This window comes from Mixophyes fleayi, chromosome 2 (assembly GCF_038048845.1).
Source record: "Mixophyes fleayi isolate aMixFle1 chromosome 2, aMixFle1.hap1, whole genome shotgun sequence".
Classification (NCBI taxonomy): Eukaryota; Metazoa; Chordata; class Amphibia; order Anura; family Limnodynastidae; genus Mixophyes; species Mixophyes fleayi.
In genome coordinates this window covers 197,288,563-197,413,106 of record NC_134403.1, presented here as the reverse complement: position 1 = coordinate 197,413,106, position 124,544 = coordinate 197,288,563, and the positions used below count along the sequence as shown (strand labels likewise).

The 124,544-nt window shown below is 40.3% G+C and overlaps 2 protein-coding genes across 2 annotated transcripts; one reads left to right on the top strand and one right to left on the bottom strand.

The window, feature by feature from the left end:
• Positions 1-23,143: 23,143 nt before the first annotated feature.
• On the bottom strand, positions 23,144-58,855 carry RPS6KB1 (ribosomal protein S6 kinase B1). The gene is made up of 15 exons (XM_075195302.1): positions 58,647-58,855; positions 55,735-55,781; positions 52,861-52,981; positions 52,397-52,465; positions 48,958-49,105; positions 48,629-48,686; positions 43,555-43,655; positions 38,080-38,170; positions 37,655-37,745; positions 35,241-35,348; positions 34,514-34,576; positions 33,753-33,830; positions 28,134-28,241; positions 27,330-27,442; positions 23,144-25,835 (listed from the first exon to the last, which is right to left on the bottom strand). The coding sequence occupies exons 1-15, from the start codon at positions 58,776-58,778 to the stop codon at positions 25,598-25,600; spliced, it is 1,566 nt and encodes a 521-aa protein (XP_075051403.1). The 5' UTR covers positions 58,779-58,855; the 3' UTR covers positions 23,144-25,597.
• A 466-nt stretch (positions 58,856-59,321) lies between these two features.
• Positions 59,322-111,185, top strand: TUBD1 (tubulin delta 1). The gene is made up of 9 exons (XM_075195301.1): positions 59,322-59,600; positions 74,176-74,365; positions 74,446-74,593; positions 74,922-75,138; positions 99,358-99,589; positions 101,073-101,237; positions 102,328-102,462; positions 107,053-107,236; positions 108,172-111,185. The coding sequence occupies exons 2-9, from the start codon at positions 74,197-74,199 to the stop codon at positions 108,272-108,274; spliced, it is 1,353 nt and encodes a 450-aa protein (XP_075051402.1). The 5' UTR covers positions 59,322-59,600; positions 74,176-74,196; the 3' UTR covers positions 108,275-111,185.
• Positions 111,186-124,544: the final 13,359 nt, after the last annotated feature.

Here is a 124,544-nt window from a genome sequence, read left to right as displayed (position 1 = left end):
ATAAAGAAAGAATGGGAGAATAATGTCGAAAACATCAGGCTACTAATCCTCTTATCTTGATCACAAATAAAGTAAGATGCAAAAAAAGTATAATAAGATGTTCTCCACAGTTTGACGGATGAAATTAAATAATATAGCTGAGGGTATAAAACGCAGATGAATCGGGATATAACGAAATCCATGTTAGAGGCTTAATAAAGGTAAGTAAAGGGCATATATTTAATATTATAGGTCTCAGCTGACCCACACTATCATATGCGGACTCAATGGAGACCTACATTGATTATATAGTGAGTGATTAAAGCTCAAGATTAATGTTTTAGTGATCAATAAAAATAAATAAAATTCATAATTATTCCTCTACCTTGCATTATTTTCAAAATTAAATATTCACAATTTATAAGTGTAAATAATAAGTCCTGGAATTACCATCCAACTCTAGTGTGTGGGGACATATCATCTCCACAATTAGGTGTAGATTAACCCAAAAAATAATAACTTAAAGTAACACCACTTATATTGTGGAGTGTGAGATAAACCTATTCGAAAATTGATATTAATCAGATTAATTTAATAAAGTTGAGCATGAGAAACATCTCCCATCGTACACGTGAGTTACATAATTCAAATTTGGTATTATGATGGGTCCGATCCAAACTGACCCTTGAAAAGTAAGTGTCAAATCCTGAGTCTGTAGGTTGTGAGTTGAAGGTGATGAGACGATCCTAATTGGACCGAGGTAAAACAATATTAATAATGGTGAACACTACACAGAATAACAAAAGTGAAAAGGGAAGAAGGAGTAAGGGGAAAAAAAACTATAGAATGATGCCTAAGGGTGATACCATTTAGACATAGGTGATATTTTATTGGGGTTATTCCAGGTAGAAAATTTGAAATAGAATACACCCTTCATTCTAAAAAGGGAAGTAGATTGAAAGAGATACTCAATTCAAAAATACGGAGTAATTACTGTGATCATTAAAAACTGTACGGTACCATCCTGCCCATAAGAAAGATTAATTTAGTCTCTTCACGTAGTAATTCGCCATTGATATCACCTCCCCTCAGACCTTAATTTACCTGTTTCATCGCGAAGGCTGTTAAAACATTCGGGTCACTGCGGTGATATTTTAATAAATGTTTAGCCACCACTGTTATCTGTTTCAAATTGGCTTTATCGTTAGCGGCCCTCCTGATATTTCCTAGATGTTCCAAGACGCGTTTTTTAAAGGGTCTGCTCGTCATGCCTATGTATATCAAGTTACACGGACATGACAGGCAGTAAATGACATTGATCGAATTGCAATTGAGATATTTTGCAATTTTCCATGTCTTGCCAAATTTGTCCCTGTACTCCTTGGTCTGATGCATATTGGGACAGGCTTTACATGAGCCGCACTTGAAAAAGCCTTTGGGAATGTTGCCCGGACTTTTTTTCTGAGGAAGAAAGCTATGTACTAATTGGTCTCAAATTTTTTGATCGTCTCCAGGTAATGGAGACTCTATCCTCTAATGACTCTCTCAGATCTTCATCCAATTTTAAAACATGCCAATGTTTTGGTAATATCCGCGTGATAGTTCTCCATTCGGAACAGAAAGTTCCTATTACTCTTAATTTGTTCCTGTTATCCATTGATCCTTTCTTGATTTTCTGATGTATCAAAGCATCTCTTGTATATTTAGACACACAGCTTTCAGCAGCTTTAATAGTATTAGCGTTATAACCCCTTTTCCTTAATCTACATTTTAATTCAAATGATCTCTGTTTGAAAGTCTGCTCACCTGAGCAATTCCTTTTTTTTCTTAATAATTCCGCTTTCGGAATTCCTGAAATCACCGATGGAAAATGGATATATTTTAGATATCTGCTGTTAATTTCAGATTTAGATCATTTTTGTTCAGTAAATCGGTAAATTTGTGGAATAGTTCAATATTCCCATCCCATAGAATGATCACGTCATCTATGTACCTTAACCATAATAATATATGGTCAGTGTATTTATCATTCTGCTCTTGGAAAACTACTTCCTTCTCCCACCAGCCCAGATATAAATTGGCATAGGTGGGAGCACAAGCAGTTCCCATCGCAGTCCCCCTGGTTTGTAAATATAATTTTTCTTCAAATACGAAGTAATTCTTCGTTAATACAGCATGTTTTAAAATTGGATGAAGATCTGAGAGAGTCATTAGAGGATAGAGTCTCCATTACCTGGAGACGATCAAAAAATTTGAAAGACCAATCAGTACGTAGCTTTCTGACTCAGAAAAAAAGTCTGGGCAACATTCCCAAAGGCTTTTTCAAGTGTGACTCATGTAAAGCCTGTCCCAATATGCATCAGACCAAGGAGTACAGGGACAAATTTGGCAAGACATGGAAAATTGCAAAATATCTCAATTGTAATTCAATCAATGTCATTTACTGCCTGTCATGTCCGTGTAACTTGATATACATAGGCATGACGAGCAGACCCTTTAAAAAACGCGTCTTGGAACACCTAGGAAATATCAGGAGGGCCGCTAACGATAAAGCCAATTTGAAACAGATAACAGTGGTGGCTAAACATTTCTTAAAATATCACTGCAGTGATCTGAATGTTTTAACAGCCTTCGCGATGAAACAGGTAAATTTAGGTCTGAGGGGAGGTGATATCAATGGCGAATTACTACGTGAAGAGACTAAATTAATCTTTCTTATGGGCAGCATTGTACCGTACGGTTTGAATGATCACAGTAATTACTCCGTATTTTTGAATTGAGTATCTCTTTCAATCTACTTCCTTTTTAGAATAAAGGGTGTATTCTATTTCAAATTTTCTACCTGGAATAACCCCAATAAAATATCACCTATGTCTAAATGGTATCACCCTTAGGCATCATTCTATAGTTTTTTTTCCCCTTACTCCTTTTTCCCTTTTCACTTTTGTTATTCTGTGTAGTGTTCACCATTATTAATATTGTTTTACCTCGGTCCAGTTAGGATCGTCTTATCACCTTCAACTCACAACCTACAGACTCAGGATTTGGCACTTAATTTTCAAGGGTCAGTTTGGATCGGACCTATCACAATACCAAATTTGAATTATGTAACTCACGTGTACGATGGGAGATGTCTCTCATGCTCAACTTTATTAAATTAGTCTGATTAATATCAGTTTTCGAATAGGTTTATCTCACACTCCACAATATAAGTGGTGTTACTTTAAGTTATTATTTTTTGGGTTAATCTACACCTAATTGTGGAGATGATATGTCCCCACACACTAGAGTTGGATGGTAATTCCAGGACTTATTATTTACACTTCTAAATTGTAAATATTTAATTTTTGAAAATAATGCAAGGTAGAGGAATAATTATGAATTTTATTTATTTTTATTGATCACTAAAACATTAATCTTGAGCTTTAATCACTCACTATATAATAGATGTAGGTCTCCATTGAGTCCGCATATCACAGTGTGGGTCAGCTGAGACCTATAATATTAAATATATGCCCTTTACTTGCCTTTATTAAGCCATTAACATGGATTTCGCTATATCCCGATTCATCTGCGTTTTATACCCTCAGCTATATTATTTAATTTCATCCGTCAAACTGTGGAGAACATCTTATTATACTTTTTTTGCATCTTACTTTATTTGTGATCAAGATGAGAGGATTAGTAGCCTGATGTTTTCGACATTATTCTCCCATTCTTTCTTTATCTCCTTAATAGTGAATCAATATCGCTTAAAAGAGTATACATCTAGCAACCCGATGGTTGCTATAGCGTTACCAAGGAAGTTGTCATGAAAGGGGAGTAGACTTCAATATTTATTTCCCGGAGTCCATCCATTGCAACCCGATGGTTGCTACAATGTTGCCAAGTAACACGTCATCGGAGGGGAGGGTTCTCTCCTTTAAATACTCTATTCAGCCGTAATATCGGCTTGCCTCGTTAAAGCTACTAGCGAAATGCGCGTCGGCGGACGCCGCGCTCGCTACTCATGAAAACTCCTGAGCCTTCTATTTATTATATGCCTCTGAAGCATGAGATAGAACTGACCTATTAGCGGTCAGCAGTAGCGGTTTCTAGTATCTCTGGGGTTATCAGTGCTGTAATAGATAGCTATATCTGACCTATTCTATGAAAAAATCCAAATCTAAATAACCCTATATAGACAGTCCAATCCTGAGGGACAATTATCATATAGCTTAAGGCAATTCTAATTAACTCCTCTGATGTCTTTATTTATGGCATCATCTAAGGGAGTGGAGTTATGATATGATTAGCGATCATCCCCATATGTTGAAAGTTATTAAGTTCAATATTATAGGATACGTAACCCCACAAATCCACAAGCAGATTATGTTGAAATCACTATCACCTAGAAAGGTGCTTGAGGGTTAATTGGAGTCTATACAATTCAATGTTGGATTCTATTCATGAGAACATATTATAAAGGTGTAACAACAGAGGCAACATAAAGTATTAAGACCTAGGTCAGGAGTTTTGAATTATCAAATAAGGTGGATCTATTATAGAATTTATTTAAACAAGTCTTAAGATACAAGAGTAGCCTCGCGGCTAGACAACAATTATTGTCTATCTTAACTGAATTTTTGTTCATATCAATGTATGCTTCAATCATCATCTTTTAATATTTCGCCACTAGACAACTGTTTTTAACCAGATACGAATAAAGATTGATTTTTATCACATTTAACATATCAATATAATAACAATATATATGTTTACACCCATTAATGAGTGCCCCATTTGGTCATCTCTCGTTTTCTTTGTCGTTATTTACACCGTATTAATGGTGAAAGAGGGATTTATATAATTGGAGGAGGTTTAATGGTATACCTGGTGCAGTCAACTCTTTCCCTCAATTGTGTACCATGAAAGAGAGTCACAATCCTACAAACAATTTTTCTTTTACTATGGAACCTATACTTCTGGAGCTCGGAGATAACCTTTTGTATGCCCTTCAAGGGTGCGATAGAACATTCTACTACAGTTCTTCATGCCTAACATGTTCATCTGTCCAAAGCATGTCTTTTAGCTCAGACAGCATTTAAACACTGCATGTTCACCAATAGCATCCTATGTTTATCTACAACGTCATTTACGATCTCCTTCAACCTGAGTTAGTATATACACTCTAATAATATCAACAGTTCTTTTCTTCAACACTTGTGAGGCGGGCTATTGTCTGTTCGTTGTTCCCAGTCTCCCAATACTCAAGTTTCTTTGCACGTGAAACAGTGATCGGCCTGACGAATATTGGGAGACTCCAAACTAATGGACCTATCTGTCTTACCTTTCTCCTACTGACCTCCCACCCCATAACTCAGGTACCTCAGGAATATTTAGTGGAAAGAGAACTATTCCTACTTTATATAATCTCTCAGGCACGTGAGAGTACACCCAGCACTCAGTTTTAGTCTAAAACCTTACCCACCCAAGAATGGTAATTATTCTCAAGGATGCCTGCTCAAGTTCGAATATTACTGGACTGGCATCGCTGGATGCACCTCTCTTCAACTATGGGGGTTACTGTACTTACGGGCGCAATACTCCTCAGACAATAGCCCCTCACACTGTTTCCTAGCTCCAAGGTTACCAAATTTTCCTTTACCCCTGAATTGAATATAGTAATTGGCTGGACCGATTGTGCTAACAACTTCTCCTTCATCCCCAACTCCTCAATATCCCTACCTGAACCAGCCTCTGTCACCTGTCTACCATCGAAAGGATTGGCTGTCCTGAAAAGAGAATGAGATGAGAGAAACACAGAACAGGAAAAACTACCACTTCATGCTGGACAACTGTCTTAGTCTTTGGCTCAGGTGTTGCTAACTCTTGACCCATTTGTTGCAGTACGCCGTTGCGTACGCACCATATTTATTATGCATTATATACCTTGCCGAACCAACTGGCCATTTCTTAGGCAGCACACAATTGGCCATCTCTTATTGGCCGTGGACGATTTCAACAGGTACGTCTCCTCAACTCGACGTCACTGAGTACCACTGAACAATAACACGCGATTGTCAACGTACTCAATGGAGAAACAACCTAACACAACGAGAATCAGACAAGTACCAACTTCACAATACCCTGCCTTTCCTAGTTTGAGTACTTTACAACTGTTAGCACCCGATATTTATAATGAATATCAGTGGTTGCAGCGTATTTCCTCCCACATCTCCCAAGTCACAATTACGGCTGCACATCAACCATGCGGTCCGATCGCACCACTTACAGATACTAAAGTCTTAGTTGCACACATTTGCAAATGTATGTTAAAGCCATTGCTATTTGGAGGCTTCTGGGGTACCTCTTTGGTAAGTTAGCTCTCAATTTAAAGACACATATGTATGGCCCAAATATATGGGACTCTCATTGTTTAGAGTGAGGACCACCCTATTAGCAAAAGCGCTATGGAGAGGCGGGTGGCTTTAACATACATTTGCAAATGTGTGCAACTAAGACTTTTACATTTTTATCTACAGTAGAAATGGCAGATCTATTGCTGGCTATAGCAGTGTGCTGGGGGATCTCTGTGTGTTTGTTCCTTTTAGGATAACCCCACCCTTTCACGCACCTGCTATAGCCTATAAATTGATTGAGCAACTTCCATTTCTTTATTAAGATACTAACTATCAGTAAGCTTTGCGATTACTATTGGAAATGCCGCGAAAACCTGTTATTTTCGCTTCGAGTATACCTGCCATGTATACTCTGTGGCGTCTCTTTTTCCGCTGTTCTTTGTTAGAACAGAACACCACTCACACAAAAACAGAACTTTGTTTTCAGGTCACCTTTTTACCATGTTTCGTCAAACACACCTGAACAACACCCCTGTATCATTTCGACAGTAAATCAACTCTTATCTGTCTCTTTTCAACAGTAAATAAACTCTTGTCTTTATGCATACCATTCACATACACATACACCTTTTGTTTTCTGCGCAGAAAATTAATTTCCCAAACAATAGTAATATCTTTTCAGAGGCTTTAGAAAGTCATTATACTATACATGTAACAAACTATCAAAACGACTGTTTAAACACGTGGCAACAACACCGGAAGTGCACATACACAATGCAGGAAGTACACATATGCTTTGCAATGCAATACATTTAAAATGCAAAGCGACAATAAAAAGTTTTCTTTCTTGTCCTTAGATTCAAGTTAGCGCTCCTTAGATTATGCAAAAACAGACATTCGGTTTCATAACACAGAATGATGAACAGGTTTTAAACACATTGCGTTCTTACCCGTATATGACGCGTCAATCCACCCTTTGGAACCGAAATCCATAGGTCTTGCATATCGTCCGGTAGCGTAACCTCCGCCAAGAGCCCCCATATATACATATACATATATATATATATATATACAAAAAGAATATGAAGTAGGCGCCTTAAATATATTCTAAAGAATTCACAATATATGCGTACCAGAAAAAGAAATATAGTAGACACTTCAACAACCGGTTTTGTTGGTCCTTCTGGAAATCAGAGTCCTCTCATGGAAACAGGGGTAAACAGAAAAAAATCACACAATAGTGTAATCAACTTTAGATATGTGGAACCCACCACCAAAGCATTCCAATGCCAATGTGCGTACCAGAGAGAAAAGATATAAAAGCTTATCTGTCGTCTTGATGTATCCTTATCCAGATGTGTCCTTTGTCTGCCCCGACTAACCAGATAAACGGTAAGGATTCCAATGCTTTACTCTTAAGTTGTATTTCTGGTAGTAATTGATATTGTATTACCATTATACAGTTCAGTGTAGTAATGGTTGAAATGGTCCTCCTCACAGCAAACAGACACATATATATATATATATATATATATATATATATATATATATATATACATATATATCTATAATATAAATGTCTAGTGGCGTGTGTTAGTCTGTCTGTGTGTGGAAAATATAAAACCAAGCTGCAGCGCCACCTGATGGGCGGAGTTATACACTGACCTACTAAATTCTTAGTGTGTGTGGGGAAAAAAATTCAGAAAGGGCTGAAATTTGGTATACTAAGATGTTTTTAATTTGTTAATTGTTAAAAGTGTTTATAAAGATTTAAAATATATATATATATATTTCTTGAAGGAGAAGTGACAGTTGGGAGTGGTTGGTGGTTGCCGGGGGTGACAGTGGGGAGTGGTTGGTGGTTGAGGCCTGGGCTATGGCCCAAATGCATGACAAGAACCTTTTTAACACCTTAAGTAGCTTGATTTGACTAGAATGCATGAGTATCATGCACGGGTTAACTTGTGTATATATATATACATATATATATATATACACACACATATATATATATATATATATATATATATATATATATACACACACACACACATATTATGTATATATATATATATATATATGCACAGATATATTTTTTACATCTTTGGGGCTCACTTGTGGCGTGCTGGTGGCTGGTGCCCTTTGTGAAATCTGTGGGCACTACTGGACCGAACTTCGGAGATTCTACGTGCAGAACTTACCTCCCTCTGAGTTTTGCTGCTTCTGGCTGCCGAGAGGGTGTGGGTGGCGCGGTCCCCTCCTTCTTTGCGTGCCTCACCTGGTGCCCTGCCTTGCGGTGGGGTCCCCATTCTGTCTGAGTGTGCTGGCTGGGTCCTGAGGACTCCGGGGTGGACCATGAACGGCCACTTCCGGCTGCTATCATTGCGCTGGCCGCTACCTGTGCGGCACCTGGGAAAACCCCCTGATCTTGCTAACAGCTGGGAACCTGAGGTGTGGAGGTTCTGCCCTGTTGCTGTGGAAGAGGTGAGCAAGGCAGCCCTTCAGAGGGAAAGAGACTCCAGCGTTGGGACTTTGGTGGCTTTTTTGTGTGCAGCACTGACAATCCCCTCAAATAAGTGAAGTCCTGGGGCATATTCATATTCATGTGTGTGCTTAACTGAGCTGCCTGTCATTCATTTCTATTGTCTGGAGAGATATAGTGTTATTGTGGAGGCTTTTCTGCCATCTTGTGGTGAATTGCTATTATTATCAAGTTATCATACTCAAATCCCACTACATGTTTCTGTCAAATCTTTGCTTAACACCAACCAGGATCAAAGAGATTGAGCAAGCAGCACGTGGAAGATATAAAGTATTACCACATAACACTGGGCTGAGTCCTGTTGAACTCTTTGCCTATTCCATCATGCCTTACTATATTGAAAGGTGCATATGTTGCAGTCCACCTGGACCGTACTATAAAGATCTACACAGCACACAGTTCTATGATTACTCCTGCCCACTAGTATCCAAGTGGCGTAAGGCACAATTCGCTGAGATGTTAAATATCTAATTGCTGGATATGTCCCATACCCATGCCTTTATCATTCCGAATTCAACATACTTCATTTGACTGAGATGTAACGGAACCCATCCTCATTGTGTCTAACCGACCCCTCGCAAGTACCTGACACCCTTTTGATATTATTTTCGCTGCCAATCCTCATCTACAGGTCAAGATGGCCCCTAAGAAAATCAAGGCCTCTAAGAAGATGGCGACAGTTGAATTTTTCAAATCTCAACCTGCCTCATCTTCTGCAGCTGTCTCCAAGCATAGAGCTATGGAAGAGATGGAAATCCCGCCACCAGCAAGTGCCTCATCCTCTCTTTTTGCTTCAGCCCCACAAGTGGACTTGGATGGTTCGATCACTGCCAGAACTCTGTAGCAAATGCTCACCACCTTCAAGAATGAGCTAGTATCTGAACTGCACTCCTCACTGCGAGAAATTAATATGCAAGTGGCAGCTCTGGGTGGCAGAACCTCTCATGTTTAGGACAAGATGAAGGTAGCGTCACATAATGACCTCATTTCTTTTCATGAGAAACTTGAAGCTCAAGTATTGGCGATGGTGGATAAGATGGCAGATAGCGAAGATCGGTCCTGCCAAAATAATATTAAATTAAGAGGTGTCCCGGAATCAGTATCTAATTCTGAGTTGCCAAACTTCGTTAAAGAGCTATTTCAAAAATTGCTCCCTGAAGCTTCTGCACATGATTTGCTCTTAGACCACATCCACAGGCTCCTGAAACCGCGATTTGGCCTAGAATCTGCGCCTAGAGACACACTCGTGCATCTACATTATTTCCACATTAAGGAACGGATCCTACGTGCGGCCAGAGCATTAGCAGCTGAAGAGATCCTCCAGGGTCTGCAAATCTTTCCTGATTTCTCTTCGGCTACCGTGGCTAAAAGACGTTCCTTTCAGTCTATCACTAAGGCCTTACGAGGCAATCAGATCCAGTACAGATGGGGCTTCCCGGTCAAGCTCATTATCCAACTCATATAATTTCTTCAGTTGAAGATGGGACACAACTTCTGGCATCATGGGAGATTCAATTTCAGGCAAACGCCTCAACTCCTCAAGCGAGGGTGCCAAGAGAATGGGTCCAAGTGGAGGGAGATCGTTGAAAGTTTTTCTCTCTGTTCCCGCAACTTATTTCCCTCCGCTTTACTGGGCTCCAATCCTTTGGAGCTGATTGTTTCACGCTCATTTTACAGGCTTCCCTTGTATTAGGTGTTACCCTTTAGAGAGCGGGAGTTAGTTTGAATTGAGCATTTGGAGCAGGAAAAACTGTAATCCGAATGAGATCTATATTTCGTTGGTAAGAGGAACTGCTTCCCCATACTCGCTTCTCTGTACTGGAGCCCTATCACTTCCGGAACTGATGTTGCTATTGGTTCATGCATTTGTTACACTGTTGAATTCTTGAAGGTTTTTACTCTCTATAGTTAATGGCATGGGTGGACACCATATGGTTAGGTCCATGTCTCCCCATTTACTGATTTTGCCAGTAAATTCCCTTTCCGGCAACTACTTTAATCTCAGGCATGGGGTTATTTCTGCTGTTTTTTTCCATCCCTACTACCCTTCCCCTTATTTTTCCCTATCCCTTCTACCCCCCTCTTCTGGAAAGTACATTTCTGTCATTTATTGTCATAAATGTTTCTGCTGTTTTTTTTTTTTTTTTGCTGGTATGCATAAATGGTTAAATATTTGTCATTGAATGTGAAAGGGCTGAATTCCCCCACCAAATGGCGGTTGGCCCTTAGCTATTTTCATAAACAAAGAGCTGATGTTGTGGCTGTCCAGGAGACCCACTTTTTAGCCACAGCCCCGCCGGTGTGTCGAGATAACAGATTTCCTCTATGTTATACAGCTAATGCCCCGTTTAAAAAAAAATGGTGTAGCCCTATTGTTTAGTGTTAAAGTTAATTTTACTCTCCACACCAGTGTTGTTGACAATGGGTGTTATTTTATAGTAATAGGATCTCTGGATAGCCAATTAATTACTATAGCCTCTATATACGCACCCTAATTCCCGCTAAGTTCCCTTCCTCAGAGCTACCTTCCGTGAAATTGACAAATGCAAAAGAGGTACTCTCATTCTTATGGGATATTTTAATATAGTGGCTGACCCTAAGTTAGATAGATCATCTGCTCCCACTTCTCGTATAGTAGGCAGTGAGACAGACCCTTCTTCTGCCTTCTCTAGGCTGCTGGCGGAGTTCGCGCTTTATGATCCTGGAGAACTCAAAACCCGTTAGAGCGAGATTATACCTATCATTCTCTAGTTCATAACTCTTATTCTTGCATTGATTTGATCCTCACCGATAAATGGGCACTTCAAAACACAAAGTCTATTAAAATTCTTTCGATCACATGGTCCGACCATGCTCCAGTAGTTTGGGCTTGGCGATTTCCCAGCTCATCGATGCCCCATTGTCTTGGCGTCTGGCCCCTTATTTACTTACTCCTTTAGAGGCCAGAGAGTCACTTAGGGAGTCTTTGAATACATATCTTGCAACCAACTCCCCGGTGAATACCTCGATCTCCAACTTCTGGTGTACCCTTAAAGCAGTTTTGAGGGGCACGGCTATCCAGTAGGGAGCAAGACTTAAACACGCTTCCCTATATCTTCATACAAAGTTGGAGACAGAGATTTCTTCTGTTGAGTCTGTTAACAAGGTACATCCTTCTGCTGATCTCAAGGCACATATTGCACAAATTAAATCCGAACTCCAAAAAGCTCCTTCTCTCTCGTACACAACATGCAATGAGCAGATTGCGCCAAAAGTATTATATCTCTGGTAATAGAGCAGGTAGAATGCTTGCAAGGAAACGAAGGGGGAAAAGAGCCCAAAATGGCATTAAATACTTGATAGATGAAAATGGCACGAGAATATCCAATCCTAAGGCTATTGTTGATACTTCTGCGAAATATTATTCCAAATGATATAATCTGGATCCCCTAGTACCCCAGAGCCGACTCAATTGCTAATTGGTTTTCTGAATAAGCTTAATCTCCCATAATTAGACTTGGATGCCATAGATGCCCTTAGTGCTCCGTGGACGCATGGAGATTCTGTCTGTAATTAAAGTACTCCCTTTGGACAAGGCCCCTGGGCCTCATGGGTTTATTAACCTATTCTATTCTACGTTCCAGTCTGAACTCAATCCCTACCTAGAATTATTATTTAACAAAGGTTCCCGACAGGGACATTTTCCAGTGGAGATGCTTGAGGCTAGAATAGTGACGGTACCAAGCTGGGCAAGGATCCACCCATGTGCCAAAAACTATAGACCTATTGCTCTACTTAACTCCGATATAAAGATATTTGCTAAACTAATTGCAAATCGCCTTTGCCCTCTAATACCATCATTAATTCACCCAGAGGGTTTTGTTATGGGAAGGCAGGCATCTGACAACACTCTTAGAACAAATAACATATTGGAACAAGTTAATAAATCTTCTGACGAACTAGTAATTTTATCCTTGGTTGCAGAAAAAGCCTTTGACAGGCTGCATTGGGGATACATGCGAGAGATCCTTGCCCGGTTTGGCTTTAGTCGAATAGTCCTGAACTCTATCATGGTAACCCTGTGGGCCTTCGGCATCGGTGTATAGCAATGGTTTTACTTCAAATTTTTTGATCACCAATGGTACTAGACAGGAATGCCCTCTGTCACCCCTCATATTTGTGTTGGCTATAGCACCATTAGCGGAACAAATTAGACAGCATCCTGTTTTCTGGTGTCACTATGGCTGCGTCCTCTCACAAACTGTGTTTATTCGCTGATATTTTACTGTCCCATTTAGCAAACCGCGATTTTTATAAATATTAACAGGTTCACCACTGAGTAACTTCAGTAGGATCCCAACGACTCCCCTTGCAACAGCCTCCCTCACCCATTTAGGCTAGATTAACCACAGGCGCAAACAGGGCAGGCATTTCTTTTTGGTATACGATTCTTACTTCTGGGAGTGAGTCGTTGAAGCTATCTTCTCAAAGTGCTTGGGAGAGAGACCTCGGTCTCGTATTGGACGAGAACCGATGGGACCATATCTTTCGTAACGCATATAAAATGTCTATGTCATGGGTAGGCAACCTGTGGCTCTCCAGGTGTTGTGAAACTACAAGTCCCAGCATGCTTTGCCAGTAGATAACCAGCAGATAGGTGGCAAGGCATGCTGGGATTTGTAGTTTCACTACACCTGGAGAGCCGCAGGTTGCCTACCCCTGGTCTAGGTGTTTGAATCATTCTGCAATGTTTTATAAATTACTCCATAGACTATATATGACCCCTGATAGGCTTCACAAGATGTGGCCAGCGCGGTCTAGGGCTTGTTGGAGGAATCGTGAGGGGACAGGAGATATTATGCATATATTCTGGAGTTGCCCTGTTGCCAATAGTCTGTGGATTGAAGTATTTGCTCTGGTTGTCCAGGTTATTAAGACTTTAATTCCCTTTTCCCCAGCGGTGGCACTTCTACCCTTACTCCCCTCGCAATTATCCTATGGAGAGCGATATGTGGATGGCCATATATTTAAAGCAACTAGGGCAGTGATGGCTCAAGCTTGGCGGTCTCCTTCCCTTCCCCACATAGCTATGGTAATAGCCAAAACTCAACTAAGTTGTGATATGGAAACACTGGGTGTCCCCTATTCTTCTGCCTCAGTCTCACTACGCATGATATGGTTTATTTGGAATGATTATATAAGCCAACACTCAGACCCTCAAGTTACAGTAAACTCACCAGTGTCTGTAATCTGATTAGATAACCATTGCATAGGTTGTAATTATTGGACCATTTCACATGTACTTGTACTTTCCTTCCTTCCTCCTCTTTTTCCCTTTTTTTGGTTTGTTTTATTTATACTATGCAAACTGTAAAAATCTCAATAAAAACTATTATTTTAAAAAAATACAAAACAAAAAGGACATTGATGCAAATTCTCATGGTCAGTGCTGCATTGAAAAGGTTAAAAGTGTTTCCATACTTGAGCCACAATTGAAAGACAAATATATGGCCAATATAGAAAGGGGAAGGCGATTTGTATGCTCAATTCCCAATTATTAGAGAAAGAAAAATATTACACAGATGTTGATAAGGAATTGGCAGAACTGTATACAGAGATCAATGTATTCAGGGATAATGTAGCATCTAATGAAGTTCTAATTGCCGAATTACAAAGCGATTTAATCAGTAGAGCTCAGATGATAACCAATATGCAAAAAATAATCAATGAGTTATCACCCTTCTCCACAACACTTAATACATTCATGCCTAGAAAGCAGGTATGTATAACAAATAAGAGAAGCAGTGAAATGGGGAGTATAAGACATAATATGCCCATACTTATTCCTGTGGTAGATCAGAGAGCCCCAATAGCCTCAGTGGCTGACCCTGTAGCACGCACATTAACTTATTACCCAACACCCATGGGGCATGGATCTAATGGACATGCACAATTTTTGGATGATCAAGTTTTTGGCCTAGGCAACGGGTGGGAAATTATACATACCACCCCTCCACCACAAACAAGTCACGGTAATGGCACAGGATTGCATGTTCCCCATCGAAATTATAGTTTGGAGAAGACTCAATATCTGTTGAAAATCAGTAAGGAAATTCCAAAATATGATCCCAGTATAGACCCTTTTACCTCTTGCGATATTTTTGAGGTACATTGTGACAAATTTAGTGTCGCCCCAGAACATCGTATGGACTTGTTAAAATTGTGGTTACCCACTCACCTCAATCAGAGGAATGTAGCAACTGGAAAACTGCCCCTAAAAATGGTCAAATTCACGATGAGGAAGAGAGACTTTCTGTCCTCATGAAATTACCCCAGAGATCCTCTCTCACTTTAAACCAAGGATTCACGATGAGCCATTGTCTCTATGTGGTAGGATTGAAGGAATGTATAGAAAAGTAACCAAAGATCAAGGTACAGAAGTTCCACAAGGCATGATATGCATGTTTGTAGAAAAGTTTGCATATGTTGACACAGCAATTCGCTTAAGTGCGGCTAAAGAACCAAAGCTTGCAGACGCAGGAGCGGTTATAGAAGAGTACAGACAAGATTTTCTGAAAAATAGGAAGTCACTGAAGATCAGGGAATATGTTGTGGTAAATGGCAGACCACAAGATAACCGTTACACAACATATGGCAATGTGCGCAGACAGACACATATTACCCCTACAGCTCCTCCACAGGATAAATGGGTGAACATGCAAAGTTATACATGCCTTAAGTTTGGCCATGTAAGCCGTAAGTGTCCACAAGGTGTTTGCAAAGAGTATATAAGTGACTCTGCACATCTAACTCTGTAACGTGAGGCCTTTTATTAAAGCCAGTTATTACCCAAGTGTTCAAACGCATACCCAGTCAAAACTGCAGCAGCTGAATTAGATGCAAAAATGTATGTCGCTTGTAATTACACATACTGGCCAAACAGGACAGTCTCCTATACAGTCACATAACTCAGTGACTCCACAGACACAGATCTCTTTAGAACAGGTAAACAATTGTGATTTATAGACTGCATAAGTAGCAGTTCACACAGCAGATGTCCCTACTGGGAATCTTGTGCAACTAGATTGAAGGTTGGCGACCCCTAAGGATTTGGCACCAATATGCAATATCATATTGGATTCCTCAGGGAGACCCCACACAATGGCCAGAATAAAAAATGAATTACTGAAAATTATGCTTGATACTGGGGCAGAAATTTCTATCACTAATGTAGAACATGACTTACTGCCAGACAGCCATCATTGTGTGGTGACTGGATTTGATCACCAACAGGGGGGGGTAAGAGCCCAAAGAATTGAGGAAGTCACTTTAGAAATAAACACTGATTTCACCTTAAAGATTTCTATGTGGCATTATTCAGGTTCTGATATATCATTATCGGAATTGATGTAATGACACAGAATGGCGGGCTCTAAGATCAAGCAAATTGTTTGGTATGGAAGGGCCCACGAAACTCAAAAGGTCTATGTGATAAAGAAACATTACTTAGGAGCACCCATACATGAAATTGGTGGAACACAAATGGCCAGAGGTCTCACATAACACAGACCTTGAACCTATTGTATACAAATACCCAGAGCTATGGGCTCAAGGGATGATTGATTGTGGAAAGATGATTGACGTTCAGGTGGACATTCAAGGACCAGATCCACCACCTCAACGCCAATATTGTTTCCCCCCTGAAGCTATGGAACCAGGGGGGGTGGTCATAAAGGCAAAGTCCAACTGCAGTAATCCCTTATGGCCTGTCAAGAAGAAGGAAACGAACACCTGGAGACTCACAATTGATCTCAGGGTTTTGAATAAATATACCCCCATGACAACACAGGTGGAAACAGAGACACTGGACATATTGGCAAGAATAAACAGCAAAAGTAAGGTATTATCTACCATTGATGTTGCCAATGGTTTCTTTTCAGTACCAGTGACAGAAAGCTGCTGTTACAAATTTGCGTTCATCGTGCAAGATACGCAATACATGTTTTGCGTATTAACCCAAGGATTTCACAGTAGTCCCACATATATCCATCAGGCATTAGCAGAAGTACAGAGTGTATTTTCACACCCAGAATGCCTGCTGCAATATGTGGATGATCTACTACTCCATACATAGACTATTGAGGAACATTTGACACTTCTACAAGAATTGTTGGCCCTCCTTGTACATGCAGGGTTCAAATGAAGTCCTCACAAAGCAAACCTGGCTAGGTCAGAGGTCATATTTCTGGGAGTCAAGATCGCTCATGGGACAAAAGGTATAATGGCCGCCTGAGTTGAGGCAATGGTCAAATTACCTAGACCAAATACCCTACAAGACTTGCTAAAATTCCTTGGGGTTACAAACTTCATGAGGAAGTTCATAGAGGATTTTGCTACAAAAGCGAAACCTCTGTATGAATTGCTCAGAGGTGAGGAACCTTCATTGAAAGGATGGGCAGAAGCACAGTCTGAAAATAGCTCTCTCTTCTGCCCCAGTTTTGTCCACTCCACACCCAGAGGGAATGTTCCTGAAGTATAGCCAGCTGGCAATACAGGCTCACTCCGGCCCAGTCCATATCAACAGTCCTATTACAAGAAGTAGGATCTGTGACTAGACCACTAGGGTATTTCTCAAGACTTCTTTCTCCTGTGGAAAGAGGTTTTGATGAATGTGCAAAACAACTGGCTGCAATACATTATGCTGTCAAAGTGACAGAACATATTGTGGGTTTTAGATCGCTCACTATACAGAGCCCACACTCTCCATTAACCCTTCTACTCCGGGACATGCTGCCTGGTGTATCTCAAAAGAGGTTTGGGAGATGGATAATGGATTTGAGTGGACACAATATCCAAGTAAGTCACAAGGCCAAATATGTATTGTCTCAACTGCTAAACACAGCAGGGACGGAACACATCTATAGACAAACGCCCTATGATGAAACAATGACTCTGTTTAGACAAACAGCACATCCGGATGACCAAGTCATCTTTGTTGATGGGTCTCGGTCTCACGCGTATGGGAAATATGCGACAGGTTATGCAGTCTTGGATAAGACTATAGGGCTTAAGAGTTACCTGGTAATCTGTCAGCACAAAGAGTAGAATTGGAGGCAGTAAAGCAAGCCTTACTACTCAAACCTTCATGACCACGTACTATATATAGCTCATATGTAGTTCGGTCCGACACTACACTTGGATACCTGCCATAGATGCAGATTCGTGGACAGCCAGAATAAACCACTGGCGCCCGTTTCAGTGCTCAAATAGTTATGGGAGTGGGGAATGATGAATCCAAAAGAGGCAGCGATCATTAAAGTTCCTGCTCACCAGAAAGGGAATGATACCCTTGTCATGGGTATTAATTCTGCAGATGAAGCGGCAAAACTGGCTGCTTTATCTGCATTTTTCTGAGACCCAGATTACAAAGAAGTATCATCATCTTTTAAAGTGACAATACGAAACAAGACTCTGGAAGAAGACAGTGTAATTTGAAGAGGAACAAGCAAAGGATCCTCTTCTTATACCCCACATTACCAAACCATAAGGTCCCTGGTCAATTAAACAGGGCATTCTGTGTCACACGAAGGATGAGGGTTCAGAACCCCTGCCAGTTGTTCCTGCACATCTTCAGGTACAGCTGACAAAACTCAACGATCAGCTCCTCGGATACCCTGGCCGAGATAAACTCATGTTTCTCTTAAAGGACAAGTTATACTGGTCAGGGATATCAAAGACAGTGGAAATTGTCACACAACAGTGTCTTGTGTGTGCACAAGTGAACCCGAGCTCCAACCCTCAAGCCGGTTCTACAACGTGTGCCCCCTGCAGAAGGACAATGGGCTGCCCTACAGATTGATTTCATAGGTCCTTGACTTTGGGAAGGAAATAGACATACTGCAGAAAATTTCTAGGAATCAAGCTACAATCAAGCTGGAACATGATGCCAAATTATCCTCTTCTCATTATATTGGTAGTCGCGCACTTTGTTTTAATAAAAGATTGACAAAACAACTTGCTGAACTGGCATACTGAAGAACAACATAAGAAGACTAAAAGACAACTAATGATGAACCAATAAGGTAAGGGGGGGGGGTACAGGCATTTAAGACTTTGTGGGCATTATGGACTTTGCAGGCTTCACAGACTTTGCAAGAACGGGAATTGCTTTACGTGAATGTTTTTTTTTTTTTTTTTTCCTTTGTGCCTTTTCTTTTTTTTACTTCTCCATTCTTCTTCCTTCTCTCCTGCTCTTCATACTCTCAGGGAAATGTTTTTCCACTATGGTTCCTCCATCCCTCCCCAGAAGGTTTTTACATGTTGTGCGCTAATAACACAAGAGGATTTTTTTTTAGCTCCTCCATAGTTGGTAGGGAGAGGAAGAGAGAGTTGAAAATTATCAGGGTCATTCTCTCTTTTATTTTTTAGTTCACCACCAAATCTAGGGACAGGTAATTTTTACTTGTGTTGGGCTTCCGACAACAGGGGGACGTGGAGAGTGGGTGTGACAAAGCGCGCGCGCACACAATGCCGATGGCGCTTGCGCAGTCACACCAAGGAACCACACTGTGTGTGCCGACTCAAGTCGGCACGCACAGTGGGGGAAGACGTCAGGGGTGATGACATCACCTCTGGGCCACACTCAACATCCACATGTGTGAATAACCACACACACACACACACACACACACACACACACACACACACACACACACACACACACACACACACACACACACGTTGCTGCTGGGGAGGCTGGGAGTTTCTGTGTCTGGCCTATAAGCCAGACCTGGGACTCTCCCCCTTGCCCTCTGCCTGCCCCTGAACAACGGAGCACTACACTACAGAAAATATAGATTACACTATAGGAAAGGCAACATACTATTCTATAGGGATACACTACACAAAATATATATTATACTAGACTACACTACAGCAAGGATAGGAATACACTATACTACAGAAAACCTACACTACAGAAAATTATTCTATACTTCAGGAACGTTCCCTACATTGCAGATAAAGAATTGGATCCAGCATCTAAGGATTTGATAAGTATCATTAATAGATATATATATATATATATATATATATATATATATATATATATATATATATATTTTTTTTTTTTTTCTATAAAGCTATGTTTGTAATGTTGATTTACTATTTATACACATATTGTTTGAAATCTGTGATAGTTAAATTATTATAAATACTAATCCTCATTAAGGATACATATGTAAAGAAAATAGTGCAAGGACAGTGTAAGGAATAAAGGTGGTGAACCTAGGGTTAATTTTATATTGATATACTATGTTATGTTGAACAATGTTATGATATGTCGAAGTCAGCAAATTGGATAAAGTCATTTCAATTAATATCGAGCAAACCTGGTTGTCTTTGTCTGAAAATATGCGTATAGTATGCTACGGCGTATTAGGACGTATCCAGCCGCAACACGTGGCAATAACAAGGTTTTACACGAACACACACTTGTAAATAGTACACATTAATTGTAGTTGCAACACAGTCATTTATATTGAAATACAGTAGTATTTATGTTTAATAAGAAGATATATGCATTTAAGTGAAACCCAAGGTTCAGGTTGCAGGAACTGTGTCATGTTTACTATCATTTTAATCCCCTATTCATTAGCAGCTATCCAGTTCATTCGGCAAAGAGATCACACATTGCATATTCGTTATTAATGTTAGGGAATAAATGTTTAAATTGATACGGACTATAAAATGCTAATAGACTAGTTGAAACTGGAGTCTTGGCGGGAAAATCGGAGCACATCCCCTGGAGATATGACCCCCACCTTTGGATATTTTGGTTTGAACTGGCCTATGACATGCAGTACACTGGACCTTCCTGAAGCCTGGACCAATAGAAGCAAGGCACACCATCTGCTTTGTTTTACTGTATTTCTGACTGCATATAAGCAGGAGCTTTGGGTTTAGTGACCAGTCTTCTTTGACCACAGCCTTCAGTCCTGAATGACTGTTCACTGGATCCAGAGCGCCTGCGATAAGTAACAGCTGTACTTATTATTTCGCTTGAATTATTCTGCTACTTTTGGATAATAAATCTTTGTGCATTGGAAACACAAATCGAGATTCGACAATCGTTATTGGACAGCGACAAAACGTGCATAACAGATATATGTGTGAACTGTGATAGCAGGGTTTTCTGTGTTACCAGTAAAATACTTTGATTTAAATACATACATATGTTGTGAGTATTGGTTATTTATAACCAATATATATTGTGAAGTAATACTGAGATACAGTGGTTATTGGATAAATAATTCTGTAAAGCTTAAGTGTTATTTAGTGTGGCCAAAAGACTGAGTAAGGCAACATTGTGTAAGGAAAAGTGTATAAAAGTGCAAGTTTTATAATGAGTGTATCGGAGAACAGAATAAGAGGCTATCGTGCGCATTTAAAGTGTAACCACAGGTCCTTTTACAGTACCAGTATAAACTAAGCACTGAACACCAATAGTAAGGTGGGAATCTAAGAGCAGACAGCATCTACATATGTGAAAATAAAGAAAAATACATACTCAGTGGACCATCTTGAGAAGAAATGGTGGCGTGCTTGGTTAACTAGAAATATGCATGAAATAAACCAGACAGGCTTGCAGGGATAAAAGCACTCAGCTAATCGAGATGCAGATGTTCTGAAAGGGGATTCTGTAATTGGCATGTGTCCTTGAAGATCTTTGGGGATGGTGAATGTCCCATTTACACCCCTCTGATGATATATCACTTAGGTTACATGATAACGGACGGGTGCCTCCGTGCCATTCTCCGCCTTACCCGCTGCATGACAATTTTCCCTGAGCACTAGTTGTCAGTGGGTGCACAGCACAGTGCAAGAAGAAAATAACAGCACTGCACTGATACAAATAAAGAGTTATAGAATTTTCTTAACACATTACCTTTCTAAATGCTTGTAAAAGCATTTGTAGGATGTTTGCACAATTACATAATGAGCCACAGAATCTCCTTCATGAAGGTATGCAGCAGCACAGCACGATGAGGTATGTAAGCTAAATGCTATGAAAAGCAGGAAAAGGGCAGATATATTTGTGAAGGGAAACGGATCGTCTACTCTGTGAAACATTAATAACATTCCTCCATTTCTTTATGCATCTATTCACATATGTACAAACCTGTGTTTGTGCCATGTCAGGCCAGTCCCGTTCAGGCCGTGCAAAAGTTTTAAAGGCTGCCTCCTCCGTTAGTTGCCCTGCTCAACACGTTGTGGAAGGAGGGGCCCTAACACCCACAGCCTGCCTGGGCATGTGGAAGAAGCACTGTTGAGGCTGAGGTTGTGGCAGATACAGCGCTTACCCTCCAGCAGGGAGTAGTACGGGAACTGGCACTCTATGGCCTCTAAGATGCTGCTCAGTGACAGCTGCTTCTGGGGCCCACCTCCAGCACAATCAGAATCACTTAGGAATAAGGTGACTTTACCGCCAGCGCTGCAGGCACCACCTGTCACTGAGCCAACAGCTGCTCCATCGTATAGCAGGGAAGTCCACTCTGCCCCTTTTACTGAACATGAAGATCTGTCATTTTAATCCCCCAAGCGAGTGAACTGAATGTCTTAGCGAGCAGCCATATTTGTACTCAAGTGAAGCCAGTCTGAATCCACTCAGCACACACCTGTATTTGACATGTTCGCGATGTAATGAATTCTGTGAAATCCCCACTCTTTAAAATGGGGCATATTTTACCACATTGTAAAAAAAACTATAAACTTTCTCAAACCTGTCAACTTTCAAAGGCACACCTCAGTCATAATAGCTTTCAGTCATAATAACAAACCCCTAAGTCTTAAAACATCTTGTACACTGAGTTACGCTCTCCCAAGAAAAACCCTTTAAAATGCAGGCCCTAAAACATCATGCCTCCTTCTCACAAAATTAACATGGTGGAATGCAGTTTATTAGAGTCAACCTTATTATTAGGGCTCGACTGTGCCTATACACACACAATAATTATTGTACTGGACTGTTATGGTACTAGACTGTGGATTATGCTTGCAAGCACAAAGAATGGACACCGGTACTGATTTTTGAAACACTGCCCAGTAGATAAATGGTTAAATTGACTGCTCTTAAAATCATCTCTCAAATTGCAGACATGGCCCCCTCCCATAAGGAATATGCTACGATTATTAACGACACACTAGATTCAATTTGCAGTATAGCATAAGCATGTCACTTTTGTTCTTTTTTTGTGTACACATCAACACAAAACATTTCCATATAAAAACTACAAAAGCAAAAAACAAAAAAACTAACAGTTTAATTCCATTAAATAGGATTACCAATGTTTGATTCACACTCAGTTCAAGGACAATGGGTATTCACCCACCCAAACCGTCTGTGGAAAATATAAGACTTAATTGCTTACAGTTTGTTAAATGAAGAAAAAAATCATAAAACCTAACTGCTAAAAGTTATACATTGAAAACAATTATGGAAATCTGAATACGGTCAACAATTTTAAAAGTCTAATTTATGCATGGTTTCTGATCATTTGAGAACTTCTGCTATAAAACTGTGCATGCTTCACAACCTTCAAAAAAACCTTTATTTCAAAGCAAAACATTTCATAATACAACATTCTTAAAGCGCTGTAAGGGAATATTTAACTACTGCGCCGCCCCAAAAAGTTGCTGCTTTATAAATAAATGATAACCGCATGGCTGATTATGAGAAATCTGCATTATGCCAAACTCCCAAACAATGCTGACTTAAAGGTTCATACCTATATTTTCATTATATAATGTAGGAATGGACACCTTAATTAAAATTCACACTTCTAAAAAAAAACAAAAAACATTAAACTATAATTGAGAAATGTCAAATTTACATTATTCCAATATTTCTAATCACACTAAAGTCTAGCCAAAAATGATTTAAGGAACTGTGAAATATATAATGTTTAACATAAGTGCCAGTCTAAACTCCACAAACACCCACTTATTTGGGTGCAATGGATGTTCCACCTTCGGCACTCACGCTGTTGCTAACCTGCACTTCTATGGATGCCTAGTTATAGACAATAACTTTACTTGTCCATCCACCAGTCAGTACCAAGCCTCTGTAGTACAATGGGAAATGCTACTTTATTTTTATCTGACAAAACAAACATCTCTTTACATTGTAGTACATTATGTACAGAATACACACAATGGGTGATGATATAACTGTAGCAGAATTAACAATTTGTGTGAGGTGGTCTTTTCACTAAAGTGACAGGTAGGCCCGTTATGCCAAATTCTGGTTGGTTATGGAGCAGGGTAAAATGGACGTCATAAGATGTAAGTGAGCAACAGCTGTAGTGACAACTGCTCCAAATTGTTGCCTTCTTTATTCAATTAACGACATCAATGTATAAACATTTCTATGGCTTGTTTCCTACGGCTCAGTTGTGTACTGAAAAAAAAAAAAAGGTTTATGTTGCTGCCTTAAGTAAAGCTACCATAATCTAGTTTAGAGAACATCATTCACTTAAACCTTACACAAAGACAGGTAACAGATGAGTAGGACAACAGTTTTAACGGATTTTTGTTAATGTACAACCATACAAAATGATCATGATTTATTTAGCCTCAGAGATGTTCATGAAAATGCTTTGTTAAGGCAATTAAGGTAAAGTTACCTTTATTTCTTTCTTTGTTTCTATAAGCCATTCATACAGAATCCAAAACAAAACCAGCATTGTGATAACATTCCCTAGGTCTAGGGACATTAGTCCCTCTCTATGGAAGACATGAGTAGAAAGGCCATGTAATACTTTTACAATCAGAAAGTCCCAGCACTTCAAGTTCTTTTAACGAGGCAACCAGATTAAGGTTATGGTTGGAGGTGTAGAAAACAGATGAGAATAGATTAAGTAGCTAAGAAATACATTACTGGTAGTCTATAACACTCCAGTATCAAGGTACAAATGTAGATTACTTTTGGAGAAAGGCCTTTAACACTCATCTCCTTTTCTGCTGAAACACTTCAACAGCAAATACAGTGTGATTTCAAGCATTCTTGCAATTATAACGTGCTGATATAGAAGTTACCAAACACTTATACTCCCCAAAACAAAATGGAAGACTGCCAATTACTTTCTAGGACAAAATAGCCCTTTATAACTTGGGAAAGGAAGTTTGTGATTGATATTCATGAACATAGTTTTGTTTCAAGAAAATCCTATTACTTAAATCTTCCTGTGCAAGCAAACTATTAAGACCATTTAATTTCAGCCTTACTTGAATATTTGCAATTATTGTCCTTGCAAAGTGACATCTTATCCTCCATCAACTGGACTCCTTGAATGGTTAATATATTAAATTAAAAAAAACAAAAAACTGTAAACTTGTGAAATAAAATTAAATCCTTGAGCAAATATGGTTATCTTCCAAGTCTGACATTGAAAGAATATGCTGGGAACTTACTAACAGAATGCAGTTTCATAATCTGCTTTTTTTTGCACCACTGATTGAGATATATATATTTGTGTATATATATATATTATTTATATTTTTTTTAAAAAAATGTTCATTCCTCTGTCTTTCCAAATTGGTCTGTGCAGTGACCAAGACCACATATTTCTTTTCCCCCCATAGAGGGATTTGAAGTAGTTCCCAAAATCTATATTTTTGCTTTGTATTAAGCTGGGTTTTAATGTTCCTTGGTTTCACCACCTGTACAAGTCAAAATATATCAGGTAATACTGCACTGTCATAGATTCATGCGTAGATGTTCCGGTCGCTTGGGCATAAATGGGTAGGTTTGCTTTTTGTATGGCCCAGAATTGGATTGTCTAATTGGTAGTGGTGCTGAGGCTTCTCCGCTTACAGTCACATCCATTTGTTCCACACCACTCGATTCCATTCGAAAATCGGCTGGTGTTTGAGCGCTTATGTTTCCAGCAGCTGTTCCTCGTCCCCAGAAGTCACCAGGTGAGAACTTTACAGGGCTATAAAAATAAAAAAAAAAGCGTGTCAGTGTAAAAAATTGGCAAAATATAAATAAAAAAAAAAAAAAAAAAGATAAGTCAGACATTCTAATTGCATTTTATATATGACCACAATGACCTGGCTACACTAGTGTTTGAAATGCTTAGCATCAAATTATCCACATTCAGATGCTTTGCTTAGATACTCTACTCCCTATGCATTTTGAGCTTTTTGAAACAAATCTACCCAGCCGGGTTCAAACCACCGAACAGCCCTCTTCAGTAAAAACCTCAGAGACACCATATCAAGAGACAAGCATTGCCTAGTGAACAACAGAGTCTGGCAAAGGTCACCACACCACAACATAAAAGCATTCCAATTTTAACGAGTACTACACAATTTTTGAAATGGAGCATATATATCTATATGACCGTTTCATAAACAAGGCGTTTAAAAATTGGTCTGTACTGTAGTAATAATATCCACATACAAGACCCAAAATATATTCGTAGGACTACAACATATATCTTCCCTCTCTTTCTATCTGGTGTCAGGTCTACATAGCCTCAGGCTTTAGTCGGGAACATTAGATATGGCTAGCACTGCTTCAGTTCACCCACTACACTGTAAATTTGATCTATGAGCTAAAGGGACCACCCCAAATCAATCATGTGACTAATTAATGCTTTGTACCAGACAAAGGGAAGGTAGGTAGAATGATTTGATATACAAGACAAAATGTTCATTAGCAGTGATAATTAAAAACTGAACAGGAAAAATGAGAGATCGGAAGTCTCATCACTGAAATTTCACAAGACAGCTGAAGATGCAAATTCTTTAGCCACTGAGTAATCTGGACTCCTCAGAGTCAAAACTTGGCGATATAAAGTCTATTAAAGGGCTTGAGCCAGGTGACAGGAGTTAAGAGAAATCCCAAAAGTGGTTTCAAAAGTGGTTTCTCCAAGCTGTCCTATACAGGTGTAAATATGCAAGAACCTACTTTTCAATACTATAAAAAGTCATGTATATTGAATAAAAGTCTTTTCATATATGGTTAGTCAAGAGGCTGGTCAATTAAAATTAGGAAGGGAAGTGTGACTAAAACAAGCTTCCTTTTACAGATCATCTGGTGTTTGCGAGTTATCATGAGGAAGCAGCTGCAGAGAGAATATAGCACAATAAAAAGCTAGACTCAGGATCACAGTCTTGCTACTTTACAAGTATTCTGCTGGTCAAACGAACACTGACGTAGCGGTAAACCATTATGTTCATACATTGGCACTAGGCACCATACAAAGGAAGCAAGAAGTAAGAACCTGATGACAGGTAATCTTTAAACCTTTCACATTTGAAGAAATTCTGAAAGATTTCTACACTTTAAGCTATGTGACATCCTCTGCAAACCTACGTACGTTGGATATTAGGAACTGGGGCCCAAGATGTACTAAACAGGTAAAATATTTAAGAGTCTGGTTTGTAGTAGCAAATAAATTATTGGAAATTCTGAACGTTACCTCACAGGTGTCCGAGGGCTTCCAATGAATCTGCGAGGAGACCGAATTTTTGGTTCAAATGAAAACTTCTCTTTTACACTTTCAAGTACAGAGGGCGCCACATATGTAAAACCCTGGAAATGAGATAAGACAGCCAAGCAGTTCATGTTATAAAAGTGAAACAAAATTTGGATTTGAATTTAACTATTTTATTAAAAGAAATATGCAAATTAAAGTATTAACATCCATGCAAAAACAATTAGATGAGACTTTCTGTCAAGCACACAAGCCTCTGGTTTCTGCTGATACCATCCCTTTGCCAGCAGCTGTTTATCAATGTGTCATCTGGCAAACTTCATGGGACTGAAAGAAAGTGCAAATCACTTTATTTTGGTCTTTCAAACCTGCTAGGTTGAGAGGCTGTTTAACAGGCAGTTGCCTAGAAACCAAACTGAAATCATTACAACCGTTACGATGGAGGTACACCAGAACAGTTTCAGGGAGGTATACAAGTGGTGCAATTACCAAAATTACAAACTAGTTTTTAAACTGAAATTAGTTGTCACTTAACCTTTGCACATTTATTTTAAAGGCTTGTTTGTACAAGTGTATGCTTTTTTCTTGTGCCCATGGTTTATTTACTTTGATGTGCTCATTGTCTGGCTAATGCTGCACATCTAACACTGTAAATAGGGTACATTTATCCCTATAAGTACCTCCCAACAATATATCCATCATGGATGCTAATGCTTTCCAGATGTTGACACTATCTATATAATAAAAATAAACTCAAAAACACATTTACTCCAATAATGGTCGACTTACCACAAAAACCTGGTTGGCACTTTCACTGAGAGTGGCATCATCTGGACTGTCTACAGGCGTCTGACGTGTAAACTTTGAGTCAAACTGGCTTACATCCTCTTCGGATTGCTTTGTGAAGATAAATGCATTTTTTATATATATATAAAAGAAAAAGCTTAAATGGAAGACAGAGGAGGATGATGATATGTCCCTTTATAGCCACATTGCTACACTTAAGTACTTTCTTTCCAGATGCTATGAACTCAAGAATTTTGTCGTAGTTTGAATACTATTCTGTGAATACAAAAAGGTTGCAAATGAAGTACTTCAATTGTATAGGCTGTAGCATTCAGAAGCATGCCATCTTTTCTGCTTTAATCCAGATGACATGCTGTACCCCAAGATGAGGAAGCTTTCTACTGTAAATCTGTGTTAATCAAATGTTTATTTTATCAGTAACCAAACAATTTCATAATCCGCAACTGTGATGCAAACTTAAATGGGGAACAATAAATCCAAGTGTGTGTAAATCTTGAACAGAAAGTCATTTTACTTGGTTATTCTGCGAGAATGGACTCCGTTTTACAATAACTGCCTCCTTAGTCAAATTGTAGTGATCTCCAACGTCATCGGAAATGTGTTAATAGCAAAGTAGAGGACGTTTATCACTGTTGTTGCTCTCCAGTGTAAGTCACCAGATAGTCAGCAAAGGAGGATACTGTATTATAATCACTCTGGCTGCTCTACTTAACCCCTTCAGTGCTAAGGACGAGTGGGACCCAAGGGGTTCAAATTATATTTACCTGACCCCCGCAACTATTTTACTGCTGGTGTGTACAGGGGGATGCCGGGCTTGTTGATGTCATCAAGTTGATGCACAAGAACGTCATTAAGCCCCAGCCCCTCGTCCAATGCCTACAGAAAAATAATGAGTCAGGGGATGGGTAGAGAACAATAAGTGCTATATCTCTCCCATTCGTGGATAGTTTTGGTAAGAAGTCCATGCACTACTTAAGGAACACTTAAATTTCTATTATATGTTAATATTTTAGGCAATAGTGCCTTCAGAGCTGTACACAGTACTGAAAGTGAAATCATACTCATGACCTACAAAGTGTCAATATAACCTTCCTCTGCCTAATACTAATAAATTTATACAACCAAGTATTTCGTTTATTTACCCTTCAGATCTGAAACTAAAACTCCAATGTCCCTTACCCCTATTAACATACATAGTTTATTCTGTATTCTGCTTTCAGATTTGGGTTTCCTACATGCATTATTTTAAATTTGAATTTATTAAATTTAAGTTATTAATATTTGTTCCATTCCTCTATTTTCTCTAAATCATTACACATCTACCCCTTCTGGGTATCAATCCTGTTACAAATCTTTTTGTCAGCTGCAAAAAGGTGCACCACAAATAGCATCACTAATGAATACACTAAACAAAACATGACGCAAGGTAGATCCCTGAGGTAATCCACTGGTGACCAGCCTGTCTGAGCTTACACAACTGACACCACCACTTTCGCCTGTGCTTTAGCCAAACCTTTATCCATTCCACTATGTTGGGAGTCAAATCTAGTTTCTGCACTAATGTAATTGTGGCAAACTGTATCAAATGCCTGCTAAAGTAGGCTATATCCACCCGGACATTACTTTAGTTGCCAAGTTAAAAAAAATAAAAAAATACACTATTTGTTTGATACGAACTCCCAACTGCACATATACATATATATAGAGATATATATATATATATATATATATATATATATATATATATATATATATATATATATATATATATATATATATATATATATAGAGATATAGAGATATAGAGATATAGAGATATAGAGATATAGAGATATATATATATATATATATATATATATATATATAGATAGATAGATAGATAGATAGATAGATAGATAGATATATATAGATAGATATATATATATATATATATATATAGAGATATAGAGATATATATATATATATATATATATATATATATATATATAGATAGATAGATAGATAGATAGATAGATAGATAGATAGATATATATAGATAGATATATATATATATATATATATATCTATATCTATCTATATCTATATAAAACTATATCTAAATATATCTATATCTCTATATCTATATGTCTATCTATATCTATATATATATTTATTTATAATTATTTTGGCTTAGGGGTGCCTTGGAAAAATTATGGTGACCCCAAGGGTGCCTTGAACTGAGAAAGTTTGAGATCCACTGCTCTAGCCCCATTGTGCGGACTAGTTGTTTTCTTCCTCTTGGTTTTTTTTGCCCACACCCCTTTAGCCCTCCCCTCACTCCCATTGGTTGCTCCTGGGTTACACCTTCATGACCATTTACCTCCGTAGATCTCTCCCCCTAATTACTTAAACAATGGTAAAAAAAAATTCTTTGAATGTTAGGGATCTCAACTCCCCCAACAAACGTAGACTTGCACTCACCATCTTACACAAACGTAGAGCAGATGTGATTGCGCTACAGAAGACCCACTTCTCTTCCTGGTCCCCACTCCTATGTTTGTGACTTGAGATTCCTGCTAGTCTACTCCTCTAATGGGCCATTCAAGAGGAACTGTGTTTCTATTTTGTTTATATCCCGAGTCTGTTTCACCCTCTAGACCAGTGATGGGCACACTACGGCCCGCGGGCCAGTTCCGACCCACTTAGAGGTTCTATCCGGCCCACCAATATTTTAAAAAAATGTCATTAAAATATGCATAAAATTATTAGGGCCGACCCTGTGTGTCAGAACCTTCATTTTTATGCCTTCCCAGCTATTTCCTCCATTACACTTCATCCTCTTTCCTAAAAGGACACTTCGTATGTCAATCACTCAAACACCTGCCCGCCCCCTAATGGCTGAAAGTCATGTGAGAAGAGATGGGCTGGGTCATATACTAATGCGGATTTCGATTGGCTGCTGTGTTGTCAGTTAGTGGCTCACCAGAAAGACGGATCTGCAACAACCTGCTGAAATAAGTGCTGTGTCTGTACGATCACTGCACTTATAGAGGTAACACTGCCATATAACACCCTCCCGTCCCATTCAAAAAATGTGTATTATATATTTCGATATTTGAGTTTTTAAATAAATTATATTGGCCCGCCTAAAGTTTTTCTTGTTTATTTGGCCCGCTCCTGAAAAAGTTTGCCCATCACTGCTCTAGACGAAAGTAGAGTATAAGACTGGTCATTCTCTTCCAGGAGCCCAACCAAGATAAGATATGCGGGTGACCAAAGTCTCTTTATATACCCCCAACTCACATAAGATCTTTTTCCTTAAACCATTATGCAAGGAAGTGTCCGAAGTACCACAGGATTTGATTATGTTGGGAGACAACTTTAGACCCTAAACTTGACAAATCCCACAACCCATGTCCAACAGGCGCGAGCATCAATGTAGGCCGCTCTGTAGCATTCCGTAAACTATTAGCGGAATATTATCTCTTTCCTGCCATTGGGGGACACTGCGATACATTGAGGTATAGTAGTGGGACTAGGAGTTTAGGCACTTATCAACTTCTTTGATCTCCACTCTCGTCCCCTACTATGCCCTCCTCTCCTGTGGATACCTCAGTTTTTTAAGTGCCTTAGGAGATAGGTCACTTTGGTAAAGGCTCCTGCCTAGACTTGCATTAGTGTTAGGTTATGTTTCACGTTTTTATTTTCCATTTAGGTGCAGCCAGAGACTCGATCTCAAGACCCAAAAGGTGTGAATTCAGCTCTGTTGACTCTGGGTCCCGGCGCAGGCAAGGCGCAGCTTAGTCTCCGTTCCTGGCACCTCTGTCGCAATTCCCCTAGAGACGAGCTATAGATGCCATTGATTTAATTAAGCCGAGACCCTCTATAGGCTAGGGGACAGTTCTCTTCTTTGGGACATAAAATATTTGTAAAATATTTGTCTCCCTCTCCGGCCCAAGTTCTTGACATACTGACTTATCTCACCCCGGCCAGGTTCCATCGACTCTATCCCTCCCAAACTAAATTTTGCTGGTGTTAATGCGCTCAAGTAGCTGATGTATTTCACGCCTTTTGGACATGCCCGCTCACACAACCACTTTAGCTATGAAAGCAAACACCTCCTGCCATAGTCTTGAAAGGGCCGGTTACCTCAGACCCTGCTGTGGCATTGCTCCACCTTTACCCCTCCTCTGTCCCCAAACATGATCGCCATCTTCTAGGTCATATCCTGATAGCGATTTGAGCAGCTAATAGCTCAAAATTGGAAGACAGCTACTCCCCTTACCCTGTCCAGAATCTCCAAAATCCAGCACAGCTACGAAACAGACGATAGATTTACCCTACTCCACCTCCGCTTCAGTCCCTATCATGAAGTGGTTTAAGTGACATGCATACATTATGTAGGGAGTGCCACTAGATGGACTTCTTTAGCCTTGCTTGACTTTCCAACAACATCCTTCACGTTACTATTACCTGCATTGAAAGGTGTTTTTTTTTTCTTTCTGCTTTCTGATCTTGCTTTTCTCATTTTTGTAAGTTATGGTTTATTTGATCTCCACTTTATTTTCTGTACCCCATTTGTAAACAATTTTTTTTAAAAAAACAAGAATGCAAAAAAAACCCAAAAACAACCCATAACCATTTAACAGGATTCCATGAACATGTTGCTAATCTCACAGGTCTATAGTTCTCATTCTACCCTGTCTGGTTTTTGTAACTCCACTACACAAAAAAATAATAATCTGGAATTAACCGATTGGTTAAAATGTTTTGTTAATGGTACTACGAGCACTATTACAAGTTTGTTTAATAATCTTGGCTGTATATCATCGACATTATAACCCGAGTCTGGGTTAACCGGCTGTATATATCCTCCCCCAACTGCATTTATAAGAGGTAGACAGACGGTTTTTTTAACACTTAAAACAACTGCCACCAACTTTGAGTAACAGATCAGCATTTTCTTCCTTTTATGTACATATCTGACACAAAACTCTGTCAACACCCATCAATGCCATAGATCTGATTTCTCATGACAGAAGTCAGCTTTCTAAAAATCTAAAATCTCCATTTTCGTTCAGTTCTGCTTTACCAATGTCTGTATATTAAATCACACTGCTTGTTGATCACTAAAGGTTAACCTCTCTTTTACAGAAAGATCTGCTGTGTTTCCATTTGTGATGACTAAATCTGGCATGATTCCTATCATGTTCCCCAACTGCTTGAGATGATGCCCCACGCACAAGCAATCCAGAAAGGGACTGACTGATTTACAATCAATATCACATAATTATTGCCTCACAGTTCCTTTACATCCAATTGATTACTTCTTAAACATCCAGTCAATTCCTCATCTTTTCTGGTCATCTTTAAGTTATTCCTATTTGAATAACCTCACCGCTTCCCAAAGTTACCCATATACTCTTAATTCTAAATGCAGTTCCCTGTTTTGTGGCATTTATCTCATTCCTTAAATATAAAGCAACTCCTACTACCTTTTTCTGATGGGGACGCCTATTACATGTATAAGGCAGAGCAAACCACGCTGTCAATTTCTACTGAAACAACTACAGACAAGAATACATGAGCCATTTTTCTAAAATATATTAAAAACAAACATACCAAGAGTGGTTTGAAGGGAGGTTCCACCTTACGAGCCAAAAGATCTTCCCAGTTAATGTGTCTGAAAAATGGATGGGCCTGAAATACAAGAATAAAGTGAAATTGATTTTTCACAGAGGTTACCAGATCACTAGGCGCTGAATGAGGGGCTGAGCTCTCCCTGCCCATTTCACAGGTGGGGCATTTATTAATCAAATGTGGGCATTGCTTCATAACCCAGAAAATGTTTGCTTTTGAATTTCATAATAGTTACCTTAATCTGGATAAGATCTCTGTAGGGTACATAAATATATAGGATGTGTGATTTAAAGGTCATTGTAGCTACCCATTTTATAACAAGTACAAGTAGCTTTATGGGTTTGCTGGGACAGATGAACAGTGTGGGGAAAAGGTACACCTTTCCAAACATGATTTTTGTTAATCTCATGGTTTGTTATTTTGCCTAGGAATTCATAAGTAGGTCAACATATCTTCGCCCAGGAACCCAGGAAGGAGGGAAAGAAACCAAGCATTCCATTCATAATACATATATTCTAAGTTAGATGTCTTTTCTACAAACAGATGAAAGATATAAAACAATTAAGTACAAAAAGAGCAATATATCTGGCATTAGGAAACCTAAATCTAGAAGTGGGCAAACTTAAGATACCTTGGCACCACTTTACAGTCAACTTCGCTAGATGAAGGATAACTACATTAGTACTAAATTTTGGGTGCAAGGAAAAGTATAGCAGTAAATGGAGGAAGTATTAAAAATGTACCTGAACATCCCCTGCATCCCCGACACCTGCTCCAAGACGAGAGGCAGCATTCCTTTTTAGCAGCTGAAGAAGGGGGGGGTGGGAAATATTACATATACAATGCTCTATTTATTTATCATCCATATACATACACATATCGTTATATAAACATCATAGGTGTATCAGTTTTAGTGTTGTAAGAGGGGACACTTCCTATTTTTTCGCCCTTATATGACCCAATTGTTTGCAGGCACTTTTTCCATACATGACCTACAGACCCACAATGTTGGGGTTTGGTGTATAATACTGTACACACTCCTCTCCCCATTTCATGCTGTTAATGTACATACCTACCAGCCCAGATCACTGATCATTTTCCATAACATTGGTTGGCCCATCATATCCAGCCTTGCACTGAACTTATTTAATAATACCACAGGCCAACAAAGCTTTTTAATTACATTTTCATGTAGAGAAGGTCAATGACCCATATATAAAACGCGCTTTAAAAAAAAAAATGCATTTATGATGCACTTTTCTTTTACTGATTAGTCCACTCAGGGTATGACAGGGGGGAGGAGGAAAAAAAATAATTATATTGATATGAACATGGACCCATATTTTATGCTTCAAAAATTATTCATCCTGTTACAAATTATTCTGTCAAAACTAACCTCAATTAGGTATGAGATTTAAATCAGGCAAAGAAAAAAGATGCACACACACTTTTATTCACATGGAAACATACCTTTTTAAGTAAATCCCTGGCTTCTTGTGTGAGGTAGGGGGGCAAATTTAGCTTACATTTAAGAATTTTATCAATAGTTTTTTTTCTGTTTTCACCAGTAAAGGGTGGCTGTAAGTAGATTAAATCAAAAAGTAGTTTGTTAAAATACAAGAGATCACAAACACCCCCCCCCCCCCAAAAACGCAAATAATGAGAAAACGTATGCTAAAACATGGTTATACAGCATTAGCAAATAACCACACGGAGGTGTGTTGCCATACTCATTCCACCATGCATCATTTACGTGGTAATATATTAACAAATATGGGACAATTAATTCAGCAGTTGTAGGAGTGAGTGATCTTGTGATGCAGGCATCCGAAAAAATAAATTTTTATACTACTGTCAAATCCTTTACTCAGAGTCCAATGGGGGAACCACTGGAACACTGGTGTATAGAAGAGGGGCTGAAATAGACTTTTGGCACATTAAATTTAGTCTGACTCCTCATCCTCTATACCCCCACAACCTGCTGGGATACTGTTATTTTCTAATGAAGCCCGAAATAATAAAACAAGGTGGAACCAAACAGAGAGGAAAATACCAAGTTCTCAAACGACAAACATAGGAGTTCTGGTGTGCAGCACCTTCTGTCCAAAACTGGCATATTCGGATGCAAAATTGTTGAATATGTGAAACGTTGTCAACATGTGTGAACCAAAGCCCAGATTGCCGCCCGACTGCTACTCAGCCAAGGCATTGTGTCGCAATGCCCAGGGGCACTCAACAATCTGGTGGAATGAGCAGTCACTTTTTTGGGAACACGCTGCACCACTCCAATGTAAGTCTGGCAAATTACCAAAGTAATTCACCTAGCAATGATCTACTTGGACATCAGCCATCCTCTCTTGGGGGCATCAGAGGACCAAAAGGTCATCCATCCTGCACACTTCACGGGTTCTATGAAAAAAAAGTCCTCAGAGCCCTGACAAAGTCTAGGTAGAGACGATCTACCATGGTCTAAGACTGAAGGAAACAAAATTTCCTAATTTAGATGAAACTTAGGAGACCACTTTTGGCTGAAAGATGGTTTAGTCAGAAGGACAACTCTGTCTTCATTAAAGATGACATTAGCAGACCTACAAAACAGAGCCCCGTCTCCGAAACTCTCCTGGCTGATGAGATCGCAAAAAGTCATGGTAAGGAACTTAAACTCCATCAACTCCAATGCTTCAAATGGAGGATGCTTTAAGGCTGTTGACAACAGGTTGAGATCTCAATAAGCTATGGGGTATGAAAGGAGGTTGAATGTGCATCACTCCCAACAAAGTCTTCACTTTGAGTAAAAATGTCAGTTTTCTCAGAAAGAAAAAAAAAAGGGCTGCAACCTGAACGATCAATGAGTTAAGTCACAAACCACCATACAGACCCCTCCTGAAAAAAATGCAATAGACAGGCCAACTGTAAACAAGAGGTAGGAAATCCTTCTATTCACACCAGGAGATACAACAGTGTCATAATTTAGACTAAAATTGGCTTTCTAGTCTTAAACATGATCTAAACCACCCTGTTAGAGAAACCCTTATTCTTAAGGATCATGGCCAGCCACAAAACCACAATTCCCTGATGGTTGAGTTATGCCACCACCATGACTTTGTCTGACTAGATATTTATCCTCACATCCTGACTAGAGCTTTGAACACCACTCAGTTCCAGCACATTTATCTGGAGCTTTGAGTCATCTGGAGTCCAAAGACCCTGAAAGCAACACTGAAGGGAGTCGGCTGGCTTTGGTTGTCACAATGGACCAATTTTAGATGGTGAAGGGCAACGCATGTTGAGATGATCGACCCTCAGGTCACCAGAAGTGCGACACCTTTGGAGACAATTTTGATGAACAGTCTGGTCAGACAATGGTGCAACTGAGAAGGCATTTGTGTCCTTCCCAGATCGGGACACGCAACTATGAGTGCTTGATGTCCATTGACACCATAAACTAGTTCTGTTCCATGCGGTTTGACAGACCTCAAAAAAAACCCACTTGAACCCGTCCATTCAAATCTGGGTGTTGAGGGACATCCGGTTCAAAATGGAACAAAACTGATGATGCCAAAGTAAAAATAGTCATAAGTATTTAAAGATTTAAAAGAAAAAAAAACTCCCACAATCACTGGCTGCGAAAGGCAACCTAAGGAACAAGTACCTGTCAGAAACTTTGATGTAATTTTTTTTTTTTTTTTTTTTTAAACTGGGACTATCAGCAGGCTGCGGTGTATATAGAGGAGAAGGAGTAAGACTTTTAGCGCTACATATAAAATGCCAAATCTCCAGCTATGCCTCTCAGTGTTCCGGTGTAGCCATACGATGAAAGAGAAAGGACAGTAAATCCTGGGAGACTTACTGATAACAGAGAATCACTAAAAGAGTTCACTTACTGCTCCGGTCAACATGTCATACATCAAGGCTCCCAAACTCCACCAATCTACTGCACGATTATGGCCGCTTCTCATGAGAATTTCAGGGGCCCTGGAGAAAAAACAATATATATGCAAATAAAGTAATTGTTTACCATGCTTATTCTGCAATATACATAAACTCATCTACCTGTACTGTCAAATATACAGCTCAACCACGGTACAGATAGGCCACTAACACTATAAAGTTTCTGGGTAAACTATTTAACAAGCACAAATTAAACTGAACAAGGCTATAACTGACTAAGACTACCTCTATCATACCCTTTTTTTTTACCCGCAATAACCACCCATTTAATTTCTTTTAGTCTTGTTTATAATCACTTATTACCAAATCATACTAATGTTCACTAATACAGACCCAGTCAGCAAAGTACTTGACTCACATGTATTCAATTGTTCCACAGAAAGTATGCGTTACTGTGCCATCGTGAATTGATTCCTTACAAAGACCAAAGTCAGTTAGTTTCACATGCCCTTGAAATAGAAACAAAAATATAATTGTAAATATAAATATAATTGGATAAAAAATAAAATAAAATAAAATATATATATATATATATATATATATATATATATATATATATATATATATATATATATACACACACACACACAGCAGGTGAAATAAGTATTGCACACACCAACAATTTCCTCAGTAAATATATATTTAATGTGGCAATTGTAATGAAATGTACACCAAATGTCAGCAACAACCCTTACAATTCACACATGCAAAGAAACCAAACCATAGATGTCCATAATTTAATTTTTGTGTAATAATGTGAAATGACAGGCAATACAGCTTCACTCCTCTGTCCGATATTAGAGCTGCAGCCGTGGGCACTGCTGCTGTTCCCGACTTATGTGGGTTTGCTTCCTCTTATAATATGACCAGTGGTCACTGTGCCCCCAAATTGGCCCCTGTAATGCTCGTCTCTAGGGGGAATGCTGGCAGAGCTTCTGCTTACATGATGCGGACCTGGAGGGAGCAGAGCAAAACGTCCTATTCACTCACCTGGGTCTTCAGTTCGAGCCCCGCGTTGCAACTATAGGGATAATAAAATAAAGCCGTGAATATTCTAAATCTAACTCAGTATAGGCAGGAGCCTATACCGAAAGTGACCTTTGCTCCTAGTCACTTTAAAGAAACTGGGAAAACTACAGGAGAGGAGGGGCATAGTAGGAGGGAAGTAAAGATCAAAAAAGTTGATAAAGTGACAGGACTCCTGGACCCACTACTATACCCCCAATGTGTCGCAGTGTCCCCAAATGGCAGGAAAGAGAAAGACTTTGCTGGTAATGATGCCTCAAGATGCTTCAAGATGCCTCCTGTATGGAGAAACTAGTCGCATGCATCGCTCAGGTGTGATTTTGACCCATTCAACGCAAATAGTCTTCAAATCTTAAAGGTTCCGTGGGCTTCTTCTATGAACTCTTTAGTTCTTTCCACAGATTTTCACAGATTTTCACAGATTTTCAACTCTATTCAAGTCAGGTGATTGGCTGGGCCATTCTAGCAGCTTTATTTTCTTTCTCTATAACCAATTGAGAGAGTGTCCTTGGCTGTGTTTGGGATCATTGTCTTGCTGAAATGTTCACCCCTCTCTTCATCTTCAGCATCCTGGTAGATGGCAGATTTTTATTAAGAATGTCTATGTATATTTTTCCATTCATCCTTCAATCACATGCAGTATGCCAGTACCGTGTGCAGAAAAACAGCCACACACCATGATGTTCCCACCTCCAAACTTCACTATTGGTATGGTCTTTTGGGGGTTGGTCAGTGCCATTCCTCTTCCAAACATGGTGTGTATTATGGCATTCAAAGAGTTCAATTTTGCGCTCATCTGACCACACTATATTCTCCCAGTATTTCACAGGCTTGTCCAAATGTTATGCAAACTTTAAACAAGCTTCAACATGTTTTTTCTTCAGCAAAGGAGTCTTGCGTGGCTAGCATGCATACAGGCCATGGAGGTTGAGTGCATTACTTATTGTTTTCTTTGAAACAATTGTACATGCTAAATCCAGGTCTCACTGAAGCTCTCCACAAGTGGTCCTTGGTTCTTGGACAACTCTTCTGCTAAATTTTTTCACTCCTCTGTCAGAAATCTTGCGAGGTGCACCTGGTCGTGGCTGGGTTATGGCGAAATGATGTTCTTTACACTTCCAAATTATGGCCCCAATAGTGCTCACTGGAAAATTCAGCAGTTTAGAGATCCTTCTGTAACCAATGCCATCAGTATGTTTTGCAACATTAAGGTAGCGAAGGTCTTGAGAGCGAGCTTTGCTTTTACCCATCATGAGATGTTTTTTTGTGTGACACCTTCGTAATGAGACACCTTTTTATAGGCCATCATTTGTGACTGGACCAGCTGGCAGGATTTCTAATCTTTCTAATTACTGATAGATTTCAGCTGGTGTCTTGACTTTCCATGCGTTTTTGCACCTCCATTTCTTCTTGTGTTCAATACTTTTTCCCTGTGTCATTTCACATTATTACACAAAACGTAAAATTATGGACATTATGGTTTGATTTCCTTGCATGTGTGGATTGCAAGGGTTGTTGCTGACATTTGGTGTAAATTTTCACTTTTGGGAGTCTTATTTAATAGGCGCAGAGAAGAGAGCAGTGCTGTACTCCATTTTTAAAGGTGTGTTTGACTATGTTCTGATCACAATACAGTATTTAGTCTATCTCCTGCTCCCCTGTGTAACCTGTTCATTAGCCAATCAGTGTATCACAGTCGTCACAGTAATGAGATAAGTGTGCTGATCTTGTAGAAAGCAGTGACCTGTGATTATGTGAAGACAGGAATCCATGTTATAGGGGAGGTGTCAGGAGGGGAATGGGGGAAAGCAGGAAGCCAAAGAACATTAGATACTGAGATGTGTAGAGTCTAACAGCAGTTAGTGATGTGAGAAGATTTATCTCAAAGACAGCTCTATACAAAATGAAATTCATAATTCCAACTTGTCTCATCTTAAATGGACTATAGACAATAATAAATACATTTATAGCTTTAGGCGGAGCGATTCTTTGACACTTTACTTGTTATACAAATCAATCTTTACTGACTTTTTGAAGCACTGCTTCAGGGAGGGGGGAACGTGTGTACATACTGTATTTGCCTAAAGTCACATAATACTGCCTTTATTTATGGTACGCATGAAAGTGGAGTTTGCTTTGAGATATGGGCACAGCAGCTTGGACAACCATGAACAGATGATCTCTATAGCCAATCGGAACTCAGCACATACTGAAAATTTCCTGTACACCTCAATAAATTAAACATGTATATTACATTAATGGCATTTCATATGTTCAGGAAAATGCATTCACAATAAAGATCAATAATCTCTATTTTCATAGCTGTTCAAGAGCAGTGACTCTTGCTTAGATACTTATGGTAATGATGCAAGTACTTCATATCATAATTTTTTTAATCTTATTTTGATTTTTACACCTCATTAATGTACCTGTGTGTATTAGACACACAAGGTTTTTTTAACCAGAAAAGATATCCCAATTTGCAAAGAAAGACAATGCAGTCACTAGGCAATAGACCACAAGCTGTCCTATTTTAAAAGCATTATCACACTTGCAAAAACTGACAGGACAGTTTAGGGTAGAGATACAGTGATAATGCTCTATGTGCTTTCTTTGTAAAATAGTTGGGAAGATATCAGATACAGTGACAATATACATCTAGTGATGCAAGCCATCCACTCGTTTACACAATCCCTGCATTCACATTAAACACTGCAAGCAATAGTATTCATTTTCTGCTATGGTGCGTGTATAGGCCAACATAGGAAATAAATGGAGGATTGCAATATTGTCCAAACAGACTCTGCTTCGGAAGGGTTGTGCCATCTGAATACATTGAGTGAAATATCTGTCAAAAAATTAAAAACCAATACATAATGATGTTCAACTGTCATTCACGACCATCAGTTGAATCCACTTAAAAAACAAAAAAAAAACCCACATCCACTTAACTATTAGCTTTTTTTTCCTTAAAGGAAAATATATTTAACCTTTAATAAAGTAATTGTGCTTTATAAAGGATTTGGCTATTCAGTTTGACTGATGTTTCCTTGAGAATCTAATATTTATCCGTTTTTTTGGGAACATTGCCTATAAAAACCAAAACATTATCTAGCTATGCAGTAGCCATAAATGAACACTATACTCAGAGCTGGCAACAAGATTTATGCGCATCATGCAAGGGCAATTAGTAATGACACCTGGAGCAGGCATATACCTTTGCTGATGTCCCTCCACCAGGCTTAGCCTTGGAAGTATTTACCTTACTAATCATAACAGAGGTGAGGGAAGATAGAGAGGACAGCTGCACTACACAAGGTGGATATGAAACAGACACGAAGTCCAGAGCAGACACTGAAAAACCCAGACATTACACCCACCCCATATACACTATTTCCCTGCATATGGAGAGGGCAGAAGGGGAGGAGAATGAGCTGTTACCGTTCTCGCTTTTTTTTTGGTGGGCTTTGTTTCAGTGAGCGAAGCCTGCAAAGAGTGTTGTGCTGGATAGGAACAGCAGCTTTCCCCAGGGACCAGCAGCAAAGTGGTTGCTGCTGTCCAGATAGACTGACCCCTCAGCCACGCTGTGCCAAGTGCAGGGGTGCCATGATAGACAGCCCTGAACTGAACCCCCTTTCTCGTACCAGGAACACTGCATCCACTTGTAACAAATAGGACAAGATCAGGCTATTCGGCATGTCAGTTAGAGCAACACTATTACTTCCTCCTCCCTTACAGCCTATTAGTGTGATCGGAAGTTAATCGTACACACACAGGTCGATAGGCGCTCTTGGCAGTTATCTGTCATGTCCGATAGTGAGCCTCTGGACTTTGACAGAATCATTACTGCTGTTTAGGTATTCGTTTTTGGATCTAAATCACTCAGCATGGGGGAGACCTCACTAAGCAATAAACAAATACAATACAAAATAAAAATTGATAATGACATGAAAACAAGTGACAATGTTGTGTTCTGAACAACTCTTCTGATTTTTCAGCTTATGTTTTTGACTATTCTCTAAAGGCTTGACAGGTATATCCAAGTCAGACATGAGTCTAAGCCTGCCTCAGAAAATTAATATAATTAGTGCTGGCAAAGATTTTAGGCACAATGTTCCTGAATGTTTTGAAATGATGTGTGTATGTAGGTTATAACAATGTACCAATAACTATTTCTGACTTAAGACTTTTATTAAAGGGCTAAGTTTTATTGCACCTGCCCAGATTGTATATGTATTGGTGGGAGTTGACTGAAGTTGTCAATTAACATTGGCTTCTGAAGAAACCGTGCTGTTATACTGCAGAGAAGCACATCAGGGAAGTGTTACCCTTGATTATATGCCCATATAGTAACTAAGTTTTGGAGGAAAACTCTGCTACAGACGGAGAATTCCTGAAAAGGAACAATGTACAAAAAATGGTCTACTTACAGGGATACACCAAACCACTAATGTGACCTGTTGTGATTTGAACACAGAGAATGGTTTTACTCATCTGCTACTGGGGTGGCTAAAGCTTTCCAACTTCTGGGCATCCAAAAATTTACTATCTAGCAATCAAATATGGACCTGCATCCTTTTAAGATTTTCTATGTCACCCCTTTTATCGGGATCTTGTATAACTGATAGATATTGTTTTCAGGCTGTTTTACACTGAAGCTGAAAACATAGAAGGGGAAAGATTCTAAATTAATAATGCAGCACTTGGACATATACATTTTGCCTATAATTAAGAAAAAGGTTTAAAACAAAATGCGTGAAGGAAACATTCAAAGAGATACAGATTTGCAAATTACTGTATTTCCCACCTTGATGATTAAGCATGATGTTCTCCGGTTTAAGATCACGGTAAATTATTCCTTTCTGATGCAAGTGTCCCAAAGCCATTGAGATCTCTGCCAAGTAAAAGCTAAAAAGAAACATGAATTACTAATAGAAGGAAATAGAGGGAAAACAAAATCACACAGAATTTGATAATGCACATCAACCTTTTCTATTCCAACCAATGCAAATAACCAATACAATGAAACAGAGCTAAAAAGACAAACAAACCCCAAAATTGAAAACATCAGAAGTGAACCTTAAAGTTATAATATATTGTTTAGTGTTAACATGATAATCTGCAAATATAATAAAGCTCAAGAGGCTGAGAATGCAGCTGCCCGAGCTACTGGCCCTGCCGCATGTATGAATTCTTCAATCATCATCACCATTTATTTATATAGCGCCACTGATTTCGCAGCACTGTACAGAGAACTCACTCACATCAGTCCCTGCCCCATTGGAGCTTACAGTCTAAATTCTCTAACACACACACACAGACAGAGAGAGACTAGGGTCAATTTTGATAGCAGCCAATTAACCTACTAGTATGTATTTGGAGTGTGGGAGGAAACCAGAGCACCCGGAGGAAACTTTACATAAGACACTGCTATCCAGAAGTAATAATAAAATAAATTCTTCCTACAGTTAGGCCAGTTATAAACTGGTAGTAAACTGCCAGTTATTTACATTTTGGAGGCCATTTAATCTCACCCTATAAGGGTAAATGAGGTAATGTGCCCAAGTCATTAAGGAAAATAGAGCAAACAAAAAAGAAAAAAAAAGGAGTAACTTTGCACCTTTTCTGCCTTGCTCTCTTTAATGACTCAGGCCCAATGTGTTTAACTTGCATTAATTGGAGCAGTGTTTTGGAACCACAGCACTGCCTTAGTGCGAGCATCACCACAAGTATTTATGGGGTCATTAAAATCGATGGTTTCCATTTTCAGACCCACTTTCACAAAATTGTTAGGCCTTACTATAAGCTCTTATAAAACTATTTAAATGAGCAGAATCAAGAGTAATTTGTGTTTTAGTAGTTTAAAAATCATAACATAAAAAACCCCCACACAAAAAAACAAAAAAAAAAAAGTGTGTAGAAAGTGAAAGTCTCATGCGTTCTACATCATTTATTCTATTCCTGTATTTATTACCTCAGGGATCTGAAAAAAACTGCCAATAGAATGACTAAGGTTTGGCTTCTGGAGCAACAGGCAAATTATGCTCCCTGATAATTTTTTAATTGGAAGAGTTCCATGGCAGCCCTAACATACTGGTTAATCTTTAAGCAAACATAGATCAATTCATGCATATAAAACATTTTATCAACTGCTTAAAGTTCTCTTTCCAAACTGAGCGTCAGCTAAATTTACAACATCCGGAAGGTGATGTCTGGAAAAGCGATGGAGCACTGATCAGCCTGCTGCTTTGCTTAGATCATTTGCTGAAGCCTGAGCCTTGTATGGATGTCACTACTCTTGTAGAATGTCCTTTCAATGGTTTTTGGCACCTCATATTCATTCCTCTTACAAGCCTGTGAAATCTTGCTTGGATAGAGCTTGCTATTGATGTGTATCTTCAGGAAGTAGAGAGAGATTATCAGTCTTTCTGAATTCATTAGCTTGAGAGAGGCTCATAGAAATTGCTCTGACCAGGTCTAGAAAGCAGGATTTGTTCTTAGCAGTACTTTATCGGTTTACATGTCCAAAAATGGTTCCGTGCCCCATAAAGGTTACAGTTATACCACTCTTCTGGTAGGTGTGATTGCCACTAAGAATAGTACCTTAACTGAGAGCCATTTAAGTGTTGATAGGACTCACACTAGAGCCTCGAAAACAAGATTAAGTTTACAAGGTATTACAAAAGATTTGATGAAGGGACAAATTATTTTTGTTAGACTGAGTACATACTACATGAAAAGTCAAACGATACGATAGTTTTAAACGATTTTACCGATGTAAGGACTGAGCCAGAGATTCTGGACTAAATTCCATATATCAAGTACTTCTAGTTGAAGACTCTTCATATGCCATCTCACCCATGGAGGATACCTATGGTTAAGAAAGTCATCCCTAATAGCAGATCTATTGATCTCCTTCTTCTATAGCCTTGAGAATAGATTTTACAGACTGCATGCAGAAATGTCTTGCATACATAAATTGATTGAATTTTCTTAGATCGAGAACTGTCTGAACTCCCCCGATTGTTTCTCTACCAGTCAATGAGCACCTGTAAACTTCTGCATAGTGACCTTATCATTGGGGAGGACAGTCTAACTTCACAAAAATGCTTCCTGGTTACCACCCAAAACACTATCTTGTACCCTGTGTTTACAATGTCCTGAACACAGAGATCTTTCAAAGTAAACATCCAGGCCTATGCAGCATATCTCAGAACCCTGCCACTCACTAAACTTGCTGAGTGTTGTGTTAGCCAGTTGTCACTGCACTTCTCAGTCTTCCTTACTTTTAAAGGGACAAAAAAGACCATCTGTCTATTTCCCACATACTGTCTAGCATATATTTTGCCTGGAAGATATGTTTGTTCCTCTCTAAAACGTTGTGCTTAGGAGAAAGCAGAATACGTACTTATACAATACAATAGTAAATTATGTCATTTTCTATCAGCAACTTTCTGAACCATAGTATCTAGTTTGTCACCAAACAGAAATCCACATGGAAAAGGAAGCGTAGTAAAGCAATTTTTACTGTTTTTCTGCTGCCCAGAGACGCAGCTAAAGGGTTTTTTGAACCTACACTTCTGGCTGAAAGTGAGATTGTATCCAGCGATACGTTACCAAAGGAAATTAATTCCGATACTCATGATTTCCATATTCTTCAGAAAGTGCAATCTACTTACTTTTTTCTTGAATGTCCTTAAATTCTGAGTGAGGAGAGATTCCCGAGTGAAGAGGTATGAAGCTTTTTAAAGTAGCGCTCCATTTTTCTATCCACTGGGTCTCTTAATAGACACAAGTCTTTTAACGGAAAAGCAGTTTTTGCCGAAGACAGGCTACTGCAGCAACAACCTTGGGTACAGACTCATTTAGTGGTGTCCGATTCTCGAGAAGTATACATACTACCCTGTTTTTTTTAAAAACTGGATTGCTGCTTCTCCAATTGATCCCATCTATGATTTCTCTTATCACTATACTCTTGTGTTGCTCATATCCTGTAAAGTAGTTAGAACTAGCATACTCTATTTCAATAGTCCTAGTAATATGTTTAATAATCAGTATATCCACCATTTTGGGTTCTTCTTTATTATCAGCTGAGACTTCCCCAACAGAATCTATAGGTTCATCTGAAGAAAGCTCTTGTATACTATCCAAATCTACACACATCTGAGACCTGGTCCTTTTAACCCCTTACATGCTCAAAGCTCTTCTTTTGATACAAAATATATTTAATCATCCAGTTAATTAACTCCACTATACTGCATATTTTACCCAATTTTACAGTTAAGGGACTGTGTTTTAAAAAATGACCAGAACGTGTGTACAACTAGAGCAGAGTAACCATGCTGATGCTATCAGGACAAGAGAAGTATGAGCCAGCAGATGTGGAGGTCTGTGGAGGTGCTGTAGTGGGAAGGGATACCCCTAGGGTGCAGCAGGCAATGCATATTGTCCAGTGACATTAGGTCAGCTGCTCAAAGATCCACAATCACTCAAAAAAGCAAGCCATTATATGTATGAAACAAAATGAATTGCTTGCATTCCAATGTGTTTGCAAACCCATAAATATTTATGAACATGTGTTTCTCACAGATGGCATTTATCCATGATTCTTAAAATCCAAGTACACAAACACATTGAGACTAGTTGGAATGAGGCAGAATTTTATTAATGCTAATAAAGTCACTGAGACAAGCTGCTACCTCAACTCGGAACATAACCAAGAGATCTATAACAGTTAATGTTGCTGCAGTAAACAAGTCACAGATAATTCTATGTAATCCTTTACAGCTACCTTTCATAGTACACAAACAAGGAAGCCGTCATGATCATTCTGGTAAACAATATAACCATGTTGCAGTACGTTGAGAGATGGAGTACTAAGTCTGGGTAGCACTACTAAACACCCATTTACATTGGTTACCGAGGCACAAAAATCACCATTCACATTGTGAGTATACACATATTTAAGTGCGTTCATTAAACTCCTTATATTGTTCTGGGAATTGCACTAAATTTTCTCTATGAGAAATACAGTCCACACATAAAGCATCTGTATCTAGGTAGATCCTTTTCACAAGCTCCACAAATGTGATTATGAGTCTTGCAAATCTTCTGCCATTCTACAGACTCTTGAATAAGCAACTTACTTTCTCCTCCCCCTCCTCACTCTTTCAAATTCTATAAGAAAAAACCTCACTACATACACAGCTGACTTACTCAACTTTGAAAACACAGGAGAAAAAAATGACAATGAAGGAGGTAGGCGTCACATTATATACCTTTCAGGGGTATCAACTTTTGTACCTGTGTCTGTTATGCTGATAAAGGATTAACCCGTTTGGGCTGCCATGGAATCGGTAGAAGGAAAATGGGGGTAATGGCAGGAAAATTAGTTGGATTTAAAAAAAACTAGATTCTGAAATGAAAACCAATAGAGTGGTTGAGTTCAGCTTTAAATAAAGAGTTATATGTTAAGCATCTCACAGAAAATAAACCAATTTGTTTCGCAAAATATAAACATAAAAAGGGCTCTATAGCTCTTACAACTTTTGTTTATTGGTAGCGTTGTTTAGTTTGTTTTTAGTGTATTGTCTGTTTAAAAAAACAACAAAACTATACACAACCCATAAAAGCCAGGATTAAATAATAAAACCAATGGCCGCTTTTAAAACAAAACAAAAAAACATAAGAAATACATCAGATAGTAAGCAGGTCTTTTCCCAGAATTGGAAGAAGCATTCTCATGAAAAAGGATCAGCAGAGACCACATGAAGAACACCACATGTTTGAAACCAGGGGGATAAAGTGAAATGACGAGACTGGTTCGCTTCAAAAGCGTATATAAATTAACCAAAGCCCTTTTAGGGTTGAAGTTTACTCACCAAGCAGTATCTTCCATAAATATTCCTTCTCTTTCCAACTGCATGAACAGTTCTCCCCCTGGGTTTAACAATGAACAAATGAAACTAAACACTCAATACAATATAAATGTAAATTGTACAATTTATCATAAGAAACTGGAAAACAGGGGCAGTGGGTGACAGGTGACGAAGGGTTGTACAGTGCTTTGAATTGCTTAAAAAAAAATCAAAAAAAAAAAAACCATCAACAATATAGAGACTTACCTAGCATATTTATTTTATCTGCTCACAAGTGTTTTAAAGCAAAATATAGACTAAATAAAAAAAGTCAACACGTGGGAGGAACTGACCACTAAGATACTCCAGAATGAGGTAGAGTTTTCCACCAGTTTGAAAGGCATAAATCAAGTCTACAATGAAAGGATGTTTCACTTCTTCTAGGATATTACGCTCTGCTTTTGTGTGTGCTGTGTCTTTCGCGTTTCTCACAATCATGGCCTAGAAAGAAAAAAAGAAAAATGTCTGCTGTGAATAAATAATGTGAAAACATCTGGTACCTCTTAAATTATGGATAGCAATGTGTTACTCAAATTATCTAACACGCTTATGAACTTGTTAGTTCCAAAAAGCAAGCACATTTAACTAGGACCAATCCAAAGACTGTCTAGATCAGGCATACCAAATCTTCTAAAGGCTCTCTATACAGTCCTGCAGCCCTAAGCCCCTGCAGCAAACGTAAAAGTAATTGCACTGCCACTTTAGTATGTCAGATATATTGAGGATTTTACACTAAATGGTAGCTGCCTTAGGCACATTATGAGCCACTAAGAAATAGGGCATAGAGACGCCACTCAGATTGGAACTACTGAGATTAGATAGTTTTTGTCACCAAGGGGTATATTTCCCAGGAGGCGGTTCCGACAAACCGTCGATTCTCAGCAGTTAAGTCTTTTTTTTTTTTTTAAACTGGCAACTTTTATTAAAGCCAAAATATTGCCGTTTTAAAAAAAACAAACCCCTAAGAAGCATATTCAATTATCTTCCGGGATCACAGACCACCTCCTTCCTAATATTGCTGCACTGTAAATTTCCGTTCGCGCCCCTTGGGATTGCGAAGGGAGACCTGCGTTGTGGTGGTACCTTAATTACACCTTATTTGCGCAGCTGCGCCTATCCCGAAAGCTAACTGAATATGCCCTGAACTGTTTAAAATCAGAGTGATTTGGGATAAATTACATGGGATGGCATGTAGCCCATGTACCACAAATGGGCAGCAATCATTGTAATGAATAAACAGAAGGCAAATACATTTTGAAACCTCCACTTGTTGGCAGACACCAAGGGGCGTATTCAATTGTTCCTCCGGCCGCCGGAAAAACGAGCGCTCTAAAACTATTACCATTTATACGTTAATATTGCGTACAAAAACCGTTAATACGGCAGTTTACTCGCTGAATTTCATCTCGCAGCTCAGGGAGCTGCGAGATGAAATTCAGCGAGTAATTACCGTATAAACGGTAATAGTTTTAGAGCGCTCCTTTTTCCGGCGGCCGGAGGAACAATTGAATACGCCCCCAAATGTTTAATAAACGCCTCTAACTGTACCTGAACTACCTGTGTTTTTTTTGTTCTACAAAAGCGCCGTACAAGGTCTCCCAGTATACAAGAATAAACAAAATAAATTAGTCTTTAAAACAAGCAGATCTTGATGCACAGGTCAGGTGTTGCAACATTAAATTGACATATCTATATATAAAATTAAAAAATTCAATTATGAATACTTTCATGGTCTCTTTCTCTCACATATCTCTCTGTAGAACCACAAAACACCATTCTTTCACCCCTAAATATTTGAAAGCTGTGGGAAAGCCTGATTGGGCATGGCAGGGAATTCCATCAGTGGGGAGCAGAACGGGAGGATGAGATGGCTACCAGAGATGAGACAAGACGCAGGTCAGAGGTAGATCAAAGAGGACGTGAGTGAGTATATTTTGATACGAGGTGTATGAAGGAGTATTGATTCTGGAGGACACAGGGAGCCAATGTTGGTTTGCAAAGTGGTGCAGCAGATGCGGAGCGGTGAGAGGGGAAGATCAGTCTTGCAGCGGCATTTAGGATGGATTGAAGTGTGGATATATGGGTGTTGGAAATGCCAGATAGAAGGAGGTGCAGTAGTCAAGAGAGGCTGGATGTGAGGAATAAAGCAAAGGATGGAGTCAAAGGTGACAATAAGGCAGCGGGCTTGGGAGACTGAGGAAATTGTGGTTTTATTGATAGTGAGGGAGATTTGAGGGGAGGCGATGATTCTGGCAGGAGGGAAGATAATAAGCTCCCTTTTGGATATGTTGAGCTTTAGGTAGCATTAGGACATCCATGTGGAGATAGCTGAAAGACAGTTGGTTACACAAGATGAAAGTACAGTAGGGCAGAGGTCAGGGGAAGAGAGATAGATTTGGGTGTCATCAGTGTAGAGGTGGTACCGTAGTCCAAATGAGCAAATTAGAGCCCCAAGGTGAAGAGGTGTATTAAAAAAAAAAAGAAAAGGGCCAAGAACAGAGCCTTGTGGGACCCCAACAGATAGTGGGAGTGGAGAGGAGGATGTGCCAGAGGTAGAAAAGGAGCGGCTCGATAGGTAGGAAGTAAAGTAGGAAAGAACTGTGTCACTGTGTCATGGAGTGAAGGGTGTGTAGAAGACAGAGGCTGATCAACAGTCTCAAAAGCAGCAGAGAGATCCAGGAGAATGAATATGGAGAAACGACCCTCAAGACTTTGCAGTAAGTAAATCCAATCACTTTTGAGAGAGCAGTTTCAGTGGAATGTTGGGGACGGAAGCCTGAATGCAATGCATCAAGAATGGAGTGAAAGAAGAGAAAGTGAGGAGATTTGTTGAAGCAATCAAAGAAAATAAAGACTATGAAGATGGGCATTGTATAGATTTATGGAGATCTTGCTCTTTCATCTGAGTAGGCAGACATCTACCAGTCTGCTCCCATTCCTGAATATCCCTATTGACATGGAAGACTCTGCCTAAACACAGTGATGAGACTTGATACCTCTTTTTCCTTCAACAGGATCTGAAATAGTATTTAGCAGGAAGACTTACTCAATCACCCATAAAGTAAGAGGCTTATATGGAATGGATGCTCGTCAGCTTTTTGGGAGTGGGTTCAGGCTTCATAGTAGCATCATTTTCGGCAGACAATACACCTGAAGGGTGAAGGAAACCGTAAGCAGTTCCTAGGTTTACCCACCCTGTTTTAGGCCCCAGGGAAACCTTTAAACTCCGAAACAGAAGTGATGTCTCACAGACAGGATAAGGCCCAGCGTTTGTAAAACCAATGTAGCAACTAGAGTCTCCAAGGGAGCCACCCCTGCGTGCACTCGCAGGGACCCTCCGGATCCAGAGGCATTTGCTAAACTACTGTAGCAACTAGCGTCATCAGGTGAACCGTCCTTGCTAGCGTTGCATGTACCCTCAGGAACCAATGGGAAAATGGAAATGGTTAGCCAACAACAGGCAGGGAGTGGGGAGACATACTATATACCGTGTGTGTGTGGGGTTGACTGTCTTTACTCTGTTGACTAGGGAGTTAACCCGTTAGTTATGGCTGCCATGTGTTATTTGATGTTTTAAATTCTGGTTTCTAACAAACCTAGTGTACAGTAGTAAACGGACAGATTTCAGATTACTATATGCTTCTCCTAATACAAGTCTGTTAATCTCACAGTGTCAATAATAAAAAAAAAAAAATAATTGGAAACAAGATGAATGGTGTAGTGATAATTTACCTTTTTTAGCACTTTCATTGCAAATATTTTCCCAGTATGAGCTCCTAATACTTTCCGGACTTGAAAAACCTGCATAAGAAACAGATTTTACTACGGCTATGGCATACAATTTACATTACACCACAATGACATATGCTTGTTTAGCAACCACAGAGCCCACTTTATATATGATGAAAGCAATTTTCTGACACCCGAAACAGTTTCCGGTGACACAAACTGCACTTCCTGAATGCCACTGTTCCGTAACTGAATTTCAGTGCTTGACTGCAAACTGAAAATAGCCAGCACCTACGTAATTGAATACTGAAAAAGAAATACATTGAATTTGTGGCATCTCTTGCTTCTTTAAAAACTTCTATATCACTAAATTCTGGATGCACTCGGAAGAATTTGATATTTAAGTCTTTCACTTATGCTGAGATAAAATAGCACTTTTCATATATTTTCAAATTAATCTTTCTTACCTTCCCATAACCACCTTTACCAAGGACACGGAGAAGCTCAAAACATTCAGGTCTTATCTTTTCTGGACCTTTATTCACACTGGTCTCAGAGATCTCAAACTTTTCACAATGCTCCATGCCACTAAATGAAATAATGTGGGGATTTCTTATATTCACAATAGCATTGAATGTAAAAATAAATCCATCTTCAGATGAAACACAACATAGATATGAATACAGAATAAAATCCATGCGATTTCAAACAAGTTAAAATATTTAGAATATAAGATGTCTTATAAAACATGAGATCTATCATACATTCATGTGAAAAAGGAATACCCTTTGTGTTTTACATATCAGGAAATAATTAGCCGCCTGGTCCTCAAAGCTCTAAAATTTAATAAATCTAATCTATGTGCTAAATAACCCAAACCAGATTTTACTTTGCAAATTTCTAAATAAATTATATAATTATACACACACTTCTCAAGCGTGAGAAGTAATGTGAGAATTCAGGTCTATGTTAACACCATGAGAAAAGACGTTTGCAATGATCTCAGAGAAGCATTTGCTGCTGCTCAGTCAGGAAAGGGTTAAAAGGAATTCCCATACAAATTGAAGTCTGTAATTCTGCAGTGATAAAGATTTTTTTTTTTTAATAAATGGAGAACACTGAAGACAGATGTCAATCTTACCAGGAGTAGGCATCCAACAAACTCACCAAAAGATTAGACCATATGATGCTCAGAGATGGAAAAAAAAGGAAAAAGCTACATACAGGAATCTACAGGCATCTTTCCATCAGGAAAAGCATGGCTTTCATGACCTGGTTACCAGAAAAAATCCCATTCTCTCAAACTGCAGTACACCTTAGGTTTGTTAAGTTGCATCTCAACAGAAAAAGACAACTGGAACAATGTCAAGAAGAACACGCCAATAGTCAAGCATTGCAGTGCAGGAGTGATTATTTAGGGTAGTTTTGCAGCCACAGGACATGGGACACCCTGCAACCACAGAATCCACCAACTCATCTTCATAGCATTCTAGAGGGAAATGTGTGGCCATCTATCTGACAAAATTGGGTCATGCAAGAGGACAATTATCATAAGCACATGCACGACTGAATAGCTAACAAAGAAAAGAACTAAAGTTGTGTCATGGCCAACTCAAAGTCCAGATCCAAACCCCACTGAGATGCTGTAGTAGGACCTTAAGAGTTTACTTGTGCATAAACGAATGCTCTCAAACGTGCTGAAGTACTGTTTTAAAGGGGAGTTCAGAGAAACTGAAACCAACTACTTGAAGTTATTGCTTGCAAAGAGTGATTATACAAGCTATTAAATAATGCAGGGTACATATTTTTACACACATGCCTTATTTAATATTGGCTTATTCTTGTTGAATGGCAATGTAAAATCTGTTATGGGTTATTTGTCCCAATATTAGATCAACTTTTAGCAACTCCAAATGGTATGCCATGTAATGTTCATTTCAAAGGGCAATTAAATTGTTTGGCTTCCCCCCTTGTGAAAATTAACAATGAGCTCTGGAACTATAAAAGAGTCTGTTGCTAGGGCAGAAGCTGCTGTTACATTGCTAAGGATGCTAGAGGTGACCCTGCTCCTTAGAAGGCGGGACTAAATGTTATTATTGAAATGTCTTCTTGACAGCTGACAGGGAGTCTCAAAGTACTCAATGTCCCACCAGTGCAGAGCCACTAATGTCACCCACAGAATCTCAAGTTAAAATATGCAAGTTTCCTGCTCAGTTGGCCAACAAGAAAGAGGTGGAATTGCAGGACCGAGGGGCTCTATACTGGAGAGAATGCCACCTTGAGATTCAGAGTGATGGAGCAGAAGAGGCAGGTATTTAACTGCTACCTAGATGAGGTTAAAACCTGAGAATACTCTGTCATTAAGCTGACCACACTATGGCACTGCATTGAGGAGATGTTTCAAATAGCATAGTGCTATCTAATTTGAGACAAATGTGTCTATGAAGGAAAAAAAAAATTATCGCAGGCATGATTGCCTCCCAAATTATCATCATTATCTTAATTTATTTATAAGGCACCACAGGCTCTGCAGCACCACACTATTAAGAAAATATAAACAGAACAATACACAGAAAAGTAAGGGGCAAGAGAAACAATAGAATCAGTAAAAAAAATCAATACAAGAGAAGAGAGAGCAACTGCATTAGAAGGCACAACTAGAACAAATTAAACTTTACAAAAAAGGATTGAGAGGGCAAAGATTGTGAGAGCTAAAATTTAAGAGGTGCAGGGAAGCAAACTGAGATGTCAGGGTTGGGGGGGAAGCAAGCGGAAGAGGTAGGTGAAGCGATCGGAGGGAGTTGTTTAAGATGGGAAGGGGAATCAAAGACATAATTGAATTGACAATTATGTATTTACATGTAAAAGCACAGATTGGAAAAAGGATATTTTCTTTTTTACATGACTCTATACAGTCTCTTGCTGATGATAAGCAAAATATATTACATTTGGGCCCCTTTGTAGGTAGTTGTGCATTTTAGCATGTCCTCAGTACTTAACAGCCATTTACAGCTGTAGGTGGTAAAAATATCACACAAATTCAAAATATTATAACCATTTTAGTATAAGGAACAGATAGCTAGCTCTCTGACACAGCTTGGCCAATATATGATAGATCGTTATGAACTCTAACATACATATTGAAGGCAAGATATGACCAATAAAATATGTTTGCCACTTTATAAATGAAAGAGGATAATGATAATATTAATATTAAGTTAGCCCTACTAACATTATATAAAATTATATTGACACATTATATAAAAACAAACTGCTCAAATTTTCAAAACTCAAATTCCCATTGACTGTACTGTTAAACGAATATTTTATTTTAGACTTACATGTCATATGATATGCCTCCATGGTCCATAAACTCATTTACAGAGCTCTGCAAAAATACAGAAGATTGTTCAAATATAATTTGTGTTAGATAACACAGCATTTACTTTGGCTTATTTAGCTCATTTTTAGCATGCTAAAATGTATCAGGTTTGGTTTTTCACACATAGTATGCAAAACAAAGGGCTACTAATCAAATTTGTACAAAAACAGATTTGCTCAGTTAACATGTAAATATACAATTTAGCAAGGTAACAAGCAATTCAATATTTATTAAAGTCTAATAGTGTATTTTCTTCATCAACGCTATACAAGTTTAATGTTAATCAAAGCTTCATCATTTTAATGTGTATGAGAAGGTGACAATTTAAATTGCTGTAAAACAAAATGGTATGGAATTCTATCATTCGGAAAAGTTCTATGGTCAATTAAACAGTATGTCCGTTTATAGCTAAAAGTACACGTTGCTCCATTATGTGTTAGATAAGTAAAATATGATTTTGCTATTCTCAACATGAAAGTATCCTATTTTTAATGTCCATATTGCACATTTCAACAGTTTTCTAGTTATGTGAACTTATTTCTGCCTTAGAGGCATACTACTAAACCTGCATTGAAATTGGAATATTTTATTATACTTCCTACAACCAGCATTTTTTGAAGGGAGAACTAAGGTAGGATAAGGGAGGTTTCCCAATCAATAGCTCTTTAATGATAGATATTTCAAGAACCTAGTGTCTTTACAGTCAAAGCAGGCTCAAATGTGGAAACAAAACTGCAAATAGATATGCCACCAGTGGGTATATTTACTAAACTATGGGTTTGAAAAAGTGGAGATGTTGCCTACCTATCAGATTCTTGCTGTCATTTTGTAAAATGCACTACATATATGAAACCTAGCATTTTAGTAAATATACCCCCAGAACTTTTAGTAACATATTGCATGTATTTAATATTGTGTGGACATCTTACAGTTTCTAAAAAAAAAATAATGCCAGATCTGGGCAAATTACCATTATTTAATTTAGGAAAATAAATATAGTATTCTAATCTATAAAGAGCGCCAACCGCAATGCATAGCTGTTAATTTATTAGTGTTCATGACTTATACCAATATAATCTTAACATCTATTTAATTGATCACATCACAAGTAGATGCTATTACTTATAACTCAGCATACACTAATGCCCAAAACAAACAAAAAAGTATACATTAATTATTCTTTCTGTTGGTGCAGAACTGATTATATTACTTCAAAACATAGACTTTGATACCTTTAAAATAGACCTATTACCTCCTAACATATTATTAAAAACAGCAAAATATTAAAAACGCATGGTAACGTGGTTACAAGAAAGAAAGAATAAAGTGATTCAAATTACACCAATCAAGCAAGTGCTTTCCATGTACTATTTGTTGGCAGGGTTTGGAATATTAAAAACTCAATAAAGTTCAGTAAAACAGCTTATATGTACCCGAATTTATACAGAGTGTGGATTGATGCACTGCTAATTTCTTTCAAATACAAAGAATAGAAAGTAACATATCTGCTTTATATATTTATATATAGCACAACTGTGGGCAGGTCGAAAATGGTTTCATTGAGCTATTTACTGGTGGAGCCTGAGTCTAAAACACCAATGAGCAGAGGGAAGATGCAAAAGACAACCATGAATGGTGCAGCGCTTTAAAATAACTATCTTTGAAATTATTTTATAATCATTGGTATTTAGAATCAATATAAAAAAAAGCATGTAATGTAGCATATTTAAAGAGGTATGTATCACTACATTCATCTTTGCCCGTGTTCGTTTAAAACAATTGAGACTAAACAAAAATATTGCTATATGCGCCAATATGTTACTCTATCAATTTTAAATGACAAAAAAAGGGTTTTTGTTTTGGTTTTTTTTATTTCCAAACCTTTATGCAATTTACTAGTGTAAAATCAATTTATGCCAGAGTGCACAAAACTAAGCTGTTAAGCGATGCCAATTTCAATGGTTCACACCATGTACAAAAGAGATGATGTTCATAGTCCTACTCTAATATTGTTCAACCAGTACAAGATAACGGACCATCTTTATAACATTAGTCAACCAGACTGAAATGTAAAGCTAAAAATGTAACGCCAAGTACACCATTGTACACTGGCCTCTAATTAGGTTTACCTTCCTTCATTGCTCCCTATGGTGAGAGGACCACCACTGACCAGCCAGAACTCTGAGGGAGATTCACATTTCCACTCAGCATGAAAACAGAGAAGCCGCCTTCCATCCAATCGGGCTAACCAATTGTATGGGTTGAATCCAATAGTGCTGACAGTACTCTTATCATGGCTGTCAGTGCTCTGGGATCAGGAAATGATAGACTCTGAATGTATTTTAAGGCACATATGCTGACTTGCAATTGACAGCAGCCTTTCACACACATATGGCAACATAGAATGGCTAACATTTGGCATTCTTCTCTGCCATATCAATTGTCTTAGGTGACTGGACTTTGAAGCACACACTAACAAGATTTTGTTCTGGGTGTTTGATACCCAGGAATAATACACAGTTGTGGACACAACACTTATACTCGGTCTTATGATTTATAAAAAGAAACTGGCCATGATGGATACAGGAAGCACTGGTGTGACCAAGTCTACAGAGCTCCGCTAACCACACACAGAAGCACAATACCGACACTGACTCTACACAGGGCGGAGGCGGCGCAGAGTACATCCACTTTCCACTCACTCCAGTAGCGGGTGCCGGGGTCACTACTCATGCCTAACCGCTCAACTAAAACAGCAAGTTAACGCACAGCACACTCATGGCCCAGTCGCCCTGGTATGACAAGGGGGCAGACTGTTGTCAGGCCTCCGGCTCTGTGTGGCCTCCAACTGGGTGTACAGACTCTACTCACCCCGTCCTCCAACTCATCGTCCGAAATAGCGTCCTCGGGCTGATCCAGATCTATGTCAAACACGCCCGCCATGGCCTCGGACGTTCTTTGTCTCCCCGCACCGCGACTCGGTACTCCGTTTCCCCGCCTCATGGGCTCCAACACACGGCCGCCATCACCGGACGTTGAAACGCGACGACGCCTCAGTTCGTCACTACTTCCCGGGTCCCCCTGCGTGCGCGCTCCCTCATCGGCCATACTGTGCGTAGGAGGAAATAACACGCGCATGCGCAGTTAGGGGGTTAAACTACTGGCAGGCTCATGTTCGCCGCATGCGCGGGAGAGTAATTGAAGCTAACTTGCTCTGGTTTGTAGAATTAGTGTTTCACTTAGTAGAAATGACACAAGAATTAGGAAACCTATAGATCCCCATTGTAACGAAAGAGTTTGGAGCTCGAATTAAATGAGCGAGAAAGCCACAAGTGCCTAAACGTACTACACTATACATTGCATGGTGTCTTGATTTTATGTCCTGTATAGTCATTGTTCTCTGCGAATGGAAATACCCTACGTTTCGTTCAGTACGGGTGAACTCTTTTTACGGTCTAAATACACTGAAATTATATGTGAATTTAACCCATGCTACAAAATACAGGCTGACAGTTTCATTATTTGCGGTCTTCGGAAAAATGGCTCCGATAGTGTCGACATACGTAAGTTTTTTCTTATCTCTGCACAATAAATAGCAAGTGACGGTAGTCAGTTTGAACTGCAATTCTTGTACCTGAAGCATAAGTGAAGGCGGTTAGGTCAGTGCACGAAGTGTTGAGATGACCGTCTCCAGTATGGTGACCATAGTTGACGTTTAAGGAATTGACCTAACTTACTGAGAAGCATGCAGTCGGATGTTACAGAGTTGGATATTTCAAGCAAGCATCATACGCTTGTTTATTTTATTTCCTGGGTGCTGTGAAGGTAATGTAAAAGAACAGGTTTGCGTTCTTCTCAATGCTGCAAGAGCTGCACTAACCGTAGGTATCCCCCCCACCCCTTCGAGCAAAAACTTAAACTTAAGTAATAGTGAGGTGCTCATTGACTTATGATATTAGATAAAACACCCTGGAACTTGCTGATATGGTATATATAAACACTATGGTGATAAAGTGAGAATATTGAATCCTATTTGTGTTTTAAAATTGACAGATGTATCAGGAACAGATACAGGAAGCCACATCTGATGTGAAGTCTTTGTCCAATATTATCTCCAATGAGAATGTAAATTATAGTCAGTAATGTGGTATTATTATACTTGCAGTGTCCCATTACTTTTGGTCCCTTAAAAAGTGTGAGGCACATATAGAAACCGTTGTAATTCCTACACCGTTCACCTGATTTGGATGTAAATGCCCTCAAATTAAAGCTGAAAGTCTGCAGTTAAAGCACATTTTGTTAGTTTCATTTCAAATTCATTGTGGTGGTGTATAGAGCCCAAAATATGAGAATTGTCGATGTCCCAATATTTATGGACTTGACTGTATGACCTGTAAAAAAAAAAAAAAAATATGTGAATATTATGTGCTGCAATAATACCTAGGCACAAACTGACGACCTACAAGAATCAAACTAAAAGTCAAAGAATTTCTGCACTCGTTTCATAAGAGAGCTTAAAAGCTCCACAGCATTAAGACCACACTGCTTCACCGCCTCATACTATTAGAAATTCTCTGGGTTCTTTGTTCCTATGCTGGCGGATTTATTTAACTCTGTCATACAAGGTTCTAAATTTGACGGGTCCACCACCAGAACTGAAATGAAATAGTGGTGGTACTTAAATCAGGACGAGATCTTTAATGATACTGGCAGCTATAGATAGATCTCCTTCCTCAAATCTTAGCAAACTGTTTTGTACCCAGGGCCGCCGAGAGGGGGGGGGAGCGGGTACAGTTTACCCGGGCCCGGCCATGCCAGGGGGCCCGGGCCGGGCCCTCGCTGCTAATTAATTTTTTATTTTTTTTTTCCTGTCTTGCGCTTTTTTTTTTTAACTTTTAATAATTTTTTTTCCCGCGGGGGGGGGGGGGGGGGTCTTGGGTTTCTTGGGAGCTGGGAGGAAGAATAAATGTAAAAAAAAAAAAAAAATACTCACGTGATCGCGCGGCGCCGTGTCCCTCCTCTCCTCCATTCACACTGACTGCCGGGCGTGACATCATCAAGTCACGCCTGTCAGTCAGTGAGGAGCGCCGCAGCCAGCAGGAAGAAAGAAGACAGAAGAGGAGACAGAAGAGCAGAAAAGAAAAGAAAGAAGTTGACAAAAGGTAAGTAAAGAAACGGAGAGGCAAGGGGAGGAAAACAGAGAGGGACAGTACTATAAAGAAAGGGGACAGAGAAACAGAGGAGGAAAAAAAGGAGAGAGCCACAGAGGAATAAAAAAAAATTGGGGAGAGAGGAACAGAGGAGGGGAAAAAAAGTGGGAGAGAGGAACAGAGGAGGGAAAAAAAGGAGAGAGCCACAGGGGAATAAAAAAAAAAGTGGGAGAGAGGAACAGAGGAGGAAAAAAAGGAGAGAGCCACAGGGGAATAAAAAAAAAAGTGGGAGAGAGGAACAGAGGAGGAAAAAAAGGAGAGAGCCACAGAGGAATAAAAAAAATTGGGGAGAGAGAAACAGAGGAGGAAAAAAAGGAGAGAGCCACAGGGGAATAAAAAAAAAAGTGGGAGAGAGGAACAGAGGAGGAAAAAAAGGAGAGAGCCACAGGGGAATAAAAAAAAAAGTGGGAGAGAGGAACAGAGGAGGGAAAAAAAGGAGAGAGCCACAGGGGAATAAAAAAAAAAGTGGGAGAGAGGAACAGAGGAGGAAAAAAAGAAGAGAGCCACAGAGGAATAAAAAAAAGTGGGAGAGAGGAACAGAGGGGGAAAAAAAGTGGGAGAGAGGCACAAAGTAAAAAAGAAGGGAAAAGCAGCATGGAGGTCGCAGTGTGAGCATAAGGGGGTACAGTGTAGTTGTGATGAAGGGGCACAGTATTGTGTGTGTAATGGCACAGGGGGCTTGTTGCAATGTAGTGTGTGTGAGGTAGGTGGCAGCTAATTAATGGGCGCTATTTTGTTTGTAGGGTGATGGTGAGGCAATTTAATAGTAGGGACTATTAATTTAAGATGGGGTGGTTTGGGGGCTATTGAATCTTGGGGTGAGTTTAGGGAGAATGAGGTCTATTTATTAAATGTGACTCTGAATTATTTAATGGCAGTGATGGTTGCGGGAAATAGGTATTGCTGGGGCTGTTTGCAGGAAGGGAAATAGGTTTATTTATTAAATGTGAATAGTATTATTTTAATGTTGGGGCTGGAGGAAGGCCTAATTATTAATCGTGGGTGCTATTGATTTAACGCTGGGGCTGGCTGTAATTTTCTAAATGTAGCCATTTTTTTTTCAAAATAGGTCCTACAACATTTCTGGATCCGGACAAGCCACAACTAAAGAAAGCAGCAGCCACAGGTGGAGAAAGTGAGAAGAACAGGTAGGAGAGAGCAGCACAGTGTGTGAAATGTTGTGATTCTAGTAGGGACAATACCAATTTTTGGTGAATGTTGTGTCCAATGTAAGGTGTAGGCCAAGACTGAACTGTTTGTGTACACACTGCATTGTTTGTATACTACCCTGTGGTGGTAGATGTCCTGAAAGTCAGGAGTGCTTGAACATATGTGACGCTCCGGCGAATTGAGAGCCTAGTGGTTTTTATGTTAGCCACGCCCCAATGGCACGTTTGCCACGCCCCCAAATGCATGACCACACCTCCCAAAATTTTTGCACCGCCGTTTGGCTAGCCACGCCCCTGAATATATGACCATACACCTAATTACGGCGGCGCAAAAATTTTTTGGGGCTTACTTCACTATGAGGGGGGCCCCATGAATTTGTTGTACCCGGGCCCTGAATTCTTCTTGGCAGCCCTGTTTGTACCTGGTCTACAGGCCACAGATGATGCCAGGAGGACAATCCGTTTGATATGCAGCCAATCAAGAGGCGCTCTCACCTCTGGTGGTCTCTCTCAAAGTAAAAAAAGGCCTTTAACATAACCATTCTTGCAGCAAACTCTGTCCAGCCTTTTGCAAGGTGCATAGATGCGCTATATAATAACCCAATAGCCTCCTTTCTCGCCAATGGTTTCTTATCCACCTTCCAAATCAGAAATGGCATGAGGCAGAAATGGCCTCTGCCACCCTTAATTTTTACCTTACTCATAGAACTCCCACAAGATATACAAGATATCTCTGGTAATAGGAAAGTCCATGGAATAGCCAAGAATCTAAAGCCAGAGAGGTAGTAGTCCAAAGCTAAGGGTCAAACACAGAAAAATAGCATAGAATAGCTATAGAGAATAAGTAGCATCCAGATTTGTGGTTTAGTGAAGCTAGTTCAATAAACTGGTAGCTCTGGTGCTCATCCCTCCTTTTGTTAGGGGAAGTTGGTCACCAGTCTGTGATGTGTGAGCATGGGAAAGATATGCGTCTAAGATGCAAAAATGTGGAAAACGCGCAGATGCAGTAGCAGACTGGCAGTATCAGGTTGTATGGAAACCCCTGCATATGCAGCAGCGCAACCACGTCATTCAGGAAAAGAGTATCAATCTCAGACAGTAATCTCTGCTTGCAAACCTTGAGGCCTTCAGAGCATAGGAATCTCCTGGACAAGAAGCAGGGTAAGCTTTTGAGAAACCCTTAGGGACTGTACAGATATACTTCTAGCCAAACCATACATCACACTCCCTGGCTTACTTTAATAAATACATACATTTAGTGACATTTTGAATTCTAAAATCAATGCAGACAAATCATATTCTTGATCTAAATATGTCCCCACAATTTGAGCAAACTCTTCAATCTAATTTTGTCTTCCAATAGGAGTTTTCTAAAAAAAAATAGTGACCCAGTTATTATGTAGGAAAACATTTTCTGATCAATATTCAAAGCAATGTGTTGCTGAAATCTAGCACTGCAAATACCTCAAAAACACTATACCTACAAGATATATTATGCTGTGGTGCTGGTTTTCATCAACAGGGACTGGGTATTTATTTAAAATAAAAGAAGGAATGGATGGTGCAAAATACAGGGATGTACTGCAACTTTCAGTGTGGTACAAAGTTGAAACTTTAGTAGGACATTGATCCCAAACACAGGGTCAAACTAACAAAAAAAAGACCCACAGTGGGCCAGACAAAATCCTGGGAGTATATTTACTAAACTGCGGGTTTGAAAAAGTGGAGATATTGCCTATAGCAACCAGAGTCTAGCTGTCATTTATTTAGTACATTCTACAAAATGATAGCAAAAATCTGATTGGTTGCTATAGGCAACATCTCCACTTTGCAAACCCGCAGTTTAGTAAAAATACCCCCTGATCTTGTTCCAATTGACAGTCTGTGGTAGTATTTGAATATGGTAGTGCACATGTGTCACCAGGCTAACCTAAACAGTCTGGTGAATATCTGCCAGGAAAACTAGTCCAATATGGACTTCTGAACAGTTTGCAAAGTGAGTAAATACCTACCCCAAAAGACTTAAAGCTGTTACTTTCGAAAAACGTATCTATATACAATATTACATTGTGCAGTATGCAAATAGCATATGCAAATGTTTAAAAATGTTTTGGTTTTTTTGTAGCATATAAAACAATGTCAAAATTAATTTTTAGTTTCTGTGCTGTGAAATAAAAATTTCGCTGAGAACATCAGTGTAGGGTTTGTTGTTCAATGAAATGTTATCAAAGGGCTGGATACTTTTGCAAGGTATTGTATACAGGAACAAAATAAACATGTTATATCCCTACATATATCCATTTTAGCCTGCTGCATGAGAGTCTCAACGTAGAAACAATGTGCACTGATTCACAGTATTTGTTTTTCCTATACTACTCTTATTTTTCAAAAATGAAAGCTATATGATAGGCCAAATATACCATGTAGTTATATAAATGGTGTAGGTGTGTTTTATTTTTAACTTTCAGGTATGATAAACATGGGTCTATTGACTGTGTAAAGACCAAAGGTATGACAAAGCTGAAACAGCCCCATTCCATCCCCTGCTCTAAATGATCTACCCAGCCCTGTAGATAGATGATATAGTATAACAAACACACATATACGGGGCGCTAATTACCCTAAGGTGCCTGATCGAGATACTGCTATCTAAACAGGGTCTGGACCTGTTAAGACAGATAGGGGGGTATTCAATTGTTAGCGAGTTTGGAAGTTCGAGCGTGAAAAGTAATTTTTTTGCTATTTTACCTTATTTTCGAGCGCGAAAACTTCTCACGCAATTCCTTTTTTTTTTTTTTTTTTTACCGAAACGGTGTTATCGCGCTCCAAGCGTTTGTCAATGTTAAAGTATAGGCTGGCTGCGAACCCTTAGCGGAAAAAGCTATTCAATTGTTTTTTAACGCCGAGTGTGAAAAAGGCAAATATGCTGTTGTTTTATCTCGCACCTCCATGGTCTGCTCAAAGAAAAAATTTTTTTATTAAGTTAAGAAAAATATACATTAAACTGAGAAAATAGGTGTAAAAGTTCATAAAAGTAACCTAAAAAAAGAAAAGTACTAAAAAAAGTGTATAATAATTTTTGGAAATTTCCCCCTTTAGAAAAAAAACATAGTGGTGCATGTATTTAAAATCTTTTTATATTATTTTTTTGTTTTTAAGGCGGGGGGGGGGGGGGTGGTTGTGCCAGTGCCAAAAAGTATCATGTTTTCTTCTTTTTTTATTAAAAGCAAAATTGTTTGCTCCCCACTCTGTTTAGTCTTCGCCCTAGTGCTGGCAGGCTATTGATGTGTGAAAAATTTGACGTAGGGTTCCCCCTAATTTAATTGAACCAACACTAGGCAAACCAGCCGGGGTGATAGGCACTATAACGGGGGGACGGGGACGCAGTTTGGGTCCCACGGCCATAATGACTAAACACCCACAGACTGCTCAGCGCTGGCCTGGATTCCCTAGGGATTGTGGTCCGCTGAAAAATGTAAGCGGGCCACCCCCCCTAGGGACACCCAGGCCAGTGCCGATAGCACTAGGGCTCTTCCTACTACCCCATGGCTGTGGGGTAGCAGCATGGTGGCGTAGTGGTTAGCACTTCTGCTTTACAGAGCTGGGGTCATGAGTTCAATTCCCGACCATGTCCTTATCTGTGAGGAGTTTGTATGTTCTCCCCGTGTTTGCGTGGGTTTGCTCCGGGTGCTCCGGTTTCCTCCCCATACTCCAAAAACATACTGGAAGGTTAATTGACTGCTAACAAAATTGACCCTAGTCTGTGTCTGTCTGTCTGTGTGTCAGTCTCTGTGTGTGTATATTAGGGAATTTAGACTGTAAGCTCCAATGGGGCAGGTACTGATGTGAATGAGTTCTCTGTACAGCGCTGTGGAATTAGTTGCGCTATATAAATAAATGGTGATGATGATGATGATAATAAATGGGGATTTTGTATGAAAAAAAAAAAAATTTTTTTTTTTACTTGTGGAACTATATGTGCCAGCCAGCCATGTTGTCCTAAATAGTAGGGTATGCTGCTACTTGTCTAACTACAAGCACCAGCATACCCATAGCACCCAGGGCATGTTTGCACTCCTTTGCAGTGCTGGGGCCATTCTTGATTGCATTAATTTACTTTTATTTTTTTATAGTAAAATGAGTGCCTTAACCATTTCAAACTCGCTAGGACCAATAATAGAGCGCGAGGGGGTGCATGCAAAAAAACAATTGAATTGAGGTTTGTTTTTTTTTTTAAATGCGCGCTCGAACAGGAAAAAACGAGCGCGTTTTTTGGGGTTTTTTTAGCGCGAAATTTTAACGCATTTTGCTAACAATTGAATACCCCCCTAAAAAGCTAATAAAAATGTGTGAGATAGCGCAAAGCTCAGATCAGCATAAATGTTTTAATACACAGGTAAAAATCCAGTAGAAATCAATACAAATTGCTTCAACATACACTGGTATTAAATATAAATAGTAATAAATGGAGACAGCATAGCTAATTAAGTAACACAATCGCTCTGGCGACATCACATGATATCAAAACTTGTATCACAGTGTAAAATACACCCAGGTTCCGAAAAACCGCATAAGATATATATATATATATATAATGCCAATAACATTAAGCTGGCTTACGAATTGATCCGCACAGCTGTATGTAAAGAGTCACTCTCCTTAGATTCTCATATGTGAGTATGGAAATCCTAGCCGACAAAAAGCAATGTGCTATGAAGATAAGCGTGTGATGCCGACTTGTAGGCGGGCTCAATATCCTCCGTTCTCAGCTTTGGATTTTCATGTGTGAATATAAAGTTCTAGCCGGCATATAGCACTTTGCTGTTATGAAAAAACGTGTGTTTCAAACCTGTGTTACGGGCTCAATGTCCTCCGCTCATGGCTAAATTGGACCAGTAATCGCTCAAATAGAGCCAAAGAAAATGACATATAAAGCACTGGGTACACTTAGTCCTACCCCGGGGTATACGAAGTAATGAGTTTCCAGGTCTCCAAATCTCCAGTGTACACTGTATGGTCTTTCTGACGCGTTTCTCGGCACTTGGCTGCCGTTTCAGCAGAGGCAATGATTGAACATCCATAATTATAGGAGTTGTCATATACTCATCTGGTGTGGTGGTCATGTGATGAGTATTATCCAATAAAGAGGAGAGCGGTCATGTGGCTCAGATAGGCCAGTGAGATATTTGATTCATTCATAAAAAATTAAGCATGTGTGCTGTTGTTCATTGAGCATAAAAATAAATTGTAACATAACAGAACAAATAACATTCATGTGACATAGATATATAAAAAAACCTCTTGCATTGGTTTGACTACATTATGAGTCATCAAAGTCTTATTCAGCATAAGGTTGATATTATACCTCAGAATAGACAGCGGTATTAAGTAGGGATGAGCGCGCTCGGATTTCTGAAATCCGAGCCCACCCGAACGTTGCGGATCCGAGTCGGATCCGAGACAGATCCGGGTATTGGCGCCAAATTCAGAAGTGAAACTGAGGCTCTGACTCATAATCCCGTTGTCGGATCTCGCGATACTCGGATCCTATAAATTCCCCGCTAGTCGCCGCCATCTTCACTCGGGCATTGATCAGGGTAGAGGGAGGGTGTGTTAGGTGGTCCTCTGTGCTGTTTAGTTCTGTGCTGTTTAGTTCTGTGCTGTTTAGTTCTGTGCTGTTTAGTTCTGTGCTGTGCTGTGCTGTGTTCTGCAGTATCAGTCCAGTGGTGCTGTGTCCTGTGCTCTGTCCTGCTGAGTTCCGTAGTGCTGCTGGGTCCTGTGCCGTGTCCTGTTCAGTCCAGTGGTGCTGTGTCCTGTGCTCTGTGCTTCTAAGGGCATAGTTATTTCCCCATTATTCCCAAGTTTGTAAAAAATAAAAAAAAAGTAAAAAAAAATTAAAAAAAAAAAAAAAATATAATAATTATAACCAAATTTGCAAAACCAATCCAGCATTATAAGTCCATTGGTACTGCAATATTACCAAGTTCACACATTCAGCAGTAAAAGTCCAGTGGTACTGCAATATTACAAAGTTTACACATTCTGCAGTATCAGTCCAGTGGTGCTGTGTCCTGTGCTCTGTCCTGCTGAGTTCCGTAGTGCTGCTGGGTCCTGTGCCGTGTCCTGTTCAGTCCAGTGGTGCTGTGTCCTGTGCTCTGTGCTTCTAAGGGCATAGTTATTTCCCCATTATTCCCAAGTTTGTAAAAAATAAAAAAAAAGTAAAAAAAAATAAAAAATTAAAAAAAAAAAAAATATATAATAATTATAACCAAATTTGCAAAACCAATCCAGCATTATAAGTCCATTGGTACTGCAATATTACCAAGTTCACACATTCTGCAGTATCTTGTGCTACATATAATGGAGAGCAAAAATTTGGAGGATAAAGTAGGGAAAGATCAAGACCCACTTCCTCCTAATGCTGAAGCTGCTGCCACTAGTCATGACATAGACGATGAAATGCCATCAACGTCGTCTGGCAAGCACGATGCCCAATCTCCTAGTACAGGGCATGTAAAATCCAAAAAGCCCAAGTTCTCAAAAAACAGCAAAAAAAGAAACTTAAAATCATCTGAGGAGAAACGTAAAGTTGGCAATATGCCAATTACGACAAGTAGTGGCAAGGAACGGCTTAGGCCCTGTCCCGTGTTCATGACTAGTGGTCCAACTTCACCCAAGGATCAAAGCCCTCCTCCCCCCCCCTACAAAAAATTTGAGAGTTATGCTGTCAGCAACAACAACAAAACAGCAAAGAACTCTGCCTTCTAAACAGATGACATCACAAATCCCCAAGGCGAGTCCAAGGGTGTTGTTGGTTGTGAACCCTGACCTTCCCATCACTGTACGGGAAGAGGTGACTCCATCCAGCATTTGCAGCACGCCCTCTGCATATGCTGGAAGGATCACCCACAGTCCAGTTACAGATTTGGCTAATGAAGGTGTGAATGTTGTGCACTGGGAGGAGGATATTGATGTAGCTGGCGCTGAGGAGGATGTTGATGATTATGATGCAGACAGATACCAAATTGCATTTCTCAATTTCTATTTATATTCTAGATTATATAACGGCTGAAAAGTTTTCTGTTTTACTCCTAGTGGAGAGGGGATCTGATGCAGACAGATACCAAACTGCCTTTGTCCATTTCTTTGTATATTTGAATTGCTAGTTCTACAGTCTATGCAGGCTGCTTTATTTATATTCAACTACAAGTGTAGGGCGGGGGGGGGGGGGGGCATAGATAGCCACCAAAGTAACGTGGTCCATTTAATTTCACTTTCTAGCTCCACAGTCTGTGCAGCCTGCTTTTTTTTATCTTCAAAGTATTTATATTTACAAGCCTTGCAATCTAAATTAACTAGAGGTAGTGACGTGGTAGAACTCCAAAAGGCAGTTTGGAAGCCCCTGTACAAACTGGCTCTATTTTTTAACTGAGTTGTCCCCCCTCCAGTGTGTACTCGGAAAGAGTTTTTAGTGCAGCGGGGAACCTGGTCAGTGAGCGGCGAAGGAGGTTGCTTCCTCACAACGTTGAAAAAATGATGTTTATAAAAATGAATAATCAATTCCTCAATGAAGTACAGCACTGCCCTCCAGACAGTACAGAGGGACTGTGGTTGTGGAGTCCAGCGGGGACGAATTGATAATGTGTGAGGAGGAGGAAGTACACACTGTAGGGGGAGAGGAATCAGAGGTTGAGGATAAGGATGACATCTTTCCTCAGTAGAGCCTGTTTAGTTTGTACAGGGAGAGATGAATTGTTTTATTGGTGTGGGGGCCCAAACAAACCAATCATTTCAGCCACAGTTGTTTGGTAGGCCCTGTCGCTGAAATGATTGGTTTGTTAAAGTGTGCATGTCCTATTTCAACAACATAAGGGTGGGTGGGAGGGCCCAAGGACAATTCCATCTTGCACCTTTTTTTTTGGCATTATGTGACCATTCAACAGTCGTTTGCCATGTTCAAAAAGTAAAAGAAAATGCCAACAAATTCAATAAATTAAATCAAAAGTTAAATGCCCTGTCATTATTTAAAACAAGAGGTTTTGACGTGCTAGAATTAGTGTAGTGTTAAGATGTTATAAACACTACACTTGGAAATTGGAGGAGGTAATGTGGCCCCGGTATCAAATTGGGTACCGGGGCCACCCCACTATGCAGTCCAGATACTTGTTTGGTGGAATTCCGACACGTGGAGGGTTTTTAAATTATATTGTGGCCTCGGTACCAAATTGTGTACCGGGGCCACCACACTACGCAGTCAAGATACTTGTTTGGTGGAATTCAGACCAGTTGAGGGTTTTATTATTATATTGTGTGGACCACTCTATCTATACCACACTACAACTCTATACCACTCTATTTCCTACTTTAATTCTATTTAATTCTATTTCCTACTTTAATTCTATTACTAATTAATTAACATAAAGAGGAACAAAAAAAACCAATTTTACCAAAAGTATAATATGACTTAGACTTACAAACACTACACTTGAAAGATCGTGCCTTTAAATGAAAAAGTAAGTCTTCATTGCACGACTATGTGCAACAGGGACAGTTTTTTTCTTTACAAAGTCAACTAATAACACTTGGACCCTGTCTGTCTTTAACATACTTAATGGGATCTCAATGACGAATTGTCTGTAGCATGTTTGGAGGAGGTATTGTGGCCCCGGTATCAAGTTGGGTACCGGGGCCACCCCACTACGCAGTCCAGATACTTGTTTGGTGGAATTCTGACACGTGGAGGGTGTATTTATTTTATTGTGGCCCCGGTATCAAGTTGGGTACCGGGGCCACCCCACTACGCAGTCCAGATACTTGTTTGGTGGAATTCTGACACGTGGAGGGTGTATTTATTTTATTGTGGCCCCGGTATCAAGTTGGGTACCGGGGCCACCCCACTACGCAGTCCAGATACTTGTTTGGTGGAATTCTGACACGTGGAGGGTGTATTTATTTTATTGTGGCCCCGGTATCAAGTTGGGTACCGGGGCCACCCCACTACGCAGTCCAGATACTTGTTTGGTTGAATTCTGACACGTGGAGGGTGTATTTATTTTATTGTGGCCCCGGTATCAAGTTGGGTACCGGGGCCACCCCACTACGCAGTCCAGATACTTGTTTGGTGGAATTCTGACACGTGGAGGGTGTATTTATTTTATTGTGGCCCCGGTATCAAGTTGGGTACCGGGGCCACCCCACTACGCAGTCCAGATACTTGTTTGGTGGAATTCTGACACGTGGAGGGTGTATTTATTTTATTGTGGCCCCGGTATCAAGTTGGGTACCGGGGCCACCCCACTACGCAGTCCAGATACTTGTTTGGTGGAATTCTGACACGTGGAGGGTGTATTTATTTTATTGTGGCCCCGGTATCAAGTTGGGTACCGGGGCCACCCCACTACGCAGTCCAGATACTTGTTTGGTTGAATTCTGACACGTGGAGGGTGTATTTATTTTATTGTGGCCCCGGTATCAAGTTGGGTACCGGGGCCACCCCACTACGCAGTCCAGATACTTGTTTGGTGGAATTCTGACACGTGGAGGGTGTATTTATTTTATTGTGGCCCCGGTATCAAGTTGGGTACCGGGGCCACCCCACTACGCAGTCCAGATACTTGTTTGGTGGAATTCTGACACGTGGAGGGTGTATTTATTTTATTGTGGCCCCGGTATCAAGTTGGGTACCGGGGCCACCCCACTACGCAGTCCAGATACTTGTTTGGTGGAATTCTGACACGTGGAGGGTGTATTTATTTTATTGTGGCCCCGGTACCAAATTGTGTACCGGGGCCACCACACTACGCAGTCAAGATAGATAGATGCGTATCATAGATAAAGTACATTCAGTGGTGTGGGGCAAATTGAAAAATATTCAAAATGCACTGACATTATCAAAAACAAGAGGTTGTCACACGCTAAAACTCCAACATGTATATGATGGAGAGGATGGAGGAGCAGCCGTATGTGTAGTGTAATGCAGACCTGTTGAAGGTTTTTTATATATTTTATTGTGGTGCCCAGTGCCCACTCCTCTACGCAGTCCAGGTACATTTATTGGTGCGAATCAAACAAGTTGATGGTTTTCTTATTATATATATTGTGGTGACCCACTCCTCTACGCAGTCCAGGTACATTTATTGGTGCGATTCATAAAAGTTCAGGGTTTTTAAGATATTGTGGTGACCCACTCCTCTACGCAGTCCAGGTACATTTATTGGTGCGATTCATAAAAGTTCAGGGTTTTTAATATATTGTGGTGACCCACTCCTCTACGCAGTCCAGGTACATTTATTGGTGCGAATCAAACAAGTTGATGGTTTTCTTATTATATATATTGTGGTGACCCACTCCTCTACGCAGTCCAGGTACATTTATTGGTGCGATTCATAAAAGTTCAGGGTTTTTAAGATATTGTGGTGACCCACTCCTCTACGCAGTCCAGGTACATTTATTGGTGCGATTCATAAAAGTTCAGGGTTTTTAATATATTGTGGTGACCCACTCCTCTACGCAGTCCAGGTACATTTATTGGTGCGATTCATAAAAGTTCAGGGTTTTTAATATATTGTGGTGACCCACTCCTCTACGCAGTCCAGGTACATTTATTGGTGCGATTCATAAAAGTTCAGGGTTTTTAATATATTGTGGTGACCCACTCCTCTACGCAGTCCAGGTACAATTATTGGTGCGAATCATAAAAGTTCAGGGTTTTTAATATATATTGTGGTGACCCACTCCTCTACGCAGTCCAGAAAGATACCTTGTTGCAACGTTTTGGACTAATAACTATATTGTGAGGTGTTCAGAATACACTGTAAATTAGTGGAAATGCTTGTTATTGAATGTTATTGAGGTTAATAATAGCCTAGGAGTGAAAATAAGCCCAAAAACTTGATTTTTAAACTTTTTATGTTTTTTTCAAAAAAAATCCGAATCCAATACCTTAAATCCGAACCGAGACCTTTCGTCAAGTGTTTTGCGAGACAAATCCGAACCTCAAAAATAACGAAAATCCGGATCCAAAACACAAAACACGAGACCTCAAAAGTCGCCGGTGCACATCCCTAGTATTAAGTGATATTAACGTCTCTCTGAATTTGAAAGCAATAAAATACTCTTTAAGGTTCAAAATATAAATAAAAAAGTGATAATTAATAGTAAACAATATAAAAATGACCATAAGACTATTTGACATGCCATAACACAAATAAAATGCAAGATATGAAAATGGCAATATGAATTTATAGAGTATAGACAACCCTTATTAGAATATATATATAAGTATGTAAAATACAAACAACCCTTATTAAAATATTTCTGTAATTAAACACATGTAGATATAAAAACTTCGTATACCCTGGGATAGGACTCAGTGTATCCAGTGCTTTATACGTCGTTTTCTTTGGCTCTATTTGAGCGATTACTGGTCCAATTTAGTCGTGAGCAGAGGACATTGAGCCCGTAACACAGGTTTGAAACACGTTTTTTCATAACAGCAAAGTGTTATATGCCGGCTAGAACTTTCATATTCACACCTGAGAATCCAAAGCTGAGAACGGAGGATATTGAGCCCGCCTACAAGTCGGCATCACACGCTTATCTTCATAGCACACTGCTTTTTGTTGGCTAGGATTTCCATATTCCCATATGAGAATCTAAGGAGAGTGACTCTTTACATACAGCTGTGCGGATCAATTCGTAAGCCAGCTTAATGTTATTGGCATTTATATTTATACATAATATATATAATCTCTTATGTGTTTTTTCGGAACCTGTAGATACATGGTCTGGTCCGATTCTCACTAAATCGGGAAACCAGCAGTGTGGGGTTACCCATTAGAATGATAACCAACTTGCAGACTGGTCAGGGGAGGGCTGATGTCTGCGTTAGGAGAAGAAACGGACTTCCTAGAGCTTACTAGCTCCTCTGTTTAAAGTACTGGAGCTCTACTGCTATTGTGGAACTACAAGTCTTCAGGTTCCCCTTCTTTATGTTGCTGCTTTTTTTTTCTCTGCAAATAGAAGCTGAAGTGATAGTCCGCCATGTCGCTCATTACACTGCAACTGGGGCAGTGTGGCAATCAAATTGGCTTTGAGTTGTTTGATGTCCTTTGTAATGATTTTCATAGTAATGGACTGTGCTGCAAGAAAGAAAATGACCATTATCAGACTGTTTGTAAGGAACGATTCTTCGATGAGACTGAATCTGGAGGTATGTGTGCTTCTGAGTATTCTAAGAGCAATGTTTAGTCTGCTTTTACAATAATCTCTTTGTTTATTTTTGTATTACAGACTTTGTAAGCCGGGCAGTGCTTCTTGACATGGAGCCCAAAGTAATTTCTCAAACATTATCATTGGCAGCACGTTCTGGTAAATGGACATATAATGACAAGTCACAATTTTCCCAGAAACAGGGCTCAGGGAACAACTGGGCAAATGGGTATGCTGTATTTACTATATTTCATGGTTCATTGAATGATTTATAACCTGTAAATGCATTTAGAATGCCATATTTTTTATCTTATTTTTTTGCCCCATTGGTTTGTATGTAGAAATAAAATTATTATTATTAGTAGGTTATTTATTCTTCCTCTCAAAACAGCCATACATAAGATGAAACATAATTTCTACAATTTGTTATATTAATTTACTCATGCAAGCTATAAAACAAAAAAACTTATTTTATGCAGGGTTTGGATTTTTGGGGGGTTATTTTCAGTGATATAGTATGGATTACATTTTTGTGTTTCTAATACTTTTCAATATAGGTACTGTGTACATGGCCCAAAACACCAGGACCATGTCATGGATTTGGTTAGAAAGCAAGTAGAAAAATGTGATCGGCTGGGTGGATTCTTCACCATAATGAGTATGGCTGGTGGTACAGGCTCCGGCATGGGAACTTTCATCACAAGATGTTTACGTGATGCCTATCCCAATTCTCTACTACTCAATGAAGTCATTTGGCCTTATGGCACAGGAGAGGTAAATATGTGAAAATCAATTGGCTGGCAATAAGCATAATTTACAGTGGTTTTTTTTTGTTTTTTTTTAATTAATACTGAGTAAAAGTGCAGTGTTCATTTTGATTTAGATTAAGCTGGGGCCGATACGTCACTCCTCCCATTCAGGTGGCAGATCTGTTTATTTTCTCGGTGCGCGCTAGCTCTGTCCCTGCCTTCACTTTTGATCATGTATAAGACAGGATTACATAAATGTTTGTTTCCCAGTTCAAAATTATAGTTGTGTTTTTATAACTTTTGCCACTCTATTTGTACTTTGTAAGAATGTATCGGTGTTCTCCCCCAGCACCTATTTCACAGGTGCTCCACTTTGCTGTTTTTACTTGCTACCCGACTCTTGAAGCCAAACAAGAATGCTATTATAATAGAATAAACCATTGTTTCTTCTATCAGAACAGTCACTACGTGAGCACTGCTGTCAGCAGTGTGTGTTCGACCACTGATCACCAGTCCTGGCAGGTGTAGGCACGAACCTCCAACATTTTTCAATATTATTACAAAGTATTACAACTGCCCCCACTCGACTACTTCTTAATGCCACCTGGCGGGAAAAATTTTCTAGGGAGAACACTGTGTGTGTGTATGTTTGCAAATGTGCTTTAGCATGTATACTTATATCCTCCTTTCCATTGTCTGCATTTGACCCTTTCTGGGCCCTTTGTCATGTAGTAGCCTGTGTTCTTGTTGCCTATCCTCATTTCTCCCCCTAAGCAGGTAACTGCACTGCAGCATCCCAACCACCAGGAAAGACTGAGGAATCTGAACCTATTCCTGGTGCTGGAATCAGATCCCCTTTTTCACTTTTGAGATAGGCCAGTAGTAGTAAGTGTGCAGCCACAGTGCACCTTCTTATTTATTGTGAGTTATGAGGATGGTCACCAAGGTTAGGGTAGCTAGAGTAGTAAAATTGTCTGGTACTATTAAAAGCAGTGGTGCTGTTAGCAGGATGGTAAAATTTCCTTTGTGTAGAGAATTGAGGCAGGAAGATGCCAAAAAAAGTTGTCACTAGAAATTCCATTCAACAAATACAAAGGATTATCTGTAGAAACTGTGTGCCAAATAAATAGAAGACTCTTTGGTTGTGCGCTACACAAATCTGTGTGGTTGCATATATTATTTGTATGGGGCAGGAGACTTAGAGTTATGGACAAAAGTTTTGAGTGACAAAAAAAAATTTGTTTTTCCAAAGTCTGCAGCCTCAGTTTTTATAATGCCAATTTGCATATACTCCAGAATGTCATGAAGAGTGAGCAGATGAATTGCAAGTAATTTCCAAGTCCCTCTTTGGCATGGCAATGAACTCTATCCCAAAAACAACATTTCCACTGCATTCAGCCCTGCCACAAAAGGACCAGCTGACATCAGGTCAGTGATTCTCTCGTTCACAGAGTGAGAGTGTTGACGAGAACAAGGCTGAAGATCACTCTGTCATGCTGATTGAGTAAGAATAACAGACTGGAAGTTTTAAAAGGAGGGTGGTGCTTGAAATCATTGCTCTTCCTCTGTTGACCTTGGTTATCTGCAAGGAAACACGTGCAGTCATCATTGCTTTGCACAGAAAGGGCTTCACAGGCAAGGATATTGCTGCTAGTAAGATTGCACCTAAATCAACCATTTATTGGCTCATCAAGAACTTCAAGGGGAGAGGTTAAATAGTTTTGAAGAAGGCTTCAGGGCGCCCAAGAACGTCCAGTATACGCCGGAACCTTCTTCTAAAGTTGATTCAGCTGCGGGATCAGGAATGACAGCAGGCAGGTGTGAGTGCATCTGCATGCACAGTGAGGCCAAGACTTTTGGAGGATGGCCTGGTGGCAAGAAGTCCAGCAAAGAAACCACCTCTCTCCAGGAAAAACATCAGAGACAGACTGATATTCTGCTGAGGACTGGGGTAAAGTAATTTTCTATGATGAATCCCCTTTCAGATTGTTTGGAGCATCTGGAAAAACGCTATTCCAGAGAAGGAAATGTGAGCTCTACCATCAGTCCTGTGTCATGCCAACATTAAAGCATCCTGAGACCATTCATGTGTGGGGTTGCTTCTCAGCTCACTCACAATTTTGCCTAAAAATACAGTCCTGAATAAAAAATGGTACCAAAACATTCTCCAAGAGCAACTTCTCTCAACCATTCAAGAACAGTTTGGTGACTAATAATGCCTTTTCCAGCATGATGGAGTGCCTTGTTATAAGGCAAAAGTGATAATTAAGTGGCTCAGAGATCAAAACATCGACATTTTGGGTCCATGGTCAGGAAACTCCCCAGACCTTAATCCCATTGAGAACTTCTGGTCAATCCTTAAGAGGCGGGTGGACAAACAAAAACCCGCAAATTCTGATAAACTGCAAGCATTTATTAGGCAAGAATGGGCAGCCATCAGTCAGTATGTGGCCCAGAAGTTGATTGACAGCATGATCGGTCGAATTGCAGAGGTCTTCAAAATAAAGGGTCAACACTGCAAATATTCACTTTTTGCATAAACTTAATGTAATTGTCAATAAAAGCCTTTGACATTTATGAAATGCTTGTAATTTTACTTCAGTATACCATAGCAACAGCTGACTAAAAGGTCTAAAAACACTGAAGCCGCAAACTTTGTGAAAACCAATACTTTTGTCATTCTCAAAACTTTTGGCCATGACTCTATTTTCCAAATTTCATCAAACATAAATTCAGAAGAGCAAGTAAGTGTTTAGTTAGGGACAAATGGCAAAAGATCTTTTGATCATGATCAAACGTCACCATGTTATGACCTGCTTTCCTTGCATGCACATTACTTGCCTTACTATTGTTGGAACAGTCACACTCAAATCTTCTCTAGTTTTAGCCTTCACTTTAGAACCAGTACACAACTTATGGAGTATTACAAGTTTCCTGTAATGTATAAAGCAATCCAAGAATCTGTTGTATTTGACCGTCTACATTAAATATTTATTTACAAGAACTATTATAGAATAGTGTGCAGAACTTAAAAATATTTGATATATGCAATAACGGTATGCTGACCATTTTTATGTAAGTTCTGTACTTTTATGTATGACCTAGAGTTCCCGTATAGATTGACTTTAATTTATCTCTTTTGGGTCCAACTGTACCAGTTTGTCTTTTTAGTGTGTCATATACAATTTTGTGCTGAAGTGCTCTTATACAAACGTACACATTTTTAAAAATATATCCACTCATCTTCCCAGTGAATTGTTGAATTTGTGCCTATGTAAACAAGAAGATCTATATAATGACCTTTGTAATAAAGTTATTAAGTGTACTGTGGAATAGAGTACCACTCACCTATATAAAAAAAATTGTATGTATAAAAAGTAGAAAACCATCTTTTTTAGCTCTTAAAAAGAAAATCTGGCATATTGCAGCCATTTAATTTCTTGTCTATAGTCTACTGTATTCTGGATGACTATCGCCCCGACCGTATCTGCAGGATGAATGATGGTCTTCATACTTACTAAGATCTCTCAATGCTGTTCTTTCTTGTATAGTGAGATTTTAATAGATGGAGAATCTTGTCACTGAATCATCAAGTAATCTCGTAAAGCTTTGAGAGGAGAGAATTGCGGATCAAAGTTTGACTTGGCACGTTTCATAAGAAAGCTATTCCAAGGCGTCTCTAGTGGAACCTTGGTGTCATGCTGGTAACCGTTTTGTAAATGGCGTTTACGAGAAAATTTGTGTAGATCCACAAGCTAGTCAAATTCACGTGTCTTTTTGTGTGGTAGCTTTCTGGCCATAGCTTGCTGGGATAGAAATGCTACTTTTTGACTATTAAATTTGTGTTTATTTTGCTCCAGTCTTGCAGCATACATTTAACATGTACATAAACCCCCGTAATGCATAAAAGATCACAGGTGACCAAATCCTGCTTAATTTTTTTATTTCATATTATATTACATTTCGTCTTTTTCGTCTGTTTGTCCTCCCTTTTTTTTTTTTTTTTTTGGTCTTTCTTACTTCCCGTCTCTTGGTTTATTTTCCATCTCGTTTTGCTCTTTTTGTTTCTTTTTTCCCCTTGTGCCTTTTAATAATAATCATTTGCTTACTCTGCTTTCCGTATCATATCCTCTTTAGGTATGGCACTTTCCCTTTTGTGCATTTGGCTCCTCTGTTTGTTTTCTGTGATAGGCCATAGTAGTGGCCAATTTGCCTTCAACCAGGAGCAGATGACTGCCCCCTCTTCTATACCCTGAGACTACTGTGTCCTTTTATGACATTATATGGGCAGAGCCAAATTAACATAATGGTCTTTCTGGGCTATAGCCCAAGGGCCTCAGGCAGCTGGGGGGCCCTGACAAAGATTTTTTATTTAATAATGCCGGCGATTGGGTCAGGGGCAGCTCCTACTGTCACTGGTGTTGCCCCCCTTTTAAGTGCAGCCAACAGTAAATCTGATGCTGTTTGCTGCCCTGCAGTCAGTGCAGATGCGGTACGCAATGCGCTGCTTAGTGAAGAGGTCTCATGAGACCATATTATTTTTCCCCAGAAAACTGGAGACCCTTTAAGCACAGAATGCATTAATTAGAAAATAATATAAATGTTAAATATGTAAGCTATAAATAGTTAATACCCATATACAGTGAATATCTGATAAGCTCAGGCTGCTCTAATCAGGGATTGCCTGCACATACAAAAAAGTATAGACTACAAACAAAAACAAATACAGTGCTCTAAAAGCTATTCATATAATATATAAATACAGAATCTCAGATGGAAGAATACTGAGCTGCAAGCATACACATATTAAATAAATTATATATATAATTTTAATATAAATATATTTATAAAATAAATATCACCATACTAATACATACAAATCCAAAACATAAGATAAACTTTGAAAAACACAAATCAAATACATATAATCATTTGCAAGAAATACCCACTCTAAATAAGACACCTAAATATAAGTTAGGAGACCCACATCTGATGGATTAAGTAGTCTAAAAACAGCACCAATAGAGGGGAATCTCCATAAAAAAGTTGTGTTGGCAATGCAGACTCTCAGTAAAGGCTTTTAATGATTTCTCAGTCCACGTATTAGCTCTATATTCATGAACTGCAATAAATGTAAAACGAATCACCTGTCTCAGAAGGTTATAATACAGTCAATCAATCCCGGTGGTAATAAGTCTTTCAATCCAACCAGTGAAATAAATTATCTTACCCAATACTTGGGAGATGTATTTGGATGAGACAAAATCGCCAAATCCAACAAGTTTGAAGCACATAAAGAAGATACTTAGTCTCCGTACTTGTAAAATTTTCAGTCCCGCAATACAAATAAAACTGTCTTGCCCAACTTCTGGGAATTGAGATAGAGTGGGACTGATCACATGACTCAGCAGAGTAGAGACGTAAAAAGATTCGAGTGGCCACCCACAGCGTAATAAATCCTGTTCCGATCTTCAGGGTGCACTTTAAACATGTCTCATTTCTCTTTCATCCAGTCTGGGGGACACTGCTTACCATGGGTTGTGGAGGGAGCTTGGGGAGTTGGCACCTAACTAGTTAACTTTTAGTACTGCCGACAGACCCCACCCCTCTACAATCCCCCTGTCTCTTACTCTTCCTGTCAGTTTTTTTTTTTAGGTGCCTATGGAGTTGGGCAGTGTTTTAGTACTGTAGGTGATTTTTAACTTTATTTTATTCTTTTAACTTTTTTCTACAGGTGGCAGAGCTGGAGTGTGTTCTAATATAGAGAACACACTCACAGCAGGGCAGCGCAGGCACTACCCTGTCAAATGAGAGCCAGCGGCTCTCACTGACGGGGACAGGAGGAGAGAAGAAGAATGGGTGCCTGAATTAGGAGTGACAAGCGGTCTCACGGACCGCTGTCACTCCTGGAGTTTCCCCGATAACCGGCGCTGCCACTGCAGGCATAGAGCGCCGGTTATCGGATATTGCATTGGCGGTGGCCATCTTGGAAAACGGAGGAGAGGAGAAGGGGGCTATACCAGGATCCCCCCTCATACATAGGAGGGGGCATCTGGTATTATCCGCTGCGGAGACCTCCCCTGGAGGTCTCCACTACTCTGCCACATAATACTTTTAATTTTTTATTTGAACACAGAATTGCTGCAGAGGCAGCATTACTGAAGGGGGAGAGCTAACACATAGAGCTCCCCCCTCCTTCCAGAGAGAGAGATGGTTTATCCCAGTCTTGTGGCGCTAAGGAGAAGCCCGGGAAGAGAGAACAGATCTGAGGGAGCAGGCACCAGGATACTGCTGTTGGACTTCTCCCCTGTTTGGCCTATGGGCTAAGTATCTGATTTATTTAAACACATACTCTGTATTGCTGTATACAAAGTGGGCTAGTAGGGGTTATATTATAGTTCTCCTACTTGCTTAAGTATTATATTGTGTTTAAAATATTACAAGTACAACTTTTATATCTAGATTAGTTGATTACTTGTAGTTTTACTTTTTTCTCTCCACACATTTATATCTCTCTCTCTACTCAGCTAAATTTAACAATTTAAGTCTGTGTGTTTGGTGTGCCTTCCTTTATTAAGAAATGTCAGATAAGGGAAAGAGCCCTATTGCAAAATATTTTACATGTTCTAAATGTAATGTAAAATTACCTTGTGGGCAGAAGGGCCCGTTGGCGCTCTGCTCTGTCTGCGAGGCAGGGGTCTCACCTGCGCAGGCCCAGCATATTTCGGCCCCACTGATGGAGGAACCGGCCTGGGTGACCTCCCTGACACAGTCCGTTTCCTCTTTACCACAGATGGTTTTTCAATCTAATCAATTGCTATCTACTGTGGCTACTTCGGTGGCTAATAATACTAGTACTCAGTGGGGCCTCCCTGTTACACAGGTTCTATTGGAACGTCTATACCAGGACCTTCCTCTTCTCATAGAGACCAAGCCCCTCTTCCCACAGAACCGGCATGATCTGCAGCATTTATAAAGGGTTTGGATAAACTAAACCAGTTACTTGAATCCCCAAACATTCCGCCTGCTAAAAGAAGAAGGCCTAGATCTGATAATACCCTTATGGTCCTTTCAGACTCTGAGGAGTTTTCAGAGGAAGAGGGGGAAATTAATTCTGATCCTGACCAGGTTCAACCTTTGGGACAGGAAGAAAGCTCTAAAAGCCAATTTATTAATGATTTGTTTTTAGCAGTGAGACAAGCGTTGGACCTTCCAGAACCGGAGGATACTACTCCTAGAGACAGAAGTCTATTTAAGAAGGCCAAAAGAAAGGCTATCCGTTTTCCCCCTTCCGTAGAGCTTAAGGATATTGCAGAAGGAGCCTGGAAACAGCCTGTTAAGAGGTTCTCTGTTCCCAAAAGGTTCTCTTCCCTGTATCCATTGCAGGAGGAAGATGTGGTTCGCTGGGAGAGTATTCCAAAAGTGGATATTCCAATAGCCCGATTGGCCAAGCACACTTTACTTCCAGCTCCAGGTTCTGCATCTCTGCAGGATGTCAATGACCGCAGAGTGGAATCCCAGCTGAAATCTATATTTGCGGCTGCGGGTTTTTCCTTTAGGCCCACATTTGCTTCAGCTTGGGTGACTTGAGCCATGAAAGCATGGGCAGACCAGCTGGCAGAGGCCTTGCAGGACTCTGATTTACTTCCCCTGGCTTTGCATTTGAAGGCGGCATCGGGGTACCTTTATGAGGCGGCCCAGAACACAGCGGCTGTATCCTCTTCTATTCAGGCTGCGTCTATTTCAGCAAAGAAGAACGTTATGGCTGAAATACTGGGAAGGAGATGCTGAATCAAAAAAGTCTGTGGAAACCATTCCTTTTTTCTGCAGCAGGTTTGTTCGGCCCAAAATTGGATACCCTGATCTCCCAGGCAACGGGGGGTAAAAGCTCTTCCTTGCCGGTATTCCCTAGCAGGAGCCGAAACCCTCGGGTCAGCTCCTTTCGTCAGCCCTTTCGGGGGACCTCCTTACCTAGAGGACAGTCCTTTAGAGGCAGACAGCCCAATTCTCGAGGCTCCTCTGCCAGGGGGAGATCCTCGTTTGCAGCTAGGCGCCAGGCCCCTAAGACCCAGGAGAAGCCTGCGTACTGACGACCACTCTGTTCTAGAGGGGGCACCAGTGGGGGGACGTCTGTCGTTGTTTCAGGAACAGTGGGCAGCGTCCTCCCAAGATCCTTGAATTCGGGGCATTATATCAGAGGGGTACAGGATAGACCTGCTGGGCCCGGTTCCACATCGTTTCTTCATAACTCCGCTACCCCGAGATCCTTCAAGAAGTCAGGCAATACAGGATTGTGTCGCCTCTCTTCTTTCACAAAGAGTTATCTGCAGGGTCCCAGATTACCAGAAAGGACAGGGGTTTTTATTCAAACCTGTTTCTGGTCAAGAAGCTGGACGGCTCCTTTCGACCCATCCTAAACTTAAAGGGCCTCGGTGTGCTCTTACGGGTGGACAATTTTCGGATGGAGTCCCTAAGGTCGGTGATAAACGGCTTAGAGAAGGATCTGTTTATGGCGTCCATAGACATAAAGGACGCATACCTCCACATTCCGATTTGGATCCACCATCAGTCTTTCCTAAGATTCTCGGTGGGATCCTCCCACTATCGGTTTCGGGCCCTCCTCTTCGGCCTCTCAACAGCTCCGAGGGTTTTTTCACGAAGATCATGTCAGTTATGGCAGCATGTCTTCACCTTCAAGGAATTCAGGTCGTGCCTTATTGGACGACCTGCTCATCAAATTCTTCACAGAGAATTGCTTACGTCATCACTTATCCCTCACCTTGGCGGTTCTCGAGGGCCATGGATGGCTAATAAACTTAAGGAAATCCCAGATGGTTCCGTGTCAACGCATGGTTTTCCTAGGGCTCATTATGGACACCAGCCAGCAAAAGGTGTTCCTGCCTGTCGAGAAGATCAGTCCTATTCAGAGTATAACAACTCAGGTCTTGTCTTCTCCCAGCCCCTCAATGCACTTGTGCATGCGGCTGCTGGGAAAGATGGTGGCCTCATTCGAGACCATCCCCTTCGGTCGAGCCCATTCTCTTTGTTTTCAGTGGGATCTATTAACAAAATGGTCAGGATCCCACCTACGTTTGGATCTCCAGAGGATCTCTCTATCTCCAGGGACGAGAGAATCGCTTCAGTGGTGCTGATTCAGGATCACATGACAGTGGGCAGATCCTTCGCTCCATGGCCATGGATCATAGCCACGACGGACGCCAGCCTGAAAGGTTGGGGGGCGGTAATCCTGCACCTCCAACTCCAGGGACTTTGGTTGGTTCAGGAATCAGCCCTATCAATAAACGTGCTGAAATTGAAGGCTATTCTTTTGGCCCTCCGGGGGACCCAGTCCCTCCTCCAGGGCCACCCAGTCAAATTTCAGTCCGACAATGCCACGGCCGTGGCAAATGTCAACGGGCAAGGAGGAACCAGGAGTGCAGCTGCAATGAATATTGCAGCTCAAATTTTGGTTTGGGAGGAACAATATGTTCCAGCAGTATACATTCCAGGAATAAGAATTTGGGAGGCCGACTACCTAAGTCGTAACTAGATGATGCCGGGGGAGTGGTCACTCCATCCGGAAGTTTTCCAGTCTCTGGTTCAGAGGTGGGGTCTTCCGGACATAGATCTCGTGGCCTCCAGACACAACAGAAAGGTTCACAGGTTTTGCGCAAGGGCAAGAGACCCCTTAGCGGTGGCAGTGGACGTTATGACGATGTCATGGGAGTTCAGGTTGGAATACCTGTTTCCTCCGATTCCCATGCTTCCTCGCGTACTCAGACGAGTAAGGCAGGGCGGTCTGCCAGTAATTCTAATAGCTCCCTCATGGCCGCGCCGACTCTGGTACGCGGACATAATCTCTATGGCGGAAGGACAGGGCTTCCGTCTTCCGTCTCGAGACAACCTTCTTCTGCAGGGTCCCTTCCGTCAACAGAATTTACCTCAGCTCAGTTTAATTGAAGCCAGCCTCTGGAGGGCTAGAGGTTTTTCCTCCAGCGTAGTGAACACTATGATGCGAGCCAGAAGGATGGCCTAGAAGCAGGGCTTCGGTTAGGTTCCCTAAAAGTCCAGATATCGGCTCTTTCAGTATTTTTTCACCTGAAATTAGCGGATTTACCAGATATTAGGACTTCCTACAGGGAGTCTTGCATATTCAGCCTCCCTATGTTCTGCCTACAGCACCATGGGATCTCAACCTGGTACTGGATAGGCTTAAAGGGCTTCCTTTTGAGCCAGTACTTGTGGCAGATTTGAAGGGGTTTACCTAGAAGGTCCTTTTTCTTTTGGCTATTGCCTCAACAGTCTATGGAAAAGTTAGTTGTGGTTAGGGCTCTCCGCATTTATGTCAAAAGAACTTCTCAGATTAGATGTACTGATTCTCTGTTTGTCCTTTATGATGCTAATAAGAGAGGCTGGCCAGCCTCAAAACAGTCCATTGCAAGATGGATTACGTCAACCATCAAGCAAACTTACATAAATACTAACCGTCCTGTGCCGGAGAGACTTACGGCCCATTCCACCAGATCGGTAGGGGCGTCGTGGGTAGCTAGAAATGGGGCTTCTGCAGACCAGCTTTGCAGGGCAGCCGCCTGGTCCTCTGTCCACACCTTTACAACATTTTACCAGTTTAATGTATTTGCATCCACGGATGCAAATTTCGCTCGTAGTGCTTTACGAACGGGGTTTTCAGAGTAGTCCCACCCTTAAGGGGCTTCTTTAGAACGTCCCCATGGTAAGCCGTGTCCCCCAGACTGGATGAAAGAGAGAAGAGGATTTATGTACTTGCGTTAAATCCGTTTCTCTGATTCCGTCTGGGGGACACTGCGATCCCTCCCTTCTGCTTTTCCTCTGCATGCTCTTGGTTGATTTGACCTTTCTCCTTGGGGCTTTTTAATTAACTGACCGGAAGAGGAAGAGGCAGGGGGATTGTAGAGGGGAGTGATCTGTCGGCAATACTAAAAGTAAACTAGTTAGGTGCCAACTCCCCAAGCTCCCTCCACAACCCATGGTAAGCAGTGTCCCCCAGACGGAATCGGAGAAACGGATTTAACGTAAGTACATAAATCCTCTTTTTCCAAGATCTTAAATAAAAGCCTGTAGAGGTGTCTATAACAAGGAGTGTATCTGATAGTGGGATATCCCAAAAAAACATAGACCTTGCCACTGCTGACGCATTTCGTTCAGACATGAACTTTTTCTGGGGGATCATTAAAAGCCTTTCCAGAGAGTCTACATTACCACACAACTTTTTTATGGAGATTCCCTTCTATTGGTGCTGTTTTTAGGATCCCATCAGATGTGGGTCTCCTAATTATATTTAAGTCTCTTATTTAGAGTGGGTCTCTTGTTGTTTTTCAAAGTTTCTTTTATGTAGTGGATTTTTATGTATTCCTATGGTGATATCTATTTTATCAATATATTTTTATTAAAAAAAAAAAAAAATATATATATATTTTTTTTTTTTATTGCGCATGTTGATGCTTGCAGCTCAGTATTTTGCCATCTGAGATTCTGTATTTATATGTTTATGATATGAAGAGCTTTTAGAGCACTGTATTTGTTTTTGTTTGTAGTCTCATGAGACTATGACTTCTAGTGTCACAAGATCTCCTCGCTAAGCAGCACGCTGCCCACTGTGCACGCACTGTCAGCAGGGCAAGAAGAAAGAAGAGGTTCCACCCGAGCCTGCATCGAAGAGGAGAGGACCAGGTAGATGTTGTTTTTCAAAGTAATGGTGGGGAAGGAGGAGATGTGGTGATACATTTGGGCTGAGGGGGGGACGGGGGGATGAATTGGATACAGGGGGGATGGGGGACTTTACAAATTACTGGGGATCTCACAGTACCCTTAGCCCAGGGGCCTACATTGTCTTAATCCGGCCCTGCTTATGGATGGGGTTAGGGTGTGATCTGGCCAATTAGGTATGGCATTGTCAACTTGTCACGTGAGTGTGGCTAATTAACCAGACATAGAAGTGTGTTCTCTTTATACTTAAATGGATGTGGCCTCTTTATTGTGTTATATAACATTTACTAAATTTTAACATCAGAGTTCACAGCAACAGTAAAACAGGTGACTGGAATATGTGTTCCAGAAGAACAAACAAAGAAACAAGCTTTGTGTTTGGTTTATAAACACATTCACAAATATTTGGAGATAGCAGAAAAAACTGCTCAAACAGACCTGCACGGAGTAGGAGGGTTATTGGGTACAGCCAGGGTTTCCAACCATCAGTAAATTTATTGACGGTTAAATAACTGAATTTGTTACTAGTCGGTAAACAAAATTTTAATGTCAACAACAGGGCCTGATTATCCAATAGGCTGACTAGGCTGCAGCCTAGGGCACAGGGCTTTTTGGTGGTGCTAAATTGTGACAGGGAGAGATGTAAACTTAAATTAATTTTAAAACATTATGTAGCAGCGTATGTAATTGTTGCTTTTTATACCTAAAAACTCACACATTTGCTTAAAACAAGTCCAGTAAAATGAGTTCCTCAATCAGAGGAAATTACTTATTGTATGCCATATCTACATACAAATTATTTTACTATCTTTTTAGCAGTAACATTTGCAGTGACTCTCAAGACGGTGTAATTTTCAACTCAACCGGAAAATTGGTTGACACATGCTAATACATAGTCTAGCATCCTACATTTAATAAGTTGGATGAAATCAATTTGAATTACCTGGAACGGGCCTTAGGTGGGTGGCAGGTGATTAAGCATTGTCCTCACTGCCTTCCCTGCATTACTCTGTAGACAGATAATACATGAAGCACAGTACCTGGCAGCTATGGCTGAAAATCCAGGTGCATACCAATACATTTGGACTATAGTCTGCATAGCAGTCTCGCCTACATTGGTCAATCCATGACTCATTTGTGCCAGTGCTTTTGGGAGCTACAGGCCTACCTCAAGTCCATCTTTATCAATTTGGCATCCTGCCACTTCCCATCTGGCCTTTTCCTGTGGAGAACAACTTATTTGCATCTCAATTAGTTCATTTTGATCAGGAATTACAACATTTAGTATTTCAGTACTTTCAATGATCTATACAGCGTCTTTTTATGCTGCTTTTATAGCAGCTAAGTGTTACGAGCCGCGGCGGTGCCCAGCCGCCGCGACTCACTCACCTGCGTCCCGGCCGTCGCTATGGCGACCGGGACGTCACTTCCGGCCCTGACCCGGCCGTTGCCGGGGCAACGAGAAGACGCTTCAGCGCTGCGTCCCGGCAATGAGAGGAAGCCGGGCGCAGCGCTCACCATATGTTCTAGCCTGTGGGCTAATTAATGCAGCCTATTAATTATGCTGGGGGCTGTGTCTAATTCAGAGCTAGGCTCTGATTGGTGACCACTGGTATTTAAGGCAATGAGGTCTGCTGCCTCATTGCCGGTTATAGCTTCTGTGTTCCAGTCTGCTGACCTGCTAGTTCCTGTCCTGTATCCTGATATCTCTATTTGACTCCCCGTGTATGACCCTTGGCTTTGATTTGGACCTTGCTCGTGTTTCCTGTGACCCTGATCTTTGACCTGTTTACCCGTTCTGCTATTTGCCTGTGACCCTTGACCTCAGCTTGTTCATCGATACCGTTGTCTGCTGCCGGCCCTTGACCTCTGCGTGGACCTGACTCCTCTTGCCTGGGTTCTCCCCAGCTGGTACGCACTTCACGACCCTCTGTCAGTCTGCGGCCCAGTCTGTCCCCACCATCAGGGGCTCCAGTGAACACCTGACTGGCAGAGTAGATTCCGGGTTGTGTTGTGCCGGCTGGAGGGGTTCCTAACACTAAGTCAGCTCTATGCTTTCCTTTTGTGACATCATCGTGCCCTCTCAAATATGCTTGGCATTTAATAACTGCTACTTGTTTTGGTAACTGAATAGCATGTAGTATTTCATTTACAATTTTATGATGGGCAACTGGTGTACCATTGACTGTGACAAAATTTCCTTGTCGCCATATTTCTGCAAAATCATGGACGACTATTTACTATCTGTGTAAATATTAACTGTTTTGTTCTCCGCCAATTGACAAAGTTTAATTGAGGCTTTTAATTCTACAATTTGTGTGGAATGTGGAGATTGCAAACTTCCAGAATATATAGTCATGTTATTATCTACAATTGCAAATCCTGACTGTAATGTTACTGTGTCATGTTTCCTATGGCAACTCATCTACATATAAAACCAAATCAGGATTCTGAAATGGTATTTCTTTTAAGTCCTGTCGTGATGCAGTAGTTTGCTGCATATACACAACACAGTCATGTGGCTCTTGAACAAAATGTTTAGAATTCTGTTGTTTATTCCTATATGTATCCTCCTCATCTGCTTCACTTAATGTCAATTCATTACGATCTGTATCCAAATATACCTCCACCCTCTCTTTGAACCTTTATAAGGTTCAATATCAGAAGCAATAGGCAGCAAGGTTGCAGGGTTTAAAACATGCATCTGACAATTGGGGCCATAAGGAGATTCAATTCCCATTTTGTTAGTCTGGCATTTGTAACATGTCTAGTCAGCTGGCAATTTAACAGTACAGATACTGCATATGCGACCTGTACTGTAAGGGGATTTCCTAAAACTATGTCTGCACACCTGTCTACTAACAAAGCAGTAGCTGCTACAAATTTTAAACAACCAGAAAGTCCTCTAGCTACTTGATTGAGTTGTTTACTGTAATGTACAATGGGTCTGGGAGTATTTCCTTTTTGGGCTGTGTTAAAACATTAGAAGCATGACCTGAATGCTCATGGCAAAACAAAGTAAATGATAATTCATAATTTGGTATGCCCAATGCATGTGCTATCAAAAGCATATGATTAAGTTGTTCAAAACAACTTTTTGTAATATCAGAGTGAACAAAAGGTTTTTTAACAGTATCAGTTGTAAGCTCATACAAAGGGACAGTTAAGCTTGAATAGTTTGGAAAACCAATTTCTACAAAATCCCACAACACCAATAAATCCATTGACAAAGTTAAATCATGTATGGCTTTTATTCGATCTGGGAATAAATTTCTTTTTCCATAAAGGACCTGTGGACTGCATAACTGCATTTTATCCTTTGACCCTTTTTATGTCCCGAGTATGCCAAATAAGTTAATAACTCGCCAATTTCTGAATGTGATGCCTCAAAAGAATCAGAGCACAACAAATCATCCACAGCTTGAAAGTCTGTGTTTCCTCGTGAAAAACTTAAAACATTTTTTAAATCTGCTGCTATGGCTTGACTAAATAGTGTACCTCTTTCTATAAAACCCTGGGGGGTCCTAGTCCAGGTATATTGCTGACCCTGATAGATAAAAGAAAGCAAATATTGACTATCCTCATGTATAGGAGTAGAAAAATAAGCAGAACATAAATCAGTGACTGAGATAATCTGGGCTTCTGGCGGTATCTGCATACGAATTGTTACAGGATTGAAAAGAATTGGAAGTAAAGCTTCAACTGTTGCATTAATAGCCTTAAGGTCTTAAATTAGTCAGTAATCACACCCACCACTTTTTTAATGTGATATATGGGCATATTATATGGACTTTGAGTGTTAATCAGATCCCCTTGCAGTAATGATGATTGTATAATAAATACTTTGCTTTGCTTCTGATCGTAATAGATATTGAGGTAGTGAGAGAAGTCTTATTTGATTTTAGTTTAACAGATATTGGGCTAACCCTCATTTTCCCAGTTTTCTTTGCTTCAGTTGTCTACAATTGACTAGGTATATGATCGAACATGTCATCTATCGTTTTGTTAAGCCTTGGTTGGTAGCACCAAAAGGGCTGAATTTTACTTGTCCCATGATAACTATTGTCATGAATATCAGACCTAGCTGCACTTCTTGTCTGTTTTTCTCTGGAATGTCTAGAAATACTCCATCAGGAGGACAAAATATTGAACATCCTAATTTACACAATACATTTCTACCCAATAAAGTAGAGGGAGCATTTGCTGCTAATAAAAAAGAATTGTATCTGTAATAGGACCTAAAGTGACTGTAACTGGTTCTGTTTCTTTTAAAGAAACTATTTGTTCAGTTACTACTACTTCATTAACAATTTTGCTAGTAGTTGGTAATATAACCTAATTTTTTAATACTGATCTTGCAGCTCCTGTATCAGTCAAAAATTAATGTTTATTACCACCAGTTGTCATATCTACAGTGAGATCCTTCACTTCTCTTTTCAATTTTGGACATATGGGTAAAGGAGCTGCTTGAGACCATCAGTCAATGTTATCCCTATTTCTTCAAGGCTTTCTGCAATATTTTGCAAAATGCTCCTTCTCCTGGAATTTATAACAAATCACTTGTGATCTGTTACTTTTTTCAGGATTTGCATATTCCTTTGTCTTTGGTCTAACACCCTGTATGGTTGCCTTTGCAGTTTCCATTTGTAGGTTTATTAGTTTTGTTTCTGTTTGAAGTTTCTTAATTACCATATTATCTTCATGATGTGCTGCTACAGTAGCTAAGGCATCAATGTCCTTGGAAGCCCATAAGGGGTCATGGACCTGAATCCTAGTTTTTAAATTTTGTTTTAATAGCTTTATAAAAACACTGGTTAGAATACTTTTAAAATCATCCTTCAGAAACATCCGCATAATTTACAACGTCTCTTCTAAGTCTTGCATTGTATTCCCAGACTCCTTCAATCGCACTTTGGTCAAAAGTTTTTTTCTGATTAAGCAATCTACCTTAAGTGGAAACATTTCTTTAAACGTAGTAATTGCAAGTTCCCATTGTGTGTCAATTATAACCCTCTAATTTACGGGCTTGAAAAATAGCCTCATTGCACTTACACTTAAGGGTATATTTACTAAACGTCGTCTTTGAAAAAGTGGAGTTGTTGCCTATAACAACCAATCAGATTCTAGCTGTCATTTTCTAGAACTAACTAAATTTTAACAGGAATTGAATTGGTTTCTATAGGCGACATACCCCCTTGTATTTTAAGGTAGTGCGTTCATCTGAACTGAAAAGAGCATGAAACAATTGAAGGATATCTGAAAATGTGGGACTGTGTGTTTTATTATAATCTTTGTAAATTAATCATTAGTTCTATAATCTTTACATTCAGTAACAATAAAATTCAATTATGTGCTTGTCCATGGGACAGGTGCGGGCTGGCAAATTTCAGTCCGGGGGGCAGTGTCATGTGATGCGGCCGCCTGTGCGCCGCTGCCAATCGGAAAAAATTGCATCCACGGCCATCTCAAACAGTGGTTTTCTGAGCGGCCCAGCCTGCCCCTGCCATGGGACATGTGCTATCCACTATGCACCCTGATCTGTAGTTATAGTTTGTAAAGGGTTTAAAGAAACATCAGGTAATTTCTCATTTCCACCACTACAATCCATTTAGATTGCAGCAGCTAGACTAATTTCCCTCCCCGAAAATGTTACAATTTCTGCTCTGCTCTGTCAGTCCCTACATTAGTTGCCTGTATATTACTTTTACTATTATTTTATCTTTACTCCCCCAATCCATCCTAATTCATTCTCTCCAGCAACTGAAGACAAAGTCTCTGCACTCATCTCATCATCTCACTCTACAACCTGTCCCCTCGACCCTATTCCCTCCCAACTTCTCTACTCTCTCTCCTCCACTGCATGCCCACCTCTTCGACCTGTCTTCACATTTCCATCCTCCTTTTAAATGTGCGCTCATCTTACCAAGTCTAAAGAAACCATTTCTCGATCCTGACTCTCTCACTCTCTCACTCTCTCACTCTCACTCTCTCACTACCACCCTATTTCTCTCCTCCCCTTTGCCTAAAAACTACTTTAGCGATTAGTGTACAAACGCCTGTCTCACTTTCTCAACTCTCATTCCATTCTCAACTCTACAATCAGGCTTCTGCCCACAACATTCCACTGAAACTGCTCTCACAAAGTGTTCAATGATTTACTTACTGCAAATTCTAAGGGTTATTTCTCCATACTTATTCTCCTGGACTCTCTGGTGCTTTTGACAGTGTTTATTGGCCTCTGTGATGCAGTTCTTTCTTGGTTGCTACCCATCAAACTGCTCCATTAGTGTTTCTAGCTTTGGCACATCCTCCTCTCCATTCCCACTGTCTGTTGTGGGCCCACACGGCTCTATTATTGGCCCTTTTACTTTTTTCATTGTACACCTCTTCTCTTGGGGCACTAATTTGCTCATTCTACCTCCAATATGACCTGTACACTGATGACACCCAAATCTATATCTCTTCCCCTGACCTCTCTCCTTCTGCATTAACTTGTGTAACCACCTGTCTTTCTGCTATCTCCACATGGATGTCCCATCCTTGCCTAAAGCTCAACATGTCCAAAACAGAGCTTATTTTTTTTCCCTCTTTCCAGAGTCACCACCTGTCTTCAAATATCCCTCACTGTAGTAGTACAAGCTTATGGATAAACCGTAGCGCAGGCAAAAGGATGATGGCAGGAGATAATCGTAGTCAAGAACAGGCCGAAGTCACAGTGCAAAGGTAGGCAGCGAGGTGAGGTTCAGGCAAAGGGTTGGGGCCGACAGAAAGTCAGGATATCCGAGTAACAGGCAGAGGTCTGGGTCACCAGCAATATATTATGGTGTAAGACACAACCCAGAAGTCATACATAGAAGGATCTATCCAGGAGTTCAGGAACAAAGTACAGGAGCAGATCAGCAGCCAGGAAAGTGAACGCTTTAACCGGCAGGGAGGCTAAGCCCTCCCTGCCTTAAATACATAGATCCATCAATAGTACCCTGCTGAAGTTAATCAGCCTCAGAAGGCTGTTGATTAATTTGCTCTAGTTACGCATGCGGCCGGCCAGCTGTCATGCCAGGATGCGGCGATATTGATTCAGAGCATCCCGACTGTTACCTAGCAATGGCCGGGACAAAACCAGAAGTGACGTCTCGGTCGCCATGGAGACGGCCGGGACGATGCCAGGGTAAGAGAGTGAGTCGCGGCAGCTATGTGAACCGCCATGGTTCGTAACAATTTCCTTATAGTAGCATGATTAAAATATCTACCTTCCTACTTGTCCTGTAACCCCCATTCCGCACCTCTTTTTTTTTTTTTTCCCCTTTTCTTTTCTTCTATTCCTTAAAAATGGAAAATGGTTACATTCATTATCATTTATCATAACTGTTTTTGTTATATATTTGTCTGCACACTCAAGTTGGATCCCATTGTCCTGTTAATGCCAAAGTATGTGTCTTTACGTTTGACCATAAACAAAATAAATAAAGCATTTATAAAACGGTAGAAAAAATAAGGATAGTATTTAAAAAAAAAAAAAAACAGAAAAGTGGAACAGGTGAATAAAGGGAGAAAATATATAAGTGAAAAAAAATATGAATAAAATTTTTAAAAAAATGGTAAAAAAGAAATCCAAACATAATTTTTTTTTCTTTTAAAAAGAACAAGTCAGTAAAGACTCTGATCCGTTCACTGCTTCCTAATTATTCTACATGCCCCTTTGAAAAGTTTTTAATCCACTGAGTATTTGGGCACCTAGATAATAAGTAAATAATTATTTGCATTGGGTTCGTTTTTTTTAAATTTGCCATGCTTTGATGCTTGCTTTATCTTAATATATTTATAAATCTCATAATACTATATTCCTCTTACTGATTGTTGCCATACATTTTTTTTACACTTACTGTCACTTAAATATTCTAAAAAAATCTGTGTTCCCTTTCCAAATAAAAATTACTTCATCAATATAGTTCTGCCACAGGGCCATGTCCACACTATATGGGATTATTCAGTAGACAATTTATTTCCCTTATTCCTATGAGTAAAATAATCGTAACTAGGTATGTATCTGGTCCCCTGGCTTTTTCTTGTATCTTGTTTCTTGACCCTTGTAAAAAGAAGTTCTCTTGAAATGTAAAATAATAATTATTTAGAATAAAACCAGTAATTTCCACTATAAAACTGTTTTAGCATCAAGAGTTTCATCTGTTTCTGAGGAATATTTTTGAGGCATTACAGCCTTGAGAATGAATGCTAAAAGTTTATAATGTTGAAATATCTACTGTTCGTAAAATTACATTTGGTATTCTTTTAAATACTGACTGCCATATTACTATCTACTCAAAAACCATTGGTAACATAGCTGGGACCACTTTACAGATGTAGAAAAAGAACTTATGATTCTGAGAACTGAAGTTTCAAATGCAGCCAGTAACTCTGGAACCTCAGTCTGCTACCATCATAAAAAAGTGCTGCTGTTAAAGAATTTCAAAAAACATGCTGTAATCCTTTCTTGTCTCACAAGAAAGGAGCCAGGAAAAGCTTAAGAGTTGTGTCACTGAAGTGGGCTAAAGACAATGGTGAGTGTCAACTTTATGCTGTTATTAACAAAGACAGAAACTTTGCCCAAAATGCAGAATTTAGCTGTCACACTGTAAAGAACAAACATAAATAGATATGCCAACAGAAGAAGTTGAATCCTCTGCGAACTGAACCTGCAGAAACAGATGAGCTAAATGAAAGTATTACAAAGCTTGGATGTACACCAGTGAAATTGCATGGGGTAAAGAGAAGACACCAGGAGGCATATACTAAAAGAAAGACAGCAGGCAAGTACAGGCATTCAAAACAAGCTTACTCAAATATTGTCTTCCTACCACATCACTAGAATCACCCCAGAAAGTAAGCAAATGTTCAGGTTCTGATGATTTACAGAGTCGAAGTAAAAAAGCAAAAATGTGAAGAAGCCCTACGACAAGATGTAATAAAAATATTAACTCTGGCACCAAACAGCTGGACAATTAAGTAGACTGCAGAAGACCTTAATGTCACAGAATACATGGTAAAACAATCAATAAAACTTAAAGCAACCCATGGCATACTGGCAGATTCTAAAAAATATAGAGGGAAACCACTTATTTTCCAAATCGTTCATCAGGTACAGCAGTTTTATGAATATGATGAACATTCTCGATGTGCCCTGGAAAGAGTTTGTTTCTGCAAAAGTTCCAGGAGGAAAAATAATTCACAAACAGAAAAGTTTTCAAGTACACTTATAAGACCTTTATCTTGCTGTCAACGACCATTTTGTTCCTTATGACCTCTGTGGTGTGTTAGTGTTGCTGCAAGAGGTATGTATTCTGTGAAACTCGCCAAAACTTAATATTATCGGTTGCTGCTCTACCACTAAATATGGACTACAAAGACCTAACTGAAATCCTTGTTTGTATGCTTCATCGATGTAACAAATGCCCAGGTCTGGAAGCACATCAGAAAATAGTTGAAAAGCTTTTCCATGATAGTGACATGAATGGTGACACAATTGTCTATAAGCAGTAGGTCCACACTGACCAAAGTAAATTGGTTACAATCACTAGTATTGTGGAACAATTCAATGAAGTTATTTGTAGTGCTGTTGATGCTGCAGCAGCCCATCTGTACACAGTTAAGTCCCAGGCTGAATACCTACGCCAGTTGAAGGAAACCATTCGACCAGAAACAGAAGCTATTGGGTTACTAGATTTTAAAATTAATTTGTGTATTCTGATGCAATTCAAGGATTCCACTGAGACACTTCACAAGCAACACTCCACCCATTTGCTGTATATTTCAGGCAACATGATTGTGACGCTTTAAACTGTGTGAGGCTGTGCGTTATAAGTAATACCCGTGACAATGTAGCCATAACTGTGCATGCCTTAATTATGGTAGATATTAAGCACTTATAGGAACTATTACCATAATTGGAGTATGTTATCTACTTTAGTGATGGTGCTAGTGCACAATACAATAACAACTGTTTCCATAAGGATGACTTCAACATTCAAGCAGAATGGATTTTTTTTTGCCACATCTCGTGTAAGAATCCGTGTGACGGCATTGGAGGGACAGTTAAACATCTAGCCATCCGCACCAGTCTGCTAGCAGTGGAAATCCATCAGATCGTGACACCTTTGGACCTGTATAACTGGGCAAATGAAAATATGCATGGCATAAAGTTTTTCTATGTGTCACAAAGTGAAATACAAGACTGTAAAACCAAGCTGCGTAGCCATCTAGAAACAGCAAAGGCTCGCAGGAACACGTATTCATCAGATTCAGATTATGACCTATTAGTAATGATGAGATACACAGATACTGCTTGTCATCAGACATGAAGACAGCAGGAACTAAAAAAAATTAGGATAGCTAATGCTGATTTAACCTAGCGTATTTAATTATGTTCCAAAAGCTTGCATTTTTGGTTTAACTCGAAACGTAAGGCAGATACAGTAATTTGGTTTGGATTCGGGAGGAAAAGCTACCTTGTAGGGGTCCAAATTTCGTGGTGATTCTTTAATAAATACCAGTGATGCTTCAAATAAACTGGAATAAATAAGCCAAGATTAGTAAATAGTTTAATATATTGAAAAATCAATATTTCGGTAACTAATGGCCAGACAGCTGAGATATTTGGCAGAAATAAATATTTTGAACATCCTCTCATAAAAAAAACCCAAAGAAAAACGTAAAAATCTGAGATGGGTGGTGGACTTTTTCTTTGGGTGATCTGATGTGAAATGACCAATATACAACATATCTTTCATTATAACCCATTAATAGACATTTGATTCTAAGAAATGAAACACACACAATATGTTTTTGTTTGTTTTTTTAAATATAACTTTATTAAGAAACATACAAAAGATTTAAAATAATATATATTATTTGTTTTAATTCCTTCAGATACTTCTTTAATCCATTTTTGTGCTGGAGATTCTTTGCCACCTGCACAAAAAAAAAAGATTCACATTAGTCACTAAGATTCTCTAATGACCTAAAAAATTATGAAACATGACAATTTCTTTAGGGGAAAAAAAAGGAAACCACTTTCCAAATGTATGCTGCTATATGCATACATAGTAGACAACATAGACAAAGATGTTCACAAACTTTTAGTACACAGTCGCAATGCAAATGTATGCAACTGTGTAGGAACTAGGCAACATACATACAACATTTTACACTAGACAACAGCATTGCTAATGTGTGAAATTACTACGTTGCAAATGTCTGAAAATGATTTGATAGTGTTAAACAATTTCAAGCATTTGCACAATAAAAGTATGCACCTACCTTTAGTATTTGAATCCACTTGTATTGAAATAGCAACTAATGCGTCATATATTACGAAATGGCACTATAGTAATCTCTCTCTGTCGGTCTTGTATAGCGTTATATAATGAGATGAGTGGTGTCAGGTAGGCAGGTGACTAGTCAATTCTCTCATTAGATGATGAGGATGTGAATGCTCTGTTTGGTCATCACTAACATCCATTAGTTACACTTGACCTTGAGCAGGTGCAAACCTTAAAGCAAAGTACTTCTGTGTGCGCTCGAGCTTGAATCACTCGTTTCTGCTGGGAAACGCCTTTACTATACATTTAACTATGTGCATACATCCCTTTCCCTCCCTATTCCGCCCCGGAAATTGTATGTGGTAGTAAGGGTCTTTTGTGCTCGACGATGAATTGAACATGGCTGCGTTCACTGGGGTATGGATTGCTTCTGGGCATGCGCAGAAGGATTTTATGCAAAATACGGCATTTTCATTTGTTAATGAATCGGGCCCCTGATGTCAAACAGTTTATTCTCAATATAATGGACATCACAAAGCTTCTGGGATTGATTGGGTACCCTATGTAAATCGGTGGCAGTGGTCATTGATACTGCTTCGGGAAGGAGACGTTCGGAGTGAAGATGTCGGGGGTAAGTGTTGTTGGGGTACTCTGCATCGATGTGACGTACCCAACCCATGTAACTTAGGTAGGAAGTAGAAGATTGAAATCCTTGGATGAATAATGTTTTAAAAATATAAACATTTTTTTTCCAAATTTAAAATCTCAGAGCTTTTACATAGAGCAAAGCTTAGCTAATTATATTCGCTTAATAACATTTTTTTTATTTAGCTTTCTTTGTGGTGAATATTTATATACTTGATAATTTCCTCTCACGATGTTGCCTATAGACCACTAGGGTTTCATAGATGGGCTTCTGGAGGTCCATGAAGGTGGAAGCAAAATTATTATATTATTTGATTTCCTTCCAGTTGACTTGAAAATGTTATGTTATTGGGGTAGTTTTCCACTTTGAACAAGTATAGTGCATGTCAGGTTATATAAAGGTTGCAATAGTTTAGTAGTTAAAGAAAACTTATCCTGCCATTATGACTGTGGGAATTTATTTGTTTTGGGCTACTGTTATTCTTTTGTTGATATTTAATTACGGTAATTGAAATCTTCATATATTTCACTTCTTCTAGGTTATTGTTCAAAATTACAATTCCATTCTCACTCTTGCCCACCTCTATCAATCCTCTGATGCTCTGTTGGTTCACGAGAATGATGTAATTCACAAGGTTTGCTCTCAGCTGATGAATATTAAACAGATTTCCTTCCAGGACGTTAATAAAGTAATTGCACACCAACTTGGTAGTGTATTTCAACCTGCGTATACAGCAGACGGAACCTCACATTACAGCAGAAATCCTCTGGGTATGATAAAGTGTTTACTTTTTCAGTTATTGAATGTAAATTATGTATGTTTGCCATGTCTTAGAATAGTTTCATTGGCCATTACTTTTATTTAGCTAGTAATCCTGCAAAATCAATAATCTTGTTGATACCCATTGCGGGTTGGCCAATTCAACCGTATCTGGTCGTATTTAATTTGAGTATGGCAGAAACTTATATAAACTTCAGTGTGTGGAGTCATTGTTTATTGTTATCTTATTATTCTGCTAAACAACCAGATCGCAATGTGTTTGGAGGCTTTTAATTGAATTATTTATAATTCTGTACTTAGTGTAATTCTTTTCAACAAAGTCTTGTACTATGCTACAAATTTGCTATTTTTCCTGAGACGCAGCGGCAGTGTGAGGCTTCCCAGTTGTCCTGGCGCCAGAGTGAGTACACCCATTCTTGGGGACCACCTCTGCTGCAAGTCTCGGGCAGTCCCCGTTACCTCGGGGTTGGACGAAGCTTCCCTCGAGGAAATGATTTTTCCACTCTCCCACATAAATATTTACGAGTCCCCTGGTTTCATTCAGAAGGGCAGCATTATGGCAAAGCGCATATAAGTAAAACAAGGTAATGAAAGCCATGTTAAACAGTAGCTGATCCATCAGAGAAGGGGCCGTGCATGTAGGCTTTTAGGGAATTGAGTGACTGTATGTCATAGCAACTCACATACTGGCCCACTTCGAGCACTGATGTATTTGTTAAATATCCACTAAAACAGTGAGGTCCGCTAAATATCCTTGCATACCTTCCATATTTTCTCAAATTAGCAGCTGTTGCTAAGTTATCAAGAGGCAGTTGAATTTTTTAATTTTTTTTTTATTTTTTTTAACAATAGTTTATATTAGCTCAAGTTTTTTTTTTTAACTTGTACCCCAGTGTGATGATAAGTGTTACAAACTTAAGTGTGTTTGTATATAGGAAGTACCCACTTGTGTGTGTAAAGTTACTTAATCCACCCCCAATCTAAAGATACCAAGCTATTCATAATGCATACATTGTTTTCATATATCTCTTCTAATTTATACTTTATTCTGTACTGATATATTTAATGTTATTTTGAGTTACATCTATGATATCCCTTGGGGTGAACGTACTACAGGCTGAAGACATAGAGCTTAGAGTGGACCCAAAGCCCTCTTCCTTATGTCCAGTGAAAATGCACTATTTTATCCCTTCATCAGCAGGCTTTAACAGTAGACACTTTACAAGCTAAGCAATTCTGGTTTCTGAGAATTCTTGACCTACTAAATGCAGTCTGTGTCAGATTTTTCCGTTGAGTACCTAAAGCGTAATTGCCTGGAACAAACACTACACCATTCTCTCACTATAAATATAAAATGTCACACTGTAAAAAATACATCTTATTTTTTATTTTTTTATTTTTTTTTTACTTGAAACCACACATACTTGTATTAGTCAAGTTTGCTAAAGCAAAGTTTTTCCTGTTTCTTCCCAGGAGAATTAATGGAGTGCCTGGTTCCACACCCTGAATTCAAGATGCTAGGTCTTCGTAACATTCCTCAGATGTCTGAACACTCCCTGGCATACAGTACATTTACTTGGCATGGTCTCATCAAACATTTGAGACAAATGCTCATTGCTAATGCAAAAATGGAAGAAGGTGCGGGCAGTCATGTAGTAGATCTCAAAATAAATACAAATAATGATACAGCTCAAATATAAATGTGCTTGTAAGTCACATTAGTTTATTTGTCTTGGATGTTCCTCTGGTGACTTTGGCTAGTTCAATGGAAAAAAACTAATTTCACATCTTTACTGGCATATAGTGTGGTTGCAGCACCCACAGTCTGAACTCCACCAAATGTACAGCAGCAACTCCCATACTAGTAGAGACACTTCAGTATTTGTGTCTTGAATTAGACATGCACTTGGCATTTTCAAATACCCTTTTGTGTGTTTTTGGTCATCTTGACTATTTTAGTTAGTTATGACCACCAAAGAAAAACATATTCAGTTACTTGGTCGCTTAATTTTAAATATTTTTGCCTTAGGAATGTTTAGATTACTCCGTATTGTTTTCCTGTCAGTGGAGCTTATTTATTATAAATATCATTATTATTTTAATTTTATTTATATAGCGCATTCTACCATTTTACACAGTGCTGTACAGAAAATAATCATTCACTATGATCCATTTTGGTCAGCAGCCAATTAACCTAACAATATGTTGTTAGACTGTGTGGGATACCGGAGCACCCTGAGAAAACTCACACAAACATAGAGAGGCCATATAAAATCCACACAGGTACGGCTGCAAGGCAGCAATCCTAACCACTGTGTCACCATCTTTATGAGAAGAACCTTGACCGGTTACATCATTACATCCTCAAATGTTGTCCTATTGTTTACATATTTTGCTTTTGTGTTATGATGAAAAAGTTGTTTCTTGGTATTTCACATTTACACTGACCAGAATTATGTTGGTACATTTGTTCACTGAATTAAAACATGGACTGGATACCTTTTCTTATAAGGAGTTCTATAATTTGTATTTTGTCTTCCTCTTGGTCACAGCTAGAATTTATAAAAATAATGAAATGTTTGTATGAGTTTTTTTGTTGTTTATTCTTTTTATTTGCATATTTGAGTTAAAGAAGTAATTTATAAAATGAGAATGGTCTAGACTTTTTCCAGCTTTAACAGTGTTTCTCTCTACTCATGTGCACTATTTGTGTTTAATCTTTTGCTAGGCATTAACTGGCAAGCGCAGCCCCGCAAACAGCCAACAACAGAAAGAGTTTCTTTGGCAACTGAACTGCAGTTCAATACATCTTTGGCCAACCTTGCTATATTCCGTGGAAAAGAGATTCAAACTGCCTCTCCTGGTGAGCAGTAATGTGTGTTTTGCATACCTCCCAACTGTCCCAATTGTGGCTGGACAGTCCCACAAGTCGCCAGGGGCAATTCAAGGGTGTTTTTAGGGAAGAGGAGTGGGGTTGAGGGTAGCACTAGACACGCCCCTTGAAAGGGCCCATGTCCATTTTTATGTTTAGATGCCTCTAACGTGATGGAGAAGAAGGCTTGGCTGTGTCCCAATTTAAAAATTGTAACTGTTGGGAGGAATGGTTTTGGACTTTTTTCAAACGGCCTTATCCATTATTCAACATAGAAAAGTCCAGTGGAAGATTGAAAATGGCAGGGAAAATTTTTTAACATTTGTATTGTAGAGAGCTTTAAAATGATATATATTGCTGTAGATTTTTGTAGAGAATGAATGGCTAATACAAAATTCCTTATCACACATTCTACTATTCAAATCTTTGTTTAAACTGCTCAGGCCTGAATCTGTTTACAACTCTATGACCAGACACATTTGCATTGTTTGCCCAAGCAAATTCTGTATTGTTTCTTCAAGACATTTTATTTTGGCATTTTAAATATTATTTATATTTTACTTGCCCAAAATTGGCGGAGCAGAAGTAGGCATGCGTTTTTTTGTTTTTTATGTTATTTTTCACTTTTTTATTCCAGTTGACCCCTCCATAGCAACAGGTATTAAATAGTTTAATCCTCATACCTGCTGATGGCTAAACAGGAATTAAGTTTGAAACAAAATCATAAAAGGCTAAATATTCCTCTCCTGTATTGTCGTCTTTTCTATCTACCTTGAGTCAAGCAGTGCCTAGCTGGGATTTGTTTTTAATGCAGTTAGGGTTTACCCAAATCTTGGAGAATCTTTTCATATCAAGCAGCAGCTACTTCCAGTTCAGGATAGGCAAGTGTTATCTCAATACCCGCATACTGTCCTCTTATAATAGTTTCTGGAAAAAGTGTTTGTTCTGGATCCTTGAAAAGCCCAAGATCCGCACAAAGCTTTTATCCTGATGTTGGGTCAGAGAAAGGCATGGTTTTCAATTCTCTTTATGTTCAGAACTGAGCTCCTTCTTGGAGGTAAGCTTGGCGTGAGACTATGAGACAAATTTATAGCAAGATTTTTGCAGGTAGTCAAGCATATTAAACCTTTGGTATAGCTGGGATCTGAACTTGGTCTGTAGTGCTTTAACAGAGGCTCTGTTTGACCCACAGGTTCTTGCCTTTCAAATAATCTTCTTGTCAGTGGTCACTTCAGCTAGGATGGTTGGGGAGCTTTCTATAGTATGGTGCCAGGAGCCTTATTTGAACATTTTTAGGGAAAATGGTCTTAACCAGTTCTCCGTTCTTACCAACAGTGGTTTACATATTCCATATTGATCAGGATCTGTTTATTTCCTCATTTTGCCTGAATCCTAAAAAGCCAAAGGAATGGATATTGCGCAACTTAATTTAGTGAGACCTTTTACAATATATCTGATTAGGTCAGAATCAATGATGCAGACTTAAAAAAAACAAATTCTCCAAGGAGTGAGTTTAGCTTCATGCTGCTACTATGGAGGCATGAAATAAAAATGCAAGCGTTACTATCTTAATTGTATTTCCTTGAGTTGTTAAATGGCAACTTGCTTTTTGTCCCTTTTTTTTTTTAAACCATATTATTACTGTTTTTCTTTTATCTATGTAGGGTGGCACTGAAAACACTGGGGTATAGTGGCTTCACTGGAATCTGGGCAATTTAAATTTGCTTTCAAAAGTTCTAGCTCCTCCCCTTCTCTACACCCCTGTAAGCCTACTATGACCTTCAGGTTTTTAGCTGGGTGCTCTTTTCGATGGCAGTCAGAAGTTTTAAATCTTTTAACTATTGTAACTGTTCTCCACTATTACCAGCATCTCCACAGCTGTGGAAGCGGGATAAGAAAGTACTGCTGCCGGTACCCCCTCTTGCCACCCGCCCGTCGTCTTTCACTAAAAGACTGTCTCTAGAGGGGAACCGGTTACTGCCGCTGCAGGTAGTGACTGGGATCCTCATGCCTCCAGTACCATTGTGTACGGAACAGTGCATAAGAGGCACAGTTTTAAAGGTAAGTGGCTCCACTCTCTTCCTAGAGTGGGGAGCATTCTGCTAGCCACATTCATTTGCCAGCGCCAGGCGTGCATTGGAGAAATTGGTGAGGAGGCTGTCCTTTTGGTGCTGGGTCCTGGAGGGAGATGCTTTCTCTATCCATCACCTCCTCTTTGAAGGTTTCTGTCACTGAGACAAAGCCTGCCAAAAAAGACAGTGGCACAGCCAGCAACTCCTTTTCTACTTTCACATCTGCAGGGAAGTAAAATGTGAGTGGTGGGTGTATTGTCTGGGTTTTTCTGGACTTTGTGTCTGCTTTTCAGTTTTGCATCTGTCTTCAGATTGTGCACTGCAGCTGTCCTCTTTATCACCCCTTACCATTCTCTCATGTCCGGTAAGTGGAGTACGTTCACAGAGCCTGCAGGAAGAACATAAGCAAGAGTTTTTGTCTGCTCCAGTTTCACTCCAAATTGCCTAGTGCGCTATCTGAGGTGTATTCCCTATGCCTGTGGGGGCTCCTACTGAAATGGCAAAGCCAGCCTGGGCTAGATGGAAAGAATTCCTTTCTTCCCATTAATGCCCTGAGACCTAAAGAACCTTGGTTCCTCAGGCAAAGTGCGGAGTCAGACCAACAGAAGACAAACCTCTGCACCTTATAGATGTGTAAGGATTCACAACACTAGCTTCAGATGACAGCTGTCAGTTCACAATGACACTTTCTCTCAATTACTGTAATCTGCACTCTGCCAAGAACAGAACTCTAGCTAGTCCCCTCACCTGGACTGCTGTACAGCTTTCTTTACTCTGCAGTCAGCCCTTCAGTTACAAGATCAAGTCAATCAAAACAATTTATCACACCTGTTTGTAACCTTTATAAAGTCCCTTAGTTCTACCAAACCTTTGCAGGAGCGAAGTTTTTTGATTTGAATTTCGCTGCTTGTGCTTTCAAGAAAACTTTTCATTTTACTGTACATTATGAGTCTAGCTTCTCCATTTGTTTGACCTTGGCTATGTCCTCCACTATGCTACCTTCTCCAGTCCCTTTACTTTTGCTTTGTCCATCACTATTCTACCTTCTACAATCCTTTGACTTCAGCTTGTACCTCACAACCAGTCCTCTCAGGACTCAGCAGCTTGGCCAGACGTGGTGTGTCTCTGATAGCTAATGTAGCCAAGTGGTTCTTTACTGGGAGCTGCCAGCACCTTAATAGGAGGTGAGCAGAGAGGACAACAGGCTTTGGCAGCTAAGAGTCCAGCTCCCAAACCTTTTATTCAAACCATCCTCTTGATGGGCAAGCCGCCTACCCTGATCTCCTGTGGTCGGAGACAGTCTGCTTCTTTTTTGGAGCTGGTGAAAAGAATTGTAAGTTGAGCATACATCACAGATCTCCTGATGTCCCCACCTAGACTTTTTTTTCACAACAAGCCTTATTGGTGACAAAAAAAAAAAAAAACCACTCAGGTCTTGCCATTATCAGGGGTTGTTCCAGTCTCAGAATAGTAGAGGGGGACTGAGTTTTTACTCAGATCTTTTCTGGATGGATCTTTTTGAACCCATAGTGAAGCTAAATGCTCAGCTTCGGGTGGACAGGTTCAAGATGGAGTCCTGGAGGTCTGTCATCAAAAAATAGAACAGGATGAGTTCATTTTGTCCATGGATATCAAGGACGAGTACTTTCATTTTCCAATTTGGGAGGAACACCAGGGTCTTCTCAGATTTGCTGTTCATTTCTAAAATTGTTAATATTGCCTGTACCTTTCAGTCTGGCAACAGCCCCAAGGGTGTTCACAAAGATCATGACCGAGATCCATGGGGTGACTGTCTGACTGGATCAGCAGATCGGTCAACTAGGGAATGACAATGTCATAACAGTGACATACCTCAATCATCAGGGGGATAACAAAAGACCCTGGTCATGAGAGAAACGAAAGGGATTATTCGATAGGTGGAATGTTTCTGCCACCGCAGAGTTCTTCATTTCTGGGGTAGAAATCTGAGATGCAGATTTTCTCAGCAGCAGCCCCTTCACTCAGACATTTTTCAGTAGATTGTGGACAAATTGGGTCAGCCAGATGTCAACATGATGGTTGAACAAAAAGGTGGACTGCTTCTGGTCAAGGACAAGGGGATCAGAAGACATTGTTGGTCGACACCATGTTTTTACCATGGAACTTTTGTCTGATTTATCTGTTCTCTCCTGTATCAATGTTTTCACAGGTGCCAAAGAAGATAAAAAGAGAAGGTTTTTGGCCTCAACTGTACTGATCAGACACTATGAAATGTTGGTCCTCCACAAATGTCACCATCCATAAAATGTTTGTCTTCCATAAATGCTGCCATCTTGCTATTTACTACAACCAATTTATTTTGTGCAAATATACTTGTCACCAAATTGGATTTTGCACTGCACCTGCGGAAATTACCAGTGTAATTCCTTCATTCATGTGTTTGTGTGATAACAAATTATTAATGTTTAGATGTGTGTTTTAAACTAACTGCAAGAATAACTGTTTTTCTTACTATTTCATCTAATTTCAGAGGGCTTCAGAGAATCAGCATTATATACTTCCTGGTTATTACCAGATGATTCATTTAGTATTTGGAAATCGCCAAGAGCTTTCAACAAATACGAGAAGTCTGCCACTTTAGTGAGCAATAGTCAGTGCCTGCTGAAGCCTTTGGACAACATTGTTGGAAAAGCATGGAACATGTTTGCTTCAAAGTAAGAGTTTCTCATTAATAATTTTGTTGTTAACATGAGTCCATACATACATACATTTTAGCAATGGGACATATGGGCAACAAAATATATACAAGTTTGATGAACCATTAAAAAAAAAATTAATGGCTGATATCCACCTCTTAATGCAATGTCCTGCTTTGAGTTCACCAGAATGTGAAAGCAGCTTGAATGCATTTAACAAGTCATCAACTGTAATAGTACAGTAGTTTTAGAAGCACCAGGTATACCGTGAATACATCTGTTGTGCTTTTAGGTCTGTTTGCTAAAACTAGAAAGTTCTAAAAATATTTATTGGAAATAAAGTAAAAACAGTTGCTGCTGTTCTATGTTTGTGTAAGGAGGCACTCAGTGGCCATATCTCTGTATATGGCACTCACTGTAAGGGAGATGCCTAAATGTAATGAATATATTTTAGTATATTATACACGTTGTTTAAAAAAAAAAACAAAAAAAAAAACACACACTATATATATATATATATATATATATATATATATATATATATATATATATATATATATATATATATATATATATATATATATATATATATATATATATATCTGATGCTCTATCTGTTCCCTCCTTCTCTTACTTTTATCTTTCCCCTCTCTCCCTCTTTAATCCACATTTAAAAATTGCTAAAATGACACTGATTATGGGTTTGTTTGTTTTTTTTCTTTTCATTTTTTGTCTCAATTATTGTATTGTTAGGCTGTTGAACATCTTGTTTTGCTTATTTATACTGTTTTAACAATTGTCATTTTATTGTGGGGAAAAGCACACATGTGAATGAAATGCAAATTTATACACTGCACCATTTGCAGATAGAAATAGAAAATATGGACATAATGACAACACACAACAAGAAACAAGATTTTAATATTTCCTACTAATGTTTTGCTTTTTTCCAGAGCGTATGTTCATCAATACACTAAATATGGCATTGACGAAGAACAATTCCTGCAGAGTTTTACAATTCTCGAGCAAATTATTTCCAGCTATGCCAGTTTATAAATATTTATTACCTACATTCAATACACTGTGTATTTGAGTGTGATGCAAAGCACAATTTGCACTTCCAAAGCTAAAATAATACATTTCATGAAATGTTTAAAATGAATAATATATTTTTAAATAAATCTATTTATACTTTCTTAGCAGCAATAACTTGTATTACGCTTATTGTACTGTGTTAACACATTAATGCCCTAAAGAGGTGAGGAGCAGCAAACAGTGGTTAGCATTGCTGGGGTCTTGAATATGGTTCCCACCAGGGCCTTATCTGTGTGTATGTTCTCCCCATGTTTATATGCGTTTCCTCTGGGTGGATCTGTTTCCTCCCACAGTCCAAAAAACATACTAGTAGGTTAATTGTCTTTTGACAAATTGACCTGGGTGCACGTGTCTATGTGTACTTGTATTCCTACACTTGTGATGACATTGACCTGTTTGCACACCAACACTGTGATGAACTCAGACGTGTTGAGGACACAAAACTGACTATGCTAGTCAATGCAGGAGACCTTACTAATATACACAGCATCAAAATTGGCCATTTCCATAGACAAGCACCCGATAACATAGTGAATTAAATTAATTACTCAACGGGTGTTGACACAAAGAAGCTCCCATCAGTTCTACTAGCCCTAGACGCAGAAAAGGCGTTCAACAGGGTCTCCTGGCCCATTATGGTTTCCGCATTGAAAGCGTTCGGTTTTCAGGGACAATTTCTACCGGCTATCAAAGCCCTATACAAGAACACCACCATTTGGGTCATGACTAACGGCCAGGGGGTAAATGTATTAAGCTCCGGGTTCTTCAACACCCGCGAGTTTGGTGTCTTCAGCGCTTAAATTTAAAGCGGCGCTGCCTTGTAAAGGGAAACTACCCCCAGGTGTCCAGACACATTCATTTGTGCAATGGCACCCAACAGGACTATCCGTTATCTCCACTGCTTTTCACCCTATGTATCAAGCCCCTAGCGGCCAAAATCCTGCTTAATCCGGACATCACTGGTGTTTATCAAGGTATTAAACAATATAAAATATCCCTCTTTACGGACGACATACTCTTAACATTAACCCAGTGATTTCCCTCCTAAAACTTCTAGAGCTGATGTGTTTTGGAGTCTTATCAAGATACAATATAAATGACACTTAATCCGAAGCTATGTCACATCACTTACCTCATTCGACTTTGGAATTTAAAGGAGAGCTGTAAATTGTCCCAAGTCCTCACTCCATTCGATACCTAGGGGTGGCCATTACCAAACATTATTCAGGGCTCTATCAATCAAACTACTCACCACTGTTGACCCGCATCCAGCAAGACCTGACAAAATGGCACCCAATGTACTTCTCCTGGATCGGGAGAATTCAGGTTATAAAAATGAATGAGCTTCCACGCCTCTTATTTATTTCAAACACTTCCAGTACCGATACCACACTATGTCATTTCTTCCCTACAATCTTCATGTAATCACTTTATATGGATTGGCAGGAAACCCAGACTAAGTAAAAGATACCTTCTCAGTCTAAGGAGTCAGGGGGTCTTGGTCTTTCAATAATACAAAACTATTACTAAGCTACTCAGCTTAGTTACATCATCCCATGGCACATCAACTCGGGTCACAAAAACTGGGTGGATATAGAAAATGCCCTCACCCCAGACATGCCTATTTACATCATCTCCTCTGGCTACCTAAGAAATATAGACCTGCCTCTGTATACACCTGTCCTACCATTTCATTCACCCTTTTCACATGGGACTTTGCAAACCTCTGATTTGACCTAGCTCCTTACCCCTCTCCCCCAACACCTCTGTAGAACCACCCGATGTTCCCGCCGGGAAACTGATATGGTTTTCCGCTGGTGGAAAGTACATAAAGTTCACCGGTTTTTCCACATTATGGGGGATATTGTGCCAGTGTCCTATGAAGACATATGAGCCAACTGTCACACTCCTCTGACCACACAGTTCCAGTACTTCCAAATTCATGAATTTATTCAAACCCAAACATATTATACTGTGCTTTTTTAAACACCATTGCATATACCAAATTGGCCACACAGGGAACAGCTTACTCATGTACCGCTCCATCACAGTCCCCCCCGTCCCAACCCCTTGAACCTCATGAGGAGGCATGGGAATGCGACCACAGGATCTTCTTTGACAGCGAGGAATGGTCAGTCATTCGCATCCGAACGGCTAAGGTCTCCATTAACGCAGGTCTTCAAGAGTACGGTTATAAGATTTATACTTGTTGGTACATATTCCTGGAAAGACTCCATTCATGTAGCCCTTGGTGTCTGACCAATGCTGGAGACTTTGCAGTGCAAAAGTTACCTTTCTGCATATGTGGTGGGATTGCCCTGTAATCTATGACCTCACTCTGGAGGTTGTTCACCAGGTCACTGAAGTGCAGATCTCTTAAAGAACCACTACCACTCCTTAACCAACCAATTCCCGTTCTTAGCAAATCCACTGATTGCCTATTTGCCCATATATGTCCAGTCTCCAAACTGCTTATTGCACGACCTTGGAAACAGCCCCCCCATCCCATTCCCCATACGGGCAGAACTGATTAACCACGTATAGTTTATCTCATCCAAGGAGTATATCACTGCCCTTTTAAACAACAAGGTGTCCAAATACCAGGCAATATGGATACCATGGTTCCACAGCCACCACTCCCCGGCGTGATTTGGTCTAGACACTATTCCAAACCCCCTCCCCCCCCCATCATCTGCTCCAATACTCCACCCAAATACCCACTTATACTAAACCAAAAAACTCCAGATCATTCTCACCACCATTTCTCTCTTAAATAGCAACTGCCTGTCCAATACAAGCTTTTTCAGTATACCTGATGTTATAAAATTCTTAAAGCGTTTAACTGTTTTGTCTACGAACTTGTATTCTAACAACGGACTGTACTTCTTCTATTTTTCTCTTGTATACATTGTTTGTATTAGGGTTCTGAAATAAAAAGTTTAAAATAAAAGTGACTTGTTGGGACATGGCTGATTTTTTTTTTTGACAGACAAAAAGTGTGTGTATTCTACCACTGGCCATTTGTGGAACTGCAGGCTCATACATACTTTCGGTCATGACACCAGCGGAAGTCATCTGCTGCATCATAGAACAGCCAGGCACCTAAGTGAGCAGGAAGAAAAGGGGACATAGCCTGGATGGCACTAAAGATGAGGATGACCCTTCAGAGGAGTGTGGTTCAGACACCATTGCGGGCAAGCAGTGCAAAAATAAAAAATAGATACTTGTTCTAATGATTCTCTACCTGATAGCTGCGTTTTAAACACAGAAGGATGAAAATCTGATGCAGTGTTTGTCCAAACATTTTCCAAAACCTTGATGGACCCAGAGTGTATAACAAATATAGGCATCATGTATTTGGAAAGCCTGTACTGTGAGAAATGAGAGAGGGAGACCTGGACCACACACTGTCATGAATAGGCTAAAGGGCGCTGTGGGCTTATATATAGAAGCCAGTGTATCCGCCAGAGAAACAGGCTGCTTGATCATAAGAGAAGCACGCCATAATGGATATTAGAGGGACAAGGAGCAGCATAAAGAGAGAAAACCCCTACAGAAAGTGGTTGTCGCGGCAATAGAGTTTCTGGGATCCGTCTCGGGACCCCAGGGACTAGCTGTGGCAGGAGTGTAGTGGAAACGGGGGCTGGATGACTGTCTTGCTCATAGAGCTTGCTTGCAGGTACAAAGAAGGTGAATCCACACAAGGAACAACAAACCGAGGTTTTTATTTCAGCGGTAGAATGAATCTGAATTCTCACAATTGATTAATCGTTGATATTCAGATAACAGATGAAGTTGAATTCACACAAATGGTTAATGTTTGCAGTTCATATAATGGCAGCAGAAGAAGTTGAACTCACTGAGAGATGTCCATAACATAACAGCAGGTTGAGGCTGAATACACTCAGAGGTAACGATGAAGATCTGTACACAGCGGGAGGAGAAGCAGTAATCAGGATGAGGCTGAATACACACAAAGGGTAGAGCTCTGTATAAAGCAGATAGGCTGGGGCAGCCAAAACAGCAACTTGTAGATCTGGAACTAGAAAGTGTTGCAACTTGCTGTGTGTAGGGGGGGGGGGGGGGACTCTTCTAGTCTGCAGAGGAAGCCAATTTGGGAATGGGATCAGGTGTTCAGACTCAGCAGGAAGTTTAGCAAATGTCTCACCCAAGATGGCAACCTCCAGTGCTGCAGATAGAAGTCACGCTTGTCCCAGGATAACGTTGCATACGACCAGGAGGAAGATGTATGGTAATGTCACGGGCACTAGGAGTCTTTACCCAGGGATCACCAGGTGATAGGCTTACCAGAGCAGTATAGGTGGTAATAGGTACTCTGGTAGCAGGGTGATCACGGAACAGGAAATAGCAGGTGATGAGATGCTCAGGAAAGTCTATGACTAGCAGCACTGGCAATATGGAGGTAGTAATACACGAGGAACTGTATGGACAAAGGACACGTGAAGGTAGTCAGTGGTCTGCGGTAGCAAGTTGTACCACTGCTATAGTGAGGAGGAATGTCCAACAGAAACGAGGAGGTGATGAGAGTCAGCGGTCTGCGGATAGCAAGTTGTACCGCTGTCTGAGTGAAGGAATGGAATCCAAGTGGAGATATCCGGGGAGTCGGTGGTCTGCGTTAGCAAGTTGTACCACTGCTATGTGAGAGGATACTGGAACAGGTGAAACTGTAAACAGGAGTCAGTGGTCTGCCACTAGCAAGTTGTACTACTGAATATATATGTGAGGAGGTGCACGGGGAGAGACTGCAACACAATATATACACGGGCACCTTGACTTTGATCCACAGTAATATGCACAATATAAATGTATAAATGACTGAACAATACTGCCAATATAGAAAGTCTCTTGAAGTAGTCCAGCATAAGATAACACAGTCAATGATGGCAATAGACTCAGCGGATAGCACACTCCAGAGGAGAACCAACACAGTCCAGCAAGGTATGCAATACACAGCACAGTCAATGAGAAGTATGCATACCGTGGTTCAGGAGGCAGTCAGACAGGAGTGCAGAGATACCTGAACGGCAGGAGGCCGGCAGGATGCGAAGTCCCTGGATGGGTGAAGCGGTGGTCTAGTAGGTGCAGCGCACGGGAAGGTAGACCAGCAGGGAACACAGGAAAGCGTGGAGAGCGGATCAGCAGTAGATGGATGAGTAGTGCTGAGGAGTAGCAGCAGCGGGTCTCTGCGGGAACACGGAGGTAGCCAATAGCAACCAGCAGGTGCAGTAACGATGGGACACGGGAGAGCAGAGTTGAACAGGCACTGTTGATCACGGAGAATAGCGGGTAGCAATAGTGGAGGCAGACTCAAGGAAACACGGGAGCGTTGACAAGGACTGAAGACTGAAGCGCACAGAGGCAGCGGATAGGAATCAGCTAGCAGTCACGATGATGAAACACAGACGAGTTGCAGGTTGAAGACTGTAGTGCACGGAGGCAGCGGATAGGAATCAGCTAGCAGTCACGATGATGAAACACAGACGAGTTGCAGGTTGAAGCCTGTAGTGCACGGAGGCAGCGGATAGGAATCAGCTAGCAGTCACGATGATGAAACACAGACGAGTTGCAGGTTGAAGCCTGTAGTGCACGGAGGCAGCGGATAGGAATCAGCTGGCAGTCACAATCATGAACAGGTGAGTGGATGTGGTTGAAGCCTGTAATGCACGGAGGCAGCGGATAGGCATCAGCTGGCAGTCACAATCATGAGCAGGTGAGTGGATGTGGTTGAAGCCTGTAATGCACGGAGGCAGCGGATAGGCATCAGCTAACAGTCCCAATGATACATGGTAGAGTTGAAGTGATTAGAAGACTGTAGTGCACGGAGGCAGCGGATAGGAATCAGCTCACAGTCACGATGATTCAGTAGATGGTAGAAGTGGTATGGGAACCACAGTAGCAGAAGTGGTTTGGAAACCACAGAGGTAGAAGTGGTTTGGAAACCACAGGAATCAGCAGGGCTGAATAAACAAGGAAACACAGGAACACCTTCAGAGACTCATGGGGAATGAGACTCCAAGATCAGGCAACGTGGTGTTGACCACAGGTGCTTAATATAGGGAGGTTGCCTGATCTGCCAATTAAGTTAAAGGAACATGCACTGAAGGTTTGGAAAGGGCTGCGCATGCGCAGTCCCTCAGGATAGAGGACGTCCACGGTTCCTAATAGTCCGGGAAGAAGCACTCACAGTCCGGTGAGTGACAGTACCCCCCCTTTTAAAGGTGGGCACAGAACGCCTGGAACCGGGCTTGTCCGGATTTTTGGAATAAAACTTCTTCAGAAGGGCAGGAGCATTAAGATCTTCAGCTTTGATCCATGAACGCTCTTCAGGACCAAAGCCCTTCCAATGAACGAGGAAACGGAGGACTCCTCGCGAAATTTTTGCATCCAATACCTCAGTAATCTCGAAATCCTCCTCCTGATGAACTTGAACTGGCTGCGGTGCTGAGGGAGGAGTCGAGAAACGATTGATAATAAGAGGTTTGAGTAAGGACACATGGAAGGCATTGGAAATCCGAAGATTCTTAGGAAGAAGAAGTTTAACACATACTGGATTGATAACTTGAATGATCCTATATGGACCAATAAAACGAGGGGCGAATTTCATAGATGGAACCTTCAAACGAATATTTTTGGTAGATAACCAAACCCGATCTCCAATTTTTAGTGGTGGAATAGCCCGCCTCTTCTTATCTGCGAAAGACTTATATTTGTTAGATGTCTTCTTTAAACAGGTTTTGACCTGAGACCAGATATTTTTGAAGGTCTGACAAGCAGTCTCCACAGCAGGAACTTGGGTGGGTGGGAGGGCGGGAAATTCCGGAAAAGACGGATGGTGACCGTAAACCACAAAGAATGGAGTTTTGGATGATGACTCATGGTACATGTTGTTATGGGCGAATTCAGCCCAAGGGAGCAATTCTACCCAGTTGTCTTGGTTGGCTGAAGAGAACATCCTAATAAAAGTCTCAAGATCTTGATTGACTCGTTCCGTTTGTCCGTTAGATTGCGGATGGTAAGACGATGAGAGTGCTAATCGTATGCCCAAGGTTTTACAAAGGGCCCGTCAGAATCTGGAAACGAATTGTACTCCTCTATCTGACACAATCTCAGACGGACATCCATGGATGCGGAAGATTTCTTTAATGAAATGTTCAGCCAGAGTAGACGAGGAAGGTAAACCGGACAGAGGGACGAAATGAGCCATCTTCGAAAATCTGTCTACCACTACCCAAATAGTATTGTGATTCTTACTTGGTGGCAAATCAGTAACGAAATCCATACTAATATGGGTCCAAGGCTTGGACGGAATGGGTAGTGGTCGCAGCAACCCTGCTGGAGTTCTGCGGGAGGATTTGAACTGAGAACATAAATCACAGGAAGCAATAAACTCTTTGACGTCTCTCCTCATTGAAGGCCACCAGTAACTACGAGAGAGAATCTCAAAGGTCTTATGTTCACCGGCGTGTCCAGAAAAACGAGAGGCATGGAACCACGAAAGGATTTTCCTCCTCAGAGTAGGAGGCACGAGGGTCTTCCCAAATGGTAGCATTTTGGTGGATGAAGCAGCCAGAGAAATACATTTGGGGTCTAGAATAGCATGGTTGGGAACCTCTTCTACATCAGAGGACGTCACAAAAGCTCGAGATAGAGCGTCAGCTTTCTTGTTCTTAGCAGCTGGTTTGAAGGTTATAATTAATTCAAAACGGGAAAAGAAAAGAGACCATCTTGCTTGACGAGGGTTCAAGCATTGAGCAGATTGCAAATATGACAAGTTCTTATGATCCGTGAAGATCGTCACCGGATGGCGAGCTCCTTCCAACAAGTATCTCCATTCCTCTAATGCAGCTTTGATGGCCAGCAACTCCTTGTCTCCGATAGTATAGTTTTTCTCTGCGGGCAGAAGACCCCGAGAGTAGAAGGCACAAGGATGTAATTTTTGTTGCTCCGAGCGTTGGGAGAGAATAGCTCCTAAGCCCACATTAGAGGCATCTACTTCTAGGAAGAAGGGGAGTGTCACATCAGGTTGTCGCAGAATGGGAGCAGACGAGAAGGACTCTTTGAGGATTTGAAAGGCTTGGAGAGCCTCAGATGACCATTGCTTAGTATTAGCCCCTTTCCGAGTTAAGGCCACAATGGGAGATGCAATGGATGAGAAGTCTTGAATGAAGCGTCTATAGTAATTGGCAAAACCTAAAAAACGCTGGATGGCACGAAGAGTAGTTGGCTGAGGCCAATGTAGTACAGCATTTACTTTGTCTGGATCCATCTTCAGGCCAACTCCGGAAACTATATACCCCAAGAATGGAATCTGGGGTAACTCGAATGAACATTTTTCCAATTTACAGAACAATGAGTTTTTCCGTAGTCTGGAGAGGACCTCTGCCACATGTTGGTGATGAGAAGGCAGGTCCTGTGAGAAGATCAATATGTCGTCCAGGTAGACAACGACACATACATATAATAAGTCCCGAAAGATCTCATTGATGAAACCCTGGAAAACCGCGGGGGCATTACACAGCCCGAAGGGCATTACTAAATATTCGTAATGCCCATCTCTGGTGTTAAACGCGGTCTTCCATTCGTCACCGGAACGGATTCTAATTAAATTGTAGGCACCACGAAGATCCAACTTAGTAAATATCCGAGCTCCCTTGATGCGATCAAACAGCTCAGTGATCAGCGGAATGGGATACCGATTCTTGATAGTAATGGCGTTGAGTCCACGAAAATCTATACAAGGGCGTAATGATCCATCCTTCTTTTTGACGAAGAAGAACCCAGCTCCAGCGGGAGAGGTGGAAGGTCGAATGAACCCACGCTGGAGATTCTCCTGTATGTACTCAGATGTGGCTTGAGTTTCAGGTAACGAGAGAGGATAGACCCGACCCCTGGGAGGAGTCTTGCCAGGTAGAAGGTCGATCGGACAATCCCAAGAACGATGAGGAGGAAGACGTTCAGACCGAGCTTTATCAAACACATCGGCAAATGAAGCATACTGAGGAGGGAGTCCCGGGGAGGAAGATGAGATGGAAGATTGCTGTACTTTAAGAGGAATAACTTGAGAGAGACAACGATGGTGACATTCAGGCCCCCAAGACGTAACTTGAGGGGTGCGCCAGTCAATCTGGGGAGAGTGACATTGAAGCCATGGAAGGCCTAAGACAATCGGACTTGTCGTAACAGGAAGAATTAAAAACGAAATTTCTTCATGGTGTAGTACACCAATCTGAAGGGTTACTGGAGACGTACTCTGGGTGATGAGACCATTGATGAGACGTGATCCATCTATAGCCGTCACAGTAATGGGTGTTTTTAAAGTGATCACTGGTAGGGACCATTGATTCACTAGTGATTTAGAAATGAAATTTCCTGCTGCTCCGGAATCAATCAATGCCTGTGACTCAAAGGATTTAGTAGCAAAGGAAATCGTAACATCGAAAGCGCAGACTTTAGATTTCATAGACAATGGAGAGGACTCCAGGGACCCTAACTTCACCTCTCCAGAACTAGTTAGGGCCTGGCATTTCCCGATTTCTTAGGGCAAGAACTGAGCATATGTGTGGAATCAGCACAATAGATACAGAGTCTATTCTTTACTCTTCGTTTCCTCTCTTCTAAAGATAATTTGGAACGTCCTATCTCCATGGGAATCACAGAAGGTGAAACTGGACGAAATTGAGGGTTTAAACGAAGAGGTGCTTTAGCAGAAGTTGTTTTCTCAGATTCTCTTTCACGAAATCTCATGTCTACACGATGGCAAAGAGAGATCAAATCTTCTAGTGACGAAGGAAGCTCTTGGGTAGTCAGTGCATCTTTAATTTTATCGGAGAGCCCCTGCCAGAAGGCGGCAACTAATGCTTCAGTGTTCCACTGAAGTTCAGAGGCTAAGATCCTAAATTGAATGACATACTGTCCTACTGTATGGGAGCCTTGTCGCAAACGAAGAATGCTGGAAGCAGCGGAGGTCACACGACCTGGTTCATCGAACACACTTCGGAACGTGGAAATGAATTTGGCACTATCTTGTAGAATTGGATCGTTTCTTTCCCACAGAGGGGAGGCCCAAGCCAGGGCTTGTCCAGAAAACAATGAGATAAGATAGGCCACTCTGGAACGATGGGTAGAAAAATTTTGAGGTTGGAGTTCAAAATGGACTGAACATTGGTTAAGGAAACCTCTACAAGTTTTGGGGTCCCCGTCATATTTTGACGGAGTAGGCAGGTGAAGCGTAGGAGCTGTAGACACCTGGGATGGCACTGGGGAAACGGAGGGAAGCACAGGAGCTTCAATACTAGCTGTAACAGTCTGTCCAGATGTTCCTTGGGAGGTTAACGATTGGTAACATTGAAGTAACAGCTGTTGGCGAGCATCCTGTTGCTCCACACGACTGACCAGATGCTGCAGCATCTCTTTAGCAGTAGGTTCCGTATCTGGGTCTGTCATGGCCTGATCTTACTGTCACGGGCACTAGGAGTCTTTACCCAGGGATCACCAGGTGATAGGCTTACCAGAGCAGTATAGGTGGTAATAGGTACTCTGGTAGCAGGGTGATCACGGAACAGGAAATAGCAGGTGATGAGATGCTCAGGAAAGTCTATGACTAGCAGCACTGGCAATATGGAGGTAGTAATACACGAGGAACTGTATGGACAAAGGACACGTGAAGGTAGTCAGTGGTCTGCGGTAGCAAGTTGTACCACTGCTATAGTGAGGAGGAATGTCCAACAGAAACGAGGAGGTGATGAGAGTCAGCGGTCTGCGGATAGCAAGTTGTACCGCTGTCTGAGTGAAGGAATGGAATCCAAGTGGAGATATCCGGGGAGTCGGTGGTCTGCGTTAGCAAGTTGTACCACTGCTATGTGAGAGGATACTGGAACAGGTGAAACTGTAAACAGGAGTCAGTGGTCTGCCACTAGCAAGTTGTACTACTGAATATATATGTGAGGAGGTGCACGGGGAGAGACTGCAACACAATATATACACGGGCACCTTGACTTTGATCCACAGTAATATGCACAATATAAATGTATAAATGACTGAACAATACTGCCAATATAGAAAGTCTCTTGAAGTAGTCCAGCATAAGATAACACAGTCAATGATGGCAATAGACTCAGCGGATAGCACACTCCAGAGGAGAACCAACACAGTCCAGCAAGGTATGCAATACACAGCACAGTCAATGAGAAGTATGCATACCGTGGTTCAGGAGGCAGTCAGACAGGAGTGCAGAGATACCTGAACGGCAGGAGGCCGGCAGGATGCGAAGTCCCTGGATGGGTGAAGCGGTGGTCTAGTAGGTGCAGCGCACGGGAAGGTAGACCAGCAGGGAACACAGGAAAGCGTGGAGAGCGGATCAGCAGTAGATGGATGAGTAGTGCTGAGGAGTAGCAGCAGCGGGTCTCTGCGGGAACACGGAGGTAGCCAATAGCAACCAGCAGGTGCAGTAACGATGGGACACGGGAGAGCAGAGTTGAACAGGCACTGTTGATCACGGAGAATAGCGGGTAGCAATAGTGGAGGCAGACTCAAGGAAACACGGGAGCGTTGACAAGGACTGAAGACTGAAGCGCACAGAGGCAGCGGATAGGAATCAGCTAGCAGTCACGATGATGAAACACAGACGAGTTGCAGGTTGAAGACTGTAGTGCACGGAGGCAGCGGATAGGAATCAGCTAGCAGTCACGATGATGAAACACAGACGAGTTGCAGGTTGAAGCCTGTAGTGCACGGAGGCAGCGGATAGGAATCAGCTAGCAGTCACGATGATGAAACACAGACGAGTTGCAGGTTGAAGCCTGTAGTGCACGGAGGCAGCGGATAGGAATCAGCTGGCAGTCACAATCATGAACAGGTGAGTGGATGTGGTTGAAGCCTGTAATGCACGGAGGCAGCGGATAGGCATCAGCTGGCAGTCACAATCATGAGCAGGTGAGTGGATGTGGTTGAAGCCTGTAATGCACGGAGGCAGCGGATAGGCATCAGCTAACAGTCCCAATGATACATGGTAGAGTTGAAGTGATTAGAAGACTGTAGTGCACGGAGGCAGCGGATAGGAATCAGCTCACAGTCACGATGATTCAGTAGATGGTAGAAGTGGTATGGGAACCACAGTAGCAGAAGTGGTTTGGAAACCACAGAGGTAGAAGTGGTTTGGAAACCACAGGAATCAGCAGGGCTGAATAAACAAGGAAACACAGGAACACCTTCAGAGACTCATGGGGAATGAGACTCCAAGATCAGGCAACGTGGTGTTGACCACAGGTGCTTAATATAGGGAGGTTGCCTGATCTGCCAATTAAGTTAAAGGAACATGCACTGAAGGTTTGGAAAGGGCTGCGCATGCGCAGTCCCTCAGGATAGAGGACGTCCACGGTTCCTAATAGTCCGGGAAGAAGCACTCACAGTCCGGTGAGTGACAGGTAATATGGTAGATGCTAGATTACAGGGGTTTATAAACACTGTATACAGGTCACACACATACTGCATACAAAGGCTGCTTACTAAGAGTATACACTGGGACTTTACATGTGTGTATATAGAACAGGGATACTCTTGATAAATATGATTTTTTTTTGGTAAGGCCTCATGAAGCCTTTGTTCAGCCATTTTTGTAACTGCATAGATATTTTAGCTGCTTAAAAGAGGTTATTCATTTTCACTGAAATACAGTTTTGCAAGATGTAAGCCCATGGTCTTGAGGTGGAGCTAACAAGATATAGATAAGAATAATTGGCACATCTGGCCTGAGAATGGGGAGAAAGCTAAACACCACAAGATTACGTAAGAAAGACAGCCCACAGCATATTCCGTAGAGGTGAGTGGGCTCGGATTCCGCCAATCCGAGCCCAACCGAACAGTGCGGATCCGAACGGGATCCAAGCACTGTTCGGATATTTCCGGCGGGCAAAAAATTGAAAACGAGGCTCTGTCGTCCAAGTCTCGCGTTGAATCTCGCGAGGGGTGGGAGGGAGGGCCCAGAACAATTCCATCTTGTACCTCTTTTTTTGGCATTATGTGCTCAAGCTACCTCGGTGCAACCTTTTGGCCTAAAAACAATATTGTGAGGTGTTCAGAATAGACTGGAAATTAGTGGAAATGATTGTTATTGAATGTTATTGAGGTTAATAATAGCGTAGGAGTGAAAAAAAAAAACCCACAAAACTGGTTTTTAGCACTTTTTATGTTTTTTTCAAAATAAATCCGAATCCAAAACCTTAAATCCGAACCAAAACCTTTCGTCAGGTGTTTCGCGAAACAAATCCGAACCCAAAACCTCAAGCCAATCCGAATCGAAAACACAAAACACGAGACACCAAAAGTGGCCGGTGCACATCCCTAATATTCCGTGCACTGGTATAAGCTTATGACGTAGGATTCACATATATTCAGAGTGCTATAAAAACTTGTAACTTTGAGATAATAAACCGAGAATATTTTTTGCATACAGAACTTTGGTCTGTGTCTATTCTCACCAGCTGATTGAAGCGCTTCCAGATATACTTGACATCACAGGGTGAACTGAATCTACTTTAAGACTCCAGTTAAAATAAAGCTCTAACAGCTTGGAGGTCGGACACCGAGATTCGCTGTCTAGTAGGCTACAAGATAGACAATGGAGGTTTCCCCGGACATTGAACCCCAACAAAAACCGTGGTGAGTAGATTTCTACTTGTTGGTCTTCCTATTCGGGATCACCTCGTGTCTGTCTGAGGCACCTGACATTTGTGAGTCTCAAGTATTATCTGATTAATACAGTACTAATCCAATTTGTTTACTGTAATTATATTGTTAATTAGATTTTTGGAAGATCAGTGAATTTTGAGTGCGTGTGTTTGTTCCTATTGTATGATGTATAAAGGATAAAAAGTCAAAAAAGACGTTGATCAAAGACTACACTTCACGCCCGCAGCAGATGCTTGTCCTCGTCCTTCACGAATTGTGCTCACTGGTGTACATCTTAAGACTTCCTAGCTCATACAAGGCTGAATTAAGTGAGGGCTAATAAAACGCGTCAGAGTGATGAGAAAGTCACCCAAAATGTATGGTCAGACACAATGCGAGGTGTCTAATGAGAGTACTCTGATTTATGAGAGGAGCAGTGTTGCCTTTAAAAAGGTTCCAGGCATTCAGTCATTTTAAAGGGCTGTTTGTGATGGAATGATTGAAATCCTGAAAGACACATCAGAGTCATTCAAGGGGGCTGTACTAGGTGATGACGAGAAAGGAGTGGCTTTGAACACTCACCCAGGTCATGTCACTTTGACATTCCCTGTTTGTGAGATTAGGGTCTGCCCCTTTGTGGAAATCATATTTTCATGACATGGAACACATTGTGTCACAGTTAATCTACACAGCGAAACATGTAAACAAGTGTCTTATTAGCAGCTGTTCACTGCACAAACATGTTCACTGGTTACCTGATAATGGTATAGTGATACTGACAAGCATGTTACATGCAGCAACACACACTGATTTGGAAATGTAAATTAATGACAGTTACTGTAATCCCTAATGAATAAATGCTAATCTCTATATATATGTTATTTTTTTAGTAAGTTTTTTTTCTTCACAGAAGGTCTCCCTCTACAGAGAAAGACCTTTAGGTAATCCAGATTGAATTTATCCAAATCCCAATGAATAGAAGTTTGCAATATGTTTTGGTCCACAGCCACAACAAACATAAGCAGACACTAATGTAGGATTTAAATAGTGTAAACTCTGCTGAGTAATGACTACTATGTTTTGGACAGAGATTTTAGACTTTATGAGCTATTATCCGTGCTCCTGCATTAGCAAGCCATTTGCACGGTCCTCTGAGCAGAACCAAATGTTTAACCAATTTAAAGCTGCAGTAACTTCAGCACTGGCTTTGCCAGATTATGACAAGCCCTTCACATTATTTGTCAAAGCCACTCGCATATTACTCTACACAGATGAACACCCCAGTTATACGAGCAGCATCCACTTGCGTAAAAGCAGTAGCTGCAGCTGCCCTAGAGCTCGAAAACAATACAGATATTCTACTAGGACACCCAGTTACCTTAATGGTGCTACATGCTGTGACAGAAATTTTAAACCAAACTCAAACTAAACATCTGTCAGCGGCCAGACTTATAAATAAATATAAAGTAGCACTACTAACTCCCAGTAATCGTATACTGCCCTTCACACCCCCTACAGAGCACAAAGTTCGGTATGTGTGGAGTGCCTTAATAGTAATCTGAAATTAAAAATGCAGAAAATAATGGCTGAAACAGGTTTTGCATGGATCTCATGTTTACCTATGGCCCTGCACTCAGTAAGAAACACTCCTAGGAAAGACACAGGTTTAACACCATATGTTTGGCACTGCACACAGAACAGGTTGTTATTTTCCACAGCAACTACAGCATTCGCATGGTGATTTGTTGAACTATGTTACAGAAACAACTAACTGAAATACATGGTCAAGTGTTCTCTTCCATTCCAGACCCTAATGTTGATACAGATAGGCACTCCCTGAGACCTGGGGACTGGGTGGGCACAAGGAAACATATCCGAAAAAGTCTTGAACCACAATACGAGGGTCCATATCAAGTACTACTGACAACTTCCACATCAGTGAAACTCGTGGGTAAAGACACCTGGTTTTTTCGCATCACACCGCAAAGTCCTCAAATCAGGGGAGTCTTGTTCGGACAAATAGAAATGTACTGGTATTAATATCTCTTGTTTGTGACAAGAAACTACTAAAGACTGAGCGAAGAACATGCAAAGCTTGCAGAACTACCATAAATTCATTGACCACTTATTAAGAGACTTTTTTCTAGATAAATGTTCACTGCAACGGTAGCAAATCAGAACAGGAAATAGGGTATCACAGACTTGTCACTGGTAGGGGATGGGTTGATAGTCCTTAAGGGGAACAACCCTACATATGTGACCTGCAGCAGGATATATATGTATAAGTACCTTCAGACCGACGATAAGAATTTGATTCTAGGAATAGGCAGGATAGATAGGAGGAGATGCAGCAGTATAATGAATACAAGATGGGAAATGTTAAATATAATTTTTTTGTTAAGGCCTCATGAAGCCGTTGTTTTGCCATTTTTTGTAACTGACATATATATTTTAGCTGCTTAAAAGAGGTTATTCATTTTCTGCTGAAGTGCAGTTTTGCAAGATGTAAGCCCATGGTCTTGAGGTGGAGCTAACAAGACATAGA

What these genes read in the sequence shown, in the direction of transcription:
- RPS6KB1 (XM_075195302.1), bottom strand. Translation starts at nt 58,778, where the DNA reads ATGAGGCGGGGAAACGGAGTACCGAGTCGCGGTGCGGGGAGACAAAGA. An exon ending in CATTCTGGAGTATCTTAGTG is followed by an intron (nt 48,687 to 48,957) that starts GTCAGTTCCTCC and finishes TGTTAAACCCAG; the next exon opens with GGGGAGAACTGTTCATGCAG. An exon ending in CCAGGGATTTACTTAAAAAG is followed by an intron (nt 34,577 to 35,240) that starts GTATGTTTCCAT and finishes CCCCTTCTTCAG; the next exon opens with CTGCTAAAAAGGAATGCTGC.
- TUBD1 (XM_075195301.1), top strand. Translation starts at nt 74,197, where the DNA reads ATGTCGCTCATTACACTGCAACTGGGGCAGTGTGGCAATCAAATTGGC. An exon ending in GGGAACAACTGGGCAAATGG is followed by an intron (nt 74,594 to 74,921) that starts GTATGCTGTATT and finishes TTTTCAATATAG; the next exon opens with GTACTGTGTACATGGCCCAA. An exon ending in TTACAGCAGAAATCCTCTGG is followed by an intron (nt 99,590 to 101,072) that starts GTATGATAAAGT and finishes GTTTCTTCCCAG; the next exon opens with GAGAATTAATGGAGTGCCTG.